Raw genomic sequence first — 144,179 nt, 5'->3', positions numbered from 1 at the left:
CCTTCAGCCAGGACCACTCCCCCAGCTCAATGATACTTACTTTTTCTTTCAAACGTTGTTGGTGCTGTGAGTAGAGATGAGAGGTGATTTGAGGTCTCTGTTCCTCATTTTTATATCTTTTCCTCCTCTTTGAGAATCATCGCCAGCTGGGGTTCAGGCAACAGCCAGTCTGTTTGCACGGGAACCCCCAGCTGTTCTATTGCAAAGATGTAAACTTCTCGCTCGCATCCTTCTTCCTGCCAAAGAATGGCTGTTTACCCAGGTGATGCTCCATTTGATTTTGTTGACACTTGGCTGAGGCGTCAGTTTGCCTTTTGTCTCTGGTGAACTGGTTTGGGCTGCTTCCCTAGACTTGGAACATGTCTTATACAGTTACACTGTTGCCACATATGTTTTACCAAGACAATAATGTTCAGCAGATTATGAGTTTTTGAATGATCCGTCACAAGGCATACTTTGTACAAAATTTGTCACCGTTTTATAAAAAGGACGAACATAAGGGTACAGACAGTCACACTCCCTGAGTTCCATATCTTATTTATTTCAGCCTACAGAATTTTACCTTCCCCCACTCTCTTGTGCTAAACTAACACTAACAATGGCAGCAGCTGGTTAAAGTATCCTTATTTGTTACTCTTACCTAGAAAGCAAGAATCTGGCATGGTTTGGGGTAGGCTTTTCAGGGAGTTTTATTGCTGCATATAGGATAAGTTGTTAAGGCCTTTGAATCAGTGGGAGTTAGCCACCTAAACCGTCTTAAAAAAATCTGGCCTTTAGTCACTAAAGTTCAACCTCTAAAGTATTGGCAACTTAGCTTGCTATGAAAAAGGCCACTCATCTCCGGAGCTTTGATTTGTGTTTTTGTTGTTTCTGGTCTGTTTTCTTGCAGGCCTGGGTCAGGTACTGGAGTTCATGTACACAGCCAAGCTCAGCCTGAGCCCAGAGAACGTGGAGGATGTGCTAGCGGTTGCCGGTTTCCTTCAGATGCAGGAAATCGTCAACGCTTGCAATGCTTTGAAGTCTCTCACCGTGTCAGCTGAACCCAATTCAGAAAGCCACAAGGTCCCTGAAGTGACCGGTAGGCAGCCTTCTTACCCCCCCGGGGCTTCCCGTTCCCAACAGGAATATGTTCAAAAAGGCTCTTCTCAGCGGGTGCTGGTTTAGTCAGGATTTGATTGCTCTCTTTAGTGTGGATCTGTTACTGAACTGTCCTTAAATCAGGCAGGAGCTGAGAGGAGAAGCTAAACATTGATCCATCCCCAGCCAGATGTTTTCTTTACTGTAATAAGCTGGCCTGGAGATTGTGGTGAACTCAGTGGTTAGTCAGTCAATAAAGAACCATTTCCTTCCAAAAGAAATGTAAGGAAGGTGCAGGTGAGGTCACCCCAAGCTGTGCATGTGGCCTGCGAAGCCGCAGATCGGAATGCAGAACATTGGCTCCCAGGCTTTGGGGGCGGCGCTGCCAGTTTCTCAGGTGAAGAGCACAGCTGTACCTGGCAACGTCCATCTCCTGGTCAGTGGCTGCTCTGTCCCGCTCTGTAGCTTCAATGGCTCCAAATCTTAGTCTTGGCACTGCAAGACTGAGGGGACAGGGATTTGGTGCGCTAAGATTGGTCAGACACACGCAGCACGTTTCAGTATTGCAAGTCGTGAGTTCTGGCTTAGATCTGTTCCCTCTAGCTTACCCTCCCCAGATAGAGATGAGGCTTATGTATCTGCGTAACCCCCATGGATGGCACCAGGTGTTACGTGTTTGCTGCTAAATGTTTGTTTTCCTTTCTTGTCCCACTGGTAGTATGTGTTGATAGCATCTTAAGACAATTAGCGCCCCAGGGCTATTGGCTGGCCTTTCTGACTGCTGTGTCCATTGTTTGGACTCTCGGAGAGGCCAGTGCGGAAGTTCTGGTTGCTTTGTCCCTCTGTCGTCACCAGATGTGAAGGGAGTGTGGTTTGCTTGTGTGTGTTTCCCCGTAGGGGATGAAAAAGCACCCGAAGGAGGTAAAGCAGCAGCAGAAACGCTCGGTGGACTCGACAAAGATGAGCAGGTCCCATCTGATAGACAAGAGGAGGAGATGACGGAGGCTGCAGCAGAGCCAAAGGAGAAGGAGCCTGAGGAAGAGGACAGCAAGGAGACCAGCGACAGAGCAGGTGAGCCCGAGGAAGGTTATGTATAGAAAGGGAAGGTAATTAAGCTTCCCGGCTTCATGCCTTCACTTGTGCTGCTGCTAGCCCTTGGGGCAGCCTTCTGCCTCCCCCACACCCCTTAATCTCGCTGATCCTTTCCACAGCCCTCCATGCTCTGCCCCCCCGCGGGAATCTGTATGCTGAGCTGCTGCCAGGCTGCCCCGTTTCCTCACAGCCGTCGCAGTGAATGGTTCGAACGTGCTCTGCTTTGTTTCTAGGTGCAGGCGACGCTGTACGGGAGGACTCCCACTCTGCGGTGCCCAGTAGCCAGCAGCCAGAGGATACCAGGCCCAACAACGCCAGCCCGGCTGCAAAGTGCAGCTCCTCCCAGAGTTCAGAGCAAGGTGCTGACCGACAGCTGGCACGGGATGGTGGTTTGCCATTTTGAAATGAAAGTAGTGACAGTAACTTCCCCCCTTACATCCAGCTTTGTCGTCTCCACCTCCTTAGGCACAGAGGAATAGCTCCAGACCCCAGGCTCCTCATGGCTACACCCCCACACTTGTTAAATGTTTCTGCCCTGTGTGTTTGATTTCGCCAGTGCGGGGCTCGCTGCTCCCTCTGGTTCTTTCCCGGACAGTTGGCTGCTCTCGGCTCCGCAGGGAACAGGCCCGAGTGGCAGGACGTGAAGTCGGATGGGAACAGGTGTCACTGTATGCTGTACAGCCCGTGCTGTCGCAGCAGGCCATGAAACCTGCAGCCTGGGCCGTCTAGTTCGTCGAGTACGTCAGGATTGCGTTGCTCTGAGCAGCAAATCGCTGGCGCTTACATTGGGAATTGTAAGGGCTGTAGTTTTCATTGGCGCAGGAGCTTACATTTGCAAATCCAGGAACTGAGGATCATCCTGCTTGTTAGATGCAGCCTGTTTGAAAGCACGGGGCTTCCCTGGGTTTTGTATACATAAACCTAGATCCCTTTCATGCTGGCAGAAAGCGAATACCCCTGGAGGAGGAGGAAACCTAGGCCTTTAGCATACCACAGCTGGGCAGGTGAGCCGGGCAGGGGGGAGCTGTAGTGAAACACCAGGGCCTGTTAGAAGCTGCAAAGCAGCATTTCAGTAGCTTTACTGAGGCACTTAGAGAAGTGACAGTAACTCTAGACAACTTTTTCCATTCAAGTGGTTGCAGATCCCAGTTCCCAAGCAATGAGAGAGGCCCCATGTCCCAGGCAGCACATTAGATCTGAATTATGTTGGGGACCCCAGATCTGTGTGGCCCTGTTCCCTGAGCCCTCTCTGCCTCGCCAGCATGCAAACCGCAGGACGGCACGGTGGGATCAAATCAGGTCCAACTTCTGTGCCCTTTCGGAAGTGTCCGGGGGTGGGGAAGGCGAGCTGGTCAGAAGCCCCAAACTCCTTATGCACTGCGTCTTTAAATGCAGAACACGGCCTGTATCGTATTTTTAAGGTGTAGCAATTTCAGCAAGAAGTGACCGTTAGATGCCCATTTGCGTGGCCATAGAACTGCATTTTTACGAGAGACTCTGAGAGTTAGGTGCTGAACGAAGGACAGGGCTGGAAACAGGAGCCTTCTATGTACGGAACAGGTCCCCCACAGGCAACAGCAACGCAAGCTCCCCGGGGCTGTCCCGCCAGCCGGCCCCCGCTCCCACCTGGTGGCATAGCTTGGTTTCCCAGTCAGTCAGTGGAAACTCTACCAGCCAGTCAGTCTGTTGGTGATGGATTTAATACTGTGCAAGCACCTGTCCAATGGGAACTGAACTGAGATCATCAAACAGCCCTCCAGGGGGAAATCTTTCAGTCACTCCTGACTCTATTTGCATCAGTGACCTAGAAGTGAAAGGCCGTATCCCGTCACTGGTCCCTTAAGCCTGGGACCCATATTTAGGAACTATATATAGCAGGGCTGGTTGAAAATTTTCCATCAAAACCTATTTTTGCCCCAAAAACCAGTTTGGCATCTAAACAAAATTTTGCACAAAAAGTGTCTGCTTTCCATGGGAAATTTTGATTGTTCCCCCCCCCCCCCCATCAACCTGAATAGCTGAAAACCAAAATGTTTCAATTCTCAAATAAAACCACGGAGCCTCGTAGGAATTGTAGTTCAGGTGTCTCATACTCCCAATCCCCCTCTGGGTTGGACTCCCTGGCCAGACTTCGTTTCCCCTGGTGCATTGTGGCCATGTGACTGCTATGATGCATCCCTCTCCCCTCACGCAGGGCAGGGGCGGTGGCCGATCAGGGCAGATGGAGTCTAAGCCGGGAGCCTGGCCTCTGGAGGAGGCTGGAAGCATGCAGCGCTACGGCTGCCTTTCAGATTCAAAATATTTTGGTTTTCAACTGAAAAAAATTCCGGTTTTGATTTTTTTGTTTCTGCCAAAACCTCAAAATTTCCCCTGGGGGAGTAACTCCCTTTTCCAACCAGCTCTCACACCTGGGTCTTTGTCTCCCAAGGTGTGCAGGCTTCTTTTATTAACCATATGCAATGCCACAGTAGGATTTTTGTCTCCCACCTTTTATTCCTGGTTTTCAGCATCCCTCTGTCTCCTAAACCTGCAGAAATGGAGGTGGAGCTGGAGGGGAAGGAGGAAGAGGAGGAGACGACAGCGGAAGAAGAGGAGGAAGCCAAAATCCCAAAGGAAGAGAAGCCACGGTTGGAAAACGGAGACAACCCTGAGGATAACGAGTCAGGGGGCACAGACTCCGGGCTGGAGAACTCCGGGGAAGCCAGGCTGCTGCGATCAGGCACCTACAGTGACAGGACCGAGTCGAAAGCCTACGGCTCGGTGACTCACAAGTGTGAGGTAAGGCGAGAGCAGCTTCCTCCCGGGCCTCAGTTCCCCTGGACCACGGTGAGGCTGGCTCTTTACCCTGTGCGTCTTTGTCCGTAGGACTGCGGAAAGGAATTCACGCACACCGGTAACTTCAAGCGGCACATCCGGATCCACACTGGAGAAAAGCCTTTTTCTTGCAGGGAATGTAACAAAGCGTTCTCCGACCCGGCGGCCTGCAAAGCCCACGAGAAGACACACAGGTACGGCTTGCTGCCAACCGAAAACAACATGCCAGTGAGCAGCGCCTGCTCTTCGCTGCAGCTGAGGACGGTGCCGGTCTGCTCTGCAGCCAGGTGTGTGATCTGCAGCTCGTGTAGACGGACCCGTGCTAGCTCAGTGAAAACAGCCGTGGGGATGCTGTGCTGGGGGCTGCACAAGCCCCCCACGTACCTACTGGCTGTGTAGCCTGCACCGCTGCATCCGCACTTTTATTTTTATCGAGCTAGCTAGATTAACCCTAGCGTGGGGATTCCTGGACGGGCTGCAGATCCCATCTGTGTGTGCCAGCAGCTGGGAGTTGGGGGGTTGAGAGGTGGAGTGAGGGGTTGCTAACGGAGTGAACTCCACTCCAGCCAGGTTGATGGACCGTCTACTTCTCCCTCTGCCTGCTGTCGCCCCCGTGGCAGCAGACGTCTGGCTGACTGTAGTGCTTCTAAAGGGGTGAAGCCTCCCGGAGCCAGGGAACAAACCCTCTCTGCTGCTTGACTACAGCAGAGCTCGCCCATTGCTGCACGCTGGACTCCTAGTCTCTGGGGCTGATGTCTTGATGCTGGAGGTATTCCAGAACATGCCTATGTTGACTCTCTAGGCAGGTGTCTTGTCTGAGGGTTGAGCTTAGAGCTGCCAAAAGGAGAAGGATCAGAAATGTCTGTCCCGAACAGACAAGCCGCCTGGAGTCCCTCAGTCCCTTCTGAATCCCTCTTTCAGCCCTCTGAAGCCCTACGGCTGTGAAGAGTGCGGCAAGAGCTACCGGCTCATCAGCCTGCTGAACCTGCACAAGAAGCGGCACACGGGAGAGGCCAAGTACCGGTGTGACGACTGCGGCAAGCTCTTCACCACCTCGGGCAACCTCAAGCGGCACCAGCTGGTGCACAGCGGCGAAAAGCCCTACCAGTGTGACTACTGCGGGCGCTCCTTCTCCGACCCCACCTCCAAGATGCGCCACCTGGAGACCCATGACACAGACAAGGAGCACAAGTGTCCTCACTGCGACAAGAAATTCAATCAGGTGAGTGGATGGCAGCTGGGGAGCCCCTCTGACAGCTTGCCAGGACCTCCAGGGGCACAATAAACACCCCCGCCGCAGACCTGCTTGTCCTTCTGTCTGCCAGAGAAGTTGCTGGTTGGTTGCATTCACCAGCCTCGAACCCAGAGCCGCTAGAGGGAGGCCGGATTGGGGTCAACCAGTCTCTGGGCTGCATCTCCCTGTTGGTTTGGGGTCTTATCCACGGCCCATGGGACGACTCCCCTTGATTCTTCCGTAGGCTTTGGGTCAGGCCCCTTGTGACGTGGCAGGTGGCTGCAGGCTGCGTTTCTGGGGCCGCCTGGGCTGCGCTTGGACCCAGAGCACAGTCCCAGAGCCCCCCGTTCAGAGTTAGCACTTTGTCCTCCTCCTCCTCAACGTGCGACTGACGCCTGGAAACGTTTTGCATGAGGTGTCTCCTTAGTCCCCAAGAACCCCTTCTCCCCTGTGAAGAGCCCAGGGAGATCTGCAGGGGCTGTAACAGAGCCCGTCTCCTACATGTCAAAGTCCTCCGTGGAGAACTAGGGAGCAGCTAGCTACCCTGGAGTAGGTCCCCGGTCCGAACTCTGTTCCGCTCTGTACAAGTTCTTATACCACGCCCACCACCTCGGTGTCTGAGCGCCTACGTACTAGCGCTGTGAGAGGTTTGATCGTCCCCATTTTACAGATGGGGAAACTGAGGCACAGAGAGGGAGGTGACTGATTCACCCCCAGTGTCGCAGCGAGCCAGGAAGAGAACTCCCCAGCCCCACCCCAGAGACTACACCCCCAGCCAGAACCCACACCCCAACCTCCTGCCCCAGACCTGAGTCCCCTCCTGCACCCCAATCCCCTGCCCCAGGCCTGAGTCCCCTCCTGCACCCCAACCCCCAGCCCAGAGCCCCCTCCTGCACCCCAAACTCCTCATCCCCAGCCCCACCCCAGAGACTACACCCCCAGCCAGAACCCACACCCCAATCTCCTGCCCCAGGCCTGAGTCCCCTCCTGCACCCCAAACCCTTCATCCCCAGCCCCACCCTAGAGACTACACCCCCAGTTGGAGCCCCTCACCCTCACCCACACACTCCAACCCTCTGAGCCAGCCTGGTGAAAGTGAGTGAGGGTGGGGGAGAGCAAGCGACAGAGGGAGGGGAGATGGAGTGAGCTGGGGGCGGGGTCCTTAGGGAAAGGGTGGGGCAAGGGCGGGGCCTCTGGGAAGGGGCAGGGCGGGGGCAAAGGGTGTTCGGTTTTGTGTGATTAGAGAGTTGGCAGCCCTAAATGCCGCCCACCTATGTGCTTCCAATATACATGGGGCTGCCCACAGCAATCCCTCTGCTCCCAGAGGAGCAGCAAGGCTCAGTGGAGCTGTTTTGTCTGCCTGCAGGTGGGGAACTTAAAGGCGCATTTGAAGATCCACATCGCGGACGGGCCGTTGAAGTGCCGGGAATGCGGCAAGCAGTTCACCACGTCAGGTACCACGCGGGGGGGTACAAGCGTGTCCGCGCTTGGCTGTCTCATGGCATTTGCAGACAGCTCCACCTAGAGTAGAGGCCGCGGCTTTGCAGGCTTAGGCTGGGTTGGGAAGAAGCATTGGGGTGGGGTGAGCTACTCCTCAGTGAGTCACCAGATACTCAGCATGGGCACAGATTTCCCGGGGCACCCCCTGCTTGGACAGAAAGCGCTGCTCAGGTTAGCAAAAGGAACTTCTGGCATTGCTAGAAGTAAGCCTAGCTCCCCAGTAAGGGGGCAGAGGGACAGCTGGGGCCCTGTTCACTATCATCAACCCCAAGACTTCAAGGATCACGAGTCAGGCATGAGTTGGGCTTAAGACTCGCATGATTTAAACATAAGTAAATAATGAAATTGGGGTGGTTCTTTGCCCTCAGGTGTCTGAGCCTTTAGGGGGTCACAGCTACAGGCTTTTCTCCATAGCTATGAAGGCTAGAAAATTCCTGTTTTTTAAAAATGGAAGCTGAGATTCTTGTGTAATCACCTGACTCCAGGAGCTGGGGCTTTAAGAAGAACACCAAATATGGCGAGACCTGTGCTGCCAACCTGAGAGCGGACAACGCTGCCCATTAGCATTTAATACAGTGGGGGAGTTAAATCTAAAATCCTCAGAGACACTGGGTGTCTCTAAAGCCACCGCTAGGGTCAGGCAGCGAGTCACTTCTTGATCTGAGCTGTTTCTGTCGCCCTGGATTGCTGTTTGCCAACGCAAAGCCCCTCTCATGGCATAGCACGGGTCCCTCGCCTCCTGCTGCATTGTGCATGGCTGAGAGCACGCTAGCCAGTGTGTATTTGTGTAACAGGCTAGAAATCCCGGGGCCTCCCTGAATGTCGCACTCAGTAACTGAACAGTACCCGGCCCTGTGGCCTCGGCAGAAGTGGAGAGCTAAGGCAGCACGAGGCCATGGGACGTGCACCTCCCGAGCGAGCCAGTCTGGAGGGGGGCGGAAGGGGAGTGCTCACGCACGCACAGCCCTCTGGGCTACTGACTCCCTCTTGTCTGGCTCCTGCAAGGGAACTTGAAGAGGCACCTGCGGATCCACAGTGGAGAGAAGCCGTACGTGTGCGTGCATTGCCAGAGGCAGTTCGCGGACCCCGGGGCCCTGCAGCGGCACATTCGCATTCACACAGGTAGGGAACCCCAGCCTGGGCCAGCGGGAGACCAGGCCCCGCGACCCCCATCCTCTTGCTCCGGGGGCTAGGCACAGCTCCAGCTTGGCTGATGAGAAACAAAGCAAACAGCAGGACTGGGGACACGTTCCTCTCTGACCTCTGCCAAGTGCCATCAGTAGCTGCCAAGAGGCTTTGGTTTCGTGTGTATCTGTTGTGCAGCAAACAGTGGGGTCTCCTGTGTGCTTCCAGCCCTTCAGAACGCTCCCCCTCGCCCCACGCCAAGGGGCCTGTGCTACCTGCCCCCGGGATTCCAGAGCATATGTATGTACTCGGGGTGGCCCAGCATAGTGGGACATCCGTGCCCAGGTCGTTCGGAGAACTGATCTGCTGCCCGTCCTCCGTGTAAAATCAACAGCAAGAGCGAAGTCTCTGGTGGATTCTTGGGATCTCTGACACTCACCCCGTTTTGGTGCCAGAGCTCTGCTTGAGAGAGGGTAGAGCCGACCTGCTCAGCCAGGCTGTAACTCACCAGAGCACAGACTGCTGGTGGCCGGGGGTCAAGCCAGTGGCGTGAGAAGCCGATGTGCTCGGTGTGACAGTAGTAATGACACACCGCTGATGAGCTACAGAACGGTGCTGTTGGGACAGACATGCCCAGGGACTGAGACGTGGTCTCATCTTTATACCCCTCCTGCCATACCCTGGCCCATTCCTTTAACTCCTTAAAATGACTCAAGATCATTAAGTCCAAAGCAGCCTGCGAGGATTTACAAAGGGATCTCACAAAACTGGGTGACAAAATGGCAGCTGAAATTCAGTGTTGATAAATGCAAAGTAATGCACATTGGAAAACACCATCCCAACTATACAAAATGCTGGGGTCTAAATTAGCTGTTATCACTCAAGCAAGATCTTGGAGTCATTGTGGAGAGTTCTCTGAAAACATCCACTCAATGTGCAGCGACAGGCAAAAAAGTGAACAGAATATTAGGAACCATTAGGAAAGGGATAGATAATAAGACAGAAAATATCATAATGGCTCTGTATAAATCCATGGCACGCCCACATCTGGAATACTGCATGCAGATCTGGTCGCCCCATCTCAAAAAAGAGATATTCGAATTGGAAAGGGTACAGAAAAAGTGAATAAGGAAGTGTTATTTACTCCTTCACATAACACAAGAACCAGGGGTCACTCAATGAAATGACTAGGCCTGAAGCGGCAGCGCCCCCAGGATCTCTAGACCGCTGCCCCTATGGCCATGTGTAGGGGGCAGCTGGATGGAGGAGTGGCCCACCAGCGACTGATCACTGGCCCTAGGCATGGGTGGGACTTGGGGGCTGCCTGCTGAGCTGTGAGCTCTCCCCTTCTCTCCCCAGGCGAGAAGCCCTGCCAGTGCCTGATCTGTGGCAAGGCCTTCACACAGGCCAGCTCCCTCATCGCCCACGTGCGCCAGCACACCGGAGAGAAGCCCTACGTGTGTGAGCGCTGCGGCAAGAGGTGAGGCCCCGCCCCCCTCCGGGGCTCCTGGCTGGGCCCCGCCTCCCTCCAGCACCCGGCTGGCCAGGCCGTCCTGGATCTTAGCCCAGCAGATCCAGGAATGGGGCTCGATTCTTGCAGCCCCGTGGGGATCCCCTGCTGCCCACATGTGCTCCTGCTTCCCTGCCACCTGGGCCCCTCACCCGCTGCACAGGATCCAGATCTGGCCTGGCAGAGGGACAGTGACTTTGGTTGGTTTGGTGCTTTCTTTTCCTGACGGTCCCGGGGAGGAGGGGGGCGTGTCCGGAGGAATCGCCAGGGAAGCATACGGGCTGCTGTGCCCAGCTGAGGATGATGGGAGGGCTCTGCCAGCCCGGTGCCAAAGGGGGTACCCGCAGGGGGGGGATCAGAGCTCTGTGGGAGCTGGTCTCCTCTCAGCCCCGCTGGTAACCCTTGGTCCTGAGATCAGCTGGGGGGTTGGGCTGTACATGGCCGGGGACGCTAGCTAAGGGGTCTCAGTGAGGCTCTTGGCTCCCAGGGACTAACCTTCAGCACACAGCCCAGGCCCAGCTCCGCTTGTGCTGGGACACATGGCGCTTGGCACTGGACAAGCGCAGAGCCGGTGGGGGGATTTCGCCATTTCTGGGCCTGGCCCATGGTTGACTGTGTGTTGTCGGAACGATTCTCTGTCCAGAGCTGGGGATTGTTACGATGGGGCTCCGCGTTCGGGGGCCATCTGATGGGAGCCGAGCACGTGAGCTTCTGCCGTCTCTTTCCGGTTTAAAGGGGCAGGGCTGGCGGTGGGAACCTGGGGGCACGAGGTGCCCACCTGCCGCATGCTCCCAGCCGGGCTGCACTGGGTCAGCTCAGTGAAGAGGCTGCAGGCTCTGAGCCAGGCCTTCTCTCTGCTGTCAGGGGAGGCCCATGCGTCAGACTGATCTTGACCAGGGGCACCGCGCTCTCTGTGCCGGGGTCCTGTGACTGCACCCAGCTCCCTTTTAACGACCTCCCCCTTAACGGCCTCCCCCTTCATCCCCACTAGGTTCGTCCAGTCCAGTCAGCTGGCCAACCACATCCGTCACCACGACAACATCCGACCGCACAAATGCAACGTGTGCAACAAGGCCTTCGTGAACGTGGGCGACCTCTCCAAGCACATCATCATCCACACCGGTGGGTCCCGCCTCACCCTTCCGGCAGACACAGCTTCTTCACCCTCCTGGGAGCTGCTGGGCCCAGCAGCCTGGAAATCCCAGGGGGAGAAGGCCCTTCTCTCGACCCGACTGGGAAAGAGCCATATCCCGCTCGTTAGCAGCTCTGCCCCGCACAGCCATGGGGAGATACCATGGGTCAGAGCCGGGCACACGCTGGGCTGGGAGGGGAAGGGGAGGGGGATCCTGGCAGTCCTGCTCCTCACCCATGTTTGGGGTCTTGATTATCTTGTGCCCTTGAAACGACCCGGGCATCCATCCAACAGGCTGTGACCGACCCCCCGGCCCTGCCCCTGAGCCGCCTCCGCTCTGCAGGGAAACGCTAACCCGGGCCGGGGCTTGGTTCCGTGCAGGGGAGAAGCCGTTCCTCTGCGACAAGTGTGGCCGCGGCTTCAACCGGGTGGACAACCTGCGCTCCCACGTGAAAACCGTGCACCAGGGCAAGGCCGGCATCAAGATCCTGGAGCCGGAGGAAGGTGACGAGGTCAACATCGTCACCGTGGCCTCGGATGACATGGTCACCTTGGCCACGGAGGCGCTGGCAGCCACGGCGGTCACGCAGCTGACAGGTGAGCCTGGGAGTCTCCCTGCGCCGTTAGCAGAGCAAGAGCCGCCCTCCCTGCACGGGGCGTGGGGCGGGAGGGGCTGTCCGAGGCTCTCGCCTCCCCGGGGCCCAGGCCCCTTCCCCTTCTCGGTCTGCTGCGCTGCGGAGCATGGCTGGGGGTAGTGACCATCTGAACACAGCTCGGCTGCCCTGTTGCAATGAATTTGGTGGGTCTCAGTCCGGGTCCCATGGCCAATTCACCCCCCGCTGGCACTAGCTGCCCGCCCGTCGGCAGCCTCAGCAGCGGCCAGTCAGAAACACCTGCCGAGCAAGTCCCCCTCTTGCTCCTAGGGCTGGCTCCATGCTCGTTGGCACGGGGCCGGACGCCTGCCCTGCTGCTGCACCAGCTGCCCCTGCTCTCTAGGCCTGGGCCTGTCGCCTTCCCCCAGCATGCACGGAACAGGGCACCCCTGACTGCACTGCGCCTGTGGGCCCTACGTGGGCTGTGGACCAGATCAGCAGCAGCCTGGCCGGGGAGGGGGTGGCTGAGCACCGAGGTTTGTTCAGGCCAAGTCACCCCCCTTCTCCCTTCCCCAAACCGCAGTGGTCCCCGTGACGGCCGCCGTGACGGCAGACGAGACCGAAGCACTTAAGGCGGAGATAACCAAGGCCGTGAAGCAGGTGCAGGAGGCAGGTGAGGAGCAGCTGAAAGGCTGCGCACATGGGGGCTCCCCACTCCTGAGCCCACGGGGGCAATTCCCGGCTACGTTCCAAGGGGAGCAGACCTGGGACCTGCTTCAGTCCCCGAGAGGAGACGCTGAACGTGTGGGCCAGTGGCGTTCTAGGAGCAGCCCATACGTTGGGGGAGCGTCCGTCAATGCACCCTCCCCGTGCTGGCTCCCTTTGTTCTCGGAGCAGGTCCTGGCGGCAGCTCGGCGTTGCTGCACTTCTCACTGATGCTCCAGCACAGAGATGCCTGATCCCTCTGCAACATCCTTCCACCTGCGCCTCGCGTCTCCAGCCCCTCTCTGCTGGCCCAGCTCGCGCCGGGAGACAGCCGTAGTTCTTTCCCCCTTGAGCGCAGCAAAGCGAAGGCGGCTGTTTGCAGAGCCCCACACGGGCAGTTAAAGGGATCGGGGGGACTCAGGGTTCTCCTGTCTGCTGGGCCCACGGGGAGGGGGTCCAGAGCAGAGCAAGTTGGCACCTTCTGCCCTTGGAGTCTAGGCTTGACGGTGATGGGGGCCGGGCGGCACCTTGGGCTGCACGGGACCCTCACAGGGTTTTTAACAGGGCGGGGCAGGCAATGCAGCACTCCTGCTGTCAATGGCTCGTGGGGAACCCCGGCCTCTGGTTGGCTGGATTTGAACACGGTCCTCAGCCCGCCCATCCCGTGGGGTCCGGGCCGAGTGGTTCCTTAGAGATTTCCTAGGGCTATGGCCGCTGTAGTGTGCAAAGGACTCAGCCCTTTGAATCCCCACTGCACAGGGACTGTTCCCCTGGTGGGGTGGATTTTGGATTTCTACGTGAGAGTGTGTGAGCAGGGGCAGGGTCCCAGCCCTGGCTCCCAGGGCATCTGTCCATCTGCACGGCCGTTGGGTGAGTCGCTTCCCCCCTTCGTTACAGACCCCAACACCCAGATCCTCTACGCCTGTGACTCGTGCGGGGAGAAGTTCCTGGATGCCAACAGCCTGGCCCAGCACGTGCGGATCCACACGGCGCAGGCCCTGGTGATGTTCCAGGCCGACACGGACTTTTACCAGCAGTACGGAGCCGCCGCCACGTGGCAGGCTGAGCAGGTGATCCAGTCAGGGGAGCTGCTCTTCCGAGCCCGCGACGGGGCGGAGGTGCAGACCCCCATGGCTGAGGAGTGCCAGAACCCTGCAGAGTGAATCCGCAGCACCGGGCCAGGCAGGAGGCCCCCGGGAGTGGGAACCAGGAGAGGAGACGGATCATGCTACAGCATTGGGCTACTAATGGTCTGAAAAGGAAGCAGGAGCCCACATGGGGGCGCTGCTGAGTCAGCTGCTGGTCACGTCCGGACCAGTTATTTAAAGACAGCTCCATGGAATGATGTAAAAATGTATTTCTGTAATGAGAGAATCCACACTAAGTTGTGTAATATCTAGAGAAAAATAAATCCCATTATTTTCTAAATCCTATTTAAAACCGCCGCCCACCCCAGCCTCCTGCACTCAAACCTCCCCGAGCACTTGGGGTGAGCGACAGAGCCACACTTCCCCTTCCAGCCTCGGGCTAAGCCAGGCGAACCCCAGGGCCCAGGGGCTGTGCTGCCCTCCTGAGACTGCTGGATGTTACAGGGTGTCTCTGGCCCAGCGAAGGGGGATTGTAGGGTGAGAACTTTAGAAAAATCTCTCTGCTCAGGTGGTTCGAGTTGGTCGAGCTTCACTGCAGCAGAGCTGGGCTGGGAGAAGCTTGCACAGCCTGAGGAGACCCTGGCCAGACAGAACTTCATCCCCATCTGCTGCCCACAAGCTCATTCGGTGCCGTGACACCTCCCGTGGAGCCCATTTCAGGCCCATCCGAATCGATGGGCCGTCTAGGAGAGGACCCTGCTGCTGCGCCTTAGAATCACAGAAATGTGGGGCTGGGGGGACCTCGATAGGCCACCTAGTCGAGCCCCTGCGCTGACGCGGGCCAAGTATCATCTAGAGCAGTGGTTCTCGACCGCTTTACTGTTGTGGGCCACGTATACAACCCTCGGTGTGTTATGTGGGCCGCCGCCACACTATCTATGCTATCGGTATGGCCCTGAGGATGTCACATGGGCCACAGCTGTGTGCTGACTGGGCCACCTGCAGGCCACGGGTTGAGAACCACTGATCTAGCCCGTCCCTGACGGGGGTTTGCTTTCCTGTTCTGAAAAACCTCCAGTGACCGGATTCCACCTCGTCCCTCGGTGATTTGTACCCGTGTGTGTCAAGCCCTGTGGACGGGGACTCGGGCAGGGCAAGGCAGGGCAGGGAGGGCTGATCACAAGGCAGTTAAATGGGGGGCTGAGCTAAGAGAGAGAAACAGTGGAGAGGGGGAATCAGCTGTTCAGCTGCTCCCCTCCCTGCGCAGTTGCGTTCGCTCTGGCCAGTGACACTTGTTCAAGGACTCAGCGGCTAAGGCGAGGTACTGTGGGACGAGCGACCTGTCTGAGAGCCCAGGAAGGGGAAGGACATTGTTATAGGACAACTCCGTGTGGGAGCGACTGCAGTGGGATCTCACTCCCTAGCTGGAGGGAGGCCTGTGCAGTCTCCCCTGGCCTGGTTCCCAACCCTTGTTCTGGGCTGTCCCCACCCTGGATATTGCCGGTTCTGAAACCTGCTCCTGTGGGAGCTGTCTCAGCACAGGGGGCCCAGGCGAGATTGGGCTCCTCTCCAGTTGCCCTTTGCTTCCCCGACGTGGGCACTGGCAGCGTTCGCTGCCTCCGCCTGGGCTGTGGGATTCCATGGTGCAGGCCCATAGAGCCAGCACCTTCCCCCTGTAGGAAACCAGCTCCCCCTACTCCGTGCCCACCGGCCACACTCGTCCTTGCTACCTCCCTGCTCCCCAAGGGGCTCTGCCCACTCAGAGTGCGGCCCCCTGGCAAACCGCTTCTGCCCGCCCCAGCTTTACCACTGCACAGCAAGTGTCTGTGTCTGGCTGGGAGCGTTGAGCTGCTCTAAGGGAAGGTTTCTGCACAAACTCCACCGCTGGCCCTGGCAGCTAGAGGGAGACGTACGTTCCCAGTGCACCGCTCCTCCCAAAGAGCCCCAACTCGGGCACAGGGATTGGCTCTTGAGTTTGTGCAGTGCAGAATGGACTCCTGGGAGCTGCTGCAGTGACTTGTTAGCACCCTGCTCTCGGGCACAGCACCACGGGGGCCATCGTCTGGCACCTACAGGAGCCCAGTGAGCACAGCCACCGAGGGCAAAGTGTGACCCTGGATCCTTAGTAGTTTCCCATCCCCCACCTAGCTTGACCCCACTGAGCCGGTCAGCTAGTGTAGGAAGCTCAGTATCACGGGTGGGTTGGTGGCTCTCAGCATTTCAGCCTTGCCGGTCTGGCCTGTAACCTCCCCCCGAGACCAGTGCTGGCAGGGAGCAGTTTGCCCCAAACAACTGACCGGCCTGTGGCCAAGGTGCCAGGCACCAACATACCAGCTCTTCTCTGCAAGCAAATCCAGGCAGTCAGTGCCTGCAGTTCCCTGTCTGTCCTGTAGGCTGCAGTGCAGCGCATACAATCCCACTGCTGGGTCCAACCTCGGAGAGGGGCTAAATCGCAGGAACAAATCCGGGGGGGAGCAAAGCTAGGTCTGTTACTGGAGCTAAGGCTGCGGCAGCAGGGGGCTGGCTGTGGTCCAGGCGCCCACGGGGACGGGGTGCAGTGAAGAGAGCAGCCCTCGGGGCACGCCTGTGGTTACTTGCACCGAGCTGTACAGGGGGCTCTAGCCCCAGAGAGCTGGCCAGCAGCCTGTAGGACTGGCTGAAGCAGGCAGGGGCCTCGTCTGCCATGACCTGGGGAGGGAGCACGGTGGCAGCAGAGGTAACAGCTGCTGCAAAGGTCAAGCAGAGGTTAGACCGGGGGGGGGGGGGGTAGGTACTAGGGTGCAACCTGCCAATAAGGCGCTGGAGCCTGGCTGCAGAGGTGTAGGAGGGGCGGTGTCAAGGCAAACTGGGCCTGTGGGATTGGACCCTGTGGGACCTGGCTCACATGGGGCTCCAGGGGGCTAAGTCTGTGCTATTGGCTCTGACCCGAGCGCCTCTGCGTGGTGAATACATTGAACCTCCCAGCCAGGGGCAGAGGCGGCCTGGAGAAGGGAAGTGACTTGCCCAGGAACACACAAGCTGCCCACAGCAGAGCATGGGGGTTGCTGACAAGGACCCTGACTGCACCATTCGGCCTCCCTCTGCTGCAGGGCTACGGCAAGACACAGGTAGGCCTGGGGCTGCCCAGGCCGAGCCAAGCAGTGATGGGCAAGGGGTTGGCTTACTGGTATGAGGCTGCCTGTGTGCCCTGCCCAGCTGACCACGGCCACCCATGCACCTAGGGGCTGCACGGAGCAGGCAGGGAGCCTGCCTTAGCCCCAGGCCCCCGCTGCACCGCCTGGACTTTTAACGCCAGGGTCCCTTTTCGACCAGGCGTTCCGGTCGAAACCTAGACGCCTGGCACCCCTCGCCTGTGCCGTGCAGGAATGGGGCCCTCGCCCCTGGACGCCCCCAAGCGACAGGCGCTGATGCGGAAGCGTTGTTGCCGAGTTCAGGAGCGTTACCTTGCAGCGCTGACTTGTCCAGCCCCCTGTGTCACTGCAGACAGAGGGAGTGCTGCGCTGGGGGCTATTTACACCAGGGCCCCTAAGCCAAGCTGTGACCCTGGACTTCTCTGGGTGCAGCATTTCACTGCCTGGGGCCTGGGCACAGCCCCTTGCAGGGAGACGGTGGCTAAGTGCTCAGCGCTCCTGATGCCGCAATGGGCCAACGGCCTGAGCTGCAAAAGACGCCAGGTTGGGTAAAGCTTTCAGTGGGGTAACCGGGCCCAGGCCCCAAACAGCGTCTCTGCCCAAGTCTGTTACAGCACATTCACTGTCACTCAGCTGGGGAAGCTACCCCGGCGCTAGGGGGCAGTGACCCCACCCAGGGCCTAGGTGCATGGCCCCTGCTGGGGTATGGGGCACTGGCATGACTGGCCTGTGGTGCCACACTAATTATGGCCCCATGTAACAGCTGCAGCAACTCCCCCAGGGTCACCCCCCCGAGTCAGGGACAGAGCTGGGCCTAGGGCCTGCCTCTCAGGGCCCTTCTCGCATGGCTGGCCCAGCATGTGCCCTGGGGGAAAGCACCCTGGCCCCGCACGGGCACGGATGCAGCATTGCCAGAAGATGGCACCAGCAGGGGCCAGGCTCAGGCCTGGCAAGGGACAGCCTCCATTTAAGCCCCTGGTATTTGTGCTTGGGCCCTTTGCGGGCCAAAGGGAGGCGCACCCCATGCTGCCCTGTCCCCGGAGCCGTGGGACCTGGCTCCAGCCCTTGCTCAGAGCCCCGGGCGCTGATAGCAGTGGGGTGGGGCCAGCAGGGGCGAAAGGCTGGAAGCCCAGAGGAGCAGCCCACAGGCCCTCCAGTCTCTCTCTTGCCGTGTCAGACACCTGGGGCTTCCTAGCGATACAGCACTTGGTTAAGCTGCTCCTGCTACTCAAACCCAACTCCAGAGTGAACTGAGTCCCTTGAGCCATACGGGTGCCCCCTTTCTCGTGGCTGGTAACTGGACCCCCGAGGCCCCACCTCTTCCCCCACGGCTCGCAGGGTCTTCACCAGCATGGCCTGGCCCCAGAGGCAGCTGCTGCTGCGCCGACTCCTTCCTGCCGCTGAGGGTTACCCCCTTTGCCACGATCAAAAAAACGCAGACATCAGGGGTTGGCAAATGGCCCCTGGACACACAAGCCAAAACCCGGCCCGTCTGGGTGAAAAACTGGACAGGTGGCAACTGAGCCCCCAGCCCTTAGCTGCTCTAGGGCGGTAACTCCCACAGCCTTCCCTCAACCCTCTTCGTTCCAGCAGAAATTTTTTTTAACATGGCAAAGATGTGCCCCTCCCCCCCGCATCTTTTCACAACTAGCTCCCAGCCCCGTCCCACCTCCCTCAGCGTCAGGTCCCACTAACTGCCCCGAGCACGCAGCGGGCACGGCCCTGTTGGGGTAGGAGGGTGGCTGCGTTGCAGGGACTGGGAGCGATCAGGGAAGCAGCTTTAATTGAGGAGTAAAATCCCACCTCATTCCAACTATTTTAAAAAGCCGACACAGGCAACCCGGTTAGGGCAGGTAGTTCAAGGGCAGCGAGGAAAAAGTATCAAGCAACTGTGGGAATTAAGCCTTTGATCTCCTGTCTATCTGGGGGGGAGGCAGCTTTCTAGACCGATCATGTCTCAGCACTATGAACAAATCGCTTTAGCTCAGAGGCGCTCCCCTCCCCTCCCCCCCCAGCAGAACCTGCTGGTATTTGGGGGCTTAGCCGTGCTTTTTTACAGAACAGTTCCAAGGCAGCTAGGGATTTTGCTGCTCAGGGTATTGACTGGTGGCTTTCGCTCTCCCTCTGCACGCTCACATGCACACAGGGCTGGGGGAAATAACGGCCCAATCACTCCAACAAGCAGCCGCACAGAGCACTGGTTTCGGAATGATCTCACTAAACCAATATCCTCAAGGCCGATCCGAGGAGCTCCTGGAGTGGCCCATCCTCTTCTCTTAGGGACGCGCTGCTATTCCTAGGCATTTAAATACAGCCGTGCGAGGGGGTCACCTCGGAACCAAGCCAGGCAGGTCACTACTCCGTGGATTTTTTGGGAGCTCTTGGGCCAACTGGCCCATTTCAAGCTAGACAGAAGGTTGATGACCCCACCAGAACTGAAATACAAATTTCCATAATTCCAGTGTAAAATTGACCCAAACCAGCCTGGGGATCGCTGCCCAGGGTGCTACTGCTGGGTTGGGCAGGGAGTGGCGGGGAGTTACAGTCTGACTGGTGGCAGGTGGGGTTAGCGGTGTGAGGTGGGGGTTATGTAATCGAAGGGGCCTTTTCTGTCTCTCCAGGTGAAATTTACCCTGCTTCAGCAGGCGTCTGCAGCTCCTGGGAGCAGGGCCTCTCTCCGCTGTGGCAGTGCAGAGCCAAGCACAAGGGGGTCCTGGCCCACAACTACAGCTCTTCACTGCTACTTCAATAGCCGTAAGAATCACCGAAATTGCACCATGTCCTGGATTTTCACAAGCGCCTCCTTCCCCTTTTCAAAGGGCACCGGCCCCAAGGCCAGAGGAGATTCTTCCCAGGGCTTTCACTGACAAGATCAAGCAGCAAAGCCCAGGGTGAGCCAATGCTCAAGGACCCACTGCTGCTTCGTTTCTGAGAGTGGTGTTAAGGGATTTTGGGGGCCTGATCACAGCCGTGCTGTCCCTGAAAGCAGGGAAAAGCCAATGGCCCTGTTTGAGAGACAGGGTCTCCAAGGCCCATCTAGGAGCTATGACACTTCACCAGAGCAGTATCAGGGGAATCCCACGCTGGGGAAAGGGGCTGGGGATAGAGGTGACCTGGCCTGGCCTCAACCTGGTACATTTTAAACAAGGATCTCAAAGCGCTTTATAGCCACTGCTCTCCACTGAGCAGGGCGTGCTTACCACACCCCCTCCTTCTAAGAACGCACGTGGAATGGTGCGCGGCCCAGGACAGCAACTGTAAGAGGACACATTCTGGGAGCGGCTCATGGTGTGAAACCAGGTCAGGAGTCAAAGCTAGTTCAGCAGAGGATAAGAACAGGGTAGGAGCAGAGCCTTGCATTGCTGGATCACAATCATAATCCACAGCATGGCTGAAGGGGGCCAGCATGAGGCCTATGCCAGGGGGTTTAAGTGACGCCTAGGCCGAGCTCCAGACGAGGACAGACGGGTGTGGGGCTGGCTCTGGCCGGCCGTTCTCAAACCCAACGAGCTGGGACACCAGCCAACATTTCAGAGAGGAGCCGTTCTTAAAAAAGCAAAGTGAAGATTTTACATTAAAAAAATACATAGAAAATTCAGTTGCCCGTTGAAGTGTTTCTGTATCTAAATTAGAGGATAAATTCAATCTTCACAGGGGATACAAAGGAATTTTAATCCTGATGCGAATGTAAACTTCACCTTAGCTTCAGCTTCCTCCATCATCAACCTCCCCTTCCCCCCGTGACTCCCAGCTGAACCATAGCACCAAATTGCAATTTCTCCAAATTCCTTTATAGGGATTATCTTGAATCAGGTTCTTTTTTCCCTTGGGTGAGAGTTAAATCACAAATCACTGAGCCTCTCTGTGCAGGGAGCCAAGTCTCCGGCTGCCTGTGCACTCAGGGTCAAAGTCTCAGCTTCCTTCTTTTTCAAAGGAGAAACTGAATCCCAACCCTGCTTGTCTGCTGGGTTTCAACAAACAAAACACCTTTAACTTCCTCTTTGATCAGGCACAGACCCAGGGGAAAGTCCCAAACGGGCTTTGAGCAAATCGAGTCTTTGGAACCTCAGAGATTTAAACACAACTGAACAGCCTTTAAACAAACTCTTGTCATTGGCAGAGTTGTGGAGCCGTCCCTCCCAGGAGATGAGAGAGACAAGGTGGGTGGAGTAAAATCTTTTATTGGACCCACTTCTGATGGTGAGAGAGACAAGCTTTCCTGGCTGGAGGCGTCTCTCTCACCAACAGCCTGACTCAGCACTGCACTGTAGCCTGCTGATCTTACACCCACTAGAGAGCCTCCGGAGAGGGAGCAATTTTTCTAAAACCAGGCTATTTATAAAATTAATTTCCTAGCCCATGGGGCACAAAGATCACGTTAATATTTCTAAAGCCACATGACTACGAGCAAAACTCCTGCCGGGCCTCAGTCACCGGCACTCCCAGCAGAGCCCCTCCATCGCAGGAGACGTTCAGTGGCGTCACCTTTCCAGGCTCAATCTGAGACCCTTGATCATGCGCACATCGATCGAGAAGGCCCACACTAGATCTGCTACACAGGAGTGCAAGAAAGCCCAACCTTCCCCTCTCCAACTATAACACGCGCCTTTAAGACCTCCTCAGTTTGCTGGCTCTTACTCACCCCCAACTCATTCTTTCAGGGGTGGCAGTAACACAACCAACAGGGTGAACACCTACTGTTACTGCAGGACTGTACACCCAAGCCAAACCACTCCTAAAGGCAGCCATGTCCAGCGGGTTGGGTGCAGCCAGCCACGGTTCTGGAATAACCTGCCTTAATAAATACTCTCAAAGGCAACTCAGGGAAGGTGACAGGACAAGACAGGACAGTCCAGTCTCTTAGGGTATGTCTACACTACGAGGGTAGTTCGATTTCTCTTAAATCGAAAATGTAGAATCGATATTGCAAAGTCGAACGTGTGTGTCCACACTAAGGACAGTAATTCGACTTTGTCAGTCCACACTAACGGGGAAAGCGTCAACATTGGAAGCGGTGCACTGTGGGCAGCTATCCCACAGTTCCCGCAGTCCCCGCTGCCCATTGGAATTCTGGATCGAGCCGCCAATGCCTTCTGGGTACAAAAATGTGTCGAGGGTGCTTTTGGGTAACTGTCGTCATCCGTCCGTCACTACCGCCCTCCCTCCCTCCCTCCCTGAAAGCGCCGGCGGGAAATCAGTTTGCGCACTTTTCTGGTCAGTGACAGCGCAGACGCCACAGCACTGCGAGCATGGATCCCGCTGCAACCATCGCTGCAGTTGTGGCCGTTGTCAACGCCTCGCAGGTTATCATCCACCTTTACCAGAGGCAGATGCAGATAAACCAGGCGAGGAGGCTACGGCACCGCGGTGAGGGCCTGAAGTCTGAGAGTAGCACAGGCCTGTCAGAAAGCACGGGACCCAGCGCCGAGGACATCACGGTGACAATGGGTCATGTGGATGTTGTGGAACGGCGATTCTGGGCACGGGAAACAAGCACGGACTGGTGGGACCGCATAGTGCTGCAGGTCTGGGACGAATCCCAGTGGCTGCGAAACTTTTGCATGCGGAAGGGGACTTTCCTTGAACTTTGTGAGTTGCTGTCCCCTGCCCTGAAGCGCAATGACACCCGGATGCGAGCAGCCCTGACTGTCCAGAAGCGAGTGGCCATAGCCCTCTGGAAGCTTGCAACGCCGGACAGCTACCGGTCTGTCGCGAACCAGTTTGGCGTGGGCAAATCTACCGTGGGGGTTGTTGTGATGCAAGTAGCCAACGCAATCGTTAAGGTACTGCTCTCAAAGGTAGTGACCCTGGGAAACGTGGAGGTCATCATAGATGGCTTCGCCGCGATGGGATTCCCAAACTGCGGTGGGGCTATAGATGGAACTCACATCCCTATCCTGGGACCGGACCACCAGTACATTAACAGAAAGGGCTACTTTTCAATGGTGCTGCAAGCACTGGTGGACCATCGGGGACGTTTTACAAACATCAACGTCGGATGGCCGGGCAAGGTTCATGACGCTCGCGTCTTCAGGAACTCTGGTCTGTTTAGACGGCTGCAGGAAGGTATTTACTTCCCGGACCACAAAATAAGTCTTGGGGATGTGGAGATGCCTACAGTGATCCTCGGGGACCCAGCCTACCCGCTAATGCCCTGGCTCATGAAGCCCTATACTGGCGCCCTGGACACTGAAAAAGAACTGTTCAACTACCGGCTGAGCAAGTGCAGAATGGTGGTGGAGTGTGCTTTTGGCCGTCTCAAGGGGAGATGGAGAAGCTTACTGACTCGCTGTGATCTCAGCGAAACCAATATCCCCATTGTTATAGCAGCTTGCTGTGTGCTCCACAATCTCTGTGAGAGCAAGGGGGAGACCTTTATGGCGGGGTGGGAGGTTGAGGCAAATAGCCTGGCATCTGATTACGCCCAGCCAGACAGCCGGGCGATTAGAAGAGCCCAGCGGGACGCGCTGTGCATCCGGGAGGCTTTGACAGCTAGGTTCCACAGTGAGCAGGGTAACCAGTGACTTTTAAGTTTCTGTACAGAGAAGCTGAACCTGCGCCCGTTTCTTTACCCAGTTAATGTTGACTATCCTCTCCAGTTACAGACCCCCTCCACCCCCTTCCAAAAAAATAAAATCAGTTTTATTTTGTTAATGAACACCGTTGTCTTGATTACTGTTTTCGCGGGAATGTTTTAAACCTGGGATGCAGACTGTGGTGGGGAGCGGGTGTAGTGTACTGATGCAAATGATCCTTCTAAACTCCAGGAATGACAGGATTCGCAGTGGCGGACTGGTTGTTTCAACGGAGCCTGCCAGCCCTCCTGAGCGGGACTGCGTGTATGTGGGGGCTATGTGACTTTATTGCAGGGGGAGGAGGGTTACAGATCCCCTGCTGCGTGGCTCTGTGATCCAGGACAAGGACCGCTGCATAAGATCTGTAACTGCCCTCCCCCGCCACAAAGTCACAGAGCAACCCCCCCCCCCCACACACAGAACATGAAAACCACCTCCCAGACTGACCAGGGTAACTAGTCACTGCACTGTGTATGTGCCCTGCTTCTGGACCTGCCCCCGCCTCTGTACCCTGCTAAAGGTGACTGTCCTGTCCAATTACCAAGCCCCTTCCCCCCCTTGAGACAGACTCTCCCACAAAAGAACATGATTGAAACAGAAATGAACAGAAACGTATTTTTTATTAATAACCACACATGAAACTGGGGGGTGAAACTTGGACAGGGGCTTGGGTGAGGCGGGCAGGAAAGGACTTTTCAAATTTGGGGGAATGACAGCCTTCTGGTGCTTGAGCAGTCTGCAGGGGTCGAGTGAGAGTTTTCACGGACTCTGCCGCCCCTCCTTCTTTGGACTTTGGGCGAGGGGGGTATGGGACTTGGTGGCGGGGGAGTGCAGTTACTGATAGACTGCAGCGGGGCTCTGTCCTCCTGCCTCCGTTCCTGCAGAACATCAACAAGGCGCCGGAGCGTGTCCGTTTGCTCCCTCAGAAGTCCAAGCAGCGTTTGAGTCGCCTGCTGGTCTTCCTGCTGCCACCTCTCCTCACGTTCCATGTGTGTCCGGTGCATTTGGGACAAATTCTCCCTCCAATGGTTCTGCTGTGCTGCCTGGGCTCGGGAGCAGCCCATTAGTTCTGAGAACATGTCCTCTCGCGTCTTCTTCCTCCTCCGCCTAATGTGCGCTAGCCTCTGGGAGTGTGATGCCAGGCTGGGTTGGGAGACAGTCGCAGATGTGGCTGTGGGAATGAGAAAAAGGTAGTGAATTCCTCCGAAACATAAATGTAGTTGTGAACAAAGAACATAGTCTTTCTCTGTGAACAAGCCCATGCACCGCACCTATCACATGCGCACTCAGGACAAGGTCGAATTTTCGGACCTCGCCTTCAGTGCCTGGGGTCTTGCACTGCCGATCTGGGAAGCGGGGCAGGACACCGGAATTTCTGTAGCAGGCAGACATGGTAAGCCGTAGACTTGTGGCTGCTTAAAACTTTAGTAGTACCACTGGCCTCCTTTCACATTGAAAGCAATGCCAGTCTCTGCTGCCAGCAATCGGCCAAGCATGAACTCTGGCCCTGTCCCACCCCCTCGCGGATGTCCCAGGGAAAGATCCCTGTATGCTGCCCCTCTCCCGCCTCCACCGCGTGGCTGTAAACCAGCGGTTACAGTTCTGTAAAGGAACTTGCAAGCAGTCCCAATACTAACAGTCCCCTACCTAATTCAAAGCAGGTCATCATGAGCGACATAACAATAATGAGGATCTCGGACAGCGATAAGGAAAGGATGCTTCGGGAAATCCTGCAAAGACCAGGGCCCTATGCCGCCATGCTGTGCAAGGCAATGATCCCGAAGTACTTGAGGATCTCCTGGCGCGGGAACGTCTCCTACTTCGGAGGACTCAATTAGGCCGCTCTCCCCAGGAACCTGATGAACAGGCTTTCCCATTACCTCCAGGAGAGCTTCCTCGAGATGTCCGTGGAGGATTTCAGCTCCATCCCCGGTCATATAGACCGCATTTTAATATAGCTGCAGTGGCAGGGACTAAAGAGTGGAGCAGCTTGGGCAGCAGAATCATGCACAACCGGATACTGTTAGATTTTTTTTAAAATAGTTGGAACTGAATACTTAAGCGCCCAGGGTAAAGAAATCATGAAGAAGACATTGTTCTTATTCTTAATATTCCAGTTTTGTTAAAAATAAATGTTTAGATGTTTAAAACACTTACTGCTTGATCCTTCCCCTGAATCTGTGTCCGGGTTCAATGCTGGGGAGGGTTGGTAGGGGATCTCTGTAAGGGTGATGAAGAGCTCCTGGCTGTCGGGGAAATCAGCTTGGTAAGCGCTGTCGACTGCCTCGTCCTCCTCATCTCCTTCCTCATCTTCCCCGTCCGCTAACATGTCCGAGGAACCGGCCGTGGACAATATCCCATCCTCAGAGTCCACGGTCAGTGGTGGGGTAGTGGTGGCGGCCGCACCTAGGATGGAATGCAGTGCCTCGTAGAAACGGGATGTGTGGGGCTGGGATCCGGATCAATCGTTTGCCTCTTTGGTCTTCTGGTAGCCTTGTCTCAGCTCCTTGATTTTCACGCGGCACTGCGTTGCATCCCGGCTGTATCCTCTCTCTGCCATGGCTTTAGAGATCTTCTCATAGATCTTTGCGTTCCGTCTTTTGGAGTGCAGCTCGGAAAGCACGGACTCATCGCCCCACACAGCAATCAGATCCAAGACTTCCCGATCAGTCCATGCTGGGGCCCTCTTTCTATTCTGGGATTGCACGGCCATCTCTGCTGGAGAGCTCTGCATCGTTGCCAGTGCTGCTGAGCTCGCCACGATGTCCAAACAGGAAATGAGATTCCAACTGCCCAGACAGGAAAAGGAATTCAAATTTTCCCGGGGCTTTTCCTGTGTGGCTGGTCAGAGCATCTGAGCTCGGACTGCTGTCCAGAGCGTCAACAGAGTGGTGCACTGTGGGATAGCTCCCGGAGCTATTAGCGTTGATTTCCATCCACACCAAGCCTAATTCGATATGGCCATGTCGAATTTAGCGCTACTCCCCTCGTTGGGGAGGAGTACAGAAGTCGAATTTAAGAGACCTCTATGTCGAACTAAATAGCCTCGTGGTGTGGATGGGTGCAGGGTTAATTCGATGTAACGGCGCTAAGTGTAGACCAGGCCTTAGGGATGCTCAGTTCTTCAAAGGTTGGCAAATATTTTTCTCCCCCATCTTACAGGAGAGGGAAACCGAGGCAGAGAAAGATTAAGGGGGCCAGTTTTCTCCCACCACAGGCCTTGCGTGAGTTATCCGAGCTCACCCAAAGCCAGCAGCAGAATCAAGACTGGAACAAGATCTCAGGACACCCAGTCTTGGCCTTTGGCTGCTGAACTTCACTGCCTGCCATCGGCTGTATGGCCCACAGTCCATAACGTTGAGTTTGGCTAGAGAAGAGAGCAGGTCACAGACCAGCCAGGGAGCGTGGCAATTCCCACAGCCCCTCTCCCCTCTGCACAACAGATACTCCGCTTGCTTCCTTCTCGTTAAACCCAATTATGGCTTTAAAAGGGCTGGTGAATCCCAGAAGCGCCTGTGCATGGAACAGGGCAGGGTTCACACATCAGCAACACCGTCAAACCCAAGGATGCAGAGACGCCTGGAGGGGCAGAGTCACAAAGCACCTCTAGCCGCTTCTGCCCCGAAGATCAGCCAGCCAGCCCGCCCGCCCTTTGGTAGCAGTTTAGTTCCCAATCAGATGAGGCTGGGAAACTGGCTACTTCTACGGGCTCAGTCTAAAGTGGATCATGCAACGCAACTCATTTCCCTGCTGCTAGCTTCCCACCAAAAGCTTGAGCTAGGAACCTGCAGCAGGTGGGGGGGAAGGAGGGTCAGTTTCAAGCAGAAAGGCATGACAGCAGTGGGCCAAGGGAAGTACCAGGGTGCAGGCAGGGAGGAAGTAGGCTGGCTCGGGAGAATGCAGGGAGGGAAGGGGAGGACTGGGTTTAAGGAGAGAAGATGGAGGAATTTAACACAGAATTTGGGGTAGGACAGGAGAGAAAGCGGGTACTCATGTGGAGGTATTTTAATCCCTCCTCCAATGAATGCGAGCGATGTCATGTGCATGCCAACTGCAATGCTGCATGACCATCCGACAGGCTCTAGTCACGTGCTGCCTTTGTGATGCTCTCTACCAGGCCAGCCTAGCACATTGATTTCCCACTCCAGGGATCACTCTGTTCCCAGGCTAGGTTTAAAGAATGTGTCTTTTTATGCTTGTTCCCAATGGGACTGTGGACTGGCAAAAGACACGTTGCCTACCCATAGGCACAGAGGTCATTTAAACATCTGCTCTTCTCCCCCGATTCCTGCCTTGGGCATTGGGGGCACCTGGGCCTCCCCTGTCCTCTGCCTGTGCCACATAGGTAGCTCTCCTGCGGACTGAAAATCTTCAGTCTAACTACAGTCCTTGGGCTTTATATAGGTATCGGATACAATGTAATAGCCGATAATGTACAGGTGAGATGGGACGACCTAATGGTCCTCCCTGGCTTGAATGCTATGAAACCATAAATAAAGGACAGTATCTGCCCCATTTCTCAGCAAAGGTTTGATAGTAGCTTCTTTAGTGAGGTCTCCGGATTCCATTATCTTTAGATCATTATTACAGCACATTCATTAGTACATGATAAAGTCTAATAATTTAAACCAAACTAAGGCCCCACGCCTATGACTGAACCCAATGGGACTACTCCGATAGGACCAGAGCTTAGTATTATCGAAGTAACTGAACAAGGTACATTTCTCCTGTACATACCCACAAAGTACATTGGATGGTAAGCTCTTCAGGGCAGGAGGGGTCTGTATTTTGTGCCTTGCACTGTGTTAACACTGTCAGTGCTTCACAGGTGCTACAAAATTTGCAATGGATTATCCAATTTTTGAAGTGTGCGCGCCCTTTGCGAGATGCAGTCCTGCCCACTGGGCCTCCCAGTCTTGGGGGAAATGAGCAAGCTACTGATAATAGTATTGAGTAAGTGCACTAGCACCGCCACAGTGGTGCTGCGAGAGTGAAAGGCGGCACTAGAAAGTGAATACTTGTCTGAACGGGTTTCCCTGCTATTATTACACACAGACTACTACTCTTACAAACAGCACCCAAGAAACTAGAGGGGGGAAAAAAACATACCTGTCTGCTTTCCTCCTGTTTGCTTTGTGCATGTGACAGCACTGTGTGTATGGTCACTGACTGCTTCTCCTGTTTAGGCATCGGCCCCTGCTTGTGTGGGTCTTTCAGACAGCGACAAGGGGTGAAAACCATTTTTGAAAACTAAGGGAAGTGTGATTGCAAAACCACAGTTGTCATGGGGGACTCAGGGGCAGATCACACTGAAAATACTTTTCACCAAGAACTATTAACTAAATTTCAAGCTGATTGTGCTACTTCAAAAGGAATTTGGGTTTCCCATTATGAAATGCTGCTGTAATTCTCTCAGGATGTTTTGGATCACATCAGGAAAGCATTAGTGTGTGACATCCAATATAACTTGGCTTGCCAATAAATTTCTGGTATTTATTAGGTTAGCGACTGAAGCATTCTGGGACCTCTTCTACCTAAGGAGACGCTTTCAGTTGAGCAATGCCCTTGGATTGCTTCTTGACTGGGAAGCAAACAGAGTACAAACTTTGTCCCCTTTCTGGGGCTGGGATGGGTTCTATCACATCAATCTGCAGGAGGTGAAAGAGAGCTGATTGCATTTCCCCACGCTCCTGAGGGTCCTTGGGGGGGTGAGAGAAAGGAGAAATCTGGAAGCGGAACTGAACAGATCCAGTGCACACCCTTGCTGGACAATTTGAGCCGACAATCTGCAAATGGTTGGAGAGGACCCCTACACACTGGCCCGTCTGTCTGCTTTGGCGGTGAGTCGTGTTATGTTTGGGAGGACCAGATCATCTTGTGGATGCGTCACCCCTGCCTCGGACACCTCTGGTTCTAGAGCACTTTCAGCAGGAGTAGCTGGGATTGTCTCATCTGCTAGCCTCCTGCAGGGCTTGGCAGGGTCGTCTTTGCTTCGTCTGAGGAATCAGCCACCGCTTTATTCATTGGATCCCCAAATGCTTTGATGACGCTACACTCCCTTTAGCCTGGGCATCTGCCTCCAGTTGCAAAGCCATCTATGCCAACAGGTAATGGCGCATTGGAGCCCCTGGCTCTTGCGGATTCCTGAAAAGCATCCCAAGAAGAGTCAGAAATAAAGGGAGATATTTCTGAGTAAGGCCCCCAAACAGAGGCATTTCCTGTATTTGAAGGATAGATTCAGACAGACCGCCTGTACAGACCAATACGGCTTAGGCCAAGCACATGTATGCAGCAAGAGCTCTCAGGGATGTGGAGGAAGCCTTAACGTTTCTCCTGAGTGTTGTGTCCCATCTCCTGTCTATGTGGCCCTTTGGTATCGTCGTGTCCTTAACTAGGGACATCGATGTTGCACTGGCTTTAGGCAGGGAAACAAAAATCTGACACGTCTTAGCCACCTGGCTCTTCGGCTTTCCTGGGGACTCCCAGTCTCTCCTTGATCACATCCACCATGCCTGAGTCCAGAGGAATTGCAAGTTCCACCTTTTATCTGGAGGGATAATACTGAGTGGTGTCACTGCTCTTTTCAGCTGGCACTTCTTCTCGGACTGAGAGGGTCCTCAGGAGGGGACTGTGAACTGGATACTCCCCTCTGAAGCATGGATTCAAAGAATTCCAACTGGCGTTTTCCCTCCAATTCCTGTTTTGAATCTGAAAGTTGCCCCTCCTCCCAGGGAGACACAGAGACACTCCTGGGCTTGCAGGGTCTGGATTTGTGCTTCGTGCCCCTCCCTGAAATATCAGCATCAGAAGACACACACAGATGGAGATGAAGGACTTCTGTACCTGGGTTTAGCCTTCCTGAGTACTGCAGCCTTTCTAGGAGTCTTTGCTTTTCCAATGAGGACATGGGGAAAAAACAGGAGCCCAATGACCATAGGAACTGGTACCTGTTCCTCCTTCCCCTATTCCTTCTCTTTATTTTGCCCCATGGATGCTTGCTGTCAGATTCTCACAAGATCTCTTGCTGGGAGAGCTCAGGGGATCTCTTAACTGTGGGGGAACAACCAGATATCCTGGTCCTGACCCTTCTGCTGTCCAGCATTGAAACCCTTGCCTGCACTTCCTGAGAGGAAGGCTTTGACCAAGTGTGCACAAAGGGACTATCCCTGGAGAAAAATTGCTGTCAGGTCTGGGTCCTGATGGTATATCCTAGGATTCAACACTCCGACTCCTCTGCTCAGGTGAAAACTTCCCAGAGAGATCAAGCTCCAGAGGCGTGAAGTTCTGGAAGAGCCTTCCAAGGGGAGCAGTGGGGGCACAAAACCTAACTGGCTTCAAGACTGAGCTTGGTAAGTTTATGGAGGAGATGAGTTTGCCTACAAATGGCATGTAACCCATCTGCAACTGCTAGTAGCAAATATCCCCAACGGCCGGTGATGGGAGGCTAGATGGGGATAGCTCTGAGTTACTACCGTGAATTCTTTCCCAGGTGTTTGGCTGGTGGGTTTGTTCACGTGCTCAGGGTCTAACGGGTTGCCATATATGGGGTCAGGAAGGAATTTTTCCTTGAGTCAGATCGACAGAGATCCTGGGGTTTTTCTTGCCTTCCTCTGCAGCATAGAGCATGGGTCACTTGCAGCTTTAAAACTAGTGTAAATGGTGGATTCTCTGCAACTTGAAGTCTTTAAATCATGATTTGAGGACGTCAGTGACTCAGCCAGAGGCTAGGGGTCTGTTGCAGGAGTGGGTGGGTGAGGTTCTGTGGCCTGCGATGTGCAGGAGGTCGGACTAGATGATCATGATGGTCCTTTCTGATCTTACTCTATGAGTCTATATGCTGGAACTGAATTGGAGAAGCCCCATGGCAGTGGGCTGGGAACACAGGGGCTGAGGTGTCCCATGCACAAACTCGTAGCATGCTGCTGGGGAAGCCCGCAGGGGGTTCGGTGCTGTCTGGCCCTTGAGTATCCTTCTGAGTCTTCTTCAGGCTTTTCTGCTTCTGAGGAGGAGGGGGAAGGACGGGAGGGGCTGCGTGGGCTACAGTTGCAGCCACACTCGTGCACACTGTGTGTGTGCATGTTGTCCCATTCCTCAGAAGGGGAGCCTTCCTCCCCCCCTGTGTTTTGGGAGAAGGAACTGAAACCTGCTTCAGGACTCTGTGTTCCTGCAGGTCTGGGTCCAGATTTGCGGCTCCTAGTTTGGCAAAGGGACTCCAGCAAGGTCCCTGGCCCAGTTGAGATGTGCAGGGCTCCTGATCACAGAGCAGGCAGAGATCCCATCCAGGCACTCCACAAGTGCCTTTGCCTTCTCCTCCATGCTGCACTCTATGAGGGAGAGCAGGGCCACCAATGAGGTCTCAGCAGCAGAGAGGAACTGGACTCTTAAATCCTCAGCATGGGGAAGACTAGAGAAGGCAAAATACAGCCCAAACCTCTTTCTTCTCTTTATACTGCTTTTGCTAGTAAGGTCCAATAAAACTTTCTGCAGCTGTTGAGGCAGAACAAAAAGCCAGCAGGCTCCTTGGTGTAGCTGGCCATCCCTCTTCTATCAGTGTCTTGCAGGCCTGCTTCTGCCTCGCTAGCTGCATGCACAGCAATAGTCCATCAGTTAACAAATCTGAGGCCCATGCAGATTTTAAAAACCTCATTTTATAGGTGAGAAACTGAGGCACAGAGATTAGTTGTCTTGCCCAAGGTCACCCAAGAAACCTGCAGCAGAGCAGGGAATTGAAACAGGGTCTCCAGAGTCCCAGACTATCATCATAACCACTGGGCCATCCTTCCTCGCTCCTCCATGAGCCAGGAAGCACCAAGCAGGATTTCAGACACAGGAAAAATCAAATTGTAAAAAGCTCCGTTAAAATGTATTCCTGTGCTGAACACTCATCGCCACCTGGTTATTGGGAGATTTAGCACATAAATCCATGCTTAACTCAAAGGAGAAGTAAGCTCCCGTTATCGTTTTTAAAGCAGACAAAACTGGAGCAGGCAATTGCAGCCCAGTTCGCATCTGTGGGCTGCTAACCACGTAGAGTGATCCTTTTCACAGCACTGCCTGCAATGCTCGCCACAGATTTTCCTTTTTAAACTGACAGTAGAACTGCAATGTTATTTCCAGCATGAATTAGTTCTCCACCAGCACAAAGTTTAAAGGAAGACCCCAGCGCTGAATGATGATCTCGTCGAGAATTACAGAGTTATTGAAAGACATTTGCAAAACTGCTTGCACAAGTCTGTCACTTTTCTGTATTTCCATTCTGTGGAGTTGCTCTCTCTCTCACACTGGGACTGCTGTCGTGAAGAGACTTCCCAGGAAGGGCCTACTGATGCTAAGTAGGAATCAGAGAAGCAACGTCCCCATTAGAAAAGTATTGAAAACGGATGTTCTATTTTTTTTTTAGTTTGAGTTAACATTAACAGTTGTTTAACCATTTAAAACGGCCTGGGTTAATTTAACAGCTGGCTTTAAAGACTTGAATGCAGTTTGCAAAAGTTAACTAAAATATATTTTTAAAACAGTTGCTTTAGATTGTCAAGGTGGCACCTTCCCTGCTTGGTGGTTAAATACAATTCAACACTTTCTTTCAGTGCTTTCTTTTTAATAAGATGTCGTGATTAAAATGTCTTTTATATCACACTGGAATTTTCCTTTAACAAGACCAGTTCAGTGGAGGTTTGTCACCTCGGAGAGAATCCAAATGGGCAGTTTCTTACAGCTGGTTTCAAACGGTTTCACAAATAGGAAGCCGCATATAATTCTCATCACTGAAATCAGTTGCCCCAGCAGCCACTTTCCACTTAGGCCCTGATCCTGCAGTCGGATGCAGCCCCCACCAACCCAGTGCAGTTGGATCCGATGGCAGGATGGGAACCTTCAGCATCAGCTGTTTAAACCACTAAGGACTTTCTAGCTACAACTCCCGACACAAGTCTTCAAACGTATTTCAGTGATTTGTGTTCTGAACACACACAAGATACAGTTGCTTAAAACAATAAACCAAGGCTTTTCTTAGAACGTGCTCATTTGTGCTGTTGAAGGTTTTGTAGTTTATTCTGTGTATCAAAATTAAAAGTGCCTTCGACATTACCCAGAAAAGAACCAATACTTTGGAGTTTTACAAATATTTACACCACAAAAAACAAAGGCTAAAGTTCGATTTGATCTTTGATAAAATTATTTTTTTAAACAAGATAAACTCACCAACAAAAAAGAAAAATTAAAAAAAGCTCCTATGTACAAACACGCGGGAAACTGTCAATATCCACTGTAGGGGATGTGGCTTATTAGTAATGCTGGCCGGCCCAAACTCAATCTCCTTGTGTTCTCCCTCCCCCTCCGGAGCAACTGATGGATCACATCCAGGCTCAACATGTTTTGTATTTTTTAATAAAGTTTGTAATCCAATGGACACACAAAACAAAACTGCGCTGAGAAAACAGTTCCATAAATTAATAAGTGTTAGGGCAGGCGAGGAGGAGGGAGGAGGGTAACAAGTCTTTGTACAAGTGTATAACACTTCCACATATTGTGAGACGAGGGACAAGGGAAGGTAATGTTTAAATGAAGCGCACTTACAAATGAGTGACAATACAAAGTCTGAGTATGAAAATAAGATTTTCTCTGAAAACACATTTTTGGCACAGATTAAAAAAAAATGTATGTTGTGGGGATTTGATTTTTTTAAAGTCAGTATTATATATATTTATATATATTATATATATATATTTATATATACACACACGCCCACTCAGTTCTGCATATCCCACCAGGAAGGAAAATAGCTCTCCCTTTGTTTTATTTTTTTCAGTGTAAACTGTACATCCCAGATGAAGAGAAGATGACTGCAGCAGAGGGAAGTGGAGGAGAGGAAGGGTCACATCCAGGAAAAAAAAAAAAAAAAAAAAGATAATGTGTGAAATGATCCTTGACCCACAGATTTCAGCAGAAGTTCCCAGGTCCTGCGTTTAGTCCACAACGCATGTTAATGTGTGTCAAGACATCCATAACGTCACAGCATGTCTTCAACTGTGCAAAGGTCCAAGTCACTAATTTAGTGCAAAGGCAGTTCAGGTTCTTTTTTTTTTTTTTTTCTTTTCTTTTTTGATAAAAAATATAGCCATCCTTTATTTTCCCCAAAAGGAGGCACAGAAACCCAATACCAGTCCGCCTGTTGAGTGCATCAGTTGTCCATAACCTAAAGCAATATGTAAACATACAAGGTAGCAGAACCACTACCCAGCAACAGTTTGATCGAGGCCGGTTAGGGCAGGAGGCTGGTAGTCTGGCAGCATTTTCTTATGTCATTAATTTTTCTCTCTTTTTTGCTGCAGGGCCTTGGAAAAGTCAGTAACCAATAAACAGCTCATACCGATGCGATGACAATCATAAGGTGAGGAGAGATGTTGGAGATGCTGGCTAGGAGGTCTGGAGCTAGACGGGACAGGTGGCTTTCAGAGAATTCACAGGGTGGGAATATCTGCAGAACATAGGCAGGCTGGGAAAGAATGAAAAAATAAAGACAAGGGTGAAAAAACAGCTAGGAACCCCTGTATTTATTTGTTTTTCTATGAACTGATTGGACAAGCACCCAGACAACTTATTTGGTGCCACAATGTGGAAATCCTACCGAACAATGCCAAATTTGGAAGGTGAACTGTGAATCACAAATAGTGTGAAATAGAAAGATCATCACAAATGCCTCCTAAATCTTGTATTCATTTTTTAAAGAGCCACCTTAAATGCAGTCCTTACTCCCCTCTCTTTGCTGGATCTTTAAAGGACCTAGGTAGGGATATCACACAGTCATGTTACCTGACTGCAGCTCTTCATCCCTAAAACTGAGCTTCAGGCATTCTAGGAATCAATATCGCCCATCAGTCTTAGGCTGTCTTCACTAGCTGCACTGCTGGAACACTTCCGTGTAGACACGCACTACTGTGATGGGAGAGGTTATCCCATCACTGACGTTAATCCACCTCCCCAAGAAGAAGTTAGATCAATGGACGCATTCTTTCAGCGACCTAGCGCTGGTACACCAAGGGTAAGGTCAGCTTAATTACATCACTCAGAGGTTTCGATGTTTCACATCCCTGAGTGACATAACTAGGTCGACCTAACTTGGTCGACCTAACTTTTCAGTGTAAACCTGACCTCAGTTGGTGGGGGGATAGGGGAAAAGATGAGAGAAGCTGCAGCTTAAGGTTACAGAGCTTTATGTAAAGTGATCAAAAACTGGGACCCCGGTGGCAACATTTTCTAGGGTTGCAGAATAGTCACACAAAAGGGCATTTTTTGAAAGCGCACGCTCACATGCTACGGCCAGCTTCTGACACAGTAGCATGTCTCAGAGGGGAGGATTTTTTCCCAGTAACAATGTCTGAATGGGGTTATCATGAAACACTAAGCAAGTGTCGTTAATATTCATTTTGAACAAAGGAGCAGCTTTGATAGTGTCTATATTTATCTGACTTTCCTCTTCCACCTCGTTCATCAAACTGAACACTCATTCCAATAGACTGTTTGTTCTTGTTAAACACAGAGCAAATCTAACTCAGTGCAGCAATATGTCTGGAACAAGCGTTTTGTAGTTATACAAGACAAACTTTTTGATTGATGTAATGAAAAATATATTTCAGGTGTCCTGAAAAAAAGTTCCTGGGACATCCCTGTTTTTCATGGAAGTGAGGACTTCAGATTTCTAATGTTCAAAAAGAGCAAAGATGGGTTTTGTTTTTAAAAAGACAGAAATTTATAAATCAAAGCAGCATCAAAGGGCAAAACAAACTTCTCTTTTGTCTTAGCAGTTCACCATTAAAAATTAAATGATTTACTTTATTATATTTTCACCAAAGAAATAAAAGGCTAGCATTTCACATGCTAATTCTTTTGAAGACACAAGCATGCACCATGACACTAAACACAAAAGGATTTTTTTTGGTTTATATCCCATAACTATATAACGGTGTCATTTTAATTTAGTTTTTAACTGCAAAATGTCACTATTTCCACGCAAATACCTGATTAGAGCCGGGGTTGGGAACATTGATGATTCCTGCAGCTTGTTTAGCCTGCAGGTAGCTGATGAATGCAGCCTTAAGTGACTCAGTCTGATTCACTACATCTTCCTGGTCTCGTCCACAAGGCAAGGCCAGTAATAGGCAGTAATCACTCTCCACCTGGGAAGAAAAGAGGACAATTAACAGTCAAGCGTTCACTAGGGACATGCCTGTTCCTGACACACATTCATTATCTTTAAACCTTGACTGGAAAATCCTCTCTTTGAACTCCTCAGGAATTAATCCGCTGTGGGTGTTGCGAAAGGCCACTGTAGACTTCTCAGCCAATTTAAAAAGTAGGCGAAGAGACTATGGAAATGTCTCAGCTTCCAATGTACAAACCTAACAACTTCCACTTCCCATGTTGCTTAGACACTTCTGAGCTAGTAAAAGTCTGTTACATTGGCAAGAGACAGGTTAGTTCAATTTTCTTTTAAGGGTAATGTCTGACAAGTCTGCTATTGCCATTCTACCTTTCCGTAGAGAGCAGAGTAACATAAAAGCTGTATGATCCCAAATCCACACCGCTCCCTCACCTGAGCTAAGTGAAGACTAGACACCCATTAACGTTTGCATTTAATCCTTATGTCAAAGGAGACATACTTGCCCCAGCAATATTTCAGAAGCCTCATCACTTACTGCAGACCCCAAAGCAATATATTACCCCGTACCATCATTCTGCGTGCCACACCCTCCAACTGCGAAGCCTCCAGCCGCATGCGCTGAGCAATTCGTAGTGGAGGTCCTCCTTCAGGTGCTGGCAGGGACCGGTGCGCCAGGACGTTGTTACCAGAGACAAAGTGGAGCTGAACTGCAGCTGTGTCATTCTTTAGAGCCAAAAGGCCCTGCCACACGATTGGGTATTTCTGAAAATAAAGGATGAAGAAATCTTAATACAAACAAATGAAGGAGTAAAATAAAGATATAATGAAACATTGACAAGAACGTGCTTCTACTTGTATTCAAAAGTTAGCTTAATTGTGAGGGAAATCACATCTGTGCTGTTCATATGCTTCTGACACTTTCAGCAGCAATTATGACACCAAGTATAGTGTTTTAAGAATGCAGTACATTTAATGCCTTCTCATAGTTGGTTCCCAGCAAGGACTGATTTGGGCCACATCCTGCCCAATTATCAATGCAACACTTATTTCTTCATAGTGATCAATGGCTCCATGTCTAGTTGGCAGCCGGTATCAAGCGGAGTGCCCCAAGGATCGGTCCTGGGGCCGGTTTTGTTCAATATCTTCATTAATGATCTGGAGGATGGCGTGGACTGCACTCTCAGCAAGTTTGCAGATGACACTAAACTGGGAGGAGTGGTAGATACGCTGGAAGGTAGGGATAGCATACAGAGGGACCTAGACAAATTAGAGGATTGGGCCAAAAGAAACCTGATGAGGTTCAACAAGGACAAGTGCAGTGTCCTGCATTTAGGACAGAAGAATCCCATGCACTGCTACAAACTAGGGACCAAATGGCTAGGCAGCAGTTCTGCAGAAAAGAACCTAGGGGTTACAGTGGATGAGAAGCTGGATATGAGTTGACAGTGTGCCCTTGTTGCCAAGAAGGCTAAGGGCATTTTGGGCTGTATAAGTGGGGCATTGCCAGCAGATCGAGGGATGTGATCATTCCCCTCTATTCAACATTGGTGAGGCCTCATCTGGAGTACTATGTCCAGTTTTGGGCCCCACACTACAAGAAGGATGTGGAAAAATTGGAAAGAGTCCAGCGGAGGGCAACAAAAATGATTAGGGGGCTGGAGCACATGACTTATGAGGAGAGGCTGAGGGAACTGGGATTGTTTAGTCTGCAGAAGCGAAGAATGAGGAGGGATTTGATAGCTGCTTTCAACTACCTGAAAGGGGGTTCTTCAAAGAGGATGGATCTAGACTGTTCTCAGTGGTACCAGATGACAGAACAAAGAGTAATAGTCTCAAGGTTACAGTGGGGGAGGGTTAGGTTGGATATTAGGAAAAACTTTTTCACTATGAGGGTGGTTAAGCACTGGAATGAGTTACCTAGGGAGGTGGTGGAATCTCCTTCCTTAGAGGTTGTTAAGGTCAGGCTTGACAAAGCCCTGGCTGGGATGATTTAGTTGGTGTTGGTTCTGCTTTGAGCAGGGGGTTGGACTAGATACCTCCTGAGGTCCCTTCCAACCCTGATATTCTATGATAGTGGCCTCCTGCCTATCCAAGGTCCCCATTACCTTAGTATCTGAGACCCCAAAAACTTTAATACATTTATCCTCATAGATGCCCTGTGCAGCAGGACACTGCTATTATCCTCATGTTATACTTAGGAACTGAGGCACAGAGAGACTAAGTGACTTGCCCATGGTCAGACAGGAAGTCTGTGGCTGAGCAGGGACTTGAACCTGGATCTCCTGATTCCTAGGCTGGCACTCTAACCACATCACCATCCTTCCTCTACCCACCTCTCTCTCCTCCCCATGCTCCAGAATCTAATATTTTTTAAAATAAATAATCTCTAGCCTTCATGGTTTGCAAAGATAACATTCCAAATGTGAACAGAATGGAAAACAAGGCAGCGATGCCTGCCTGTCTGTAGACAGTCAAACGAACTCAGACGCACACACTCTTCTCATTCATCTCAACGAGGTGGTAATTCTTATCACTGGAGTCTAGGAATATTCACGTAAATGCCAACATTGTTAACTATTTCACTAGTGATAAAAGCACCCAAGAAAGTAGATGGATGGTCACATTATGAAGAGCTGCACTACCTAATGTGAGTGGCACACTACATTTTGGTGTCACAAGTGGGAGGAGCTTGGCAGAATACTACTGCTTATTTTTCCCTTTGCTCTAGTCCTGGTTCAGACATAATGAAACAAGCAGCAGACAGCAGCTCAAGGAGAAAGAGAAAGAGATACTTACTGTTAGGAGCTGAACCATATCCACAGGTCTCTGAGAAACAGAGTGAGGAGATGGATCTTGTATTAGAGCAGACTGAGGTTCGGAGCGGGACAATGACAGCCCCGGTGGGGCCCCAGGGCCTGAAGTTGTAGGGATAAACAAAGATTGCTTCTGAACTGCCTGAGGCTGGTGTGGTGATGGAAGCTCCTGTTTCATTGAAATGGCAACAGGGGAAGGATAGGAAGTCTGGCCCGTATCTGCCTGTGCCCTCTGAAGATGTACATGAGGGTCTATCTGTGCTGCATGCCTATTTACAGTGGTGTGGTGGGTTTGTTCAGGTCCTGCTGCCTGTGACCCCTTGGAGTCCTGGGAAATCTGAGGAGTTTTGCTGCGCACCGGCTGACTGGGATGTGTGTGTTCACCTTCTGGCAGACCCTACAAAGCAATGATGGGAGAGAAAGGGAAAACTTTGGAGAATGCACAAATGGCACAAAACTCTCTCTTAATTAGACTGTTGGGAAACAGTCAAATGATTTCTCCTGCTTAAATCTTTCTAGACATCTATTTGGATCTCAGTATGGTCCCTATCACTGTAGTATCTGACTTCCTCACACCTGTTAATAAATTTATTCTCACCACAGTAATGGGAGTTATCACCAGTATTTTATAGATTAAGGAGCAGAAGTACAGAGACTATCAAACACAGATGGAAACTGAATCCAGACCCCCCCTTCTGCTCTCCCCCCCCCCTCCCCCCCCCCCCCGAGTCCCAATTCAGCGCCTCACACTGCAGGACCACCCTTAACTACACCATCCACCCAACTGGGTATCGATATCTCACTCACTCCCATGCTATTTGTCTGTATAATACAGTAATTACTGGAGAGGAAAATAGCTACAAGTGAAATGAACTCAAACAACGTGCCAGCTTGCCTATGTCGGGAATTGTTCCTCTCTTATATCACTACACCTAGGAATTTATAAACAGATTACATGCACTCCTGGAATGGAGCCCTGTTGTGATCAAAAGAAAATAAATTAGGGGATTCTCCCCCCTAAATTCCTTTCCAGTAGCTTCAAAAAGGTGTTTATCCCATATTTCTCAAACAAAAACAACTGATTTTTAGCATCGTAGTACTATAAAACACAACTTAATGGAGAGGGCAGAGTGCATGAGGAACGAGTCAAACTCATCCCAGTTGTACCTCCCAGTACAGTAAGATGCAACTGCATTAGGACTATATTTATCATAGTATGTTTTAAACTCAGGTAAAGGAAAACAAACAGAGGAAATCATAATTTTCTCACCTGAGATGGGGTCATACTCCGGGAAGGCAGACCAATTGGCGATGCTCCAGGGAACTGAGGATGACCAAGCTGGGCTGCTGTATGGTAATTTCTCATGTCGCCATACACAGATCTATAATCATGAAAGGAACTCCCTGCAGGATGCATGATCTGTACTCCATGAGGTACAACCACAGGCTGTGTCAAAGGCAGTCCAGGAAGCTGGCTGCTGGGAGGGACGCTGAGGAGCCGGGGCTCACTGTGGGGAGAGTGCGCCATTTTGACTTCAGAAGACTTGGGCGCCTCTTTTCCAGGTTGTGGAGTCTTGCTGACTGGGGGAGTTTTCACAGACCCTTCTGGTGTTCTGGATTGTCTAGTTTCGGGGTGGTGGTCGCCCACTGCTGCCAAGTGTGGGTGCATCATCATCCTCACATCTCGAGGCACATTGTACTGGTCGAGTCTTATACCCGTAGCATGCATGCGATAATCTGTCTGCATTACTAACACGTCGGACTGTACAGGGGCTGACCCTCTACACACAGTATGATGGTAATGCATCTCATCTTCTGGGGGATGCTGAGAGGATAACGGAGGCATAACTATGTCTCTTATTGGAGCTGGCTGAGGTGTGCTGGATCTCTGAGGTCTAATTTCTATCTGAGATTGTAGAGCTGCTCTGGGAGAGTGGAGCGCTTCTGGGCGAATGCCATAGGGAATACCAGGCAAAGGAGGGGTATTCATTCTCACTTCACCTTGTGACAGATGGCCAAGGGATACAGTCTGTGTTACACTATGAGGGGGCATTATAACAGATTGCTCAGGATGCATACTGGATATGTATTGAGGCACAGGAATTCCTGGCGCCAGCATGACAGAGGTGTTGCTAGATAAAGCTGGAGATGAGGTACTGCCAGGATGACAAGCCCTTGGAAATGGAGAGGGAGAATGCCCACTTGTACGTGGGGAATGTGGCTCCTGTTTTGTAACCCCCAAATGAGAAATAGCCCGATCTGTTGGGGTGTTGGGTCCTGAGCTGACATGGTTTGCTTCTGAATGCATTTTACCAGACAGGGAAGGGTGATGAGGACTGACCCCAGGGCTCAAGTTTGATGGCTGAAGAGCCTTAGTCTCCACTTTCAGAGCAGTCAGATCAGGAAGTTTTTTGTTGGCGGAAGCTACACTTTGAGAGAGTACCATCTGGTTGTGAACTAGTACAGGTGGAGTGTTTACAGTCTGGGAGAGGACTTTAACAGGCCCTGACTGAGAAGCAGGAGTCTGGACAGAAAGGTGGCCTGATTCAGATTTCTCTAAGGTAGTGCGTTCTTGTTTAACGGAGGAGATCACAGGTGATGTATTGTAAGGTTGGGTTCCTAGTACCAAAGAATGGGTGGACACATTCCCATATCCTGTGGGAGTTTGAGAGCCTTTCGGTGCTGGCTGCGATGGAGTAATAGGTTCTTGTTTAATTTGTGACTTGGACACAGACTGCTGAAACTCTATATCAACAGCACTTGCTGGGGGAATCTGACTGATCTTTGCACTAATTCGTTGAGGGCCCTCTGTTTTCTGTCCTGAGTAACTCAAAAGTACAACACCTTCTGAAGTGTTTACTCGCAGACCTGGGCTGGATCCAGTTTCCACTGGCCTATCTTCAATAACAGACATAGATCCTGGATGAAACCTACTGTTATCATTTGTGCTAGGTCTCTGCTTGTATTTTGGTGAAGGGGCATTAACTAAACATGTCTGGGTTTGCGGGACTTGCTTCATCAATGTTATCCTTGGAGTTTCCTCTAGATCAACGCTATGGGGCATTCTGCTTATAACGGAAGTAGCTTTGGGGGCAATAACTGTACTTATTTTTTCTTTCTCACTGAAAACTGGTGCCTCTGCTACTGGGGGATCCAAAGAATTAGTGATAGGAACTGCTGGTTTTTCCTCTGACACTGGTTTTATGGCCTCTACTGGAGGATGAGGAGGTGCCTCCTCCAAACGAGGTGCACTAACTGGCTCAGCAACAGAAGTTGTGACATGCGTAGTAGCAAGGCTAGTTGCTGAAACATATTTGGGCTCCATAAGTATCTTCCTTAGAGTACTGGAGTTTGTATCAATATCAGACGCTTTAGTATCAGGGGGAAGAGCTGGTGGTGGGGTGGAACGAGCACGGGTGTCGTCGTGCCTTACAATCCATTCTGTCACGTTGGTGGTGCTGGAATGGAGGGGGGCTATCCCAGCTGGTGCAGGGGCGGGTAATTTTGCTGCAGTAGCAGAAGGAGCTGCAGGAACGGTCATATTTGAAGCACTTGGTGGAGTAACAGGTGCATTTTCAATAGGTGACCGTAGCTTGAATCCAGTTTGGCTCACATCATCCACAGGAACGGGCTGGGAAGGTACGTCCAGAGGAGCAGGAGCTTTAGGAGGGACATTGCTCTCAGAAACAGCTTCATGAGAAGCTCTCTCAGTGGTTGCAGCCTTGCTTGCATCAGTAATATTCAATTCAGTAGAAACCTGAACAGAATTTTTATTTTGCTTTTCATCTTTCAAGGTTTCTTCTGGTTTTGCCTTAACTTCATTGGCATTAGGAGACTTACTTTGTACCCTTTCAGGCTCAAAAGCACTAACTTCGGCAGTATCCCCTTTCTTGCTCATGCTCCGTTTACGTCTTTGCCGGGTGGTCTTTTGACGGCCTTTTTCCTTCCGAGAAACTTCAGTTTCTTGTGAAGTGTCAGCTTCCTGTGCAGAATTTGAAGATTCACTGAAGCTCACTTCAGCCTCCTTATTTTCTGCCTCTACTGTTGATGGGGTAGTGCCAGTTACTTGTTGCACGGAGGGTCCAACAGCAGCTTCTGTTTCCAAGATATTGTTAACTGCCTGATCAGTTTCAGGCTCCATTTCTTCCCTAGGGGATGGTAACACGGCTGGTTCTGCAGGTATCTCAGATTCTGATTCAGCAGCAGGATAAGGTGGAGGAGCAGGAAAGCTTTCTGTTTCTCCAGAAATATCATTTATGATGGATCCAATAGCTGCTGCCAGTTCTGTTTCACTAGCCTGATGTGCAGGTTTGTCTCCCTCCTCCTCCTGACGAACTTCAGACACGTCAGCTGCCTGTTCTTTGTAAGCAGCAACTGATGGTGTTTCAGTGAGCTTTGCAATGTTCTCCACAGCCTGTTCAAGTTCAATCTGCTTTGCTAACTGGGCAGCTTCCGGTGAATGGTTTGGTTCATGCATAATTTCTTTTTCCGTTTCCTGGAATGGATCTTCTGGCTCATTCTTTACAAAATGGGGTGACAAATTGTCCTCTTTTTGTGGGCTTTTGATTTTTGCTGGTGATATTGCCACAGGCTCTGCTTCCTCTTCACTTGGTCGCAGGGCACCTTTGACTTCATCAACATTGAGACGTATTTCCACATTTTTCAGACACAAGGATGCTTTATCTACAACAGTCTTGGCATTTCTAGATCTTCCTCGTTTGGATTTAGTAGCTTTTTCTGGGGCAGTTTTTTTCTCTACAATCTCAACTGTGGGGGTTTCTGGAAGATTTTTGTCCACATCAAGTTCTTTTCTGTCACGTTTCTGTTCGCTTGCTGCTGCTTCTTTGTCTGTCGTCTTTAATTTATTGCTGTTCTCACTAATATTTTGTTCTTGACCAGCTGTTTCAGTGGCCTCTTCAGATTCTACAGCAATATCTGCCTTCGGTTCATTTTTCCCTTTTTTCCCCTGCTGACTGCTTGCAGCTAATGAATGACCATGTGTTAGTTTTTGGGATCTAGGAGATCTCCATCCCTCTGCAGGTTTAGGGGTTTCCACTGTTTCTTTAGTCTCAGTCTCTTCTGCCTCTTGCTGTACCGGTTCTGTCTTAATAGGAGAGATTTCTTCCTCAGGCTTACGGCGTGATTTTGGAGGCCTTCCTCTTCTTGGTGTGGTAGGAACAGTTGTCACAGTCTCCTGAGGTTCCTTTTCTCCTCTTTTTCTGGTAGACCTAGTTACCTCTGCCGGATCCTTCACTGGAGATGGGCCTTCATTGTCTCCTGTGGTAGCATAAACGGATCTTACATTTCTGCGTCTAGTTCGACCTACTGGCAAACTTGGCTCTATGTTTTCTGGCTCTGTTGCAGCACTAGGAGATTTAGCAGCATTTCTTGAAACTTTTTCTGCTTCTACTTTCAATTCTAAAAGTTTCTGTGCTTCCCCACGAGGAGAGCTTGATCTTTTAAGTTTTTCACGGTCAATCCTTTCACTCTTCCTTGTGACAGGTTTCTCTGTGATATTTGTTGTGGCTGACTGAACAGGAGTCTTGGAACGTTTACTTTTGTATGATTTTTTATCTTTTACAACAACCGGGGGTTCGACTTCCATGTCATTGTCAGAAACAGGAGGCAGAACCTCAGCAACTACCTCTGCTTTCTGACTTGCATTAGGATCGGTGTTAGCAGCAGGTAGGGCATTTTCCTCTCTAGGTTTGCTAGATTCATCAGACTTTTGAACCAATTTGGGAGGTGGTGGAATCAACTGTGTGTTGTCAGGTTCTGGATCTACGTTGATGTTGGTTTGTGAAAATGAAGCTCCTGGTGTAGGCGGCTTTGTATCCAAGTATGAAGGATGCTCTGTAGATACTGAGTCTTCCTCAGAAGCCACAGTTGCAGGAATGACATCTTTATTGACTTCTGTTACTGGAGGAGGTTCAAGTTGCTCAGGTGGTTCTACTTTGACAGGAGCAACAAGTTCAGGAAGAGGTTTTGGTTCTTCTGTTGTAGAAGCGAGTTCAGGTGGCCTTTCTTCTCTTGCAGAAGTTATAGCCACAACTATTTTTTCATTTGCTACCTTCTCAGATATGACTGGTGCTGATTCTTGAGGTACAACTGTGACTGAAGAAGGCCCAACTAATGATGAAGATTTATGTTCTGGTTCTTTATTATCAGGAACAGTTTCTGGTGTCTTAGGCCGATTTTCTTTGTCTTCCTGCTTTTCCACTTCTTTTGGTTTTTGATCTCTCTCCTTTTCTTTTTGCTGCATTCGGGTTAGCTCAATAAATCTACTGTGAAAAAGAACAACTGGTTCTTGGACCAACTCAGATGCACTGTTACTCCCATCAGAAGAAGTCTGTCTCCCATATATTCGACCAGAAATGAAGTCCAGGTCATCATCTTTTCTTTCTAAATGCTGTAGACGTTTAGAATCTTGTTCAAAGATTGAGCTATGTAAAAATCGAGAAGCAAACAATTCCTGTCTCTCTTGCTCCTCCTCTTTATGATCCTCTTTCTTATCATCTAGTTTTCCTTCTGAATCGGTCCTGATTTTTTTCTTTTTCATATACCAAGATGGAATAGGTCTCGGAGCAGAGTCAACTTTCTCTTTGTCTTTATTGTTTCTAAAACTAGCAAATCTTGAATCCCAATCCAGAAAAGACCAGTTTTCTTCTCTAGATGAAGAGAGAGATTTAGCTCTTTCAAGCAAGGCTTTTGTGTCTGGTGTGATTGTCTTATCCAATGCAAAGGAGTAAAATTTGTTTCTTTCTAAAGAAGTTGACAGCCTTTCCTCTCTTTCTCTGTCCCTTAATAAAAAAGATAACCTGGAACTCTCTAATAATGAGGAGGCTTTAGGAGAATGGGGTTTATTTTCATTGTCGTCATCAGAATCTGAAGGTACCTCCCCTGGTTCCAGGTCCCGTACAGACCGCTTTCGTATGCTGTCTCTCTTAACTACACTACTTGGGAAGCTAATATCAACTCTGCCAGGCTCTTGTTTCACTTGAGATTCCCATCGATTTGATTCATCTTCAGAACTAAGTACCGATAGCTTTATTTTGGCCATTTCTGCCATCTGCTCCCTTCTGCTGGAATCGTAGGGATTAAATTTTAGGGACTCCTCCCTCACAGTCATATTGGAATAAGAAAGACCCTTTTCTTCTATTTTAGGTGATTCTTTGGTTTCTTTTATCGGCATTAGCCTTGGGGAATCTAGTGTGTCGTCATCCTCATGAAAAGGAAAGTGTCTGATACTAGGTGAACAGGCAGTCCTTTCAGAATCTTCGCTCACCTGGCGAGAGCTTCTATAGTTCCTCTCTCTTTTAGTGCTAATTTCAAAATCAAAATGGTCAGCCTTTTTCTTTTTACTTGGTGGAGAGTCATCTGTGACATCTTGTGGGGGTTTGCCCACCTCATGAACCAGGCTACGCCTTTCATATTCGTCTACTTCTTTTTTTGGACTGCCAAACTTCTCAGACTTTGCTATCTCCATTTCCATCTGCTGTTTTAATCTGCGACTTTGCTCCATTTGTTTTCTATAACTTTGTGTGTAATCAATGTCAATACCAATTTTCTCTTCTGTATCAGCTGACTGAGGTTTCTCCTGGCCAAATTTATGGTCAGGAATCTCTTCGGGAAGACCACAGAAATTTTTCTTCATGTCCTCTCTCTCTGTTCCTTGATCATCTAACAGCTGCATTTGTTTGTGCTGTGGTTTTATTGGATTAAGTTTTTTAGAAAGGATTTCTTGAGTTTCCACTGGTTCATCAACAGGCTCTCCTAGCCGAGGCTGCAGTTCTAAACTGGGACGCAAGCCAATCCCAACAGAAACATTAGCAGGCTCCTGTGTATCTTTGGGGCTGGTAACAGTAATAAGTCTTTCCAGTTTAATTTTTTTAGATTCCCTTTTAAGCATCTCTTTCCTCAAGGGCTTTCTTTCCAATTCTCCCTCCCGTAACACTGTAACTTCTCTAGATGAAGTTGTCACATCAAGCTGCTTTTTCAAGACCATGCGTGCAGCATCTTCCTCGTCTTGGCTGCTTCTTTTAACTTCCAGTTTTTGCCTGTCAGGTTTCAAGTTTGCATCAGCAAAACGTCTTTTACGAGCCTCTAACTTGTCGAGATCTACTGCGTTTGCCCCTTCTGTAGTCTGCTCTGTCTTCAAGTGTTTCTTGGACTTCAATTTTCCCTCTTTATCAACGACTTCTACATGACTGGCAAGTACCTTTTCTTTTGGCACCTTAGTTCTAACAGGTTCCAGTTTAGACTGGTCAGATTTTGTTTGCTCAACTTGAGATGTCTGGACTTTTTGTTCAAGAAGTGGAGATTTAATAGTGTCATTATCAAGCTTTGCTCTCAGTTTCTCCAAAGCAGGCTGATCAATAACTTTCCCTTCCTTTTCTTTTACTCGAGTCAGCACCACACATGGCATTAGTTCCAGGCGGTTTTTGGCTGTCCCTTCTTTGTCAGCTCTCTCTTTACTCTGTTTACTATTGCCCTTTAATTTTTCAGGGCTGGGTTCTCTCTCATTTTCTTGGTCTGTTTCAGAAGACTGAGAGCTTGGTGAATGAATTTTTGCTTTTCGTTTTTGCTTATCAGTTTTATCCTTTTCAAGTTTTTCTGGCTTCTCTTTCCTCACCAAACGTTTGTCTTTGTCTATTCGCTCTTGGTCAAAAGCACGTTCTTTCTCATTTTTCTCATTTTTTGCATAACGCTCTACACGCGTCTTGTCAAGTTTGTCATATCTTGGAGGAGAAAGTGAGCTGCAGCTCCCACTACGATCTGAAGACCTGCTGTAGATCCTCCTTTCAGAATCACTCTGAAGCCTTTCTGATTGTGAGGGAGACGCTCCAGGGCTCTGTGGACGTCTGGAGTGAGTTGGACTTTGACTGCGTTCAATTGGCCTCCTTTCATGATCTCTGTCCCGATCCGATTCAAAACGCTCTCTTTCCCTCTCTCTCTCTCGTTGTCTATAACTGTATTCCCTTATATCTTGTTCATAAGGATCTCCTCTGTAATCCCTGTATTCACGTGGATCGTCATAGTATCGCGGGTCATAGTAGTCTCCTTGATAAGGATCCCATTCTGCATAAAATTCTCTGCTTCGTGCAGGATATTCTCTCCTAGGATCTTCAGGATACGTCCCTGGAGTTCTAACAGTCTCATAGTAAGTACGATCAGGCGCATATTCATAAGATCCTCTTCTTTCATCTCTGCCAAAAACAAGAACAATACAGTGGTTAGTTTTCCCTGTTAACCAAAGTGTTGAATTATGAAACTTTTCTACATGAAAAAGTATTTTATGATAGTTTCTTTATTTAGTTATATATCATGGCAGATAATCATAGCTGTACCAATCGATTTAACAACAATGAATAAGTGCATAGTGGATGAATCAATGTGTTAGTCTCAGATACATAGTAAATCAGTTATTTTGTCATCAGGTAGCTTGGATGAACATCTTTGAATCAATCCTATTATCGTGGTTTCCTCCAATTAGTATGTACATCCTTATTCAGGGAACAAATACACCTCTACCCTGAAATAACACTGTCCTCGGGAGCCAAAAAAATCTTACCGCGTTGTAGGTGAAACCGCGTTATATCGAACCTGCTTTGATCCGCTGGAGTGTGCAGCCCCGCCCGCTCCGGAGCACTGCTTTACCGCGTTATATCCAAATTCGTGTTATATCGGGGTAGAGGTGTATAAACCAATTTGATGAAAGTGCACCCTACAGAGCAAAAGCTTCATTGTATATATAAAGACCTCCCACTTTCAAAAGCTGCTACTAATGAGAGAGCAGTAATTCGCTCTGAAAACATACATCAGATCAAATGTCAAGGTTTCCATCTCTCAACTAGTAAGTTGTAACCAGTAAGAGGGAACTATGTCAACATTTCAAAACTCCAAAAATCAATAAGACAAGTTTCACGGCAGATTGGGTTTTTTTTTCCCCAATCTTTGTTACATTAGAAGTGCATGCAGTACTCTGATTCCCCAACCATTTAAAAGTATGTTTTACACCCTCTCTCTTTCACACATTTGCACATAGTGCTAAAAGTGGAATGTTTCTACCTTGTAAGTGTACAAAAAATAAAACTACCCCTTCCCCCCTAAAAGGAATACACACTTTCATTCTACAAAAGATTACGGAATATTATGAATTGCAACTGTCAGGAGACAGCTAATGGGGACAGGTGGAGTCATGCTAATGAGATCGAGTCCACCATTGGAAGTTTAGGCCAAATTCATATAGGACCAAAACCTGTCTCTTTAAAATCAAAAAGTTAATCTGAAAAAAATGGCTACCCTTTGCACTGCAGACTGTCACCCAAGTGGGTCTGTCCAACTGGCAAAATGCTTTATAAATGATAAATTGCTGAACCATATGATAAACTGCATTTATCATACGCCTTAGATTGCCTCACTTGCACTCTGCTCCTAACCCGTCTCCTTTGGGATGATGTCTAATAAGTACAATAGCTCAGGCAGCTTTGAGCAGCTGTCATTTAAAAAAAGTCAACCTGACAAAGATGTTCCCAAAGAACTTACACTTGCACAAGACCCAGAATGTGCAGTACGCAAAAATTCTGAATCATTAACAGGTTTAGGGTCAAATATTTCATGACCCTGAAGACCTTAAAACAGGTGCTTTGTACTATTTGAAAGAAGATTCCCAGTTTTTCAAAGGGGCACATATCACTTGCTTCTAGTCCTAGAAAGTTCTGATATGTGGGGCCTTAAAACTGTAAAATTTTATGTAGAGACGTTATCTAAGGTATTTGTAGAATTTGATAAAATGTATTCATTATTTTTCTCTCTCCTCGAGCCCGGTACACTCATAATAGTAAGAAAACCTGGCTTTACAGCTAGAAGGATACAGTCCCAATAAAATGTTTAGAAATTATCTATAGCATTTTAAAAAAGATTTTCTGTAAAATGGTGTGTAACATGCAGATTATATAATAATGTGGTATATAGTTGTTACACAAAATGGTGTCCTGCATAATTTAAGTTGTGGCTTTATTATTCATGAGTAACATGCTCACCCTAAGCTCACACCAACAGACCTCTATGCTCCCTGGTTCATTGCTCCAAAATAAAGATTATGTGAACATTCAAATCAGACATTGGTTTTGATAATGACAGCTGATTTTTTAAAGAAAGAAAGAAAAACAGATGTCTAAGTTTCATCTTGTTCTAGAAAACCGTGTTCTAGTCAGAAATATTTCACAGCAAAGATCAGCTCAAATGACATGTGTGTACTAAAAGACATCTGATGAACGCAGTTCTCTTTTCCTAATTCAGTGTAGTTCAGCCAGAGGAAATTGTCACTGTCTGCCTGCTGGCAGAACACAATTCTTGGCAATGATTTGGGAACACACCAATTCATTTCCATTATGCAAATGATCATTTCCAATTTCCAAACTAATCTTCACTTTTTAAAAGCTGGCAACATTACACATGTTATTTTGATCTACTTTGATCTAAAACAAGAGCAGCACGTTTTGAGATAATGTGTAGCTCATTAGTGTAAACGATACCATGCTGGACTCATTTACAAGCAATTCAGAATCTTAACAAATAAGCCAGTTTTTAAAACAGTCAAAAATTTACCGACTCTCATTTACTTGCCCATCCTTTACCACAATCATTGGTAATGAAAAAATTGGTAGGTTTTTCAACCATCCAAAAAAATTACGAGTGGAACTGTGTTAGGCTGCATTAAACCAGAGTCTAGAGAAATGAGTGACCTTCTGCAACCCCATGTACAATCCCCTACACACCATGATGACAGATGCTATAGAAAAATATCTAGATAGAAGATATTTTTCATGACAAATAGCAAGAGAAATTGAAGTCCTGCTCAGAGCTTTTACTGTTTTAGCAATACTAGAAATCATACTACTAGGGAAGTGGTGGGTCTGAGAGTAAACTTCACTTTCAGCTCAATAGATTAGAAAAATATCTGGACTGTTGTAATAGCACGTGTTGCTTGTTAATTTATATACTATTTTGAGGGTGGGGAGAGGAATTACATAAAGCACTCTTTCCATTCCCTAGCTATTAATAAATGAAGCAGCACGTCAGCTGGGTAGCTGAGCATATATACAAACTGACCAGAAGTTTCAGTCAAATTTTTCACAGACACCTTAATTTTTTTGTACTCCACATAAGAATTTTAGTATGCGATGGAGTTCAGAGCCATAATCCATTGCTTGGCTTTTATCTGCCAATTTGTGTAGCTTAAGGCTGATAATTCACATCTGTGAAAAAAAGTTTAAAAAGCTAAAAATTAAAACTAAGATACTAAAATATATACAAAAAACTGCAGCACATTCCATGAGAGCACCTGTCTGCTTCAATGTATCATCTGTGTCAATTATGACCACAGAAAGCTTTCTGCACCAAGTTCAAACCCTAACAGTGACTTTTCAATTAAACTTACATCTTAAAAAGGAGGGAGAGTCAACAGGATAAAGAGTGTGTGCGCTCTAGGGGGAGGGAGTAGGCTTGGGAGAGAATCCTTTATTTTAAGGATTACTTTAATTATTATTTGGGCGTTATGTCCTGGAATTTTAACTACTGTACATTTAAAATCCTATTTGAAAAGCAAGAGAATGGAATCAATGTATTAGATACATGCCTCCTTTCTGCTAGCATTTCATAGAAGTCTCTGATATCTTGACCCGTTTTCTCCATGGAATGATAAAACGCCAATTGACTCTCTCGGTTTGCAAAATCCACCTGAAAAATAAAGGGTAATACATGTTCAGTAAAAGAAACATACCATTTTGACAGGTTTGCAATGTCTCCTGCAGTTCTTGAAGATGGAAGCAGAAGGGAAAGAGTGGGTGCGATACAGTTAAAAAAAATAAAATAAACAGTCCTCAGGACTGGAATTACTCCTGCTGAGATGAAAGACCTTTCCCTTATTATAAGTGTGCTGCAAAGCACAATGTGTTTTTATGGAGCTACACAAATAAATTCTGGTCAGGATATTTTCTTTCAGCTAGTGAAGAAAAGTCAACTGAAATAATTTTGTTTCAAGGAACAAAAGCAAAATTATTAAATAGTAATACCACCAGCAGCACTTTGCAGTTGTAGAGTGCCTTTCATCCCAGGATATCAAAGCACTTTACAAAGGTTGGATCAACATTATTAATCCCCTTTACAGATGGGAGTATAAATGACTTGCCCAAGGTTATATAGAAAGGCATCGGCAAGGATGGGAACAGAATCCAGGAATCCTGACTCCCAGGTCCCTGCTCTAATCATGACTTGCTGTTTCCCAACTGCTTGCTACAACACTGAGAAAATAAGGGCACAATTTATGGGGAGGGGGAAATAAAAATTAAGATTTAGAATGGGTTTGTCAAAATGCATTTGACACAATGCAACAATTTTTACATTAAAAAGGAATTTTAAATAATTAGTTTAGAAGAAAACTGGTATAACCACAGTAACAGAGCACAAACACATAAGAGTATTTTTTGTTTCAAAATCACTAAGGAGTAAGACCTACAAACACAAGATACAAAATCTTTAATGACCATATCTTTTATTCCATATAAAGGCTACTTATTATATTCAACCACCACACTTAGAAAACTATATAATGTATTCAAAACTTCTAACCACCACAAACATCAAATTTCTAGATGAATAAACCAGGTGAAAGATCATGCTTGAAGTGATTACCCACTCTTTAGGAGAGGAGGAAGAGGAGGAGAAAGATAATTCAGAGATTGGGCTAACACCCCAAACTCCTGGATTAGCTTGGTGCCTTTGTAGTATTGCTTCTCAGTCACTAGCAACAGATAATAATAATAATATGGACACCAACACCCAGAAGCTTAGAGATGCAAGTTCAGTGGAAAAAAATGACAGAATACAGGAGAAAGCTTTCTGAGTAACAGTTCAAAATGTCCTAACAGCTTAAGCCGAGTGTAAAAGGTTAGTTTAACCCTTTGAGATTTGGGACATATATGTCCCACTACATATTCTTTTGGCTGGCAGTTTGCAAAATGCCAGCATTTTAAGGGGTAAGACCTGAATACAATTTTTTTTTCTTTTTTAGAGGTCATTCTGCACACCTTAATTTTATTCCCACCGATTTTCCTCCCCTTGGTCTCTTTTACAGCTGCTTGTGCATATTCAATTTCATTGTAGAGAACCAGGGCCATGCCTTTTAAGCGGTCAAACACCACCTGTAAAAAACAAAAAAACAAAACAAAAACCAAATAAGAGCCTCATCCACAGGACTTAATGTCAGTCCCAACAAAATCCTAAATCATGAGGACACCGGTAAGAAAATAATTTTTAATCAAGGAAAATAATTTTCAGGCTTTTTTGATGAGACATATTGTAATGAAGAGACAGTACAAGGACAAGGGACTGCTTTGAATTGTGGATATTGTGGCTTGAGGTATATTATGCCTTTATTTTGTTTTTCTGTATTTTACTTGTATTATTTCCTTTGGTGACTGAGTATTGCTGTGTCATTGTTTACTTAAATATTTTTGAAAAATTTCCAATAAATTATAGGGGGGGAAAAAGGTAAGAGGAACATTTAATCACAAAATGAAAACAAACTGTATTGTTACAAACTGTAGTACTATTCTTCAATTGCTATATGTGCACAATTCAGAAACAATTGTTTGTCTTCGCAACACATACACATTCAAACAACAAAAGCTACATTAAAAGAATGTCAAAGCTGCAACACGTACCCACAGAAATCTTAAGGAGTTAAGGCCCCAATCCTGCAAACATTTACACAAGTTTAACTTTAAGCACATGAATAGTCCCACTGAAGTCAATTGGACAACTCACATGCTTAAAGTTAAGCATGTGCTCAGATGCTTGCAAAGTCATGGCCTAAATCTCAAATACCTACATGCAATGGGACCTGATAGTTCACAGTTCAACTATGTTGCGCAACTATGACATTTTTATGTACCTTTTCGTGTGTGAATTTCCTGTAGGTTTTTTTCAGAGTCATTTCTGGTCTATTTGCAAAAAACATTATTTTGTCTAATTATGTAATTAGCACGCATAAATATAATCACATGATTAGACTGCATTGTTCCAACATGAAACAACATCAGAATTCTAAAGAAACTTTGTAGTGGGAAAGACTGTACTGCACAAGAGCAGCAGACTAGTTCTAAAGTTTGTTATCTCGGCTCATTCAAAATATCATCATCAAAATACCAAAAGCAACTGGTCTATGTTTTGGACCAACAGGCTGAAAAGCTACAGCGCCTTGTAGGCCAAATTTCAACCCAGAGACAAATTCTATGTCTGAGCTATAAAACCCTGGAAGTCAGGGTTGAAAGGACAGGATGTAAAGAGAGTAAGACAGTAAACGTCAAACCACACACCAAAGCCTCCCACCTACCTTTACCACAGGCCCGTATCGGCAGAAATGTCGAGTTAAATACTGATCCGTTACGTTTGTAGAAAGACCATCTAACCACACGCAGTTTGTAGGCATGCTCTTTCCAAAACCCAGCTGAACACAAAAGGGCAAAACTTCCATCAGTACAATTCACAATTATTAAACTAATTTAACAGAGCATGCCTAATTTAGAATTATCTGAAGAAAACTATTAATTTGTATAGGTTTTTTTTTTAAATTAGCATCTCACGCAGGTGCAAGCAACTCAAAATCATAAAAATAATTCTGCATGCTTAAATAAATACAACGTTCATTTAATATATTTGGGTTTTGTGCAAATTTAGTGCTTCTGAAAGGTGTCAGATTGACAACTCTGGGGACTGAAATAATCTTCTTTTCCCCAGAACAGGTGCAGCACTGGCAGGAGCAGTGCGATCTTCCTACACTGCCCCACCAAACACTGACCTGGAGGGACTACCTTTAAAAATGAGAAGATAAATCAGCCTCCATGTCCATTCAATCCTTGGCCTCTCTGCTGCAATTGCCAATAAAGTTACCAAATAACGTCTGTCGTGGTGGTGGTTGAAAATATATCGCTATCTAATCTGACCTACAAAGTAGCAGCAAGAAAGGCAAAAGTAGTACAAGAAAAACTTCACTTCCACAGTCTAAGCTGACACAAAATTATAGAACACTGAAAACAAAATTAACCAGAAGGAGAATGCGTTTATAGGAGGATTTCTTTACCTTGAGACGGTTATTTCCAAGGTATTCCCCATCCATCTTCTTAATTGCTTTACATACACTTGCAATATCACAGTACTGCAGGAATGCGTACTGAGGAACTCCATTCACTTTCTTAATGTCAATATCCTGAAAAAAAAGCAGTCAATGCTCAGCAATATGCCAGCAAGTAAACAGATTCAGCTGTATAAACTAGATCTAAATGGATTTTTTCCCCTAAAAAAGCCATGTGCCACAGCTAGCATCGCTTAATTAACATTTTAGTCACAGAGATGATTTAAACATTAGCAGATAGCGAGGTGATTGCTTTACTGCTTCTCGTTCCAGTGGTATAACCAAACCCTTCTTGATGCAACAAAAGCTCTTCACAATGAAAATTTAAAGCTAGGAAGGGATGTTGCTGAACACCCAAGACGGTTAATGTGATCTACTCACAGAATAGCAGCTTTTGTTTGTTAATACTGTGTCAAACAGAGGTACTCAGAACCATAACACACACACAAATACAACTTCGTTTTCACCTGGGAAGGCCTAAAGGGAAACAACCTGCCTCAAACCAATAGTTGGCTTGTGAGGGAAGAGCCAAACAGGCTTATTTTTCCAAATAAACTCAATCCATCCACCCTGTTCCTATAAATAGACGACAATGCTGAACTATTCTCTTAAAACAAGTTGGCACCGATTAGATGAAGGCAAAAAAAGATGAACTACGTCCCACTGCTGACACATTACCCAAGAGACCTCAGGCATGTTCAAACACTGATGCAATCAGAGGAAAACAATTTGTGTGCAACAAAACCTGGTTTTAATCAACTTAAATAATAGCAGGTTCAGAACTGACATTTGGTCAACATTCAGGCTTACTGTACTGGCATACATACTCAGTCTCAGAACAAACCCATCATATTATGATTCATTCCACGCTGAAAATAGAAAGTAGAGATTTGATCTGATTTTTTAAACGGCACAAGCTTCCTTTGTGAGCCATGTGCCAATGCTAGCACACTAATTTGAGTATAAATGTTCAAATGCTCAAGATAAACTCATTTCATAGTTAATAAATTTAGGGACCAGGCCATAGTTTAAAATGAGACTCATCCTGAAGCCCTTAGGAAACTAAGTAAACTGGAAGAGATTTACTCAAGAATGGGAGTTCTACAGATGCAGCCTAATGATTAAAGTGGAATACTAATAAAGGACTACATTTCCAAGTGTCTAGAGTAGCACTACTGCAGCCCTGGCAAATTATATTTGTCCACTCACCTTTGGCAAGCAATTTATTTTGACAGGAGAATAAAATTTCATGTCTATTCCTTATGCACTGAAAAGGGTAAAAAGCAAGTCTACTTTGTGCCTAGGCTGCTGAGTTTTCAGGACATTTTTGCAAGGTTGCATTGTTACTAGAATTCTAGCCTGCTAGTAACGTTGATAATATGGCACTATTTCACATAAAATCACTTTACAAGACATCATAGATTCACAGACTCCAAGGCCAGAAGTGATCATCTAGTCTGACCTCCTGTATAACACAGGCTATGGGACTTCCCCAAAATAATTCCTAGAGCAGATCTTTTAGGAAAACATCCACTCTTGATTTAAAAAGTGTCAGTGATAGACACAACACCATGAGCCTTAGTACGTCTCTCTAATGGTTAAATTATTCTCACTGTTAAAAAAAAAAAAAAAAAAAAAAAGTTACTATTTGTCTAGCTTCAACTTCCAGCACTGGATCATGTTAGACCTTTCTCTGCTAGACTGAAGAGCTCATTATTGAATGTGTGTTCCCCTGTAGGTACTTACAGACTAATCAAGTCACCCCTTCGCCTTCTCTTAGTTAAGTTAAATAGATGGAGCTCATTGAACCTATCACTATCAGGCAGGTTTTCTAATCCTTTAATCATTTTCGTGGCTCTTCTCTGAACTCTCCCCAATTTATCAACATCCTTCTTGAACTGTGGACAAGAGAACTGGATATAGTATTCCAGCAGCGGCCGCACCAGTGCCATATACAGGGGTAAAATAACCTCTCTACTCTCACCTGATAATCCTGTTTCCAAAACCAAGGATTGCATTAGCCCTTTTGGCTACAACACTGCACTGAGAACTCATGTTCAGCTGATTATCTACCATGACCTTCACATCTTTTTCAATCACTACTTCCCAGGATAGCATCTCCACCCTGTAAGTATGGCCTGCATTCTTTGTTTCTATATGTACTCATTTAGCTATATTAAAACACATACTGTCATTTTACATACAATCTAGATTGCATATTATCAGTAACTTGTCCTCTTCATTATTTAGCACTCCCCCAATTTTTGTCTCATCTGCAAACTTTATCAGTGATGATTTTATGTTTCACACTACTATTATTGACTACCAATACTAATCTTTGTTTCCTCGGGGCAGCTCAGATGGTATAACATGAAATTCTGCATCAGAAAAGGGTCTGAGCTACAAACAGTGTGCAGATTGATAAATCAGTCTTCAGAGTTTATAAAGGTGTTGCAATCCACAGAGCTGCTATGCAATCTCACAATAAAATGTAAGTCATATTTGTGCATATCAGATAGAAATAGTATGGCATTTTGCATAAGTATGAAATATACTCCTCCAAATCTGAAAGACTAATATCTCAAAAGCCAATAACTGAAATATTTCTAGACAGATTGAAAACAGTACTGAATGTACAGCAACAGCTAGAGTTACTAAAATAATGTTGTAAACAAAGTATGCTATCAATACAGAAAGTCTGATACTGCGGACCATATATTATTGTCTGTACTGTAGACGGATATTTGATTCATCAGGAAAATTTCTCTTAAATCTTAACATTGCCATTACTCTACAGAGAGTGCACAATGTGGGAGAAAGAAGGGAATTAACGTTCCTGTGACTGTCTCACTCAGATAAGCTTGTTCAGTGAAAAGCCAAACTCCCTCATGTCATCACTAACCATTCTACTCATTGTCTCACTCTGCCCCATTATTACAGAACAGACGGTCGAAGCTGATGACTGATTTCACAAGCCGCAGTTAAACCCTTTGTTTAAAAAAGAAAATCAACAAAAACTAACTTCATAACAGTAATACTGACATGAAAATAGAATTGAGCATATTTACATCCATGATGACCATTAATAACTTTTCTGCCGCACTCCTATCCTGCAGAATATCCTTAACCGTTTCTTGTAACTGCACCTAACATACTTCTTGTAACTGCACACAAGGGCCGTTTTCATCCCAAGGTTATCTCCTCTGCAATACAAGTGTGCTAAAACCACATCAAACTCGAAACAATGCCTCTGGAGTACATTCTGGCAAGAAAAATAACTTATGTCAATCAAATGACTGAATGGACTATATTTCACATGTTCAAAAAGTGATTAACATTACATTTTACTGCTTCTTAAATCATTCAATAATCTGATGTGCATTTTGTACTGAGGCAACGGTCAGAAGTAACTTATACCAAAGAGAATTCACATACCACTATCCCTCCAAAGCGCTGAAAGATGTTGCGAAGATCATGATAAGTGGTTGTTTTTTCAAGGTTACCAATGAAGAGAGTTCTTGTTGCTTTCGGGTGAAATTCATCTATCCTTTCATCCAAAGGGCGAAACTCATTCTCGCTTTCTGTTTCTAGACACCGTAGAGATGAAAAGCATATTGTAATATACTGAGGTGTTCTCAGTTTCTTGGAAAACCTATTTTTGGAATACTAGAAATTGTTTGAAGTGATATCACTGCCTCTGACAAAAATACAGTTGTGCCCTCTTAGCTATCTGTGCACTCCATTAATGCCAGGAGTTTGAAATCTGTAAGTCATGCTACTATACTAATGCCGAGGAAACGGACCATAAGTTTTGATGCCCATAAGTTAAAAAGTTATGGCATTCTACCTTTGCTGCTCTAAAAGTTTATTCTTTTAACAAAATTGTCTTCTACCTCCAGGATTTAATTCAACAGGCTTCACTGTATTCATATATGTGTTGATCAGGTACATGGAAAAATGTTTTGATGGATCTATTTCTTTAACAATTAATTAAGTACAGTAGATTCCACTGTACTTGCTAAAGGCAAATAAATGAAAGCATAAACTTGTGTACCCAAAGTTATGGCTTTCATAAGTTGTGTCATTTACTTCATATTCCTCAGGGCCTTAAGGAGTCTGTCCTCCTTTCACAGTAACACTTGCAATTTAAGGCAGAAAAGAAATCTGTGAGGATTCAAACACACCTGAATTGTTTTGGCTGGGAGACAGCCAACTTCAAGTACTACTATCCAAATTCCATTTTGTACTGTACCCATCACCTTCTAACCATGCAGTAATCATACTGTAACGCCTACTTAGTAAAACGAAGAGTTACACAGTTGGGGAAAGGGAGGCTAATGATATTTTTATGGAAAGGATACCTGAATGCCACACACCAATTAATTAATTAGAACATAGAAAGAAAATCATGTATCTTGAGATAAATTACTCTAAAAAAGTAATACCCTTTTACCAAGTTTGAAACCAGACAAGTTATTCTGTGTAACCAAAAAGTGTTTATACTTCATAGGAAGTTAAACATGTAAGATATGCCTTAAGAAGCATGGATTATGCTAACTAAACTGTGTGTTGGCCTATATTTCACTGTGGAAATAAGGAGTAGCAGAACGCAATCTACTGGCCACTACAAGTAACTACCTAGCAAGGATGGAAGGCTTCCTTCACTGAGGGTTTGCAGCTGTAGAATTTTCTTCCTGTCTGATGTACCCAGAATAGATCAGTGGCATTCACTTTTCCTGCACTGTGATTTATTCTGTCATTTTTACCAGTTAATTTAAATTATAGCTTTGCAGCAAGGCAGAGTAATTGCAGTGTTTCTTTTACTCAATTTGCTACCATCTTACAACAGTTACTGTATATGCACTACTCTTATAATGACTATACCCCTAGAGGAAAGTTAAGAAGTCAACATATTTTCCCTTACCTGGTCCTATCCAGGCTGTCACTTCAATCTGCATTCCAAAGAATAATTTTCCTTTTGATGCATTCAATGCTTTTTCTTGATCCTCCTGCTGTCGGAAGAACACCAGTCCATATCGCTCCTCGGAGGCCCCATGAATCTGCACTGACGTCACCTTTCCATATTTCTTGAACTCATGGAAAAGTCCATCCTTAAGGCTTGTATCTAAACCCACACACAAACAAGTAAAATACAAATATTATTTGCCAACATTATAATGCTACAATGTTATCGAAGCCACAAACAAGTTTTGATATTCTATCCAAATTGTGACTTCACTTTGTTTTTATCTGACCTTCAAGTTTCACTGAAATTACAATCATTTTAGATATATATATTTTAATGTTAATTTTTCATATTTAGGAGCCTCCAACTGGCCCTCATGTTTCTCTTTAGAATTGAGGCCCCACCCATATAGATTTCCACATCACTGGGGCTACCTGAAGAGGATACAACTACTATTAATGGCAGGAGGAATAGCTCAGTGGTTTGAGCATTGGCCTGCTAAACCCATGGTTGTGAGTTCAATCCTTGAGGGGGCCACTTAGGGATCTGGGGCAAAATCAGTACTTGGTCCTGCTAGTGAAGGCAGGGGACTGGACTCGATGACCTTTCAGGGTCCCTTCCAGTTCTATGAGATAGGTATATCTCCATATATTATCCACCCTAAGACAATGGGTACGGAGACATGTAAAAGATCATTGTTTATTTCATAAACATCCTTACTGTTCTCAATATGAGTAGATATTACTAACAGCAATCCTGCAAAACTGGGTTGAATATATATCTATGAATACCACTGTTTGCATCACTTTTGTGCTAATCTTCTTGGAAAGACAACTGAGGCATGTGGGCTCATCCAGTGTTGGCAAAAACAACTGATCTGGGATTTCACAAGCTGCCTATGCGTTTGAGAGGGAGAGAGAGAGGATGCTAAACAAAGGGCATTTTAGCAGCCTTTACTCAGAATTCCTTGATTTACAACTCTCTTCCTTAGGATATATATTACTCAAACAAATACATTCAAAGAACATTAAAATTGCAAACTCAAGCACTCAAAAGTCAGAAAATGCCAGAATTAAGGCTGTCTGTGCCACTTTAATTCAGCTTCCTTGTGCGTATGCATTAAGATATAGTCTGTAATCAAATACTACTTTTTCCACAGAATCCCTCCCTTATTCAGGCACACGATGGATGGTGATCACGTAATGAGCAGCTATTCAATATTTCACTTCATCCTCTTTGCTCAATGTGTGATCACATGCCTTATTTAATGTACACTATTCAAACCCCACTCTGAATACAGAATTATTTATTTCCTCATGGGCTTTTCTATGGTGCTCATCATTATAGCAGCTGAGTGCTTGACAAACAATAATGAATGTATTTTCACAACAACCCTGTGAGGTAAGATGGTATTATTATCCTTTTACACATGAGGAACTATATACAATTGTCAGAGCTCACCACTAATTTCCAGTGACCAATTTGAGATGCTTATATAGCCTGATTTTTCAGAGAATTTAGCACTTTATATCTTAAAAGTACAGCTCCCAGTGACTTCAGTTGCAGCTATGAGTGGTCGCAGCCACAGAGTTTCAAGTTGGGCAACCATAAAATGAGGAACACACAATTAGTGGCCACCCATGAAAAATATGCTTTAAGTGACTTGTCCAGCAACACAGAGGAACTCTGACAGAAACACGGATAGAATCCAGTTCTCCAGGTTAACATTCAACTGCCCTAACCATGAGACCGTCTCCTCTCTTCCCCTAGCCCTCTGCCTCATTCACTATACACCTTCCAAACGCTGCAACATGAGGTGGGATCCTCAAGATTAACAGCCTCATTAACTAGGCAACCCCATATTCATTCCCAGAGCACCGTTCATCGTGTGCACTGAATAAGGCAGGGGTCCTATGGTGAAAAAAGTGTGATGTCTTGTTATTAAATGCTGAATGAATGCATACGTAGGAGGCCAAATTAAGATGGTCCAAACCTTCCTCCTCCAGGCTCCTTGCCCCGTCTATTCCCTCTATCCCACCCCTTTGCATTTTAGTCAGTTTTCTTCCTCCTTCTCCATATTGCCTGGGGGCCAACAGCAGGAGCACTGAGAACAGAGAAGAGAGAGCCTATCTGCTCTCAATTCCAGTACCCGGCATCACAGTGGCTCAGAGCAGCAGACAACAGCAATTGCAGGGAAAGTCCTGCTCAGTGAGTGAGGCCTTGGGCTGGTGCATGTTCAATACAGACAGAATCTTCAAAGAATTTAGCTGACAAACTCTAAAGTTTATTCAGCATACACACGCTAAGAATTTTTTTTTTCCAAAGGCTTATAACTTGGTCAAATTTGGGCAGTTTTTCTACAAAGACAGCAAAGGACACATCCCTGACACAAGAGCAGCCCAAGGTCCTATAATGGGAAGTGTTGGGCAAACTTCTCTCTATGCTACCAGCTCTGCCTGTAGTATGTTAGGCTATGTATCAGAGGGGTAGCCGTATTAGTCTCTATCCACAAAAACAACGAGGAGTCCGGTGGTACCTTAAAGACTGACAGATTTATTTGGGCATAAGCTTTCGTGGGAAAAAAACCCTCACTTCTTCAGATGCCCAAATAAATCTGTTAGTCTTTAAGGTACCACCGGACTCCTCGTTTTTATGTTAGGCTATGTCTACACTACTGCCCTAAGTTCCCTCTAAGTTGCACAGCTGCCTATTAAGCCCTGCGCAAGGGCTCAGAGCTGCGGCGGGGAGTGGCGCCTCTCCCCGCAGCCCGAGCACGGACCTGCCCAGGACTTGCCACGATCGGGGAGAGGCACCTCTTCCGCGAGCTGCTGCGGCGAGAGAGGGCTTGGGGGGGTGTGTGGAGGGGAGTCCTCTCTCCCTACCACAGCCCCGGGGCAGCCTGCTCCCCAAACCCTCATCCCCAGCCCCACCCCAGAGCCCACACCCCAACGCTCTGCCCCCTCCCGCACCCTGAATCCCTCATCCCCAACCCCACCTCAGAACCCACACCCCCAGCCAGACCCCTCATCCCCTCCGCACTCCTGAGCCCTGAGCCCTGAGCCCCCTTCCCATACTCCAAACCGCTCAGCCCCACCCACCCTCACCACATGAATTTTGTTATGTACACCAATATGAACGTGATGTGTCACATCACCTCCATATTGGTGCACATAACAAAATTCATACCGCACATGGACGTAAAAAATTAGAGGGAACTTTGCCACCGCTTATGTTAGCAAAATGTACGTTGCCTCAGAGGCATGAATATTCCGCCCCCCAAGCACAGCGCTATGTTGGCATAGCTTATGCTGCTCACAGGGGTGGTTTATTCAGGCTGACGGGAGAGCTCTCTCCCATCAGCATAGAGCATCTCCACCAGATGCACTGCAGCGGTATCGGTACAGCTGTGCCACCACAGCACAGCACTTTTCAATGATGCAAGGGGCAGACGGAATTCTGATAGTCAAAGGCCACATAAGGGCCATTCCACTGACTGGCCAGAGGCACTCAAATGTTAAACAGAATGAAAAATTATACAACATCTTACCCCTCTGAATCTCCATCTTCAATGGAATAATACTGAAGTCTCCTGAATGTATCTTTGTTCAAAACTAAAGGCTTTTCACATATTATCTGACAATTTTATTATAGCAATAACCTTGAAACTAAGTTTCCTAAAGCATGGCTCATTAAACCGCACTTATATTTTCCCATGCAATATTAAATGATACTGGCAAATATTATTACAGAAGTTAATAAAATATTGCATTTACTTAATATCAGGTATGCATGATAAAGACAATTTTTCTAATCAGCCTGCTCCCATTCCTCTTTTCTTCTCCCTTACTGACAACTCTGAAGAGACACTCTTTCACATACGGATTTTACCTGTTGAGCGCACTGGAAGATTTTGAACCTTGATCCCAAAACTTTTACGGGGCTCATCTTTCTCCAGAGATGGAAGCAGCTGGGATGTGGGTGCTGGAACTGCTGTAGACTGAACTGATCGTGCTGGTGACTCGTCACTTGAGCTGCTGCTGGAGTCACTGCTGTGAAAGGGGTAAAAGAAATGGCAACTCAGTGTGAAAAGAGAAACAGAGACAATGAGTGGAGGCTGATGGATGTTTTTAAAATTAAAAACATAAATCAGTTTATTTTTTCTTTTTACTACTGAACAGTTATACATGCTCACCATCAAAGGCCATAAGTGCACGCTACTGAATACTAAGGTACTATTCATATCACACACCATCTCACAGCAGCAGTCAAAAGCATGAAGACAATAACTATTCATTTCCCATATATAAATTATGTTACATTTTAAAATAGCAATTATCAATACCAAACTGTGCTAATGAAGAAAACTACTTGGAGTGGATTCTTTAAAAGTGTTTCCTTTTTCCTCTCTGATGCAGAAAACCCAGTTTCCCGAGCACACCCCTGCTTATACAAAGGAACTCATAATCATCTTCAAATATTCTCGTACAAAATCCTCAGAGGAGACAGGGAGAAGACAGTCAAAGAAACAGAATATGGGTAAAATGTCAAATAGATCCTGGTACATTCCATCATAATGGAGAAGAGTTAATTAAGTGTAATACAAAGTTTCATCAGTTTAGGAGTTGTGTGGGAAGACTGAAAAAACATACAGGTCTGCTGAGGCCTTAAAATCCCTTTCAGCATTCTCACACATAAAAGGAAATGCTATGGCATTGCCAGGTGCTTCTGTCAATCTGAAAATTGGCTTCATAGTTTCTCCACAATGTGGCAGCCACATCTTTAAAAGAAGATTCTGCCTGCCCTGGCCCCGCTGCCACCCCAGAGCCACTCCAGGTAAGCAGCGCCAGGCTGGAGCCTGCACCCCGAACCCCTCCCGCACCCCAACCCCCTGCCTTGAGCCCCCTCCTGCACTTCACACCCCCTGCCCCGAGCCCCCTCATATACCCTGCACCCCTCCTCTGCCCCAACCCCTTGCCCTGAGCCCCTTCCTGCACACTGCACCCCCTCCCACACCCCAATCCCCTGCCCCAGCCCTACATTCATGGCCCTGCATGCAATTTCCCCACCCAGATGTGGCAAAAAGTTTGCCCACCGCTGCTCTAAACTTAAGCGTGAGGGTTTATAGTCCTGGGGGGAAAAAAATTCTATGTTCTCATTTTCTAACACCTAACTCCTTTTTCTGAATTTTGCTTTTCATTAAGTCAAAATAATATCTTCAAGTTAATGTATTATGTACAAAAGTACTTTAATCAGTTTTAAATTTGTTGCTTTTCAATTTCACTTACTATTCCTTTGTTTTTATATTGTGAAAAATGATCAATAAGAGCAGGTCGTTTACCTTCTCTACACCATTAAAGCTCCAGTTAGGGCTGGGCTCCCATCTTGCTAGGCACCATACAAAACACAGAAGAGAGTCTCTGCCCCAAAGTGCTTAATTACAATTTAAAAGACAAGACATGAGAAGAACAAAAAAAAAACCAAACCAAACTTACCAGAAGTACACACCTTGTAAATTAATTTCTTCCTGGTTTTCCCTTTACAGAACAGCTCCCCACCCCTGCCAGCCTCCCATGTCTAGCAGCCAGCCAAACTTCTTCACAGTCCTTGCTCCTCCCACTCTCCCCTGGCTCCACAGCAAGACAGAGGGAATAATAAACTACCAAGAGTGCGTGAATGCCTGCTTGCAGCCACTTCCATTCCCTGTGATGGGAGCTGTGTCCCATGCTCATCCCCAGGGCAGGTGGCCCATATGAGCCAAGCCCTGATCCCCCAAGTGTCCCATTGATCAAAGGATTTCATTGAGGTATCCACAATGATGCCCAGGTCTTTTTCCCAAGCAATGCACAGGACTAGTTAAAATTATTTCTTCCAGTGCACATTACTTTGCACTTATCAACCCTCTGAATTTTATATCCCTGACTTGCTCATTCACCTAGCTTTGTTATTTCCCTCAGAAGTTTCTCACTGTCTATACTAGTCTTGACTAAATGCAGTTTTTGCCACCTCACCATTTCACTCCCTTTTTTTCAGACCATTAATATATTAAAAAACTTCCCTCCTAAAAATAAACCATGAGGAAACCTACTGGTAATCTTTTGCCCTGTGATCTTTTATTCCTTCTCTGCTTTCTGTTTTTTAGTCAATTTCTAATTCATGACAACATTTTACCTCAAGCTCTTCCATCAAAATGAAATCCTTCTGTGCAGTACCTTGGGGAGAGGGGAATACATAATTTGCACCATGCCAAGAGGTTTCTATTAGTCTAAAGGGGAATGCTGGTAATATCAATGATTAAGAAACAAATAGGCAAAAAATATGGAGAACTTCTTTGAAAGATGAGGCAGCACTTAATATCATATTGTTCCTTTTTAGAAGTGAGAATGCTGAAATAGATTTTATATATTTTCAATCTTCCTTCACAACTCCTAAGCTGTTAAAGCTCTGTATTACACTTAATTAAATCTTCTCCACGGTTAAACAGCACAATATTTTGCATTTTACACTTAACTCTACTAAAATTTTACCTGAGTGATATATGAGAGATACTTGTATTTTTTTAGGAATCAGAGTACAAAGTATGATCCACAGTGGTAGCACTTAACTGATACTTTATTATTCCTTTTTTGACTGGATTAGCCACATATAGCATTTTTGGATAGATTGTTTAAATACAGAGCATTCTGGTTTTAGTAAAGTGTTCCATTAAGAGAAAGAACCTCAGCACTAAGGATCCTGGGGCAGCCTTAGCAGAAGAACTAATGCAAACATCTGGACAATAGAGAAGAATTTTTCAGAGACGGTGATCATGCCCACAAACTTTTATTGATTTTGATGGGAGCTGAGTATGCATCTTCCTCTGCAAATTAGACCATTGGTTCTTAAAAATATATTGAAAAAGATAAACGCACCCATGTATAATCCTGAGACATGCCAGAAATGGAAGTTTTATAATCATTTCCTTAGTTTTTAAAGAGGAAAAAATACTAGAAAAGATCCAGTATGCAGACGATGTGTATTTTTGTTTTTTTAAAAAGAGAGAGAGAGAGAGAGAGAGAGAGAGAGAAAGAAAATGAGAATGAATGTTTCCAGCTGAAGAAACACAGAGGTAAGCATGGAAAACATTTGCATGCCTGAATTGGGGTATGATGGAATGCTTAATTACAGCTGTGTTCCAGGAGAGACATGGAAAACAAAATTAAAATAAGGCATTTGATAGCAAATAATACATATAATCTCAAAAAGGAAAAACAGATATCCTTTTAAGCCATCCTTCAAAACTGAAATGTGCTAGCTATATAGAGATGTACCCTACGCAACTAAGATTAGAATTTGGCTGTTCGTTTTCTAGCAAACAGTATGTAAAATACCTTCTCATTGTCAGCTTAGAAATAGAGGAATTTTACTAAGATTTCTTCCAATAAAACTTGTTTAACCGCAGTAATTCAGTTTTATATTTAAAGCAATTAGAAAAACAACTATTTCAGAAGCTAGGAAGTGTAATACAAGACGAAAACAGACGACCTTAAACAATCCTTCCCATCATGCTCGTTGACAAACTTTTCCACAGTTAATCAGTGACTTGTGTCAAGCCAAAAAGAGAGAGAAAATGGTTTCAAAGCCTATAAATTTATTTTCCCCCTCCGGCTATATTGCAAAAATCAGAATGTACATGTTTAATTTTTTCATAACTAAAATAAAATGTGCTCTGGTGCACAGCCTTTCCTCACAATAAGAAAATCTACTCTTCAGCATCCACGTAAACTTACTGGTACATAATGCTACCAAAAAAGAATAGCCAATCTTCTGAAATGTAGTGAGTGAGTGAGTGAGGGGAATATGGTGTTTAAACAAGGAGGATTTTTAATACCTCACAGCCCAGTCTATGGCCGGTTTTTATAACGGTGAATTTGTGTGACATCCCATTTCTTTTCATGGCATCACATTGTTGTCAAACGCAGATTTATGACTTCACTACAGGGAAAAGCAGAAAAAAACTGGGCTATGAGGGAGTATGTTTTTATTCAAATAAAAAAGTAAATTACAGTAAAGGGAATGAAAAAAAAGTGATTGGTCACAAATTGCTTTTCTTAAACATGTTTCATTCTTCAAGCTGGTTCTAGTGTAAAAGTCCTTAAAATAATAATTTGCCTTACAAAACTGGCTGGTGCTCATAACTAAATAACACTGAAAACATACCTAATAATAAGCAAGATAAAGTTATCTGTGTCCTTATTTTCTATTAAATCAAGAAAAAAAAAAAATCTAAAGAGCCCGATACTGCAATCTTATTCATGGTGGGCAGACTCCTGCGCCCATATAGGACCCCACAGACTTTATGGGATTCCGTCACTGTGTAATGGTCTAGCTGTGGGGATCAGATTACAGAATTGGAGGCCAAAACTTACTCGCATCACTGGTTTAAGTACCTAGAACATCTAAAGCCTTTTTTTCTGGTTTAAAATTGTGAGGGGGAAATCCCAAGTCACATTACAGTATCATAACATATATTCAGGTCTCTCTCTGTTCTTTCAATGACTTGAGAGAAAAGGTTTATACCCACCTTTCCATGAAAATACCATCTCTCAAGTAATTGTATTTTTTCAGTTCTGGCAACAAATAAGTGTAAATTATAGTATAATTTTATAATGTATGAAAAATGAATGCGCTTGAAAAAAATGAACACAAAGAAAGTTATTCTCTGTGTCCCCCAGCAAAAAGGAGATAAAAGAGAGACTCCAAACCAGTCCATGTAACAAGGATACCTGCTGTTCCTTGTCAATGGCAGGCTGTGCTGAATCAAGGGATCTCACAACCTGCCATACCCTTTTGCAATTTTAAAATGTGGGACAATTGTCGTTTCTGCGAATTGATTTCAGAACTCTGAGTCAGCTGTAACTGCGGTGGCTGCTGTTATTACAGCTACAACAATGAGGAAACACTGCAGCCATTCATGTAAAATAAATTACAAAGAAGCATTAATGTGCGCTGAAGGCAACATACCGACAAACTTCAGGTTTTAAAATCGAGTCCCTCAGAGTCAGAGTGGGTAAGAAACCCATCTGAAATCCTTTGTGATTTTTTTCAGGGGGAAATTTATGCCAAATTGCAACACAATAAATATTAAAATGACTTACTTATAACTCCCTTTAGAAAGAGCTTATAAGCATAATTGGTAACTGATCCTTAATTCTTTTAGCAGTACTCCGACATTAATTTTTCTCCAAAACTAACTGAAATCAGCAGCTCGGCCTAGATCAGCTAGAAGTCAATCAGCAGTCAGGATAATTTATAGGAAAAGACTATCTCCTTCAAAGATCTATTAAGGAAAGTAAGACAGGACAACTCTTATCAGCATGAAGCCCAGCTTACTAAATAGGTTATTCACTGTGCTTGGTGTCAGCAGAAGATTTCCAATTCTAGTCAGGAAATCACAAGTAGCTCGAACATGAAAACAATGTTTTCCTTCTTACCACATGACCAATGTTAAGTCGTGGTAGATTATTTGTATGCAAAAAATATCTACTAACCATTTACTCATATGCCACTGATTTCCACCATGAGGAAGTTTACCCCTTTTAAATTCCCCTGATGATACACAACATGCTTTTGAAGAATTCTCACATGGTCTCATGGACCTAACAAGGTAGATTTTCTGGCAGTATTTTCTTGCAACTTGACATACAGTTCTGAAAAGTTTAATTTATTGCTTATAAAAATAAATGGTTACTGCTGAAGGGGTGGGGGAGAAAGGATACTGCTAACTGCAAAGGAAAAAGTGTTCCCAATTGTTTAGTACTGCTGGCTCAGAGGTTTGTCATATTCCATGCCAGAAGTAGAGTAAGTCATCCCTTACACATTTTGTAAAGCACTCTGGGAACTTTTCTGGATGAAAAATTATGTATTGAAATAGGCAGACAGATAAGTTATTCAGATTTCTTTTACTGCATACAAGAGGTCTAGTACTCTAGAAATGCACAGTTTACACTACAATACAAAAAATTAAAATGACATTTAATCGTTCCCACAAACAATAGCTTGTCAAGCTCCTCCTTCCTCAGTGCCAGAATAAAGAGATATGCCTTTCTGCACATGCCTGCAAGGTCAACAAGTTCAGGTTATTTCAGACCAAAATAGGGAATAAAAGTTCCAAAGCTGAGGGCCTCTCTAGTTCAAATGCCTCTGTTGATTATAACTGCCATACATATACTATTACAGATATTTGTGTATCTCCTGTACAAGTCTAGTAGGAGCCACCCCATGAAACCTAATTGAACTCAGATCTATTGTTCTATTTAAGTCTCTCTCCAATAAACTGTAAGATGATTAAGTACAGGACTTGCAACAAGGCAAAACTCAGTCACCATCAGTCCCTAGTAACCCATGCTTCTGTTTCACTATAACCAGAGAGAAATTATTACAACTAGATTTCAAGTGTTGAAAAAAGTAGCTCCTGTAATCTCAAGAGGTGTGGTGTGGAGGTTTAACATGTCTCTTCTTCAGAGATGATTCACTTTGTTCTAATAACACTGACCTAAATAAGAAAGAGGATCAGCTGGGGGTGGCTCTGTATATACTAAATGCCCTGTAAGGCAACACTGGCACATGTCTAAGAATAACCTGTCCCTCAAGTCTGTGTCAAAGAATGGCTTTTTACTGGTTAAGATAAGAAGTCATTTAACCTAAACTGAATGACAACAGAAACTGAGTCAACCTACTAAAGATTCTCCTAATTTTTAGACCAAAATGTTAGAGTTTCTTACTCTATTTTCAGATTAGAGGGTAATAGTTGAGGTAGGTTCAGCACACTAATGCACAACATAGATTGTTTATGAAATGGAAGATCAGAGTTCAAACAAAGTTTTAATGAGTACATAAGTAGATTTGGCATGTACAAATGTCTGGAGGACCCAGGATTTGAAATAGATGGGGTGATACATCTAATCCTCTTTCCACATATTTCACTATGTCCACAATCTTGGCCTTACGGTACTTTAACGTTTGTATTCAAGAGCATATTGGGACATTCTCAGGTCTCTGAAAACTTGCCGCCCAAGGAATTTTGGTCTGTAAATGTCACACTTGTATACCTATAGAATAAAGTAATAAAGCACAGATGTGTGAAATCTGAAAGTATTGACAAAAATCAGACTGTGCATGAGCAGGGAATAATCATGCAACACCGGTGCATACAAAAAAAATCATATGCTGCTCAAGGGGGGAGAAAATCTATAAAAATGCTGCAATCACATAAAAGATGGTTATTAACCTTTTTGTAACTCTTGTTCTTTGAGATGTGTTGCACACATCCATTCCACGTTAGGTGCACACATGCTCTGCGCACAGTCACAATACATTTTTCCCTCAGTGGTACCCATCGGGCTGGCTCTACCACCTTCTGGTGCCGCGCGCTTATAGCGCGGCATAAGGGGACCAGCTGTCCTCGCACCCTCTCGGTACCTTCTTGCCAACTATCTCCAACAGAGGGGAAGAAGGGTGGGTCATGGAATGGACATGTGCAACACATCTTGAAAAACAACAGTTACAGAAAGGTTAGTAACCGTCTTTTCTTCTTTAAATGCTTGCAGAAGTCCATTGCACATTAGGTGACTCCCAAGCAGCATCCTAGAAGGTAGGTTCAGAATTCATGAAGATGTGGATTGCAACACTCTCCTACCAAACCCAGCCTCATCCCTAGCTTGCTGGGTGATGACATGGTAGGAAGAAAAAGTATGCACCAACTACCAGGTTGCCGCTGAGGAAGCTTGTGCTCTCGTAGAATAGGCAGTCAGGACAGCAGGTGATGGGACACCCTGCATTCACACATGCTATGAGCAGGCAGAAGTGATCCACAATGAAATTCTCTGAGCCGAATGCATAGGCCTTTCGTCCTATCTGCTACTGCCACAAAGAGCTGCACGGATTTATGGAACAGCTTGGTCCTTTCTATATAGAAAGCTAAGACATGCCTAACATCCAGCGTGTGGAGACACTGCTCCCTCCCTATTCTTGTGCAGTTTCGGGAAGAAAACTAGCAGGAAAATAGCCTGATTACTATGAAACCATGTTCAGGAAGAACATAGGGTGTTGTATCTTGTCCTTAAAAACACCGTGTATGGGGGTTCTGAAGTAAGGGCCCTGATCTCTGAGACCCTCCTGGCCAAGGTAATTGCTATCAGAAAGACAAGCTTCCAGGAAAAGTATGACAGGTATGACTGATGCCAGTGGCTCAAAGGGAATGCCCGGGAGTCTTGTCAAGACCAGGTTTAAGTCCCACAGGGGAATGGGTTCCCGGATCTGCCAATGTAGCCTTTCTAAGCCCATAAGGAGGCGAATAGACATTTCGTGTGAAAAAACTGACTGACCATCTACGGGAGGATGAAAAGCTGAGATGGCTCCTAGATGCACTTTAACAGATGAAATAGCTAGGCCTTAATGTTTCAGATGAAGCAGATACTCCAGCACAGTCTGGAGAGGTGGCCTAGTGGGTGAGAGGGGTCGATGGCATGATCCAATGGCGAAATGCTTCCACTTGGCGAAGTAGCTCCAGTAGATTGTTTCCTGCTGCCTAGCAAAACCTGGTGGACTTGCTCTGAACAGGCCAGTTCCACAGGATTTAACCATGGAGCTTCCACACGGCCAGGTGGCGAGCACTGAGGTTTGGGTGGACCATTCGGCCATGATCTTGCAAGATCAGGTTGGGGGTGGGCAACCTTGGGGTTGCTCCTGACAGGTCTAGTAACGTGCAGAACCAGTGTTGGGGGCTATAAGAATAACCCTCACCCTGTCCCGCTTGACCATTAGTAAGATTTTGTACATGAGAGGAATGGGGCGGTGGGGGGAGGCAATGCGTAGAACAGGTGCTTTGTCCAAGGGAACAGGAAGGCATCTGTTAGCAAGCCTGGGCTGCAGCCGCACAGGGAGCAAAACTGATGACATTTCCTGTTCTGCATGGTCACAGGTCTATGAGGGGAATCCCCCACTGCAGGAAAATGGTCCTTACTATATTGGAGCAAAGGGACCACTTATTGTGAGAGGAGAAAGACCTGCTGAGGTGATCTGCCAGCTTGTCTGGGCTCCCAGAAGGGGAGAAGCTTCGAGATGGATTGAGTGCTTCATGCAGAACTCGAACAAGTGAATGGCCTCTTGACACAGGGGAAGAGCGGGCCCCTCCCTGCCTGCTGATGTAAAACATGGCTGCCGTGTTGTCCGTAAGGACTCATACAAGCTTGCTAGCGATGTGGGGTAAAAATGTGGCTTGCTAGGTGGACCGCTCTGAGCTCTCTGATGTTTATATGCAAGGAGAGCCCCTCCTTGTGTCCTGAGGTGCCCCAGGTGAGCCCCCCAACCTAGCTCGGATGCATTTGAGATTAGGGATACCAAGGGTTAGGGTCTGACAAAGGGAATGCCAAAGCCTACCGACTGGGGATCCCTCCACCATTCGAGGGAGGCAAGGACTGGAGTGAGAACTGTGAGCACCGAGTCTAAATGATGATGGTTCGGTAAATACACCAAGGCCAGCCAAGCCTGAAGGGGTCTAAGGCACAGTCCCACAAGCTGCACCACATGTGTGTGTCCGCAGCCATATGACCCAATAGTCTTAGGCAGAAATGGGCTGTCATGACCAAGTGGGCCTTGACCTGTGATATCAGTGGCAACATTCTTTGGAAGTGGTGTCCAAATAAGCCCACTGGGAGGAAGACCTGACCTGGGTAGAATCAAGCACCACTCCAATAAACTCTATCCTCTGTACTGGGATGAGTGTTGACTTCTGCTCGTTTATCAGCAGGACAAGAGCTCAAAAGTTTGCTTGAACGAGATGGATGCTGGCTTTCCCCTGGGCCTGGGACCAGCCAGTCATCGAGGTAAGGATACACTTGCACCCCTTGTCGTCTCAGGAAGGCTCCACCATGCATTTCGTGAAGACCCATGGGACTGCTGACAAGCCGAACGGGAGGACAGTAAACTGGTGGTAGGTCTGCTTCACAACACAAGAAACCTTCTGTGGCCTAGAAAAATGGAGATGTGGAAATTGGCATCTTTCAAATCGAGTCTCCTGGATCCAGGGAGGGAATGATGGAGGCCAGGGAGACCATGCGGAACTTCGGCTTTTTGAGAGAATTGTTGAGGCAATGCTGGTCTAGGATAGGTTGTAGACCCCCTTTGGCCTTTGGGATTAGGAAATAACGGGAGTAAAACCCTTTCCCCCTCAGGTTCTGAGGCACCTCCTCCATGGCTCCTATCCCGAGGAGGGCTAGCACCTCCTGGGATAAACATTGCTCATGAGAAGGGTCCCTGAAGAGGAACAGGGATGGGGGGTTGGAGGGAGGGGTGGAGCTAAACTGAAGCATATAACCTTCCTCCACTGAACTCAGCACCCAACGGTCTTTGGTGATAAGGGATCACGCCAAGCTGAAGTGGGAGAGGTGATCCGAAAACAGGTGAACAGGATCTGGTATAGGAACTGGTATAACGCCTTTGGGCGCCCCCATTCAAAGTTCTGTTTGGAGCCTTCGGCGTATCGGGAGGGCCAGGCAGCAAGGCTGAGGCAGACGGGGGCGGTTGTCTGCACCTATAACCTCGGCTTTGCTTTTTGAGCAGACCCTGAGAGGGTGGCAGAGCTGAGTAGCAGGCCGGTTGTTCAGGCCTGACATGCTTCCTTGAAGGAACTGGGGCAGACACACCCAGGGACTTGAGGGTAGCTCTGGAATCCTTCGAACCCTGGAGCCTTGGGTCTGTTTGCTCTGAAGAGTGCAAAGCTCTCTCGAATGGAAAGTCCTAAAGGGACTGTTGAACCTCCAGCCGGTAGACCCGAGGACTGGAGCCAAGAGCACCTTCGCATGGCTACCACCGATGTCATGGCTTTGGCTGACACATCCGCTGCATCCATGGCAGCTTGAAGGGAAGCCCTGGCTATAGCCTTCCTGTCTTTCACCTGAGCAGAGAACTCCTGCCTGGATTCCTGGGGGAGCAAGTCCGTGAACTCTGACATGGAGTCCCAGACACTGAAATTGTACCTCACTAGCAATGCCTGCTGGTTGGAGATGCAGAACTGTAAGCCGCCAGTAGAACACACCTTTCTACCAAAAAAGGGCAGCTTCTTTGAGTCTTTTGCTTTGGGGATCACCCCTTGCAGCCCCTGCCGGTCTCTTTCAGTGGCCTACGAGACCAATAGGGGTTCGGGGGGGGGGGGGAGGGGAGTCGAAGTTTAAGTATTCATACCCCTTCACGGGAACAAAGTACTACTTCTCTGCCCTCTTCAAAGTGGGGGCAGAAAGGATGGTGTTTGCCACCGCGTTTTGATTGGATCCATGATGGCCTCATTGAGAAGTAGAGGCAACTTTGACGGGGCTACTACGGCCAAGATGTCAACCAAACTGTGGTAGGACTCTAACTACCTCCACTTCCAGCCATAGGTTTGAGGCCACTCTCTTCAATAGCTCCTGGTGAGCCTTGAAGTCATTCTGGGGCATTGAACTGCCCATCCTCAAACACTGCCTCTTCTAGGGAGGAGGCGGCGGCGGCAGCCTGAACCGGCACATGGCCCTTCTCTCCTTCTGCACCGACTAGAACCCACAGCTCCAGGTCCTGAGGATCGGTACTGGGTTTGGTACCAGAGTCCGGGTTGGGCCCCCACTTGGTGCAACAGATGAGCCCTTCTCTCTGACACCAGAGTAGGAATGGCTAGGAGGAGGGTCAGGGCACCGGAGGAAAACCCCAGGGGTTCCAAAAAGACCACTGCATTTGTATGGGCCAATGTCCACGGGGCCAGGCACTCAGAGGCATACGCACCGACTTTCTAATATGCCGGGGTTGACCATCACAGGCGGTAAGAAGGAAGTGAGAGGGTGCGGGGTCGGCTGGTCCCCTTATGGTGCGCCATGAGCACACGGCACTAAAGGCGACCGAACAGGGTAACACCGAGGGACAAATTTCCAGCTGTGCGCGGGGCATGTGCAAGTACTCGAAGAAGAAAACTGGGATACCCTTTATCCCTCAACTTTTCCTGTCTTCACATAACTGGAAAGGAATCCTATAATCTCATGTTGGAGTGCTTCATAATTCGAAATCTAACTAAACAAACACAAACTTGTAAACCGGCATGTTGATTTTTGTAATTTCTTGGTACTACTGAATCACTTAATTTATTTATTTCATTTTTTAAATTAGTTGTCCCTTCCTTCACAGTCCCTGATCAGAAGGCCCAGGGCGCACTCGTATTTTTAAACCCAGATGACTAGGATTTTACAATGTTATCTTTTAGTTTCATTCCAGGACAATATGAATATCCTCTTTACTAATTATATTGGTATGGTTAGGAAATATCAAAATTAATGAAAAACAGTGGGCTGAAGCCAATCATGGGACAGATTAAAGTGATGCTGATGGGAGAGAGGAAATCACTTCAAAGAATTTGCCACTTCCAAAATATCCCACCCATAAAGGCATCTACCTAAAATTTCCAGTTGGTTGAAAATGCAGCAGGCTATGTCTGCACTACAAAGCATATGTCAGCATAATCTCCTATTGTAGATGCAGCCTACAGCAACATAAGGAGTTTTTCTACCAGTGTAGGAACACCATCTCCCTGAGCAACATTAGCTATGCTCTTCTGTCAGCATACCTGTATCTACACTGTGGGTTTTGTCGGCATAGCTATGTTGATATGGAGTAGGGTTTTTTTTGTTTTTTTGTGGTTGGGGGTGGGGGGGAGGTTTGTATTAATCTTCAAGTGGCTCAAGTTACCGGAGAAATCACTGCTGCAATCATGGCCTTTTAAAATATGTATGTTACTTCGGAACAACGGAACTAACAAAGCTCAAAAATAAAACTCATTAAATCAGGACAAAGAGCTCTCTCAACAACTGGCCACAACCACAGAACTCAATGCTAGAGAAACAACAAAGTAATGTTGAAGCTCACCACCTTCCAAACAAAGCATAAACGTCACTTCTTGACAGAACTTTCCCACAATTAAAGTAAACTCCCACCAACACACGGGGCAAAGAAAGGGGCGGAGGGGTGAGGGCAACCAACAATCCTCCTCTTTCACCACTAACTTCAGTGGAAGCAGAATTAGACGAGGGCTGAGCACTCGTGAAAACCATCCTGTAAGTATAACTTTCTAAAGTCCGAGGTACTTGGATATCACAATAATGGGGAACATGTGATAAATAGATATGGTCTATGTAATTTCTAATGTTCATGACCTGGATTTTCACTCACATAAAAATTATGTAACTGTTGTTTCTAATCTGAGTAAGTTAGAGTAACAGCCCCTATTTCTGAATAACCACCAGTGAAAGATACACACTATGGCATTGCCTATACTAGCTTTAAAAAAAAAAAAAAAAAAAACACACTCACCATTACCCTACAAATATTTCCACACAGGTGCATCTCTGTTGGTGCTTACAACCACACAGTGGAGCACTAGGGCAGACAGGCTGCTGGCATCTTAACCATAGTGTTTAAACCTGCTCTGAGCATGTTTACATGACAGAAGGTGGTAGCTTGGCCCTGCTGAAGTCTATGGCAAAAAACTCATTGACATCTATGGGACTAGGATTTCATTCCGTGTTTAAAATGCTGGTGGACTGATCTCCACTAGCGCTCCCACTCTCAGTTGCTCACATTGGTGAGAATACAATGATGGGAAATATTAAGAAAAATGCTTGCAAAGAGACAGCATAATTCACTAGAGGGCAGCTCTATTCCATTTAGAATAAATTGCTTCCAACCCCTTGGGTTGAAATGGCCATAAAATAGCAAATAAACAACTTTTACCAACTATCTGTGCACAACCTAAATTAATACTTCACAATTTCCACCTAAAAATGGATTAAATCTTCAAAATGATTCAAGTTCAACAGCCGTGAGAGGCATGTATGTGTTAGGATCCTTATTTTTTCAATGGAAAAAATGAGGCAGAAAGAGGCTAAATGCCTTGCCTAAGGTCACTCAGTGAGTCAGTGAAAGCAGGAAGAGAAATCATCTACCGTCTCTCACTCATGTGTTCTAATCATTAGACCACAATCCCTTTAAAAAGTAAAGAAAGCAAAGTTCTGAGATAATTAAAAATACAACTCTGGAGCACTTTCACTAAAAGATGGATTAATTTATTGTAAAAAGATGTGTGTTACAAGAAGAATTATTATGTACAATTTAGGGGACTGTTACATTTTTTCAAAGAAAGACTTTATAAAAAATTTCTGCTTTTAAGTATTTTATTGTCTGCTGAGTCAAGGAGTAAGTGGAATTTGGGGGAATTTTTTCCCCCTCTTTTCAAGTCAGTTCCCTGGAGAGCCAATATTTCTTAAAAAACAGTTCTAAAAACATTTTGGTTAAACTATATTGACTATGTCAAAAATTATATCTCTGTCTAGAAGCACTGCTGATTATACTTCAGGGAGAAAGTATTTTTCATATGTACACTAAAAAACTGAAGAGATCAAAAAGTGAACTTTATTACTGTATCATTTTAAAAACATCCTTTAGTCTCTTAAAAATACAGGATGTGATTCACCACTAAGATATTTCAGTCTTATGCTGGTTTAGCTTCATTTCAATGTAAAACTGCAATAACGCAGTGGTGAATCAGGCCTAAACACCGCAGAATTAATATTTAATCTCGATCTTCACAATGCTGTGCTAACTACAAAACAAAATATCACTTGTTGAATTTCTAGTTTGCTAGGGTTTAATGTGATTTTGAAATCATGTATCCTCTCTGGCATAAACAAACACAATTGTTCTTCAGATGGGAGTTGCATTTAAAACCAATGCCAAGATAAACAGCTGATAAACAAATGCCTCCTAAGTAAAATCTGGAACATGCAAAGGGCTTAATATAGAAATTCCATTTATGGCAGATATCACTTTGTGTAAGTTTAGCATTTCTAAAAATGGTAGTCTTTGTCAAAACATTGAAATGGAAAAGAAAAATGGACAAAGTAACTTTCATAATCACAATAAGAATTAATACATACGTAAGGGATATTTCTGACCCCAGTAACATGGGTTCTGATTCTCCATTGCCTTGCACCTTGTGCAGTCATTTAAACTAATGCAAAGCAAGTGTAAATCACTACCATTCTGATTGGATAGCCTTTTACATCCGCTTTGCACTTATGAGGAGGCCTGTCCAAGATGCAGAACAACAGAGAATCAAGTCCATAATGTTCAGTTCTATGGCCCTAATCTACATACAATATAAAAGACAAGGCATTTGACGGGCAGTACGTTAGAGATTAATTTTCAATTTAAGCCTGCAAAGAACTGATGGAACTACAAAGGAACACCTTTCCTGGAAGTCGTTTGATTTTTATTTATTTTTTAAATCAGCAGCAAGTTCAGAGATATTTTTGAAAGGAGCAAGCACAAATAAATAATAAAGTATAGCTTCAGGTAAAATTTAAAGTGGATAGAAGCATTTATATTTATGTAAGTCACACAAATAAAACATTCTTTAAAGTGCTTAAGGCTTCAGGTAAACCAGGTAAAGAGCTTCACTCTGTCAAATTTCAAAACCCATATAAAGTGGAAAAAAATCTAAGTTTTGCCTCTCATTTGATTAAGTAACAAAACACAGTATTGGCAACAGCAAATGTTCAAAAACCCCAAGTCTTTTCTCAAATAGAGAAATAAAGGGATCCCTTTCCAAAACGCTGTTATTTAACTTAACTCAGCAATATTGCTGTTGTGGTTTATTGATGTAACCCTATATCTATCTTACCAATAGTACACAGTATTTTTATGGGGGAGGGGGCTTACAGACTTTGGTCTGTAAACTAAGTGGTAAATTCTGATCCACAGACCCAAGGATCCCTTGCCATAGCAAAACTAGAACAGTTCCATTTTACCAAACTGGGGTGGGAGTCATAATTCAGAGCGTACACAGGAGAATTTATAGAGGTGGGGCTTGTGTATCCAACAGCTACACTGATTCACTGGCTTTTCCTTCTCTTCAAACCATATGGCAGTGGTAGCATGGAGTTAGCAAAAGCTACTCAAGCCATGAATATGAAGTAGGAGCCATGAAGAAGCTAACCTGACACACTGTGAGCTATGGGATGGAAGGAGATTTCTTCCCCAACTTGCAAGGAATTCCCAAATCCAAAGCCCACCTGCTCAGGCTGTGAACTGGTGCAGCATTTACAGCTTATGTAGAATAGACTTTAAAACATCTACTATATATTGCAGTAGGAAATATTTTACAAGACAAATAAAAAATAATAATTTGACTTCAGCCTTCTTTTTCATGTAATCTTTTTGATTTGTACAAATTAAGGGAAACCAGAACATATAAGAAACAACTCTAGAGCCTTCTGAAGCGATCTTTAAATACTTCTAATTAGTTACCACCTTCAGAGTATATCCCAGGTGATTTCCCCCTTAAAAAAAAAAAAAAAAAATCCAACATGCTGTTATTTACACGTTTTAAAGAAGTGCCTGAGGAAATGGGTGATAAATTCCCTGACTTTGAAAGTGAAGACGACCTCAAGAAGACCTCTGTAGAACTTGAAAACTTGTCTCTTTCACCAGCAGAAGTTTGTCCAGTAAAAGTTATTACTTCACCCACTTTGTCTCTCATGCACCCTGGGACCAACACAGCTACAACACCACTGCAAACAACCACTGTTGGTTTACCTTAGCTATATCAGGAATAGTAAATCCGGTCTCCCCTATTTTTGCTCCAGGATTCCTTGCAGAACTAGAGAATCTGTCACAAAGAGAGCTTTACTCCTAAATAACAGGAGCATTCATAGTGCCAATTAACAAGAAACCCAGAGCTTTAAAAAGTGTGACTAAAAATCCCTTCTCAATTACTCAGATCTCAGACTCTTGTGATGACTGGAAAATTAATGTGGTTTTGACATCTATAGAGTCAGACAGGGGAAAAAAAGACTAAAGCAAGACCTGGTATTTCCAATATTTAAAAAAAAAATGTTTAAAAATACTTTCACACCCTCTTTTTAAATCATAAAGATGCAAAAGGAGGGTAAAACTCCCCTTTTTCTCCTCTGCAGGTTCCCAGTATCAATGTTGAAACTTCATCCAGATTCCAACATACAACAGAGTGGTACGCTTCCCTTCTGGTTGCTAGAAGAGCCTCCAATGGTCAAAGAGCCCTTCTTCAACAGAAGCTTCCATCAATTTCCATGCAGTCAATTTCAGTTCAGCTGAATGTGGATACCCAAGAGTCCCTGTCTGAGAAGGTTCTTGTGAACTGACAGAGGTGAATTTTCTTTCATCTGGATTAGTTTAAAAACAACATTCTCCAAGATCAATATGATGCTATGGTAATACAAATGCTAGATTTACCATGGCATCTAATCTCTGATTTTTGTTTACTATTATCTTCAGGAGGAATGGAATAGGTGGAAAAGCAGACAGATGCTCTTTGGGTCATATGTCTGGACTGATGCTCATGTCATCAAAGCCAATGGATTCCTTCTCCTGCAGAGGAATACACGTCATTGGGTTTGCTCTGTGCACAAAAGAGTTTAGTACTCGGTCCCCATACAGCTGTAGTGTAGAACGGAAGCTCAATTTCACTTGCCCATTTCTGGGGCAGAGTAACCAGCCAACGCTGCACTTGTATCTCTCTCGTTTTTATGAGGAAAAACTTTTATGGGCTACTCTACTTCCTTGTGAAACAGAAATGATTTTTGTTTCCCCCCCCCCCCCCATCATACTCACATGTTGCCATTGTATTTTCTGTCATACCAGTATGTGCCTGATTTGTCTCTTCCTGACCATTGTAAATGCCAGATGATCTGACCGGAGCTCTAACCAGCTTGTGCTTTTTGATGTCCACGAGGAATTGGTTTTGGCCTTCTTAGGTAGGTGGTCTCCCATTTGAATAGATTCATGTCTGCTGGTTTAGACAACAAATCCTGCATCTTGACAGGGAGTTAGACTAGATTACCCTTGCAGTCCCGTCAAACGCTATGATTCTATGTCCATAGTTATCATAATTCTCTCTACTTCCAGGAGAGAGCCTGCAGATAAACTTGTGGGGGAGTAGCCACCATTTGTAGGATGAGATTATGACCTGTATAACCACCACCTTTGTTGCTGATGTTGGAGATTATCTAAGGATGAAGAGGCAAGAGACATTTGAAGCAGTTTCATGTGGAACTGGAGCCACATCAATACAGAAAACAAAACTTCCTGAAGAGTCACATTAGATATCTATTGGCGACTAAATCATCCAAATGGTTGATATAATTATGGGTGGTCTCTCCTTGGAGGTAAAGATTTTCTCCATTACTATGTTAGAAGACTCGAAAGGTGTTCTAGTAATAAGACAATATAGTAATAAGGGGATTCTTTGAGGTGATGTTCAAGAATCTGCAAGTAGGAAGGAACACAACTGGGCTGGTTGGTATTTGCTTTAGCTATCTTCTCCAAGTGGGATCAGACAAGCATGTAGAAGGGATGTGAATCCTCTTCTCTTTAATAGTTGCCAAAGATAAGAACTTTGTATTTGAAGATTTTTTTGTGGATATCCACATTAATTTCTTTCACATCTACTGAGATTAAGAAATCTGTGGGGGAAATGGCTAAAATAGAGTTTCCATGTGTAACTTGACCTTGTTGATTGTTTAAAGATCTGAGCTCCAATATTATTCTGATCCCTTTTTGAGGGTGCACTACAGAAATATAGCATATAATCAATATCTCGCAGTGGAATCTTATTGCAAAGTGAGATGTTGCTTTTTTTGAACATAGTTGCTTTGGTTATTTTCTTGATATCTGAGATGTTCAGAATCTGCCCTAGGGGACAAGGCTGTGATTTTCTACTGATGTTTATATTGCAACCTCCACTCAGAATGGTTGCATCAGTACACAGTTACACAGAGTTCTTCTGAGTGGAGGCAGATTTATTTGTGTAGGTCCCAAAGAACTGACCTCTTCCAAATCTGTTTTCTTTTCCTCTACCATGGCTGGATTCTCTCTGCAGAAATTGAGAGTACTGTTAGTTCTGAAATGGCTGCCTACTCAAATAGGTTGGTCTGACATCTTTCATCTGATGTTCTGTAGAGGGATATCTAGTGGCTCACTAAAAAGCTGTCCCACTTTTGTTTTGTTTCGTAAAAAGCTTTGATGCAATCATTAGTACTTTCATCACTTGAGAATTTGCATTCCACGAGCTAACTCAGATATGTCTTCTATAGCATGGTGACTTGGAAGTAAGCTGCAAATCTGATCCAATGAAACATCCAATATGAAAGATAAAGCCTGTAAGATCTTTTGGGAGATGGTTTTCAGCTTTTTTCCATTGCAGGTTGATTGCCATCAGTTCATGTCCAAGCCAGAATAGCTTGAGCATAGCATGTTGTTTTTAAGATGAGTGCTACAGCCTCACAGCCATGGTTCACAGAGAATTCTACCTTCCTGTTCCCTAGTTCTTTAAGGAGGAAGTTCTCCTATGGAAGGTATTACAGTGCCTGACTAGGAATGTCCACTACTGCATCTATTTCTTCAGGGAAAAATCAAAAAATTGTTTTCTTTTTGTGGACAACACAGACTCTAAATTTGCAATTTTAATCCAAGATTTACAGGGATGTTCCATCTCTGTTTTAGTTGCATCATTTAAGGCAAGATGGACATGGAATTAGAATTTTCCCTTTAATTGTAATGGCTAGTATTTTCCAGGAAGTTTTTAAGTAGGCCTTTCCTCTTTTCTTTTTAATTCTTCCATGTGAATATCAAGTGTTAACTACTATGCTGCCAACTCTTTCAAAAACTTCACAGCCTACCCTGCACTTCTTCCTTCTCCAGATGAGATTATCCCTCCTGAAAGAGAAGGAAACAGAAGATGTTTTTACTTAGTTTTTTTTCCCCCTTACCTAGATTTGGATTTCTTCTCTCTTGTTCTTTAGAAAAAGAATCAGAAGAACCAGATCTCCTCCTGCCTTTGAGTACTGGTCCCAGAGAGTGATGACCTCACTTCTAGAGCATAGCAGAAGTTCTTCATCATGCAAGTTAGACCACAGTTAATTATCTCCTTTTTCTTGGCCTTGTCTAGATCCTTTGTGCAAGAAGTCTTGCACAGAAACTTGAAGCCAGAAGACTGCAGTAAAAATAATAACATGCCCCCCCCCCATGTGCTCAACATACCAAGTGTAGAAAATTCAATTCCAGAAGCTTTATGATTCACAGGAGGAAATTTCCATTCCGTGGCTTGAACCGATAAACATGGGACCTGTAACTCACTACATGTGCAGCTCCAATGAAGGCAGTGGTGGAAGCTGTAGCACAGACAGAGCTCAATTGCTTTTGCCATTGTAGCAGAATTATTGTAAAGGTGGCAGCTATAAAAGGATAAAACTACAGAAAGAGGAATTGCCTACTCCCTATAAGACAGCCAGAATTTGCAGACTGCTGAACTCCATGTCAGATACCAATTCCCACTTCTTTAGAACAGCTGCTGCCTGCAGGTGAGCAAGAAGTGGTGTCTTACTGATGAACAAGTGTCTTCCTAAGGCACTAACCTCTGTGGTGCTTCCTCTTAGAGAAAGGAGGGAGACCAATGAAGATGAAGGAATCTCATGTGAAGGGTCTAGATGATATGGCTGGGGGCTTAACCATCAGGAACACTGGTCCAAGCCTCAAATTTGCTGAGCAAGAACCATGTCCCAAAGAAGTCTAAATTCCTGACAGTCCTCAGAGCGTCTATCCCCAACACAAGGATGCCCTTAGTGGGTACAGATTAGGCCAAAGCCCATTCAAATATCTATATAATTTTAATAAGGTACACATATAAACTTAGGACCCCCTAAACAATGCACTTGTTAAACTCCAAACTTGAAATTTAGTAAGAAAAGGCTCTGCACAAAGAGAGATCTGGCTCTGCCTGTATGCAACCCTTTGGAGGCAAAAAATTCTGGGAATGTTTTTTGAAAAAGGAGCCTTAAGTCCCAACAGGAGCTGTAAAGTTCTGGTCTCTGTTCCCAAGTACAGGAACAGAAGGGAAATCCAGTGTAAAGACTGATGGCATGAATAAGATAAACTTCTACAGTTACAGATTTAGAAAGTGACAGATAACGATAATAAAAACAGAGCTAACACTTAGCGTAACACACCCAGAGTTTGTAACAACCTAGTTTTTAAACTACAGAAAATGTCCACCCCCTTCTGAAATCATAACTAATCCAAGCAGAGATTATTAAGAGAATATGTACGCTAATGTAAATTTAAATACAAAAAAAAGACCGTAGTAAGGATGACTTAAACTGATGATATGAAGAACTTAAAGTGATCTAGGCTTTTATCAATACAGAAAAGTCCTAACATGTTTTTCAAAAGAGAGAAGCCAATGCTAGATTATATAAGATCACTTGTACTCCTTTGCAACTGTGTGTTGGCAGCTTTCCACTACTACTAGGGGTTACCATAAAGCAATAGGGCAAAGTGTTTTGAAGTTGTCCCTTTTTTGTGGTTTCATATTGTGCTATGTTTATAAACTTGCATGTCTATAAATTCGGGAAGTTCTTCTCTTGTCAAGAGTCTGCTTTTGGTCAGATGTGAAAGAGATATTTTATTTAACACAGAGAATGCTAGATAACCAAGAGACATTTCAAACATAAAAATAAAATAATCCATTATAGTTAAAAGTCTGATATAAATGTAAAGATTTCAGTATTGTTACCACAGTTAAATTTATTACACAGCTTTACCTGCAAATATTAACATTTCACAGTACAATGATGATGCTTTATTTGAATTGTATAGTCATTACAATCCTCATAGGATGCTAAAATACCTAGGCATAACAAGGATATGTTTAATGCAAAATTTCATCTTTAGTTCTGAGGTTCCTTGCTTTTGAGTTACATCAGACCCTCAAGTTTTTTAAATAGGATTTTGTAAAAAAAAACTGAAATATATTCAGTTTATTTTTTAAAAAGTAATTTTTAAATGAATTGCTTCCAAGCCAAATATGTGTATAGGAAAATTTTAGTCCAAAGCACAATTTAACAGCAACATTTAAACCCTAACAAAAATAAGGGAATTGATTAAAAAAAAAAAATTACTCAGACACAACTACAAAGGCCCTACTGGGGCAGCTATAATTAATTTCTGATGTTCTAATTACACATTCAACACACTGCAATGCGCATACAACATATGGCAGAAGGAAAATTTCAGTGTGAAGGGGGTTTACAAGTTTAACTTTTTCATTCAAAAAGAAGGTCGAGTGGGAGGCTTCTGAAGTAAACTTCTGCTTATTTTTGTATCCCACGTTCACCACTGCTGTATCTAAAATGCCACCTTCCCAGTAACATATCCGGGTTAATTGGCTACCATTTCACTTAGCATTTGTAAGCACATCCCTTCCCCCACAATGCAAACCACAAGACTCCTGCCTGTCACATGGCTGGAACCCTGCTGGCTCTCTCCCGGCCCTTCCCCCTCCTGCTCTGTAGAAGCTAGGCAGAAGGAGGAAGCACAGCTCACATACAGCCTCTGGGAGGTGGCATTCAGCCAAATCAAACTGGATGATTCCAGTTCAGACTGGTTCTGGAGACACAAACAAGCAGTTCCTTGCTTCCCCAATCCCCACTATTCAGATGCAGCAAACTCTCTCAGCGTACAATCCTCTTTACTTATATACTCTGAAAACTGCTGTCTGACTTGTTCTCATTTTATTCCCAGAAAAATCACATTAAATCTGAACAGCTCCCTAAAGTGCATATTAAGCGAGTGGGTCATTCCCAACACACACACCTTTTTTTAAACCCCTCTTCCTCCCACATGCACTGAAGTAACCAGTTCAAGCAATTCTAGCAAAGCTTCATATGAACTCTATCCAAGAGTCTGAACAGTCATTCGGCCCCCGCTTTGATTGCAAATATACCTTTGGGAGGTTAAAACCCAGAGAAACAATTAAAATGGGGTTTTTTTTAAATCACACATGAAGATGTGTCACAAATATGGGTAATTGATGTAGAACATATCACCTGACAGAGCTAAATAAAGGCTGCACTATATAAGAATAAATGCCAGCAATCCCCAGGATAACAAATCCAAAATGCTGTTTACTCAACACTTGAACATCAATAATATACTCTTTGTAATGCAAGTGATTAATACTGCTGTATTTTTGACCAAAAAGCCCCAAAGTAGATACACCATTTTGCTGACTAGTTCACAGTAGGGTATAAACACAATAAATTATGCCGCCTCTGGAAAGTATTAGGCAACTAAAAGAAGCAGACTTTCAGAAAAAGGTAAAACTTATTATGCAATATTATTTTTAATTGATTACTCTAAAGGGATCCAGATGAACTAATACAATATGCATGTTTTCTCCCCTCTTCTCTATAAACAGCCAATAGTTTTAGTGTTCAAATTAATGCATTTCTGAAGGAGAGAGAAATAGTTATCACTCTCATACGATGAGATGGCTAATAGGCTTATCCTGGTTTCTATCCCAGAGAATAAGCCTAAAACCTCAACATTTAGTCTATGTCTACACTAGAGAGCTTACAGAGGCACAGCTGTACCAATGCAGTTGCGCCACTGTAAGATGTTTCATATAGCCACTCTATGCCGACGGGAGAACTCACTCCCATCGGCATAATTAAACCATCCCCAACGAGTGGCGGCAGCTATGCCAGAGGAAGAGCTTTGCACACTATCACTTATGCGGATGAAATTTATGTCACTCAGGGGGATGGTTTTTTCACACCCTTGAGCGACGTAAATTTTGAGGACATAAGTGATAGTGTAGCCATGGCCTTAGAATTAGTTTACCAGCTAGGAGGAGATCATATAATGGTCACGTAATGTATTTTGCATATATCAACATCAGCATTACTGACCATCTGTGTAAATAAATAAATTTGTTAGTCTCTAAGGTGCCACAAGTATTCCTTGTTGTTTTTGTGTAAATCATATATATCAAACTATTATGTGTACACACATACACAAAATACATATATACACATATAGACTTACACAGACTACAGGCAGGAAATTTTCATATGTCTTTAAAAGAAGGAAGAGATGTCTTGCTCTCTGTATTTCTGTCTCTCAATAGCAAGACACCTCTTCCTTCTTTAAAGCCATCTGAAAAATATCTGCCTGTAGTCAATTTGGAGAAACTTGATATACTCCCAAAGGTGACATTTTTTAAGAGGATAATCTGGTTATATTTAGATTAGATGTAGCACAGACACAGAAACATGAACAAAAGCACAAGAAAGAACAAAATGAGACTGTTGTTGACTACTACAAAACTGAGGACACTAGAGTTGGATTTCTTATACTTAATATTTTTTTTCATAATTCACATTTCCTAAGTCTAAGATAAAGCCATATGCCACTTTGATGTTATCTGAACAAAAAGGTGAAGATCAGAAGTTTTCATCCTGCGGATAATTATTGCCTTTGCTATAAATACTCAAAATGAAAGCAATTTAAAAAAAAAAAATTCTCTGCCCCAGTCTCTCTCCACCACTATAGGAATATTCACTAAATTAATGTAAAGAGCCATAACCTACTTTTCATGTATTTATAAAAAGAGATACAAAGTACCATTCAGGTGAACTCTTCATTCCAGTAAAGTTCTTCATTCCATATGACTTATCTGTACGGAATTCTTTTACTCATTGATCACCATGACCAGCCCAAAAGTATCCAAGTATCTACATTTGCAGTTAGGCTAAATCCCAAATAATTTTTCAACTGTCCCATGCAGAGACATCTCCTAACCCACTCAAAAATCCTAAATCCCATTTTAAAATCAATGATTCATCACTAGCTGGCAGACAAACTCTAAGCAGAAGAGAAGGAGGAGGGGACAATGATAGGGAAAAGTTGGTATTATGTAATGAAACTAAATTTGCTAATTTCTACTTTCAAACGAACAAAACAATGTATTCTAGACTCCATGCTCCCAGGAAAGGTTTAACTTTTTGTTGCACTTATTCTTCCTGTGATTAAAATGCACTAGTTCTTGTGATTTTTTTTGGTATATTTGTGTTAAAGAATCATAAGTAACACTAATGCTTTTATTTTCTACAGTTTCTGTTGCTGTAGGAAAAGGAACTTTACTACTGATCAATTCAAGTAAATTTTTTTTAAATGATCTCTAATTAATCTATAAATTACCTGTTATTACAACTTTGGGAACACCTTATAAATGGCATAATACTCAAATTCACTTTCAGACACTAAATAGAATTTCTTGCTGTACATTTCATTCAGTGCTACAAAAAAACTCTACAAATGCTTTTTGAGAATGAACATAACTACTTTGCATATATGCTGAGTCTGGTGCTATAATATTTGGACAGGAGCTTGCACCTTATGGTGCGAATCACAGCTAATTATGCAACTAGCTAGTAAACCCCCCCCCCCCCAAAAAAAACAACCCTACCTTGAACTTAAGCACCGAACAAACATTCTTGTAAAAAAGAATGGGAAGGAACTCTAGTTACTTTATATGTGTGCACACAAAATTCAGAATGATTTCTTACTTTTTTAGTGTCTGCTATGAAAGCTCCCTTACTGAATTGAAGGATCATAGGAGATCTAAAACACTTCTGTCCTCAATGCCACGTGCTTCAATATGTTGCTGAATGGAGATTTTAAAATTAATGACAAAACACATGCAACTACGAGAAATGTGCTAACTCAATTGACTTTAAACATTACTACCTTTTTTTAAATAAAACAAAAATCTGTGAATCATTCAGAGATTTTCACATAAGTCAGCTTTCCTCTCTGATATTTTGAGAGAGAATAATGTCCTTTTTGGTCTTTTATGTTCCAATTTACTCATTTGCAGGTTCTCATCACAAAACCCCAAAGAAAGCATCCAACGATAACAAAAGACCTCTTAAAAATATATACATAAAACGAAGCTTAACTGAAGTGGAATTCAACACACTCCAAACCTATGTAAGACAAAGGTTTGTTTACATTTCTAGAATATGCAGAGCATCTTTCCTCACAACATTATCCAATTAGGGAAAATCTTCTAATCTTATATATGACCCTTGCTATGGTTTATGTCTTTCAAAGAATGAAACTAAAAGACACCATAATTATTTCAATTCAGTTATTTTTCTGCTCATTTTTCCATGGTAGCTTGCAGAAAACTGCCTAAAACCCAGATTTTTTAAAGTGCTCAGCATTCAGTAGTTCCCTAAATACTTACATTTGGGTCTAGCAGTGACCTACTGCTGTACAAAAATACAGTTTACTTCACAACTGACAATGGAGAAAGTGAGACAGACATGAAAAAGAGGCTTGAGGGAGAGAATTATCTTGGGCACCATTGGTGATTTTCACTACTTATGGCCAATCAACCACAGAATTCATAGTGTTTCTGTAAATTCCAAAATATTTTTAAAATCTTTCACTAATGACCAAGCCATAAAAGGATCTCAAGTATTCCAAAAGCACTGAGACACCCTACTACAGTTTCTGAGCTCATTTAATTTCTGAGTCAACCAATGGCATCTATGTTTATTGCAGGAGAAATTCTGCCTTTATTTACATTCCTACATCCAGAGGTGAAAGTAAGCCGGTACAGTCCGGTACAGTGTACCGGCAAGAGCCAGTACGCCATGCCAGACCGCACCGGCTTCCACGGCGGGGATTTAAAGGGCCCGGAGCTCTGCGGCGGCCGGAGCCCCGGACCCTTTAATTTGCCCCTGAGCCCCTGGGGCTCCCAGCCACCTCTGCAGCTGGGAGCCCCAGGTTGATTTAAAGGCCCTGGGGCTCCCAGCCACAGCCGGTGCCCCAGAGCCTTTAAATCTTGAGAGGCCCCGCCTCTTCCGGTTGAGGCCACGCCCCCCTCAGGACTCCGGCAGTACCGGTAAGTCCTGTAAGTTACTTTCACCCCTGCCTACATCCCATTGAAAACAATGGGAAATGCATTTGGAACTTGGTAAACCATTCTATAGATTATACAAACCATAACGGGATGCATTTCATTCTCCATAGCTCTGCATTGTTAACAGGAATAAAAAAGTAACAGGAGGTCTTATTGAGTAAGAAGGTGCTTTTTCTTTTTAAAAAGTAGTTATTCTTGAAATTAATGTTATGATGTAATGTACATGTTTTATTATGTAAATGATATAATAATGTTTTTTATTTTATATTCCATAGTTTGTAAAGTGTGTAAAAGCATTTTGTGTTCCTTCAGGATGAAAGGCACTATCTGTAAAACTTACTAGTACTTACTTCATTGAGTCTGAATTCACTGCTCTGGTTAATAAGATCAAAACATTAAAATTTCTCTTTTCCAGAGACACATCTAATCTTGCAACATTAAGATAAAAGTTACAGGGAAAATTAACTACCAAAACATAACTGATATTGATAGTTTCTTATTAAAAATGTCACTTTGTTCCATTGGGGCAATACTTGGTGTTGTGAATTTCTGAGTTCTTCACCCCAGGTTGGAGATTTTAATGTCTCACAACACTTGTATCCAGTAAATATGTAGGTGAGCTGGGCTTCTGCTGTTTCTTTTCTTTTTTTATGATGGATAAAGCCCACCCAAAAGTACAGATATTTTTCTTGCTTACATTTTAAGACTAAGAGATATCAGGCATGTCACATTTGATCTTCTCTGAGAGGTCTCAGTTATGTTTATTTCAAATTCTAACATGTCTGAAGGTGTTAAATCTTTAGCAAAATGTTTCCTTTATTTAAAATGTTGATTTGTCACTGAAAAATAGGAGACAGGATATTAAGTGAGGCTGTTTTATGGTTGGTTTGTCTCTTTCTCTTAATTGCTCTTGTGATATCACCATTTCACTAATTCTCCACTCATCATAGTCTGCCAGCCTAGATAAGATCTGAATTTCTAAATCAAAAAACAGCAAAAAAACTCCTTAAAAATAAATAATTAGAAGAACAGAAGGAAAGAAATCCTCTTGGGGCCTTTTCATACATCATAAAGAAGCCAAAAGGAGCAGAAACTCAGCGGTTTTCTTTCCCTTTGCAGGTTCCGTTCAAACAGTTGTTTGAGGAGAGTAATTATTTTGATTAGTGAGTTACCAGTTGTAAAATTCTGTTCACTAAGAGATCATCAGATTATCCAAATTAATATTACGGTCATAACGAATTTCTTAAAAATAACAGTTTTCAGTATTTTTCTTTTGGAAAGTAATTGGTCAGCAAGAGAAATATTTCCAGCTCTAAAAACCTGCCCTACTTACTCAGCAACTGAGCTCTTTACCGAACAGTTCAGTTACATTTTGCATTACCATCGTTGTGGAATCCCTGTCACTGAGGGATTTTAAGAACGGGCTAGACAAACATCAGTCAGGGATTGTCTAGGTACATTTGGTCCTGCTTCAGCACAGAAGGATAGACTGACTAGATGACCTCTCAGGGTCCTTTCCAGCCCTACTTTTCTATTAGGCTGTTAAGTCTCTAAATCCATTTACAGTGTTTATCACAATTCAAGAAGGTGAATGAGAGTGAGGTCAACAGGATATTTCAGTTTGCCCAAATAAATTCAGCTCCTTGATAGGTTTGTTATTATTACTCTAATTTTGACCACATACACTTTATACTGCAATTCTGAAATAGCAGAAATATTGAAGCAATCATCATGCAGCTGACTATATGAAGTCCCTAGGAATTGAATATTAAAGATTTTTTGACAAGCAAACTCTTCTAGAAGTGTATGGTTTTCTTGTAAAGAAATTTATAAAACTTCTCAAAGCAGTAGTAGCAAAGGGTTGTAGTGACATCTCATTAGTAGGACTTAATTATTTGTACACCGTATACTACAGAAAATTCACTAGTATTTGAAGAATCAGTAACTACTACACTCTTGTCTAATAAGAGAAGTCTGTTTTGCGATGCATTGTCCTTATATTTCATGCCGGTTCATTTCTGCATTCATGCACAAAATTCAGTATAATTTGTAGTGGGTCTCCCCAGATATTACTGGGGATTAGTGCCACATTTTGATAGCTGAGGTTTCTATTCCTCATGTTTGCTTACTACAGATGCTGTCCGGAGAAAAGGATTACTATACTGTAGCAATTTTCTTCACACCGGGCTGATCACTGTTTGGTTTCATTTAACAATGCATCCATGATAACCAAAAGCTGTTAACCTACCTGTCGCTGCTGGTACTACTGCTGCTGCTGATTGAATCACTACTTGACGATCTACTCCTAGAGCCGCTGCCACTAGGGGACCTTGTGGGTCTAGATGCTTGGCTAGCCAGCCTCTGGGGAGACTGGGTCCTAGACTGGGACGAATGTGGTGACCGACTCCTGCTGTGCTGGTAATTCCGTTCTGGCCTTCTGCCTCGTACCTCCCGTGTAATATCATCCCTGTAGATATCCCTGTGTACCACACTGGGCAATGTAAACTGCTCCCGGGCCCTAGGTTCATAACGGGGGTCATGAGCATCAAAACGGTTTGGACTTCGACTCCGGGAAGTATAATAGAGCCCATGTTGTAATGTCCGCTCTCGAGGGTCTCTATAGTAATCCTGATCGTAATGTCTTGTCCGATCAAATCCTCCCGTCCCCCGTTCATGGTGTCCATAGGCACTATGTTCATAAGCACGCTCCCTGTTATCTGAAGCCCTGCATTTATAAAGGGGGAAAAATATTTAATCAATCAGACAAGGGTAAGCAAAACAAAAAGCAAGTCATGCAAACATTTACTTCAGCACGGACTTTATTTTTGCAGCTGGTGCTCCACTAAACAGCAATAACCTATTAAGCAAACACTGACACACTTAAACATTTTACTTGACTCCAAAGTTGTATTTATACACAGTAGAGCTGAGCAATCATTTTGCTTTAATCATAAATTGGGCTTTCATGACCAGTGTCCTTCAAAGCAGAATATATCAATTTTTTTCACATTTTCATGTGGAATTTGAATTATTTTATTTTTAAGTAAGTCTTTATACTTTTAAGTGAAACCATTGTTTTCCTGCATCCATCATCTAGTTTTTAAAAATGTGTTAATGAATTTTAACATTTATTTTCCATCTTATTATGTTTCTGCAGAAATATTACAAATTAGGCTATAGCCATGAAAGCCTCAATGCAAAGCATGACCCAGAAGTAAGAAGCTGCTTTCAAAAGGGGTTATATCTAAGGTCCTACTTCATTTGTGATATTGTGGACATGGCAGATTCAGCAATATTAGGCTTCCACCGCAATTTTATTTTAAATTTGCATACTCTGCAGTCCCTAATTTTGCATACATGTTAATGTTTGCACCACACACTTCCCCCCCCCCCATTAGTACATTAAATGATCTTGGAGCGTTTGGGGCAGGGCTTTTAACCAGGGTGGGGTGAGCAGGGCAGCCACCCAGGGTGCAAAGGGGGGGGGGGGGGGAGGAGGGACGAGACTGGGCAGAAAAATGATGAGGGAAAAAACCAGCAGGGGCTAGAGCAGCACAGAAGTAAGGGGGGGGCATTACCATGCCCGCTGCAGGGCTCTGCCCTTACCAGTTTCTTTCCTCATTTTTCCGCGCTCTGCCCCTTTCCCCCAACGGCTTGCCCCGTCCTCATTACAGCCCTGTAGTTGTAGCAAATTGTCTGGTTATCAAAAAATTCACAGGTATAACATAATAGTTGAGAGTTTATATTGTTCCAACAATTTTTTCTTAAACAAATAGGTCTAATGTGGCTTTTCCAAATTATTGCTGTTAATAAAGGCCCATTATTACTTTTCCACAACTGTCCATGTTTTGTCCACAAATCAGCCACAATTATTTGAAGATCATTCCGTGATTCAGATAGGATCTTAGTTATCTCCCACAGAGAAACCCAACAAATTAGGTTATCTTCTTTAAAACATTTCCATTCTCATTACAAGGAGTTTTGATATTATCAGAATTCTACACCTAGAGTCCTGGGTATGTTGCTCCTCCTAAACAAATATTTTGATTGCTAATATCTGAAAAATAAATTGATAGTTATCCTTGAGATTTAGCAGAGGATGGAGGTCCCAAAAAGGATTAAAACCCCACATGAAGAGATATAAATTAGCTTTGCTGGGTATGTTTAATTGTTAAGATTTTCAATTTGTTATTGCAGTCAAAGGATTTATATATCCTCCCTATGTCACTGAAACACATTGGTTTAAAGTAGCTAAGGCCCATTCTGTGTTTCAATATTAAAAACATTTTGTACAACATTGGAGGACAGTTCTATGTTCTAAGAATGTTAGCGTGCTATCTCAAATAAGGGTATAGCAAAAATTGAAAGATGAAGTTAACAGAATATTTCAAATAGCTTAGTATTCTAATTTAGTCAGGTACCAGGATGGTATGTCTTCAAGACATGTCTACAATATGACAGATTAAGAATGATAGAGAACATATTTTCACAATTATAAATATGCCAGTGTCTAGGTTAACTTCAAAATCTCATTATCCATTTTATGAGGAACATTTTAACCTATCCCCTCTACCTTCTCAGATTCTTCCTGGAGAACCAATTAATTATCAATTCCCTGGATTTTAATAACCCAACTCACTCCATAGTTCCTCTTCTTCTGCCACATCATAGGATTTGTCTTCTATCAAAAATCATGGAAATATTTCAGTTTTTTCAAACTGGTAGCTGGATTAGAATCTTCTTTGATGAATATCTTGAAAAAAGTTACCTCAGTAATTTACAAATATGACCCACAGAAGCCCTGGATCCAGAATCTCTACAGTATACCCATCCTATGTTTCTTACTAGTATGCAACCTTAAGGTGAGGCAGAGTGTAAGTGCCTGCCTAGACTGCATTTTTTTCTTCCCAACTCTCTTTAAAAAAAGCTAACCACGCTAACAAAACGTAAAATAAAATTCCAATAACTTCTGTCCTATTTAAAATTCATTACATATTCTTCTACTTCCTGATCTGTTGCTTGTAACTATGGCATTAGAAAACTATTTCAAGGCCTAACAAATAAGAGTTTCTCTTTCTTTCCCCCTTTTGAAGGAAAAAAATCAACAATTTTATCAATGATTGCATTTAGCATCCTATCAAATGTTAGCCAGTGAAAGATAATTTAATGATGTAACAGAAAAAGCAATACTGCTAGAAGGTTACTGTTATAGCTGACATAAAAGAACAAAGTCCTTATCCATTAAAAGGACACAGAAGACAGACACAAGAGCTAGCAGAGCTGAACATCTAATGGCTACAGTGCTTTTCTGATTTATCTATTAGTACAAAGAACTACTGGAGTTAGTGGAAAGAGAGGGTTTGACTTGGGTTAGGAGAGGGGCTAATATACACAGGGCAGGGCATACCAACCTTTTCCAAGTGTGGAAACACGACCTATATTCCCAATTAAATCTAGGGAGAGAATTGTGAACATAACTTCCCCAATTTTGGCCCCTCTTATAGGGGTAATCCACCTTCTTAATGGGTAAGGGTGTCAAATGATATTTTAGATGAACCAACAAGAAAAAAAATCTGAGTGACAAGATAAAATAAATCCACAGGAAGCAAGTAGTCCCAAACTGAAACCATAACTCTGAAACCCCCCGACTTCTTTCTTGAGACAGTTGACACTTAGAAATGCATCCATTATTTTAATTTCCGGCCCTAAGTCTGAATCAAGCAGCTGGTAGAAGTACACCCAATGTATGAGGGAATGCATCATGGCTGGCCAGCCGGTATCCTCTATCCACCTTTGTAACCATCCAGCCCAGTCAATTTTGATTGATGTATCCACAAACTGATTATTAGCACCATGTCCTTAAAACTAAAGTACCTTTAACTGTGCAGTAGCAAATGGCTTTTTAAGATACTAGATAGTAATCCACTCCCCTTGGCTGTACACCATCATATACATCTTGGCTGTATACCATCCCATAAATTCAAGGCAGTGGTTCTTATTCCAGTACTTTTAGAATGACTATAATTTCCAAATTTTAGAAATGTCCATCTTTTTTTGACAATACCATCAGGAAGAATAATCCCAATAACCTGGAACTGATGTAGATCCAAAATGGAAACATCAAAAGCTGCCTTCAATCTTCTTCATCCAATATGTATTTCCATGCCTAAATGTTGTTTGTAGAATCCAAGATGCTGCATCACTGAAGTCTACTAGAAATTTTTGGTGACAATCCAATTAATATATAAACTGTATACAGTAAAAACTGAGGACTATGCATCAAGCTTTCAAATAATCTTATTTTCTAGTATTCCGAAGATACTCCACATAGAACTTGTGCTGCAGCAATATAGCTCCATCTGGTAGCAGTGATACATCCGAACAAGGCCTTAATTTTATCCAAAAAATGGAATCATTACTTCTAGAAGAATAACTCCAATATCGATGCTGGCCACAGGAAATCTTCCATCTTAAGATCACCTTATTTCAAGAGTAGATATCCAACCAGCTGCAGAAAACATCCTCTATGGATCCACAAGATACCAGCCACTGGGATAGGAATCACTTCCGTTTCCAACCCAAAATAGGAAACAATAGATAATTCCCAAAATTTTAAATCCATCTGGGGGCCCTATATATGAGTTTGCGTTTCTCACCATATCAAATACAAAATACCTGCCTAGAGAAACCTTGGAACTTACCCATCAAGTCTCCGCTCATAACGTCCTTCCCGTGCATGAAGTGATGGTGGGGGGCCATAAGTGGGGCCCCCCCCACCTCCTCTGAACCCAGAAACCTCTCTACTACGAGATGCTATGGAAACTGTATCATCCAATCCCCGAGCAGCACTCGGAATGGTTCCTGGTTCATTATAATCCGTCCGTAGGTCTCTATCTCCCATTTTGTTGACAGAGTTGTGTGCCTTCTGTGCACTTTTGATGTCCACAAAATCCACAAAGGCCGCCACTCCACCTTCTGACCCCCTTTTGGGGAGAATTTTGACACTTTCAACACGTCCATATCTGCAAAAAAACAAAGCAAAGCAAATATATTAATGCTAATACAAAAGATCATATTGAAAAATACTGAAGTGTAAAAAAAAATACATATTCAAACAATTGAGTCTTCTAAATAGTAAGTAAACTAATTTCAAAACAAGGATTTGGGTTTCTCTAGGCGGCTGTCTAAGAGGAAAATTACCATTTGTACTTTCAGTAACTATTTTCAGGCTTCTTTCCTTTTTGATCTGAGAAGCATTTCTGGTTAGGCTACCAAGAGATCCATCTTAATAGACTATATTCCCAAACAACATCCTAAGAAATAAAAAGGCATTGATAGTTACAATGGTACTCCTAATTTTTAATCTGATTTGACAATCTCGACATAATTAACCTTACAAAACCGTCAAAATAATTACGAATAAAAAAGCTGCAACACTAAGAAAAAACTTGACACAGCTATTTTACTACTCTGATCTAAATGTATTTAATTCAGTGTTAAAACAACGTTGTTAATTCCAATACGGATTTCTGATCTCAAACTTATTTATTTACAATAGCTTCTTAGTTCACTTTTAAAGTGTGACCTACAAATGCACCTCTGGACTATGCTACTAGAATTCAACTTTAAACTCCCCATTATGAAACAGTAACACACTAGTTACATTCATGAAAGCTTTAAGAAATGTGACACAACCCTGCTTACTATATGTTCTGATATTAAGTAACTGCAACACAGTATAAGTTGTAACCATGGCTTATTAATAAGAGCAAGGATTTAATGAATTATGGATATGAATTCAACTCCTTGCAAAAAACTACAAGCAACATACTACAAGGACTTGCATAAACTGATACAAACAAAAATTTTAAAAAACAGGAAGATGAAGAGTCTCTTGTGTTAAGTATGTTTTTGAAACAGTTTAGAGGCACTACGTATGACAAGCTCCACATTAAAATTTTGAACAGCCAATTCACTCAGTCAAGAAGTTTCTAAAAAGCAGATAATGGCATTTTATTGCACACGTTCATTAGTTACAAAAAATAAAAACACTTCCAAAATGTAAAATGCAGAATTTGGAAGCTCTTGACAAACTGGGGTGGAACATGCAAGAGAAAAAGTGTAAGACATTTATAAATTGTAAAGACAAGGATATTACAAAAATTAGTATTACTGATTCATGAGGATACTGTAAGTTGCTATAAAATTTGTGAAAAAAGGTAAAATTAGACACACTTAAACCTTAAGCAATTATCAAAGCTGTTCTCAGCTACTTGCTCCAGGAGGAAAAAGAGGTCACAATCAATAGCAAGCATATCATGGGTGAAGATTATTTCAGGAGCTATGTTTGACTGCGTTACATGCACGACTTTCATTAATAGTTTAAATAAAATTGCAAGAGCTACCCCATGAGTGGACTTTCCAATCAAATGCTATCTAAATCTAGATGTAGATTCTATCTTCCTCGGTTTCATACAGTACCAAACATACCATTCACTCTCCAGTAAATAATACATGTAGCTAACAAAAGCATCTTTAAAATTAAGTGAACAGGTTGCTTGTTGAATATAAAAGCCTTGGGCAGCACTGTAAATGAAAAGCAGCATGGAGGAGACAGAACTTAGGGTACGTCTACACTGCCCACATTACAGCGCAGCCGCGCCAACGCTGTGACATGGGCAGCGTAGTCACACTTTTATCGCTGGGATAGAGCTCTCCCGGCGATTTAAAAAAAAAAAAAAAAAAAAAAAAAAAAAAAAAAAAAACAGCCTCGAATGAGCGGTGGTAGATTTATGATAAAGTGCCGTCTACACTGGCGCTTTTCAGCGCTAAAACTTTTGTCGCTCGGCAGATGTTTTTTCACACCCCTGAATGACTAAAGTTTTAGTGCTGAAAGTGGCAGTGTAGACGCAGCCTGTGTGTGAAAATAGAGGTTACAGTGTCTAGCACTTTAAAACAAATACAGGTACTGCCATTTGCCTTAAATTAAAGGGAAAGTAGAACAGTCTGCACCTTGATGTTCACCCCTTTTATAAGACTATGATAAGTTTTGTACAAAGTATGCCTTGTGAGGTATCATTTGAAAACTCAATTTGCTGATCATTATTGTTCTGGTAAAATGTGTGTGGCAACATTGTATGTAAACTTATAAAATTCTTCTTTATGACATTACTGAGACATAGTCCAAGTTTAGAAAAGCAGCCACAAACCAGTTCCTCAGAGACAAAAGGCAAACTGATGCCTCAGCTAGGTGTCAACAAAATCAAAGGGACCACCACCTGGTTTAGTGGCCATTCTTCGCAGGAAAAAAGGTGAGCGCGAGAAATTTACACCTTGGCAAACAAACAGGTGGAGGTTCCTATTCCCACAATCTTTGTCTCCGGAACCCCCACTGAAGAGGATTCTCAAAAGAATAAGAATAAATTCTCTAAGTATAAGAATGAGAGTCAGACCTCAAATTATGTCTCTGCTTCTCTATCTACCCACATGACATCAACAAGATCTGAAGAACAAAGGAGGCAGCATTGAATTGGGGGGGGGGGGGGGGAGATCCTGACTGAAAGGATTTCAGCCAGTAAGACTGCTAGAACATGTGGTGAGAGACCTTTGCTTTGAATTCACTTAGTTTGTTAAGTTAGATATTAGCTGCGTTTTGCTTTTCATTTTCTTATACAAATTCTGACTTTTATGCCTTATTACTTGTAATCACTTAAAATCTATCTGTAGTTAACAAACTTGTGTTCTTTAAACCAGTGTGCTTAGATTGAAGTGCTTGGGAAACTCCATTTGAGATAACAGGATTTGTGCATATCATTTTCTATTGATAAAATGACAGACTTTATATGTGCTTGTACTGCCCAGCCCTCTCCTGGACAAGACACACATTTCTGAGGAAAAGTCTGGGACTGGGAATTTGCTGGTGTTGCTCTGCAGTGTAATTCAAGAGTGGCTGGCCACAGCACTCATACAGCATAGCTGGGAGTAATTTACATGCTAGATATTGTCTGAGCAGATCAGGAATGGTTGCTCTCACAGCGTAAAAGGCACCCTCGGTTGGAGAACTGAGGGGACACAGCTGTTCAACAGTCCAGATTGCACCCTGGGGGTATCACAGATATGATTATAATAATTTAAAAGCACTTTACAAAAACCCTCAGAAGGTTATACCAAGATCACTAGAAAAACTGCACTCTAATAAATTCTCAAAATCCACAATTTTCACTCTGAATTTTTCTGCATTTATAGAATATTCAAAGGCTACTTTCAGAAAAGTTTCCCCATCAGCTCAGATGAGGTTGTAGTAGGCTGGATAGTTGTATTAGGACTTGCATTTAAAACAATATTTGCAGAGACCAGAAGAAAAAGGAATATGGTAGAGAAATAGTGAGGGAGATAATAAGAACGTACAAAGAAACAAGATGTGTAAGAGTCAAGAGGAGAGGATGGAAGGAAAAAAGTGAGCAGAGGCCCTTTGGGTAAAGTGAGATTAACTGTCCTCATGGTCATTTATGGTAATCTAGGTATTTACTAGTGTGACTGAAATACATCTGATTCCCACCAGAACATTAAAAAAAAAAAAACAACTGGTCCCGTACAAGACTAAAAAAGGAAAAGATGAGAGAGCACTGAGTGTTTCAATTTTGTTTTCCTTTGAGTCTCTATGAATTCAGTGTGTAGCACCTAGTGTATCAATTTGCATTTTTATTTTCTCAACATTTACAAATCCAATTTGACAGCGTTTTTCCATACTTTGTTTTTAGCAACAACTGAATCATGAACTCCTCACAAAAAATATCCTAATGACCTTTGAGAGTGCAATTATATATAGCCTAGCTAACAATGTAGTTGCGCCATCTGTCAGTTACATTTCACACAAGTGCTCTTAAAATACTGGTTTCCACTTACTAGCCTGACAAACTTTTTAATTTTCCCATTTTGCTAGTTATGGCACTTCCAAGTTTATAAAAACTGATTAAAAAATATCCAGTAGCTGTTTGTAATCACCATAGCATAAACTGAGATCCAGTAATCTACCAAATGTTCACCTATGCCTCTATTTAAGTTATGGGAGAACAAGAAGTGCAGTACATGCCGTACATCAACAGAATTTGATCCTCATGCACCAAAGCAAGCAAAGAGCAATACTATGTCTTTTATACCTAAATCCCAAGTTATCTATTAGCAAGTTTTATATTAAAAATGACATGCTCACGCGACAATTTGCTTGACAAACTGTTTTAATTCTTGTGTAAAAAACTACCTTGAGTGCTGTGAAATGCAGAATCATAATTTTATTTATTTCAAACAAAAAAATACTTTGTTCAATCTTTTGTATTTTAGATTACAAATGTACAGGAGATTTAGTGCAATACTTTTAAATAGTCTGGCTGATAATACAACCAATCTTTGCTGAATGCCTGAAATCATTTCCCTTACGTGTTAGAGGAACAGATATCCTTACTGTACAAAAACCCATGGATTTTCCCCGTGGGCTGTTTAGGCAGGCAAATGCATGAGCAATTTAAATTACTCTGGTATCCTACGGCAGCAATAGTCCTAAATAATCCAATTTTAATTGAGATGATTCATTTTAATCTCTCCTCTATCTAGATGCTAAAATGTATGTGCGGCTTTAGTTTGCTGCACTATAGCCTTGACGTGCAATGGGGATGATCTGTAATAATCGCCTTTCTTGAGGGTGGCGGGGGACAAGCAAGAAAGGGGGGGGGGGGCACGAGAGAGTGCTAAGCGTCCAGAGCCAGCTGCTGACACAGGAAGATTTGCATTTTCCTTGCCCCAACGCGGTCTGTGCCCTTTGATTACACACATCCTATAGTACCCCATTGTGAGGATTAATCTGTCTAGTGATCCGACCCAGCCCCACCCATTGGCTGCTCTCCGAGCTGCTCCTGTCTTTGCAGTTGCTGATAGAAGGGGGACTGCATTGCTCCATGCTATTTGATCCTAAAGGGAGAGGAGGGGAGATCTGCAGTGCTGCATCACAAGACAGGTTACTGCAGCAGAACCATACATTACAAGAAAATACTTTCTAGAGCGTTGGGGGAGGAGAAGAGGTACTAAGGATACATTTCAATACTGTGATCGCAAGTTAATGCAAGATGGCGGGAGATACACTGCAAGGAACAGCAGCAGAGGAAACAAGGACTTTGAGTGGTGCAACCTTTGTCCACAATCGGAAGGGCTGGGAAGAGGGGACAAGAGGACAACAAATGCCATCACGACCTTCGGTAACGTTGGCAGAGGGGCTCCTCTGAAACCTTCAGGTCGTGTATTTATATCCATGCGTCAGCCCTGTCGAAGAAGCGTGTTTCACAATCACTGGCAGTCAGAACAGAAAACAAAGAAGATCATTTGCTGTGCTCTAACTCTACCAACCCTAAAGAAAACAAGGCTTTCGAATGCCTCTTCCTATGTCTACCTCATGCTGATTAATCATTAACTACCAATGTGTCGACAGGCAGTTATTCATCTCGCTATACAATGCAGCATTTCAGTGACTCGCAGCAGGAAGCTGAAACTTCAGGAACTATTATTGTTTACTGATTATTCTGTAAAGAAGAATGCAGAGGTCATCTCTTTCTCTGTCTGGAGAAGCAAACTAGAGTTATAAAATACAGAGATGGAAGAGACCTATTAGGTCACTGAGTCCCCCTCGCTGTCAGTGCAGGATTGCAACAACGGGCTGTAAACAAAAGTGTGGTGTCTTTTTTTTTTTTAATTGCTAGATCATTATTGTTCAGTCCGACTAAGCTACACCTACACTAATGCAGCTTTTCAAGCACGGAAGAGGAATTAATGATTTAAACTGTTTTTTCACTGTAGAGCAGGCAAGCAACTGAAATCTCTCTGGGCTCTCGGTATGGCTGCTGTGCGGCGCAGGTTTCTCAGTCCCTCAACCCCATTCTCCCCTCCCCCCGCATCTCTCCCTCACTTACAGGCAAACAATGGACAGTCTGGGAAACACTTCCCTCCGCCAATCCAAAGCCAGCTTCTCTCCTCCTCCCTAGGACCAACGTGTCCCTGAGACAAAGCCCTGCTGACTGGGGGAGGAGATGGAAGAGACAAGGCAGCAGTTTGCCAAAGTCATCTCTCCCTAAACAACTTTCTTTAAGCAAATCAGTACCAAGGAAATTAACAAGCTAAAGGCTACAGCCATTGCTGGGTCATAAGGGTACCTTTGCATGGCTGACGTTTTTGACTGCAACAATTAGCCACTTGGTTTCACCACAAATTAGATATTTATCACAACTATTCACTCTTTTGAACAGTTTCAGCTATTCCTTAAGTACATTTTTTTTTTTTTTTAAACACAGGGCTATTGTAAAGGAGCTGGGTGGCAAAAGAGTTTTTAAACAAGTATTTTAATTTGGTTTTACTCATATAAATTAGTTAGGATCTCAAATCTTTTTATTACCTTTATTTCAGGCAAATTCTGCTTTAAGAAACAGGAGGCAAAGAATCGGTTTTTACTGACGTTTCAAATTTTTTCTTGAATTATACATATTATAGAAATAAAGTAAAATGTCTTGTCTCCCCTTGTCCCCTTAATTCTTGTAATCTCAAGAGGAGCTCCCAGCAAGTCCACCAGCCCCGTATGCCGATATTTTCAACACTGCAAAATTGTGTCATTTCAACCCCAGGTCCAGAAAAGCCTCTTTACATTTTTGCTTCAATCTCATTATCAGTTAGCATAATAAAATCCTACTTACAGTAACAAGACGTAACAGCAAACAAAAAAATAATTTATCATTTCCGTTTATTTCTGCAACACTAGATATTGACAGTGACACATCACAAGGTGTGCTATTACAGCAGGACACCTGCACATCTGAAATTCGTTTGTAAGGTACAAAGCGAAAAGCCAAATACCTTCAGCCTCCTGAGAAGTGCAGCTGTTCTACCTGTGCAATGCCCAAACTCTCCCTTTTTAAATTATTATATAATTGAAGGACACAGATCCTGACTTGTTAGAGTGCTCACACAGTCTGAAGCTTTGTTGGCCAATTCATATTCTTCTTTTCCCACTGATATTTTTTATAATAAAATAACGTGAACGGATATAATCATTATCCAGATGGCTAGATCTGCCTGACTCATTTTATAACTTTAAACTAGTCCAAAAATTAGATGCCAGGGATTATTCTAAATCTGTGCTCTCTCTTTCATATTAAGCTAAACTTTACTGGTTAAAGGCACAGCAATGTAAAATACACACATACTAAATTGTAACACAGGCTCATATAATCATTCCTATGGGGTTTTTTAGCTAGCCTAGCAGAGCTTTTTTAATCCAGAGCTTCTATTCACTTGAGTTCTAGAGTATTCCACTATTCAGGACATCAGTTTTATACTCCTAAATCCTTTGTGACTTTTTTTCGCCTAGCAGAAAAAGACAATAAGGAACTACTGCTGGTCAATGTAATGTTTCTTATATGCCAGAGGAATAACAGAATTTCCAGTTGAATCACGGCACACCCTAGCCTAGTCTATAACATAGTACAGATTCAGGAATCACTTCTGACAACAGCTGTCACGAACAAATCCCAAGGAAGCAGTGCTTAAAAGATTTAACTATGGTTTATGGTTTAAAAGTCTAACAATGTAGATGGGACAAAACCATCTTCCGCACCATTACATGAATGGTACAAAAAAATGTCTTGTCGACACAATCAGTAAGTTTTCAACACCCACTGCTGAAGACAGAGGCCATGAGACTACAACATGAAGGGACTTAGGGTACATGTAACAATGTAAAAAAATAATAATACTGTAGCAAGTCTCAGAGCATGGGTCAACTGATTTGGACTCATTAAGGGTCTAAAAACAGTAGTGTAGACGTTCCAGCTGGGCCTGGAGCCCGGATTTGGAGAACCTCCCCACTCACCAAATTTCCAAGCCTGGGCTCCAACCCCAGCGGGAACGTCTACACCAGGGGTCCCCAATGTGGTGCCCGCCGGGGCATTCATGTGTGCCCGCTTACTGGCCGCCGGAAAAGCAGCCGCCGAAAAGCGGCAACGCCCCTTGATGACGCTGCTTCACGGCAGCATTTCAGCAGCAACGCCTCTTGACGTTGCCGCTTCACGGCGGCATTTCGGTGGCTGCTTGTCCGGCGGCCACGGTCCTCGGCGGCTAGTCGTCCGGCACCTGCCCCATGGAAAAGGTTGGGGACCACTGGTCTACACTGCTATTTTTAGCCCCATAGTGCTAGCCCAATCAATATGGGCTCTGAGATTGGGGCGGGGTGGGGGGGCGAGAGGGAGAAAAGAAAATGTCGGTGTAGATGTGACTTGTGTCTGTACAGGGTCTAGCACTATATGGCCCTGACCTTCATTAGGGCCTTTGGGCATTATAATATAAATATGAAATAAACATACTCCACAGAATAAAAAGTAACAACATGTCTGACCTGATACTTGTGTATATTTTTATCTTCATCTGTATTAATCGCCGCATGCATTTACTTGTCCTATATATCTCAAAGTATTTTTCCATTTGTAATTTTATTATTTTCTGCATCAACAGTTACATTATGCCAAAAGTGGCACGAAACTTACAAGACCCTGCACACATTTATTATCACCCTGAGACCAGAGCAGCATCAAAAATACAAATCTTGTGAATTCCACTCTGCTAAGTCCAGTGCTCCCCTTGAAATCTGACAAAATGTTTGGTAATGCACTGGTAGGAAAGAAAAGAGACAAGAGAGCTTATAAATAGATACAGAAAAAGAACTGAAGCAAATCTGAAACAAACAGAAGCTTGAAAGAGGCACTGATAGCAATATCGGAAAATATTGAATCTGAAAGAAAACTTTAAAAATACAGATACAAAAAGCAGCAAACAGAAGAAAACAAGAACACTAAAATAATCAAGGTGACCAAAAAAAATGGTGGAAAAGTTGAAAATGGTAAAAAAGGACGGAAAAAATAAATTTTAAAAATGGCCTTACAAGATTTTCAGGGTAGGGAGAAGCAAGATAATATAAAAATATTTTAAAAATTGAGTGTACTTCCTTTCCACCCCAGAAGTGGCTGCATTTCAGTGGTGTGGAAGCAATTTATATACAGGCGCCCTCCGGGTTACGCAAACCCGACTTACGCAAATCCGCACTTATGGAAATAGTTATCCCACACACACACACCCACGTAATGGTCGGGTATATATTTCCAACTTATGCAAAATTCAAGTTCTGGAACAGAACGCTTGCGTAAGTCGGGGAGCGTCTGTAGTAATAAGAAGATACATATAGGCTGGGTAACACTTAGGGATACTTTGAGATGAAAGATGGCATGAAAATAAATGTATCAAGTTTAGTTTTGTGTTGCCCAGGGCCAAAACTAAAAAGTTTGCCTTTAAGACAGAGTAGCCTGGGTGGCAAATAGTAAACAAAAATATAACCTTGGTCCCCCATCCTTTGCAGGCTAATCAGGTTATTGGTGTAAAATTCACAACAGGCAGGAAAAAAAAAAAAAAAAGCTTCAACTATAGATGCCCTAATTTACAAACTCCATAATTCACATGAAAAATGGCAGACGCTCTCTCCTTCTTAGTAAGGATTTAATAACACATGCTGTAGTAAGATCTCCTATTATTAAGGCTTCATTACTCTACCAAATTACCCACCATACTATGCTATGAAGTTTCCAGTTGCGATCCAATAATTAAGGTTGAGTTTTGCATTGAAGTACATCAAGTACTATACATGTCAAATGAACAAGATACATACCGTTGATTCTTTTTTTACTTTTTTTTAAATTTGTTAGTCTCTAAGGTGCCACAAGTACTCCTGTTATTTTTTTACTTGTGTCCTTTTCCGTTCGCAAAGGATGTCTTTGTCAGAGATATTCTACTGTGTACGCCAGAATTCATTGTACAAAGAGAGTCTAAATGATCAGAGGGAATTCACTGGACTACAACACTTAACCAGGTTAAACCAAAAGAAAAATGGGAAAATGTAAGTCGTTATATTTTTGTCACTTCGCTTGAAGCTTCTCTGACCACTGGAGGTTGCCCAAGGCCTTGGCCCACATAAGCCATAAGTCTGTCCCACTGGTTCTTCTAGGTTTAAGAGTCGAACCTCTTTCTAGAGAGCTCCTTCCCTATTAAGCCTCTATACGCAAAGTATTGCGCAGAGCTCTACAGACAACACTATATAAAGATAAGTACCATTATGCAGTTTCCATTAGCCTGGTAGAAAAAACAGTCCAACAAAATACCTCTACATTTTTACATTGGGACATCTGAAATTACGTAAAAGGAGAAGGAAGAGGTTAAGAGTTCTTTTCCTGCTAGAATCAGCTTTCCCTTGGTCTCCAAATTAATGCTTCAGGGCATATTCATAATTGTTAATCTTACCCTAAGCAACCTGAAAACTGTCTGATGTTATAAATACAAAGTGCGGGTTATTAAATACAAAAGGACTGACTGCTGAGTTTTACAGTTAAAGCCTGCATAAAACTTTAGTTGGCACTTTCATTAGACCAACAGGATATTTTACATTTCTTTGCACCACACAAATGCCAACTTCTTTCAATTTTCAGAGAACCCCAAATTAAGGTGGTTGGTTTTAGCTGTGTAACTCCTTCAATGTTAATAGCTGGTGAATAGCTACAGTACACGCCATCAGATATTTTGGAAATTTAATGAAATATGCTTATCTGGTTTTGAACAAATGGAAATCCAAAATTTTCCATTTTAAATATCAGGCCTAAAATTTGTTTTCTGCTTTACTTCAAATTGAGCCATGTGGTGAAAAATATTACCATGGCATTTTCATTCATAAGGGGAAAAAAAACCAACAAGTTAATCAGAACTATGTTCCCAAGCTTGCAAATATATCAATTTTAACAATTCAATTCTGTCCACATTATCAGAGATACAAAACTGAATTCACTACATCCACTAAAAAGTACATTTCAAGCCAAGTTCAAATAAACATTCAAAGAAAGGTAACCTGATGAACTCAGCTGCTAATCATTACTGCACTGCCACTCAAAACAACCTCAGAAACTGTTCTAATTTGTTAAATTATAACTCAAACGCTGATTTACAAATACAGAAACTTACATAGGGCTGCTGAACCCGCCAAGTAGCTGAACTTAAAAGAAGCCAAGAGCAGTATCTACTATAAACATCTCTATCCAAATTTTAATTACTACAGGCCTGATCCAAAGTCCACTGAAGTCAATAGGTGACTTTCCATTGAATTCAATGACCTTTGGATATGGTTCTATATTGGTTCTTGGCACTGCAGAAATAACAAAAATAGCTTGATTTAATGACGACTTGTAGCAGACTGCTAACCTCATTCATGCTGCTGTCCCTTCAAGATTAATCTGACTACTTTGGAAATGTTGAAAATATCTTTAATGTAACCATTTCTGCTTACTACAATTATCAAAGGATACCCTTTGATATCCTTGATTTGATCTACTGTACAAGCTTTTATTTTCTTTTGAAATTTAACAAAATACTGCAGGATTGAAATGATGTTAAGACATTCTTGTAAAATAAATATAGATGTTACGAGGCAAGCAACCAGCAAGGCCAGTTTATACCACTGATCCAAATACTGTATCTTTCTCAACACCAAGTCCAAAGTGGAGCTGATTTCTGGACCAACACCTTGTAAAGAGAAAGTTGGGGGTGTAAAATTAAAGCACTAGGTTTAAAGTAAAGGTAACAGAGGCCACCAATAATTTATGGAGTACTTGCTGAATATATATATATATATATATATATATAAAATCAAATGCTTTTCTAATATTACTTTTCCCTGTAAGCAGCTGTAGTTGCCATAGGGATGTTAAAGCAATTGTGAGTGAGAGGGGAGGTGGTCTGCATGATTATGAATGGGAGAGTTCTCTTTAGATCCAGTTCACACTATGCAAAAAGTTTGAGAAATTCTATATTAGTTTCATCAGCACACCATGCAAGAATTAAAGCTACTGACATCATGGGAACACTAGCATCCTGATTTTACTATGGGAACAGACAGTATGAAGGCAATGATTCAGAAAAGTGCTTTAATTATCCCACTCCTACTGTTTTCCAGTGGCACTGCTTCTGGATAGCAATATTTTCTTCCAGCTCTGCTTCTCCAAAATTTATTTACAGAGGATTTTATTGAGCTTCCAGCCGCCAGGGTGGATAAATATTAATGATTATTTAAATAAAGAAAAACTTATTTAAATTGATTTTTATTTTGTTAAGTTATAATAAACTTGTTTTACAAATAAACTTGCTTAAAATGAAATCTGAATTTAATACAAAATATAAAGGCCTAAACTACTTATAAACTCTTAAAACATTTAAACAAAAAAATAAATCCATAAGTCCATGAGCCTCTATCCAAAAAGCTTTGAGTTAAAGGCTACTTTTCTATATAAAGAAAGAATCAGGGGGAAAACATCCAACTTTTGAGGTCAAACTTTATCAATTGGCACAATAGCTCATGTACTGTATTAAGGGCTTATTTTGTTCAATAAAAATAAATTTTATTTAAACATACAAAACATATAAATTCCAGTTACCATCCTAATGCAGCTTGAAACAAATCATGAGCAAAAAGTTAATCTAGTAAATAAGCAATATATTCACCACCATTTTCTAACATACTAAAAATGAAAAATTGATAGAAGCTGAAAATATTAAACTATATAATTGCTTAAATATATACTTATAGTGTACTCTCCTAGGTAGTAAAAAGATGTACCAAATATAATGTGAAGGTTCTTAGTTGTAATGCTTATCTCACCCAATGAGAATGCATCTTTCTTTAGGAATTAAGTACAAATGGAAAAGTTAATTAAAATCAATTATTTAAATCAAGGCTTTCAATGTGGTGATTTAAATCATTATTTAAATTTCCCTGATTTAAATCAATCCACACTGCCAGCCCTTAGCAAAAAACAGCTGTTCTTGAGGGTGTTCTCACTAGTTGTTCTTCTCCCAGCAAGCACGATGCTTCAGGGAGCCCTCAACTTCAACAGTAGCAACAGTTAAAGAATCAGTTTATGAAAACCATTAAGGTGATTTATGTGACGAATTCAATTTTTAATATAGCTTCCCCACTTTTATCTTAGCCTAGCTAATTAGCCACATGCACTCTTCCCAACGTGCTCAGGGGGCATATAATGGTTGCGTAGAGCCAGAGGAGGAATTTAGCAAAGTCCTGTATCAGGCCAGATGGGCAAGTCATCCATTTCTTCTGTTTTCCTTTTCAGCTTGAACGGTCTCAGAATGTGTCATTCTGTAACCTTATTGACACCATGGCTATCAATGGTTGGTTGTTTGGGGGTTGTTTTCTGTGGGAAATTTCAACTTTGACTATCAACAGTAGGCATGCTAAGGAGCCAGGGCACATGTGTTTTTACCATCATGTCAGTGGAAACACCTGTGCCCTGTCCACACTAGCACACCATCAGCCAAGGTGCACTGATGGAAGATTTAACAAACAAACAAACAAACAAACAAAAAAACAACAGCATAGACAGTCAATGATACTTTTTGTACCTGGGTTATCCAAGAATGACGTGCTAAATACTTCTGACACCCTACATAGTAAATCTTTGCTGAACTTTGTTTTCATTTTTGCTTTGCAATTCTCATTTAACCTATCATTTCAGGACATGTATTAGGAACACTGCAAAGTCAGCACATGGAAGTTTTTAGTTTTACTTAAATATACTGAGCCAAGTTTTGCTTTTGGATGCATGTACAACTTTGATTAGCGTTTCACATGTGTATAATGGAGGGCAGCGAGTACAGAATTTTAGTTTTACTTCTGTTACAAAGTCATCTTCTTGATGGGATGGAAAGCTTTTAGAAATATGATTATACATAAGGGAAGTAAAGTGATCAAGTGTACGGGTAGAACAGAATGTTTTGACACTGTTTGATCTTTTAATTTACATGGTGGTGTGGGGAAAAGGAACATAGTTCTTTAAGAGCCAGGACATCTTGCTGTGCCATACATAAAGGCAATTTGCTTTGATGGAAGAATCCAAAGCAACGAGAATATGCAACTGAGCAAACAGGGATGGGCCTCTGTACTCACTGCCCTCCATTATACACATGTGAAACGCTAATCAAAGTTGTACATGCATCCAAAAGCAAAACTTGGCTCAATATATTTAAGTAATAATCTTGTGATAGTGAAGTTTCAGGATTCCTCTTCCCCCAAAAAGCCATGATATAAATGTGTTAATCAGTAATTAGTATATTTTTAGAACAGGCACTCTAAATGAGGGGTTAAGAGCAACAAGTAGAAGGTTTAATTTCAATCTTCCACTACATGACCTTGGGAAAGTCATGTAATGTCTATGTACTGCAACTTCTCCATCTGTAAAATGGAGATACTACTACTTATTTAGCTTTGTAAAGTGCTTTGCGACTTTCAGATAAAAAGCATTATAGAAGTTGAAAGTACGATTTTTACCAAATAAGTTACCTGTGGTTCATGGCCTTAGCCACATCCCCAGAGAGGAGAAAAAACCACCCTACCAAACCCAAAAGAACCAGCACACACACTTCCCCAAAGTCCCCGCCCCCTCCCTGCCCTTATTCCAACCCCTTCCCCAAATCCCCACCCCGGCCCCAACTCTTGTCCTCCTCCCCTGAGCGCGCCGCATCCCTGTTCCTCCCCCCTTCCTCCTGGAAAGTCCTAAGCACCGCCAAACATCTGTTTGGCAGCAGGAAGCGCTGGGAGGTAGGCGGAGGAGCAGGGACACGGCGCGCTGGGCAGGGGAGGGGAGGGGAGCTTAGCTTGGCTGCCGGTGGAGTCAGCACCTATGGCGGGCCGCAGGAAATAACTCGGCTTGCAGGTCGCGTGTTTTGAGACTCCTGCCCTAGACAGCCATGATGATTAGCCTCAGGCTACCACCCCTAAAACCACTAAGATAGAGAGGTGGGAGTCCCTGAAAAACCTGTAACATCAGAAAAAGCAGAAGCCTGGTCTACACCACAGACCTATATCGGTATAACTATGTCGCTCAGGGGCATAAAAAATCCACACCCGAGCGACGTAGTTATACCAACCTAACACACCCCCCACCCCCCCGTGTAGACAGAACTATTTCGACGAGAGAGCTTTTCCCATCAACATAGCTAATGCTTTACAGGGAGGTGGAATAACATCTTCACTCAAGTGCTACAATGGCACTGCTGTAGCGCTGTACGTGAAGACAAGCCCTGTGATTGAGTGAACAGACATTCACTTATGTCCAACCCCCAAGAACTGAAGGGGTGCTGTCCTACCAATTTTAAAAAGCTATTCTAATCTTTCTGTGCAGAGTTTTACTATTAGGCCATTCGCCACTATTAATAAATTAAAGTTTGGAAGTTAGTTGTTAAGCTAGGGCTTTTTTCAGGAGAGGGAAGGGGAGAAAGATGAGCGTTAGAACAAACAGTAGGAGTAAATGGAGTTGTTACTGCAGATGCAAAGTAACTACTTTCCATAGACTCAGACTTTTAGGCCAGAAGGGACCACTGTGATCATCTAGTCCAGTGGTCCCCAAACTTTGGGACACAACCCAGTAGGGGGACACAGCCCGGGCCAGCCCCCATAGGGGGGCAGGGAGGGAGCACCACCCTGCCCCTAGAGCAGCCCCAGCCCAGCCCCACTCCCAGCTCTGGCCCCCATTGCTTCAGTGTACTGTTCTTAGCACACACAGAAAATATAGCATGGCTCTTCAGGCATACACATGCACACAACCCCACTCTGAGCCACTAAACATTTCCAGTGCAGTAGTGATTCACATGTGAGGAAAGGCTGATAAAGACTGAACACAAAGCATTCTTGGAAATACTGCAATATGACTTGAAGTGAAGAGGCTTTGAAGCAAACTCCATTAATGTGTGCCTTTTTTTAAAAAAGGCAGGATTAACTTAAGTTTGTATCAAAACTTTTAAAGCTAACAAGTAACACAAACAAGGAGATCTTTTAGCACCCGCATTTGCACGTACCCTTAACACTTTGTTATATCTAGTTTGATAACGTGATAGATCATTACTTGTATAATTGCAATTCTATTGCTTCAGAATTTTTACTGAATTCACAATAGATTCAGAACACTAATGCTGCAGGGATAAAACCAAAGTTTTGACTGTGTGGTAACTAAGAGCTTGTCTACACGCAAAAGTTGTACTGTTTTAACTACACAAGTATAGTTAAAGCAGTATAATCCCCTACTAAAGACACTTGTATCTGTATAAAAGGTGCTATATACACCATACAGCTATTCCCGTACAGTAAAGGGAATAAACAATACCAGTATAACTGCACCCAAACAAGAGGTTTTAGCAGTGTATACACGTCAGAGAAGAAAAAAAAAAAAATCACATCCTAAATTATACCAGTATAACTGCATGCAGACAAGGCCTGACAATCCCAAGGAATTTCTCTTAGGGCTTCAGTCTACACTGGCAATGCTAAAGCGCTTTACCATGCCTTGCGTGATCGCAGCGCACTCTCCCAGTGCTGTTAAAACAAAAACCAAAAATGAACAAACAAACAAAAACTACACCTCAACGAGGGGCGTAGCTCCCAACGCTGGGGCACTGCTTACACTGGCGCTTTACAGCACTACAACTTGGGGGGAGAAGGGGTTCACACCCGAGCAAGAAAGCTGCAGCGCTGTTAATTGCCATTGTAGACAAGCCCTTAGGATTAGAGGTCTATTGGCTTTATTCTAATTTTTACAATTAGATTATCAACTTGAATTGGCCCTGTAATCTCAAAGAGATACATTATTCCTTACTTTCTAACCCAAGCAGCTGAGTAGCACTGCAATTCTGCGTACCAGAAAAAGAGCCATCACATTCAGTGGTGGTTTCATTTCTGTGTAAATTCGGAATGTACTCTATAGAAGTTTAAATCAGTAATGTGCATAAAACATCTTCTAAATAAAAATCTTCCATAACTTAATTTTTCCTTTTTGTAGTGTATGCTAGGATTTGTCTGAATTACATTTAAAGACGCAGTGCATCATAATGAAGTTTTCATTGCTGCATTCCCTATCTGGTAAGTTTGATTCCCCAAGACCTCCAGCCAAGTGGGTTTACATCCATTCAGTAGTAGACTGAGGAAAGAACACAGTTATAACAACATTTTCCCCACCCACCCAGCACAGTATTTCAAGTATGCTTTGTGCTAAGGCTTTATTAACTTTGGTGCTTGTTGGTTCACCACTTTAGTAATGTTTGCTAAAAATTTTGCTGAACTCTGAGACTAAACTAAACTACAGCATAAAATTTCAAGACAGATGAGGTGTCTGCGCGGATATCAGAGAACTTGGAGAAACCCAAATAGGTAGGAAGTTAACTTCTCAGTCATCATTTATACCAACGCAAACAAGTGAGTCTTCATCGTAATTCTCAGAGATAGATTATCAAAATGGCAGCCTTTGGCACTCCCCAACCAAACTCAGATCGAACATTCAGCAGTAATTTGCCTATGAGCAGAAAATCAGAACCCAGGTTGGATTTCAAGGGTTATCTAGTGCATCTGCTTGCAGTAACTGAAATTCTTACATGTGATGCCATACACTCCTATTATTTCATGAGTAGTCCATTTGGTTCTCCTGATGTGATCCCAGCTCTATCCTATTAACAGGAAAAAAACAGGGATTCAGCTCCCAGCCCTTGTTGCAACAAATTGCAGTTGTGCCAACTGGCTTGACAATCTGAGACTCTAGCAGTGGGGACCCCCAAAATCACCAGGTAATTCTTCTCCATTCTCTCTAAATTAACGGCCAAGAAAAACATGTCAGACGGTGAAATCTGGTCTTTTGTGTGCTTTTACTCTATACTTTGCAGATTTCAAGGGGGAAACCAGCATTTCTCAAATTGGGGTCCTGACCCAAAAGGGAGTTGCAGGAGAGTCACAAGGTTATTTTAGGGGGGTCATGGTATTACCACCCTTACTTCTGCGCGGATTTCAGAGCTGGGCAGCCAGAGAGTGGCAGCTGTTACCCAGGCTGCCAGCTCTGAAGGTAACTTCTGCTGCTGCCGGCAGGGTGCAAGGGTGGCAACAACATACCATGCCAGCCTTACTTCTGCGCTGCTGATGGTGGGCTCCCACCCAGCAGCAGCCACTCTCCAGCTGCTCAGCTCTGAAGGCAGCGCTGCCACCAGCAGCAGTGAAGTAGTAAGGGTAGCAGTACTGCAACCCCCCCTACAATAACTTTGCGACCACCTCACAACTCCTTTTTGGGTCAGGACCTCTACAATTACAACACAGTGAAATTTCAGATTTAAATAGCCGAAATCATGAAATTGACTATTTTTAAAATCCTATGGCCATGAAATTGACCAAAATGGACCCTGGATTTGGTAGGGCCCTAGCTATAGGGAAGATTTCACATGGACCTATTAAAATAGTTTCTTCCCAGCAACTGTTCATTGGTGTTGAGAGACTATCCATTCCTGTTATCTTTGTAAAGTGGTCTTTATAGGAAAAGTTATCAACCAACTGCCTTGTAACTAAGATAGTTTGGTAGCCTCTGTGCCATTTCTTAAGTAGGAAGAGCTGCAACGAATCACAGGACTTGCAGGCATAGTCATGAATTCTGGAAGTTCATCTACTCCTGAAATCTCACTATTTTCAGTTCAAAGAGGAAAACTTCCCCTATCACCCTGAAACTTAAATTATTTCTCAGTTCACAGCCACTGTGTGCTAGGTGGTTTTGGAAATCCCACCTAAATATGTGATTATGAGCCTATTTAAGTAGGATTTTCAAAACAACCTGTGACTTAAAAGCACAAGTCCCATTGACTACAAACTGCAAACCCAGGTGGAGGAGGAGGAAAGCTGAAATACTTTAACCAGGCTATATTGACTTATGAATATTCAATCAGAAGGTAGATTGCCAATATAATACAGGCTAGTTGCCTATCAATTTTGTTTGAGCTGGTGTTGGTCTCACAGTAAGGAAGTTAATGAGGACTTTTACATGTCTTTCGTAGCATGGATGAGCAGTTTAAATCTGAAACTTCTTAGAAAAATATTATGTAAAATCTGAAATTCTACAAACTATAATCTAAATGACAAACATGGATGTTTTGTACTAGAACTATAGAACAGGAAGAAACAGTAACATATAAATAAAAAAATCTGAATTAAAATATTATGTTGATTCAAATACAGTCATTTTTCCTAAATTCTTTTTATCCACCCTGCGGTGGAGACATTAATATTAGCTCAATCTCATGTTTGATTGGAAGCTATATACTTTTACCTATCTAGAGGGAATGGATCTCTCACTCAAATTCACACCACTCCAAAGCCAACATATGCTAAATGAAATTTGAAATCACTGGTGCTTTTTGAAGTAGCTAAAGGAGGATCCATTTCAGAAAGGAGAACTTATTAGATACCCATAATACTAAATGACAAAAACCCAGTTGGCATCCAGATCTGACTCCCAATTATGTACTTTATATGCCTACCATCATCCTCCCAAACTCATGGACAAGAGGTCCCTACAACTAATTTGGTACTGTCTCCAGCTATGGGTATAGGGAAGTAAACCCACTTGGTGTAGTAGATGATGATGCTGGAGATCAATTATTATTCTGCCAAAACAGCTCTGCCACTATTTAATCTTCTGGCTTTGAAATGGTTTAAAGTTGTCTTCGTTATACTGTTCCTTTTTAAAAAAATGCGAACAAAAGCATAGTTTCCTTTGCCTTTAACACAAAAGTTTAGATCTTTAAACAGAAGCTAATATAGTTGATGAAGGCACTTAGATCATGCGAAAGTCTATATTGCTTATATTGTGAGCTTTTGTAGCTAGTTTTTAAGAGAATAAAGAAACTTTTCCAATTCAAGCACACTAAATATTTCATGATTCCCCACTCTTCTCAGTGTATGCACACCATGCCTCAGGTGGCACATGACCAGGATTCATCACCAAATTTGGTCCACGGGTTGGATCATTAGCTTCCCCGGCTTGGGCCAGGTCACAACATACCTTTAGGTTGACATTGAAGAGTTGGGTCCTTGGTAATGTAGGAGTCTGAGAAAAGTATAGCAGAAGCCAACAATATAATTTTACACAACAAAGTGCATTTCCAAGAGTTCTGTTTTATGAAATATGTTTCAGATTAGTTCATATACACTGTCTTCATATTAACAATTTTATTCTGTTACCAGGTTAGTTTCCAGTTGTCCTTTATACTTTGGTACATGGGAGTTTATTCTTTAAAAAGAAGCAAATATCTACAATGGCCGGTGATGGGACACTACAGAATTCTTTCCCAGATGTCTGGCTGTTGGGTCTTGCCCACATGCTCAGGGTCTAACTGACTGCCATATTTGGGGTCGGGAAGGAATTTTCCTCCAGGTCAGATTGGCAGAAATCCTGGAGGTCACTTGCAGGTTTAAACTCGTGTAAATGGTGGATTCTCTGTAATTTGAGGTCTTTAAACCATGATTTGAGGACTTCAGTAACTCAGACAGAGGTTATGGGTCTATTACAGGAGTGGGTGGGTGAGGTTCTATGGCCTGCAATGTGCAGGTCAGACTAGCTAGATGATCATGATGGTCCTTTCTGACCTTGAAGTCTATGAGTAAGACTTTAATGTTGTGTTGTGTTTTTAAGGACCACTATTGTTTTGATTTGTTACATGGACAGGTCTCTTTAAAAGTTTACATTTTTATTCCTTCATTACATTCTTTTATATAACATGTGCTGCAATTATAGAGTACAGTAGATTGAATAAAAACCATCCAAATATTGAAGCTGTGACACAATTAGCACATTAAGTAAAGCACTCACTCCACCCTAAAACATCACTGTAAAACAGCATTAATGAAGTTTTAGTCAAACTGGGGAAGCCCAATATTATTGATAACCACCCACAGAAGATTGAGAATACTTCAAACAAACAGGGAGGTGAAACACTTTTGTAGTCCCAGTATTATCGCAGTATGATCATTAGGTTTTAGCTTGCTTGTCATCTTTATTTGTTAGTCCAGTTTACAAAATAGTAACCTTTGTCTAAAGCTAACCATTTACAATGAACAACAGTACACTACAAAGATCTTGTGAATGTAAGCCATTAACCAGTTGCACAATATTTGATTTCCCAGCTTCAGCATCATGTTTCCCAAGAGTTTTAAATTGGCATGCTGAAGAGGTGGCTAAACAAATCAGATTACAGTGATTAAATAATTAAATTTTCTAATTTATTCCTTAGTTCACTGTTTAAATATTTTCCTTTTTCTTCAATTATTGTCATCTGAGAACACCATGAAAGCTCACAATTAATCTCCCTCCAATGAAGAATGCACTAAATAACCAATAAGACAGCTTTTGCTAGTGGGCACTTGGTAGCAAAAACAAAACTCAACCAACACAGCATTAGCGTCACAAGGCAGCTTCTGAACGTCTCAGTTCCAAACTCCTCCTCCTTGAACCAAGCAATCTGCTCTTCACTACAGTGCTGAAAGATAGTGGAGAAGGGACAGAAATATCTGTACAACTTTGTTCTGACATCTCCCCACTTCCTCAAGGATTCACCAGGGAATAATCTTTTTAAACTGATTATTTCTACTTTGGAAGAGGATTTAATTAAGCCAGTCCTGGGTTGCTGGCAAAACATGAAGGTGCTACAGCTATATGGATATATACTCATCTCAACCCTTGATGGATGCCACTTATGCTAAACAGTCTGTTCCAGCTTGTAGGACACTGTGACACTTGTATCTGTGTCACTGAGTAAGTTTCCCAGACCTGAAAAGGAGGTCGGTGTAAGTGTGAAAGAGCTTTACATGAGTTTACATTGCATGTAAAATGACATGGCATCAGGATTCTGTTTGCACTGCAACATTAAAACTTTCAAGTAAATAATATTCCACTATCTTAAGCTGAGGAATGGATTTAATATCTGTGCATCTCCCAAGACACTCAAAATTATTATGAAATTATCTCCATAAACACAAATCAGCATGATAATGAATATTTAAGAAAGGATCCAAATGGAATCAGAGTCCAACAATTATCCCAACGGAACCAAAATTTAGCAGTTCATATGATCTAAACCAGTGCTCTTCACTATTTTTGAAGCGGGGGCCACTTTGGCAAAAAAACCTTCAGTGTGAGAACCACATCAACCTGACACAGACGGTTGAGCACTCAGAGTTCTTTGTTGGTTGATATGGTAATATTACCTGGAGTGCAGGAGGGAACATGGGGGGCTGGCTCTGGGAGGGGGCTCAGGGCTGGGGGTGCAGGAGAGGGTAAGGGGTGCAAGTTCTGGGAGGGAGTTTGGTGCAGGAGGGGACTTCAGGCTACGGCAGAGTGTTTGGCTCCAGGAGGGAGTATGGGGTGTAGGAGGGGTTATGGGCTGTGGGCTCTGGGAATGGGCTCAGGGCTGGGGCAGAGGTTTGGGGTGCAGGAGGGGATATGGAGGGCTGGCTCCAGGAGGCTGAAGGTTGGGTGGTGGAAGAGTTATTCAGAACCTGCCTATTGAAGGGGGCGGCACTTACTTCGGGCAGCCCCAGCCCCACGCCGCTCCTGGAAGAGGCCAACGGCTCTGCGCGCTGCCTCTCTCTGCAGGCGCCACGCCCGGAACTCCCATTGGCCACAGTTCCCCGTTCCCAGCCAATGGAAGCTGCAGGGGTGGTGTTTGCAGGCAGGAGCAGCACACGGAGACCTCTGCTCGCCCCTTTACCCCCCACGGCCACGGAGGCTTGCTGGCCACTTCCGGGAGTGGCGTTGGGCCAGGGTAGGCAGAGAGCCTGCCTTAGCTGCAGCCCCACTGTGCCACCGGAGATTGTGATCAACAGGGTGCCACACTTATGGTCCATGGGAGCTGCCACTGGCTCACGGGTCTTGCAATGAAGAACACTGGTCTAAACAGTTACTTCAAAAATGTCACCAAAAGAGGTGTGTATGGTGCTTAGTTTTTGAATAAACCAAGAACTTACACAATAAAGCATCAATAATAGCACAATCTGTCTGAAAAGCTGTTACAGGAAACATTATGGAAACATGGGATTACTTTATAACAACATCAAAGGGAGCTGGAAGGAATCACAGAAATACTAAAATATGACAACTTAGAAGTAGCCCTTGCAGTGATAACAGAAGCTATTCTAAATCAAATCAAATGTAACAAGGATCTGTGAAAATACTTCACTGAAGATATTAAAAAGGCTCACCAGATTACAGAAAATTGTAGTACAGTGACACCACTTCATCTTTCTTATACAGCTAATGATATAAAAATGCTTAATGGAAGCTCAGTCAAGATGTGTGTTCTTTTTGCAGTTTTTCATGAGTTTCTTGCTAACAGAAATATACAGGAGTTTCCCAAACCAAAGTTTGGTCTCAAGAAGCTGCAACACCTCACCTATATATGAGGAATAAAGTCTGAAGCAGCTGAAAGATTCACAGACCATAAGCTATTGAAGAACATCCCTGAAATGACTAAGTCTTGGGGAAGAAGTGGGTGGTTGCAGACAGAACCACTTGACAATATGCCTAGCAACTCCATCACAGAAACCTAAAAGGATATTTAGAAATTAGTGCTCATGGCCTTCAGGGGATCAAGCTTAGTTAGGAACAGATGCACAGCAGGAGAAGTTTAGGAGATTAAGTCAAAATGATAAAACAGGAGAAACTCCACTGGCACCAGTAACACTGCCTCATGGATATATTCAAATGAGGCTTCATTCAACACTTAGGCCTGGTCCCCACTAAGCCCCCACTTCGGACCAAGGTACGCAAATTCAGCTACGTTAATAACGTAGCTGAATTCGAAGTACCTTAGTCCGAACTTACCGCGGGTCCAGACGCGGTAGGCAGGCTCCCCCGTCGATGCCGCGTACTCCTCTCGCCGAGCTGGAGTACCGGCGTCGACGGCGAGCACTTCCGGGATCGATCCCAGAACATCGATTGCCTGCCGCCGGACCCTCCGGTAAGTGTAGACGTACCCTTAAGGCACATACACCGCGGCAGCACATCTGGCAAAGATGCTCTATGCTGATGGGAGACAACTCTCTCCTCGGCATAATAAAATCACCTATGTGAGCGGCAGAAGCTATATCGGCAGGAGAAGCTCTCCCGCTGACATAGCGCTATCCACACCACCACTTACATCAGTGTGACTTATGTCGCTTGGGGGGTTGTTTATTCACACCTGTGAGCCACATAAGTTCTGCGACATAGCCTTAGCAATGGGAAAAACCTATTTGAGAAAAAGTAGGTCTTGTGGTTTAAGGCACTGGACTGAGACTCACGAGAGCTGGGTTCAATTCCTGTATGCCAGAGGTTTCCTGAGTGATCTTGGGAAGTCATTTAATCTCTCAGCTCCTCACCTGAAAAATGGGAATACTATTTCCTCTCTCCCACTTTTTTCTCCATCTTCTCAATCTATATTTTAAATTCTTTATATTTGGGACTTACTATGCTTATGTACAGTGCTCAGCAAAAGTGGGCCCTGATACTGACCAGATACTCTAGGCACTACTGTAATAAAATACATCCTACCTTTAGCTTTCTTCCTCCCTCCCTGCACCCCAAGAAAGCCCACCTTTAAAATATGCTTCAGCACTTACATTAAACTGTGCTTAATGGCTGCTTTCAACAAGGAAATATAGCCATAAACCACTCACAAGTTCCACTGCTGATGTGGGGATTGTTAATGAAATACGAAAGCACTTTTACTTGTTTGAAGTTAAAAACAAGCCACAAAATTCCATGTTATTTCATTCAAAATAAGAGAACAAAATCAGAATTCACTATGACCCTTTTTTATAAGAAAAGTTCTCCCCAAATATTAAGCCTGGACAGGAATGTTCAGTTTTATTTTGACTATATAGTTGATTTAGTGAGGTCATCTTTATGTTTACATTTGAACTGATGTACCAAAGTACCATTGCTAATTATAAGTAACAAAACTTGTTTTGCAGACCTGGGAACATAGTACTTTGGTTTCATGGTTGGAGAATTTTACTAGGAAAACTATTACTATTACTATTGGCCCAATCCTGTTCTCATTTAAATCAATGGCAAAGACTGCCAATGCTATGTTCAGAAAAGCATCTGCGTTAAAAATAATGGTAGTTTCTTACTCAACAGTTCTGATCCCTGTACACATTCCAGATCATATCTGCTTGGCATTCTGACAAAGCAAAGTTTGCTCTGGTTAGCAGTACAGAGCCAATACAGCTATTGGGAGACCACACTGGATTCTATTCTGCCCCTTACACCATTCACAGAATAGTTGACCAACTTCAACTGTATAATCTTTATTTACCAGTGGCGACTCATAAGCCATAAAGCACACAACTTGACTTTATGTTACAACGCTAGAATGAGTTTGCACTATTTGCCGTTAGAAATTTATTTATTTATTTGTTTGTTTTTTGTAAACTGAGCAAAATGAGATATGGAAGTACATGAAAACAAACACGGAATCTCCACAATGCCCCTTTTACAGACTGACTCTTCAAAGTGTAACCATATTTCAAAGTATATAAATTGTTAAATAATAGATTCTATTTCCACCTTGCCCTCAACATGAAGTTAAGACAACCTGAAGCCAAAGAACACAAGGTTTCTAAAACAGGCTTAGAACAACATTAACAGTTATGTAAAATATTTGCATTAGGCCTTTTTAAAGCTGTAACTTTAAGAACTAAAATTTAAAATAGTATTTGCGTTTCTTTAAACTCACAATATTGGCTCTGAGAACATCTTCCCACTGCACAGGCTAATATTTCCCACACAATAAAAAAGTTTGCATATCAAAATTACATGACTCCTAATGATTTAAAGAGTCTCACTGGTCTTTTCCATTTAAAATGCAAATAGTTGAGGCAAAGCAACAGGTCTTTGGATAACCAAAGGGAAAAAACAGGGGGAAAGTATGGAAGAGTGGCATTTGTGCTATAGACAAATGTTACTATATTTAGTCTCCTTGTTCTGCAAGCTGCTGGGCATCTGTTTCAGTAACGGTGAATGATTTTTTTCTACCATTCAAGAGTACAATAATCTGGGTTCATTTTAATTATTACAATGAAGAAACACCTTCACTCATAAATATTCTGTTTTAATGAAGACTGAATTCCAGCATCAGCGATCATAGCATGAAATATACTATTTTAAGAACAAGCTTCCCTGATTTCCTGTGCTAGTTTAAAGCCTTGCAAGAGTTTAAAGAAAAGATCTGAGATACAATGGAAAATGAAATGTAATCAGTCAGTAATTGTATATTTTGAAGCCTACATGAAAACGACACAAATACAGTGTGCACACACATAAGCTGGCCCAAATATTTTTAAATTTGCAAATGTTAATTTATCAGCAACCTCTTCAAAGCAGCAAGACAGAAATATGCTTTGAAAAACGATTTTTAAAGACACCCTGCGCACAGAAGTCAGCCATCAGTCACAATTCTTGACAACTCCACTATTCTCCTCCAATTTAAGACAAGCATTTACCACCAAAGAATATTGCTTCAATTTATGCAAAAGAAAACTGAATTTTAAAAGAGCAGTATAGATAAAATATTGGAAGAAACCGCTGCTACAAAGCACTTATATTTATGCCTAGATAAACCTCTCCCAAAATATGAAGAAAGAGACTGCAAACCAAAGTGAGCAAATTTCCCTAAGTTACAATTAATAAAAATGAAAGTCTCTCCCATTCAGTACACTTACTGTGCCTTAAAGGGTGTAACAGTTTTCTTCTTAAAACCAGCCATTTCAGTTACAGTACAGTATTGAAAATAAATATTTAGCACGAGATTGTAATTGCAAAAGATTTAATTTACACATATGCTTATATATGGAAATGGCAATATATTTTACAGGTAACAACTGGAAAAACTAGTATAAATATTGGTACACAGAAATTATATATATAACTGACATTGACTATTCCTTGGCTGTATCTAGCATTTATTGTAATGATATATTTTTGACAAATTCTCTTTTCTGCTTCTGTAACTACAACTTTGTAATACTGCTTGGTCAGCTTCTTTGCATATTCTTTCCTGTTCTCAGACTGGGGGATGGGTGGGAACTTGATTTAGCCAAGATCAGCTAAATCTGAAAAGAGCTCCAAAGTAAAGAGCTGGTCTTTCCTTATACATTACATATCCAAGCTCAGGCAGCTGCCTTTCATATGTATATGTCCAGCAGAGCTAAGCTCCTGCCACAATAAAACAAGACTGCAATACAATTATTGGGTAACTTGTCCCTTCCCCCACTCAACTAACCAACATACAAAGAAAGGCTTGCTCTATTGTGCACATACAGTACCCTTGATGATCCCGCTGCTAACTGAAACTTCATTCAACAGATACGTACTTAACCATTTTAAGCAACAAATATTTAGTAATTTAGAGAGCTAAGAACAGCTCAAAACAATGCAAGGTATTAAATAAAAATATTAAACTAATACCTATATCAGTGACCAAATGTTGAGATTTTCACATCCCTATTACTGATTTGGAGTGTGTGTACAAGTATATAAATGCATGGTTTGGGAGTGGGATTTTTGTTTTTAAGAACCAGCTAAAAATCTAAATTGTAAAGAAAACTCAAGTTGTGCAGAAATGAAAGGTTTTGCCTAAGCGATGTGCATTTCCTTCCAAAACCACTGATCAAAATTCAGAAAGGTAAAAACAAAAAAAGCAATTAACAATTCAGATCCTGCCATTTTCCTGATCCATCTCTAAGCAACAGTACCATGGCAACTTTTTCCTGCTTTAAAAATGTCATGTGAAAAAAGGAAAAATACCAGAATGCCAAATTTTCAATTTCATTTGAGTACTCCTCATCTTTGCTATTTAAATTCAATCATGCTTGGATCTAAGAGTTTTAGAATATATACTCTAGAGTAACCCAAGTGTTTATATATTCCCTGATCACCAACATAACTAAAATTATGGTTAATACAGACTCTCACTACCATGAAGAGAAAAGTAAATGTTCTGTGTGTAAGCCTTAATCATAGGAATATGAACGTCTGATTAATATTATCAACCTAATTAATTATCAGGGTTCCAGAGGCAGAGAAGGGTTGTTTCCTTTAGTTTCATGCAATGTTAACAGATCTGTATGGCTGAATTTCCTCCCTGCTCTGAGTAACTATCATGCTCCTATCTAGTTTTAACCATTTCCGATTCATTTTCTGCCCCATCCTATCACACAATTTACACTCCTCATACAATCCAAATTTGAACACTATGCAAGTATGAATATATCAGGAATGAGCCTCTACCAAACCATCTAGTTGGTGCCTAAAAAGACCTGAAGGGATTCCTTTATAGATCACATCTTCGCACACACACACACACACCATGAACTCTACTCATTTCTTGACAGTCTAAGATGTGCAAAGGAAAATAAAAGTAAGTTTTGCAACTAAATGCAGTTATGATCAGGGAGCCTAGCGAAGCCTCCTGCTACGCAGCTCCTGCTGCTACCTCCTTTTGCAGTTTCCCCACCTCTTTCTGTGCAGTAGATCTGCTCTGCTCTTTCCCACATAAACTGAGTCCTAGCCGCCATTTTAGAAAGTCATTCACACAAGCCAGACCGCTGCACCATCCACCACTTGAAAAGAAATCTCTCTTTGAATGTTTCCTCCTTCCCTTTCCCTGCCTCTGCACTATAAAAGGGACACACCAAAAAGCATGCAAATGCTCTCTCGGATAGACAGAGCTGCCAAGGGACAAGGCTAGCAGGATGTCACTGATCAGCAAATGCTGCAATGCACGTGTTTGCACATTTGTGCATGTGAATTTCCCATCCACTGAAAACAGTGCAATGACAAGACAGACATCCCTTATAGGGAAGACGATTGAGAGCAAAATACTAAACACAAATCATTTTACATATATCCACTCCAGCAATATGCATTAAATCTGCTCATTCTCCTATAAATTAAATATTTCATATACAAGGATTTTAAGGGTAGCAAGTGCGGAAAGCCCAGCTAACTCTTCTTACTAAATAACCCTAATTCCTGATTCAAATCACAATCTCTTGCTTTATTCACTTCCTAGTTTAAAATAATGGGGGACTGATTACAAATAGGCGCACGCGCACACACACACACTATGCCTAGTTTAAGTGGTTATGAATGAGCTTACTATTCACAAACCCTGCTTTACATGCAGACATGCACGCTTCCAAGATGAAGATTTAATATCTTAGATCAAGCAACAACTAAAATAATCAATCATCTTCCATTAAAAAAGCCATAGGGCAGCTCTCCTGCTCCTTCTTCCATTTCCCTGTCCAAGCTCCTCATGTGTTAGTAACCAAGTCTATTTTTCCCATGGTGACTCACTATTAAGGACGCTCTATAATATTCCTACACTAAGCAGTAGTAAGAAAGATTAAAAAGAAGTTTAAGAACCCTTTTGGAGTGTGAGAATAGACCCAATCCTGGCTATTTATAATGCACATCTAGAACTTATTTCTTTTTTCCTTAATACTCTTTTAACAGGGTTCTAGTGCAGTTTGTTAACCTTATAATGACCACATTTCCAAAAAGCGCTGTTTAAGCTTCCACCCACTAAACGTAATCCCTCAAAACAGGTAAAACAAAATATTTGGTTAAATACCACTAAGACCAGACAGATGAACACAAACCTTTTTTTAAACTTTGATATTTTAAGAGAAAAATATGAAGAGGGGAGGACAAATATAAAAGCATGCAAACTACTGTTCCATTATGGCCTATGTGATTGGGGTTATAGAATATATATAGCGAGAGAATATAGAATTTATAAATGTAAAAAACAATACCAGCTCTGAAGAGCTCTGTGTAAGCTTGACTCTTTCACCAACAGAAGTTGGTCCAATAAAAGGTATTACCTCACCCACCTTGTCTTTCTAAAACAAAACCAGTCCACGCTCCAGTATTATAAATTCCAGAACACTGTTTCTTAGTGAAAGGATCCACTGGGAGTTGGCTTCTTCAAGCATTTCTGTGATCTTCAGTTTCACCTTTGTATTTCCAAGCACTTAAGTTCCCACCATCCACTTTACAAACCTCTTAGTTAATTTCATTATAAAGCATCTAACCAAAGATGCACGCTGGTTACAGTCACTTGCTCACACCTGAGTGCCAGGCATCCAGCTACCTTCAGTAATGGAATGGGTTGATATGAAGAAAAAAAAAATGTAAAAACAAAAACCCTCTTCATTTAAACACTGAGAAAGGATTTTTAAAACCATGGCACCAAGAAGGAAGATGACCAGCCTCTGAGGTTAAAAATTGTTTCCAATACATTGTACCTCACAAAATATCCAATCCACGTAGAAAATAGCGAATTCCCTCTTTTCACCTGGCTTTTCCATCCTTGGGTGTTTTGGCTCCTGCTAGTCCTTGGCTCTGCGAGGCTCCAATATTTCTCCATGAAGCTCCTTCCGCATTATAAACCTCCAGGATTTTATCTTACAGGAGACCACAAAGATCTTCACCGCGGTGCAGGGACGCGTATAGATATTTTTGTTTTCCTCGGACACCCCCAACCCCCCCACCCCCACCCACAAACACACACACACACACACACACACACACACACCTTCCCGCCTGGGATCAGAGCGATTTCCACACACAGTCCATGGGGGTGAGTATCCGCAGGAGTTGCTATGATACCCTGAGACAGATTTTCCCATCCCTTCACCGCTGGCTCCACGCTGGGTGAGGGGAAGCCATAGAAGATCCTGTTTTCTCCAAGCTGCTTGGGCTATTTTGGGGGGGGGGGGCATGCACAGACCGTGCCCCCTCCCTTAACAGCCCCGTGGCCAGGAAGAGGGGGAGCCACACGCAGATCCCCCCCCCAGTTCATACACTGGGGGCGCAGCGCGCACAGAGCCTGGCGGAGAAACCCCCTTGCGCCCCCCCCGGATTAGGGCCCCCCCCCATGAGCAGCCCCCCCCCGGTCACTCACCGCTTGAAGTGCTCGATGATCTTCTCCTCGCGCACGTTCTCCGGTAAGTTGCCCACCCAGAGGTGCCTGGTTTCCCGGACCATGCTGCGCCGCGCCGGCCCCCCCGCGCCCCGGCCTGTGCCCTAGTGCCAGGAGCTGCCTCCCCTCGCGGCGGCGGCGGCGGACACCATCCCTTGGGGCCCCTGCTCCGGGCCGGCGGGCTGCGGCTCCCCTCCTGGCTCCCCTCAGCGGCGGCGGCAGCGCGGCGCCCCCTCCCCCTCGCGCTCTCTCGCGCTCTGTGGCGGCTCGGCTCTCCCCGCTCCCTCTCACACCGCCGCCAAGCCCAGCGCAGGCGCACTCCGGCCGGGGAGGGGGGGAAGGGAAGGGAGAGGGGAGCGCTCGCTCCCAACGCCCTGGGCTGCCAGCCTCCCGGCCTCACTGCGCACGCGCTGCGCTAGAATGACTCGTTTTCCGCACGGCTTGCTTCCTCGCGCCACTGCGCCTGCGCAAAAAAAAAAAAGGAGGGCGCGAGATGGGAGTGAGGCGTCCCTTCCCACCCCGCCCCCATTGGAGTCAATGGGGGAGCACTTTGTGCCATTGAGTTCAATGGGGGCAGGGGGGCATGGACCATTGAGTTCAAGGAGAGTGGCGCTGGGGCCCTGGGAGCGGAACTGGGGGCCCTTACGCTCTCTTTGCCCCAGATGGGAGCCTGCTTAACCCTTTATTACTTGGTGCCTTCCCTCCTGCAGCATCACATCCCACTCTGCCTGGGTCTCCCCTGCCACCGTTCTCAGGTCAGGGAAATAAGTGTCTGAAGTTCCTGGAGAAGAGCTCTGTGTCGCTACAGAGCTCATCTCCTCTCACCAGCAGAAGCTGGACCAATAAAAGATGTTACCTCACCCACCTTGCCTCTTGAATTTGCTGGCACCCACAAAGCCTTTGGGGCAAATGATCTCAGAAATGCCAGCGTAAAGCCAGGGTTACTCCACAGAAATGGATCGAGTTATTCAGCATTTCCACCAGTGTAACAGCACAGCATCGGGCCCTTTTTTATACAGCTAGGAATAAATTAACAACAAACACAGCAGCCAGTCTCTGGCCAGAGGGTAGAAGAGTGATAGAAGTATATAGTGCTTCAATACCAGCGTGATATGTACCATAGGAATACCATAAATACAGTACAAATAAATCAGATTTTCATCCCAGATGACATCTTAAATTAGAGTTAGGAACACAGGTATTACTAGACAGGATCACACCCAAACTCCTCTAGCCCAGTGTCCTGTCTGACAGTGGCCAGTACCAGATGCTTCAGAGGAAGATGAAACATCCCCGCTCTAGGCAAATGTGGGATAATCTGTCCTTTGTGTTAGATCAGGATGAGACCTAACAGAGATCAGCTTAATCCCTAAAGCATGAGGTTTAAAACTGCACATATTTTAAAATATTTACATAGCAACTTTCACCCCCAAAGGCACTTTACACTAGTAATCCTGTGCAACATTACTGTCAATCACATTGCCGTTTTAAAATTGTGCCTCACTAGAGGTGTAGATAATTAGAACTGCCATATTGGGTCAGACCAAAGGTCCACCTAGCCCAGTATCCTGTCTTCCAACAGTGGCCAATGCCAGATGCCCCAGAGGGAATGAACAATTCTTATAGTCTTAGATCCCATTCACAATTGGATCTTTACAGTATACCCTTGCACAGCCCACCCCACCACAACAACTTCAAATGGAACCGCATGGGTGCCAGAATCCACCCATGGAGATGTTATTGCAGGATCAGGGCCATAAGAATCTTCCCAGCCCTAAGTGTCTTACATTCTCTGTCTAAAATATGTATGCAATACATATAAGCAAATTTAAATTTACCTCAATTTAATTACATTGAGTATTCCATGTGAAAGCAAGCACAAGTTCATTTTATATTAGATAAGTGTGATTTCCATGTTACACTCTATTTTACAATTCTATAGATCTGGTCGTCTCTATCAGCATCACATGCAGACACTACCACTCTATACAACCTCATCTGGGGTTAGAGGGGAAGTTGACAACCAATCGGCACCTTTCACAAAAGTGGGAGGGAGAAGAAATGTTAGCAAAGGACATACCAGAGCAGACTCTTACGCAAACTGCCACAGGATCTTTAGTACTGAATCCCAATCCTGGGAACTACTTGCAAGAGTAAAGGTTACTCACATGCCTAACTGTTTACAGGATTAGGCCCCTAGTGTTTACACAGATTAGACAGGACCTTATTTTTAAAGGTCTCATCTAAATGAGCCATATTTAGCAACATGTAACTCAATGTCCCGGTACAGAAGAAGGAAGAGCAGAATCAACCCTGCCAGGATATGAAGCTATGGTTCCAGGGAGTCTAGTAGATATTAAACACTCGATGCTTATAAGGCCACTGTACTATCCCCCCCAGCATCTCATCCCAGCCTCTCCTTGGAAGGCAGCTTTTTAACAGCTGTGAGGGAAACTGGGTACAATTTCGCACTCAGAGAAGGTTATCCATTTAACAAAGAGCAACAATACAGATTTATCAACAGCAAGATCCAGCCATCTCCCCTTTCCACGGGTGCTGGAACAATTTTTATAGTGGGGGTACTGATGCTGGAAGCCATGGAAACCATGTATTTGGTGTTCGTTATTTCTACTTCAAGCCGGGAGGGCGGCAGCACCGCTAGTTCAAGCGTGACTGCCCCTTTCCACATAGAATCAAATTATTTCATAGGAGTTTGGAAGAAGAGATGCTCAAGTTATTATCTTGCATTCAAACCCCACCAAGTGAACCAGTTTGAGGTTAGGGTAAACTGAACACACATCCAGAGACAGCATTTCTTTTGGAACCACATAAGCCTGGTTAGCTGCTTATACCACAAAGAAAAGACTAATATTTCAATGTATTTCCTTTGGCCAAAGCCTCCTGTTTGCTGACAATGCTTTTCTCTTGATTGAAACCATATTCTTATTTGCTGGGATGAGCAAAGCTCAACTGCACTGTATTCATATTCAATCCATGCTTGTTAATATCCATTGAGCACCCAGTTATGCACTCAGTGATGTACTGAGCACAAATTAAGAGGGTCCCTGCCCCAATGTGCTCACAATCTTTTCATTTAACTTTATATCTTGAAGGCTTTTACTAGCTGAGAAATTATTCCCCCCCACCCAAGAGTTAAGCAAGACCCCCTTCGCACCCCCACTTACAAACATTCACTCAAGCCATGTGCACCTAAACAACAAAAGAAATTACCAGCTCTCTTCAGTGATATGTTCACCACGTCGGTTTCTTTTCCATGGAATTGGGTTTTAGATTTTGACCAGCTACTTGTAAAGCAGAAATACATAGAGTAATTGTTCTAAATAAGCATTTACTGTATATAGCATTTTACACCTTTAAAAAGCTCTACAAACATCCATTCCAGGATAAATGGTAAAAGATTCCAAGTTTTACAGTAAAGTTGCTTATTCTTATGCAGTTTTCCCAAGTTGTGATTTTCACACTTCCAGTTCAGTTTTCAGCTACGATGCTGCCTACTCCTCCCTTACCTTCACACAAGAGCTCTGAGGGGCAAGACCAAGGTTACGCCTACACTTTAACCACTACAGCGACGCTGTAAACACTCACTACGGCAACAGGAGGGGTTCTCCCATCACTGTAGTTAACCCACCTCCCTGACAGGCGGTAGCTAGGTCGATGGAAGAATTCTTCCATCAACCTAGCGCTGTCTACATCCGGGGTTAGGTCAGCTTAACTACGTCACATGGGGATGTGGATTTTTCATACCCCTGGTTGACTTAATTTTGTAGTGTAGATGTGGCCTGTAAAAGGAGCTTCACTAACGGCTGGTCTACACTGAAAACTGACATCAGCATAGCTACATTTCTCAAGGGTGTGGATTCCCGCATGTTATGGGCAAAGAGGGGTATCTACAGATTAGAAGCATCTAAAAACAAAAGCAAGTCAACCAACTCTATTCAGTCAGTGGTGGACAGGGAAATAGCTTAAGTCATGTTATTTAAAGGCCTAATCATCACTACAAGCAGTAGGGATGGTATGTAGCCATGTATGTGTACCTGGGGTAAAGTCTTGGACTGTCCAACACTTTAACCTGATTGTGGGGAAACAGTTCCTGCCTACACTAAGGGTATGTCTTCACTACCCGCCGTATCGGCGGGTAGCAATCGATTTATCCGGGATCGATATATCGCGTCGCGTTAAGACACGATATATCGATCCCCGAACGCGCTCACCGTCGACTCCGGAACTCCACCAGAGCGAGCGGCGGTAGCGCAGTCGACGGGGGAGCCGCGGTCGTCGATCCCGCGCCATCTGGACCCCAGGTAAATCGATCCAAGATACAAGTTGCGTATCTTGGATCGATCCCCCCCCCCAGTGTAGACCAGCCCTAAGACTACATAATATTGTGACAACGGCATTATAACTGAATCCCTTAACTCTGCTATACAACAGTTGTAACGTATGCAGGACTTCAATGGAGGCTGGGGGTGGGGGGGGGGGAGAAACAGATTGGTCCTGAGATTCGGGACTGCATCTAAGGCAGAGGTCAGTCATACTCCAGAAAAAGTTCCAGCATTAGAGACATGACAACAAATTCACCCCTGGAGTAACTCTACTGGCTTCAATACAGTGCTCCGGGGATTAATTTGGCCTGCATAGCCTGACAGCAATCAAACTCTCACACAAATTTTAATGGATTACAGTTGGCACCATAATTGATGCTAGCAAGATTGACCTGGTCTCCATTGTTCCAAAATGCATGGAATTCAGTGCAAGGTAATGCACATTGGAAGGAACCATTTAAATGACGTGTACACACTAATGGGTTCTGAAGTACACTTAACCTCTCAAGAAAATGATCTAGGAGCCCTTGTGGACAACTCAGTGAAAACATCTGCTCAGTGCACTGTAACAGTCACAAGGGAATAACATGTCAGGCCGCATATTAACAAGGGAGACGTATAAGACAATGTTTCATTCTCAGCCTGAACATTATGTTCAAGTTCATCTCAAGAAGAGAGAAGCAGAAAGGTCAAAAAGAAGAACGAAAACAATTAGAGCCATGGGGAAGAGATGCTTCCATACAAGGACCTATTAAAAAGTCTGGAACTATACAGTTTGGAAATCAGGAGAGTAAGAAAATATTCTTAGAAGTATATGAAATAACAAATAGAAGAGAGAAGGCCGATTAGGCACCATTATTTATGCTTTCCCCAACCCAAAAATAAAAGGCCACCCTATGTAATTAACAGGTAATACTGACAATGGTTAAGCAGTTCACACTTTTATGCAACATATTAACCAACGTGTGGAATTTATAGCCACACAGGTTATGGCGGCAAGGAATTTGTCCATTTCAAAAACAGATTAGACAGTGAATAAGAACAGCAACTGCAGTTACGCTTACTAAAATTATCACTTCTTGTACTGTTATTTCAGGGCATTTCAGGATTATCAGTCATTCTGTATTTCAGTCCTCCACAGGATAAAGTAAATGCACAGTTAGACGCATCAGGGGGCAGATGTTATGCCTTCCTCTGAAGCAGACATTGGCCAAATGTCAGAGTCTGTATAATAGATTAGATGGAACATTGGTCACATCCAGTGAGGTAATTATTATTATATTCTACCAGTGATTGTAAGTAACAGGCTTCTGTGCTTATTACACAGTCATGATCTGTTATGGTGGCTGAAGTATTCTCAGGAATACTTGCTATAAAAATTCACTAAAGCTTCTCTTAATTTGAGTCTTCGGATTATGTCTGCCATCTTGCTAATAAATCATTATTTCATATAGTATTCCTGCCTGTTGACTATATAAATTCATTAGTGACAATGACAAGAAGGGAGTTGAATATCAGATTGGCAACCAGATTATATACCTGGTTTTAATAATGGTCTGGATTATTGCAAGAACTTTATCATTTAAATAAAACATTTAGTGTTTAAGCAATGATGATTTTCTTTTAATTCATGAGTGAGGATGAATACAGTTTTTAGTATTTAGCATCTCATACTGCTGAGATTGGAGATTCATTAATATTTTTATGGTGCTATAAACATGAAGTTCAGAGCCAGATCCCAGTTTAGGAGGGGGGTTAGGACCTGATATTTTGGTTCATCCTATCTTAAAGCCGTCAGTGCTCTGTCCTGCAAGTTTGGATCTGACTCCAGATCCAAAGTTTAGAGATGCTGCATCTAAGTTATTCCACCGCCCCCAAGGCCCATCTTTAATTATCATCACCACCTATGATATGAAAATGGTGGCCACCAACAAGAGGGTCAATATATGTCAATTCTGGCAAACACTATTGTTGATTGCACTCCACAGTTTACACCAAACCTATCAAGAGAAGTGCTTCTAAACATAGATTTTCAGACCACTACACTGAATAAAATAGATACTGCTTGCCTCCAGCAGCAAAGTGTAAAGTGATTATTTGACACCCAAGAATGCTGTATCAATGAAAGGACTGCAAAAAACTGCTGTTGAATATCATTTTGATAATATCTTTTTAAAAGAATGATTAAAATTAATAGTTTTCAGACCACGGCCAAAGAAATAAGTGTTTCAGGAAAAAGTACCATTGAACTGTGTTAATGGCAGATGTGAAATAAATCAGATTTCAACATAGTTCCTACTGGACATCCCAAATGGCACTCTTTTGGAGATGTCAGCAGAGCAGCACAGAGATTAGAATCATAGAAATGTAAGGCTGAATGGGACTTTGAGAGCTCATCTAGTCCAGCTCCCTGTGCTGAGGCAGGAACAAGTATACCTAAACCCTCCCTGACAGGGGTTGTCTAACCTGCTCTTAAAAACCTCCAGTGATGAGGATTCTACAAAATCCCTTAGCAATCTATTACAGTACACGACTATCCTTATAATTTGGAAAAACTTTCTAACGTCCAACCCAAATCTCCCTTGCTACAAATTAAGCTGATTACTTCTTGTCCTACCTTCACTGGACATGGAGAACAATTGATCACCATCCTCTTTACAACTCTTCACATATCTGAAGGCTTATCAGGTCCACCCTTAAGTCTTTTCTCAAGACTAAATACATCTACTTTTTTTAACCTTTCCTCATAGGTCAGATTTTCTAAACCTTTAATAATGTTTGTTGTTCTGCTCTGGACTCTCTTCCATTTGTCCATAATTTCCTTAAAGTGTGTTTCCCAAAACTGGACAAGCTACTCCAGCTGAGCCTCACCACTGACACATAGAACAGCACAATTACCTCTCATGTCTTACATATGACAAACCCGTTAATACACCCCAGAATGATGATAGCCTTTTTTTCACAACTGTGTCACACTGTTGACCCACTATAACCCACAGAGCTGTTTGTGCAGATTGAACTACACAGTACTTGCTCATGTTGCAAAGGTAAGTCACATTGAAGTCCCCTATCAGCCTAGCCAATCTCCAAGGCTGAAAAAAAAAAAAAAAACCAGCACCTTTCACAAATGCTAGAGGCACCTCAAAAATAAATAATTATTGTCAAAGCAAGATCCCACAGGATACAAATAATTCCATGGGGACTGTACAGGATAGGCAGATTTCTACATTGGATTTTTAATTCCATTTTCCTATAGCCAATACAGCAGAAAAACTGCCACATATGGGGCCCAATCTTGCACATCCTTAACGCCAGTGTGGAGTGCCATTGGGCAAAATGATGCTGGCTTCCTTCTCACACTGATCAACTTGCAGGATATGGGCTAGGATATGAAACACACTGTCCAAAGCTCCGAATCAAAGTTTTAAGTCTTCTGATGCTGCTTTCCTTTCCTTAATGGAACCTTTTTGTTTTACAAATATCCTTGCTTTTGCTTTTACAGAAATCTGATCTTTTGTTCTAATGCTATTTCTATATTAAACTCAATTTACTACATTTTAATAAACACAGATACACCAATTTTTGTGTATCTGCTCGTTAGTTAAACGGATAAATTAAAATTAAATGTGTTTGAACACAACCTCAATAAAGTAGAGGGCAACAGGAGTGAATTTCTGATCTCAATTGGGCTTTATTTTTACATTGTGAATACTCTGCAGCCTTCAGGATACAGAACATGCTCATGGAAGTTCATGCATGCATATGGAAGCACAGTTGGTGGAAGCATCTGGGCACATAGGCTTATGCTTTGAATGCTGCTGCTTCTACTCTGGCAGATTCAGTATGATCAATACCAAGATACTTTAGCGTAGTTACAGTTACTATCTAGTAAACACATTTAAGGTCACATTGATTAAATTTTTGACTGATTTTTAAACATTGCCGAGAGGACAGCTATCAGTCCTTGAAATCCAACTACCAGATAGTGATCCAAACCAGCAGACAAAGGGGGTACCATCGTAGTTCTCAATCGTCCTCATTGACACAGTCATCACAACTGACAACTCTCTAACACTGCCTACTCAAAAGACCCCACACCACAATTCACACAGGAATTTCAGAGCATCATCAAATCCTTCCCCAAACAACTCCAAGAGAAACTCTACACCTTCATACCCCACAAACCCAACTCAGGAATCTTCTCTATGCTTCCCAAGATACACAAACATGGGAACCTAGACAGTCCCATCATATCTGGCCATGGCAGTCAGTGAAAGAATCTCAGGACTCCAAGAAACCATCCTCAAACCACTCACCACACAGAGGGCCAGTTTCCTCCAGGATACAATCAACTTCCTCCAGAAACTCTGCAGCACTAATCTCCCTCTGAACACCATGGATGTCACCTCCCTGGACACCAACATCCCTCACAATGACAGCATCGCGCTGCCTTCCTCAAATAGCTACAAAACAACGGACAACACTCCGATATCCACCCCAAACACGTCGCAGAACTCATCCATTTCATTTGTCCAAACCATGGGAATAACCACGAACACTAGGATGGCTCCCGATTGGCCATCCTCTTCCCGGGCTACCTTGAGGAAGAATTTCTGGACAAATGCATCACAAAACCAATAATATACCTGAGATACATATTTTCAGCATCCTCTGGACAGACAACCTGAACTCCCTTAGATTTCCACCACAACTTCAACAACCACCTTCCATCCATCAAATTCTCTCTAGATCACTCCCACACCAGCATCAACTTCCTGGATACCACAATCAGCTTCAACAATGGAACCCTATGGACAATTATATATAAGAAGACCACCGTACTTACCTTCACAGATACGGAAATCACCCCAAACACAGCAAGAAATCGATTATCTACAGCTAGCCACTCAGAGCACAGAATATGCTCCAAGGATGAAGTCCGAGATATACACCTCAACATACTTAAAACCTCCTTCATCAAACAAGGACACCCCACCAAAGAAGTAAATTGCATTGTGGAATGGGCCACTCAAATACCCCAAGAGAACCTGCTTTAATACAGAAAAAAAATTCCCTCTGACTTCACATCCCTACTTGTCACCTACTATTCCACACTGGAACCCATAGGGGGTATAAACAAACAGTTACAAGCATACTCATTGGGGACCACATCCTGAAAGAAATCTTCCACTAACTCCCTCTTCTGGCCTTCAAACAACCTCCCCCCTGCAGCCTTGCCAAGCTCATCATCAGAAGCAAGCTTCCCATAGACCCACCAACTCAAAGCAGCACCAGACACTGCCATAACAGATGCAAAACCTGCAGATATATCTCCACTGATCAACACCCCCCACAACACGCCTTTCAAGATGCACAAGTCCTACACAGGCCTATCACAACATGTGTACCTCATCCTATGCACTAAATGCCTCAACAACCATTATGAGGGTGAAACCAGATAATCACTATGGTCTCAAAGAAACTCACACAGAAAAATGATAAAAGACAAAAACACCCTAGCATCCGTGGGCAAACACTTTTCACAAAACAATCACTTCATATCTGGCCTCTCAGGCCTTATCCTCAACTAAAACCACCACCACACCTTCAAAAGATGAGCCTGGGAACTTAAATTCATAACTTTGCTAGACACTAAAAATCACGGTCTTAATGAAGACATTGGATTTATGGTTTATTACAACAATGTGTAAACCCCCACCCCCTCCTTTTTGGTCCTATAACTGCAGGGGTGTTAACAGGCCACTTCACCTTGAATGGTCCCTTAGAATATGTGTTAACTACCTATATTAAACAATCTGTTTCACCTTGTATTTAGCTGTGACACAGAGTATCTTTCCCAGATGCGAAGAGCTCTGTGTAGCTCAAAAGCTTATCTTTTACTGGACCAACTTCTGTTGGTGAAAGACATTACCTCACCCACCTTGTCTCTCTAAGGGTATGTCTACACTACGGGATTATTCCGATTTTACAGAAACTGGTTTTTGGCAACAGATTGTATAAAGTCGAATGTATGTGGCCACACTAAGTACATTAATTCGGCGGTGTGCGTCCATGTACCGGGGCTAGTGTCGATTTCCAGAGCGTTGCACTGTGGGTAGCTATCCCATAGTTCCCGCAGTCTCCTCCGCCCATTGGAATTCAGAGTCAACATGGCAAAAGTTCAGCAACTGGGAGGGGAGTGCCTACATTGGGCATTTCAATCACTGATGGCCTGCCATTGGTGCAAACACCTACTATAGACAGGTCAAGCTGCTATTTGTACCTGTAGAGCAGTCTCTGTCAACCTTTCCAGACTACTGTACCCCTTTCGGGAGTCTGATTTATCTGGCATAGGCCCAAATTCCACCTCACTTAAGAGCTACTTACTTATAAAATCAGACATAAAAATAAAAAAGAGTCACAGCACACTATTACTGAAAAATTGCTTTCTCATTCTTACCACAATTATAAATCAATTGGAATATAAATATTGTATTTACATTTCAGTGTCTAATATATAGAGCAGTATAAACAAATAATTGTTTGATATTTTAGTTTGTACTGACTTTGCTAGTGCTTTTTATGTAGCCTGCTGTAAAACTAGGCAAGTATCTAGGGGAGTTAATTTACCCTGTGGAAGAACTCTGCTATAGAGCTTACTCTGGTTTTAAGCAGGGGTTAACCTCACCGGTGCAAAGAGTAGCTTTGCCTGTCTGAGGTTTGTACCAGTGCGGCTACATTGTTGTGTGACCATTAAAGGCTAAAAACAGAATACACCCACTCACCCACCCCACCCCGGCAATTAAGACAAGGCCTTTGCATGACTGTTTAAAACTCTCAAATGCTTTATTAAAAAACAAAACAAAAACAAACACCAACTATTTTAAGAAAGAAAGCCTTTGTCAAATATTTCATATTTTCCCTATTTCAAATAAGCGTCAAGAGCTCCATCCATCCATCATGGAAAGCAAAAGTTGACATCTAATATTTCAAAAGGTTAAAAAACAAAAACAAACAAAAAAAAGCAAGCAGGAAAACAAAACCTTTAAAAATAAATCCTGCTAGGCATTTTCTAGACATCAAAAAGGGAAGGAGGCGGTAAGTCCAATTAAAAAATATTTTGCAAGTCACCTTTAACAAAATACATACAGCGCCAAGACTTGATCAGAAGCTGGAAACTACAAAGTACTGCTCTATGTACTGTTATGGGCCATGTCTACACTAGGAGGGCTTTGCTCGTCTAGGTATACTTGTGTATAAGGTATACTTGTATACTATACCAGCAAACACTCTTACTCTGGATGCAGCAATACTGTGCTTTTTACATACATACACACACACATACATATATATATATAAATAAATATAAAAATCCCGATTCAACAGGGTACTTAAGTATGTGAGCAGTCCCATTGAAGTCAATAGGATTATTCACCTATTTAAAGTTAACCTTGTGCTCAAGTACGATGCTGAACTGGCATCTATGTTGTTATGTTTAGAGGACCCTACACTTGTAATCCCTGAAGGCTGCGTATTTGTTTCATGTGGCACAATGCTGACAACTGCATTTGTAAATTAACTGCTGCAAAGGCAAAACAAGAACACTAACCAGTGGGAGATTTTAAAAGGAAATTACATTTATTTTTGTGCACAGCGCTACTGGGGATGCAGACTAGTACCAAAGGATATTTATACAGATAGTTTAAAATATATATAAGATATTTAATATGCAGAAGACAGTTCTTTTTATTTTTGCAAGTTATAAGAAGTCAGGTTTTGGGTCAAATCTACTGCAATCTAGAAAAATAAAATTCAGCAGCTTCCCCTTTAAAGTTGGATGTGACCCTTGTTTAAGCTATCAAAAAAAAAATGTAATTTGTTAGCCGAATATTGTAAACCAATTACAGCAGGCACAGTGAGCCTGCATACTGTTGCTATGGTTTGTAAGTTTCCACCCTTGGTAACACAAGATCTTTGATGTTAGGAAATGACTGTGTTTTAAAAACATGGGAGAGCAGGAAAATCTTAAACTTAAATAAATTAACACCACTGGCACAACGTTAGACCTCAGGCCTGCATCTGAGATGTGCTGGTGGAGCTCCATTGGCATCAATGGCTTTGAGCAGGTAAATAGGTCCTCCCATGTGAATCAGATTCATTTGATGCCCAGACAATAAATAAATAAGGCTTACTGCTAACTTAGACTGTAAACTCTTTGGAGGCAGGGAGCATCTTTTTGTTCAGTATTTATACAGCACCTGGCACAATGAGGGCCTGGTCCATGAAAAGGGCATCTAGGTGCTATGATAATACACCTTTTTTTTGGCATAGCATATACAGTAAAACTAAAAACATTTACACACTTGTACACACTGCTGTGTACACACAACCATACACTTTGAAAAATAATTTTATGGAAAAGAAAGTGGGAATTACTAATCCACTGGATAGTACCATCCTATTCCTCTTTAAAAGGCCATGAAAAGAGAGTGCTTCCCTCCTAAACCCCAAACAACCTTGCATGCCAGTAGTTTTCTTAAGCAGTAACTGGTAAGAAAGAGGAAACCTTCTGTGGGTTCCTGTGGCCCTGGTGAAATATACACTTACACAATTAGATGCTAATTCATTACAGTCACATTAACCAAAGACTTATTCCAGCTTCAATACCCTCTAGATCACTTTGTGTTTACAATACTTGCAGGGAATATCACAGGCTGTGGAATGGAAGGTACACAAACAACACCATATGCCTGCAAAAAAGGCAAAGGATCTCACTTTATCAGCCACTACTGTGACACTTCATTATACTATGGGAGCAGGGGAGGAAATCACTTACAGCAAAGTGCAGAGCTGTGCAGCCAAACTAGAAAGATTGCATTCGGTGGTAATGGTCTAGAAGGGAATTTGGTAGATGCATAGAGGCACATTAGCACTTGCAGCATGGTTGAATGCAAAATTGTGGCAAGCCACCAACAAGACAGTAAAGGGGTAATGATTGGAATACAAAAAAAAAAAAAAAATCCATGAATTTTTATCTACAAGCAGACAATTAAACATCTTTGCTTGAGAAGGAAGGGTCATTGTAGGGAACAAACTGATAAATAACTTTCCAGTTTCCAGGATATAGAGATACAGTAACATGCCTTGTACCCATAAGCACCATTAAACCGATGTAGGTTATATCCCCCAACTCCCAATCACCAACATGAAAACTCCCCCTCTAGCCAAATAAATACCATGGCCCCTATCTTGCTGGAGCTCAGAAGTACAGCTGTGCCAGGGACTTGCTATTTGATTCGGGAAAGTACTTCCCTGTTCCATTGGGGGCAGAGATAAGAATACTTACCCACTTCCCAGGGAGGACTGTGAAGCTTAATTCATGATTGTTTGTAAAGTGCTTTGAGATCCTCCCAGGGAAGGTACCATAAAACTGTAAAGCATTACTAGCAGTAGTAAAGTGGAGCAGTTACAGCTACTATAAGGGCTTGTTTGAATCTGGGGCAATTTTAGACGTGCTGCAAACCCAAAGCTCAGCAGAAGGGAGGTTTGTAAACCACACACAATAAAAGCGGTCATTGCAAGATGCTCTTTCAAAAAACAGCTCTGAAAAATCAATCTCAAGTGTGGGAGTCCCCCCGTCCCAGTGACTGAGAACGAGCAGCTCTCGGCCCTTGAGCCCAAGGAAAAGCAGAGCACAGTCTGGGCCGGTATGCCTGCCTGGGATCCCACGGCTGCAAAGCCTGCCTCATTCATCTCCATCCGGAGCCAGCGCCGCTTTTAATTTCAAAAAGCTTGCAATTTGCAAACACCTCCAAGTTATGGTGAAAGCTGGAGCGGGGGTGGGGCAAAGAACGTGAAAATAGCCTGCGCCTTTGATCTACTAGCAAAGGCTGGGGGAGGGGGGAAAGGAATAGTCATCAGCTGTTCAAATGCTTCGGGGGGAGAGGGCGCATTGTGAGCATGCGTAGAAATGTACCTCCTCCTCCTCTCATTGCTACAGGAGCAACCACGCCTGCTCCACTATGCGGCAAAGGCTGGGCTGTGGTCTGCAGTGTTTTAACCCTCCCCCCTCCTGTTCCAAGCCAGGGAGCTGTCGTAGGGCTTTGCATCTGCTTTAGAAACTTCTGGAATAAGCGGCCAAGCTGGGGAGAGGAGAGAAACCTTTACACTCACAGAGGAGCAAAGCACTAGAGCACATAGTGAAAGGGACAGAAATGCACAAGGACCTAAGGCACCTCTCTCCATGCAGAATAATGTGCACAAGTCTCACCAGTGTCTTTTGCATCCTGGCTGGGTTGTTTTTCAGCCTCCT

At 43.9% G+C, this 144,179-nt stretch overlaps 3 protein-coding genes across 4 annotated transcripts in view; 1 reads left to right on the top strand and 2 right to left on the bottom strand.

The window, feature by feature from the left end:
- Nucleotides 1–14,137, top strand: part of ZBTB17 (zinc finger and BTB domain containing 17) — a 17,748-nt gene extending 3,611 nt beyond the window's left edge. Inside the window, exons 2-14 of the mRNA XM_065421126.1 lie at nt 890–1,078; nt 1,975–2,148; nt 2,403–2,528; nt 4,703–4,947; nt 5,035–5,177; nt 5,905–6,205; nt 7,584–7,671; nt 8,723–8,839; nt 10,202–10,322; nt 11,344–11,474; nt 11,866–12,099; nt 12,655–12,750; nt 13,680–14,137. Coding sequence (XP_065277198.1) covers nt 890–1,078; nt 1,975–2,148; nt 2,403–2,528; nt 4,703–4,947; nt 5,035–5,177; nt 5,905–6,205; nt 7,584–7,671; nt 8,723–8,839; nt 10,202–10,322; nt 11,344–11,474; nt 11,866–12,099; nt 12,655–12,750; nt 13,680–13,945 — 2,231 coding nt within the window. The 3' untranslated portion in view covers nt 13,946–14,137. The remainder of the gene's footprint in view (nt 1–889; nt 1,079–1,974; nt 2,149–2,402; nt 2,529–4,702; nt 4,948–5,034; nt 5,178–5,904; nt 6,206–7,583; nt 7,672–8,722; nt 8,840–10,201; nt 10,323–11,343; nt 11,475–11,865; nt 12,100–12,654; nt 12,751–13,679) is intronic.
- Nucleotides 14,138–34,683: 20,546 nt separating this feature from the next.
- Nucleotides 34,684–94,180, bottom strand: LOC135893422 (msx2-interacting protein-like). Of its 2 annotated transcripts, XM_065421236.1 has the most exons (13): nt 93,814–94,180; nt 64,598–64,758; nt 60,668–60,868; nt 59,179–59,330; nt 55,693–55,818; nt 54,946–55,059; nt 53,639–53,752; nt 52,189–52,289; nt 40,819–48,754; nt 39,532–39,945; nt 37,303–37,497; nt 36,593–36,751; nt 34,684–35,070 (listed from the first exon to the last, which is right to left on the bottom strand). In XM_065421236.1, exons 3-13 carry the CDS (start codon nt 60,699–60,701, stop codon nt 34,939–34,941), a joined length of 9,477 nt encoding a protein of 3,158 aa, XP_065277308.1. In that variant the 5' UTR covers nt 60,702–60,868; nt 64,598–64,758; nt 93,814–94,180; the 3' UTR covers nt 34,684–34,938. The 2 variants fall into 2 exon arrangements, with proteins under 2 accessions (XP_065277308.1, XP_065277307.1); XM_065421235.1 differs by lacking the exons at nt 53,639–53,752; nt 54,946–55,059 and having other exon boundaries at nt 93,814–93,886.
- LOC135893423 (msx2-interacting protein-like) lies at nt 93,810–129,589 on the bottom strand. The gene is made up of 3 exons (XM_065421237.1): nt 129,507–129,589; nt 98,267–98,587; nt 93,810–94,290 (listed from the first exon to the last, which is right to left on the bottom strand). The coding sequence occupies exons 1-3, from the start codon at nt 129,587–129,589 to the stop codon at nt 93,810–93,812; spliced, it is 885 nt and encodes a 294-aa protein (XP_065277309.1).
- Between the last annotated feature and the right edge of the window lie 14,590 nt (nt 129,590–144,179).

The sequence above is a fragment of the Emys orbicularis genome, chromosome 22 (assembly GCF_028017835.1).
Source record: "Emys orbicularis isolate rEmyOrb1 chromosome 22, rEmyOrb1.hap1, whole genome shotgun sequence".
NCBI classification, from domain to species: Eukaryota; Metazoa; Chordata; order Testudines; family Emydidae; genus Emys; species Emys orbicularis.
This window is presented reverse-complemented; position numbering and strand designations above follow the sequence as displayed.

Excerpts from the sequence above, each read along its gene's own strand:
- LOC135893422 (XM_065421236.1), bottom strand. The coding sequence starts at position 60,701 with ATGCAGATTGAAGTGACAGCCTGGATAGGACCAG. Across the intron at positions 55,819-59,178 it reads AGCGCTTTGGAGGGATAGTG|GATATTGACATTAAGAAAGT; the intron begins GTATGTGAATTC and ends CTTTTTTTTCAG. Across the intron at positions 39,946-40,818 it reads GGAGTATGACCCCATCTCAG|GGTCTGCCAGAAGGTGAACA; the intron begins GTGAGAAAATTA and ends ATTGCTTTGTAG.
- LOC135893423 (XM_065421237.1), bottom strand. The coding sequence starts at position 129,589 with ATGGTCCGGGAAACCAGGCACCTCTGGGTGGGCAACTTACCGGAGAAC. Across the intron at positions 98,588-129,506 it reads ATCATCGAGCACTTCAAGCG|ATATGGACGTGTTGAAAGTG; the intron begins GTGAGTGACCGG and ends GTTTTTTTGCAG. Across the intron at positions 94,291-98,266 it reads TATGAGCGGAGACTTGATGG|GGCTTCAGATAACAGGGAGC; the intron begins GTAAGTTCCAAG and ends TTATAAATGCAG.